Source organism: Phacochoerus africanus, chromosome 9 (assembly GCF_016906955.1).
Source record: "Phacochoerus africanus isolate WHEZ1 chromosome 9, ROS_Pafr_v1, whole genome shotgun sequence".
Classification (NCBI taxonomy): domain Eukaryota; kingdom Metazoa; phylum Chordata; class Mammalia; order Artiodactyla; family Suidae; genus Phacochoerus; species Phacochoerus africanus.
This window is the reverse complement of record NC_062552.1, coordinates 109,304,065-109,448,243: the sequence shown is the minus strand read 5'-3', so window position 1 is coordinate 109,448,243 and position 144,179 is coordinate 109,304,065. Positions and strand designations below refer to the sequence as shown.

General features: G+C 36.2%; 1 pseudogene; it reads right to left on the bottom strand.

Annotated features, from left to right (window-relative positions):
• Positions 1 to 22,875: 22,875 nt before the first annotated feature.
• Positions 22,876 to 127,247, bottom strand: LOC125136762 (40S ribosomal protein S27-like; annotated as a pseudogene).
• Between the last annotated feature and the right edge of the window lie 16,932 nt (positions 127,248 to 144,179).

Genomic DNA, 144,179 nt, shown 5'->3' with positions numbered 1-144,179 from the left:
TTGTGCAGTGTGAGCCACCATGAGTCTGGTGAGGTCATGAGGAAAAAATGGGTGCCATGTTTAGCCATACTCAAGTGAATGGTACTTGTGCCAACTTGTGATGCTTATACATTCCCATTAAAATGTTGTGGTTAACTTATCCAAAGAATGTGAAAGTTGATTTAAATAAGTTTCCAGAAACTTAACTGTTTATTCCAGCCTTCTCCAAGGAGCTTTGATATGTAAATCAATTTGGAAACAAAGATATTTTTGTCTCTTAATGTTTCCATACTCTATATGTGTTAAATGACGACCTTGGAATAATTTCCCTTGATCTAAGACATAGATCTAATGCAGACTTTGTGAAGGTCAGTTTGAGATGAAAAGATTTAATTCAGTCCAACCAACATGAAACATATTTGCATTATGCTGCACATATGAAATAGCAGGATCTGGGGGCAGACATACATTGGTTTAAATCCCTGTCTAACACTGTAGGCCAAGACCTACAGTGATAATCACAATAATACCTTCTGGGTTTTGAGGAGTTAGAGGTCATGCCCATGAAGTGTCTAATCTGATTCTGACTTAGAGTGAGCGTCCCGGTGGTGGTAGTCACAGATGTGGTTACTTTGACATTTCTAAATATTATTATGTGCATCAGGACAGTGTTTCTGTGAGGTATACTAAAAATATTAAGACATTATCCCTGAAAAGGCCAAAAAAATTAAAAGTTTAGAGTGCAGTAAAGAAACAAATGATTTTAATATGCTATAGATGTTCTTATGTGTTTGAAGTCTGGCACCTAATTCACCAATTACACTTTTTCCTTCCCTTCTTCCAGTGAGGGTGACATTTAGCCAGTACACACCAGGATGGATGGCACTGTTGCTTTCTGTTAACGCTGATGTCCACTCTGACTGGTCAGTGCTTCTGTCATATAGGATATTAGATACTTTGAATATCAACCCTACCTTCATACCATATTGTGGATTTATTAAGACCAAAGACATAAGAATCACTTGACAGATGCCAAAATTGTGCAGACAGTGTTCTTGTTCTGAGCACATTTTCTTTGTTTTGAATACAAATCTTCACATCTCTTGGCAGGTGTATGAATTATGAGTATTCTCAGAATTTGACCTCCTATAAAATAGATGTAGATAGATCATACCAAACCTTTACTCATTTAAAAAAAAAAATAATGTTTTCTCCCAACCTAAAGGGATAGGCATCTTGATCAGGCTGAACTTAATCTTAGCAGGTTTTCTACTCTTCTGCTTTATGAAAAACCATATGACTAACAGCTGTGTTATTTTTTAAACAAACAGATTTCACTAAAATGTCAGCATTGGCATCTTAAAACAAACAATTAAATTAAAAGTTTGACTAAGTAGGAGTAAAATATTGTGGATTTTTAGAAACAGCATCTTTCACCAATTCTAGCCAGGCTTTAATTTTTAGATGTGTCAGTAACAATTGGTTTTATGTGTTGATTACTTAGTGTTTATCAACAAAATAGTGTTATGATTCTTTTCATTCCTAATTCTGTACTGAAGCTGTCCTATTGACTTATAGTCAACTTGGGGTTAGGGGAAAGTCTCTAAGATACCCAAACAAGCCCATGGAGTAGTATACAGTCAGTTTGATGATGATACATGTGTGTTGCTAAAAACCACTGCACTGTGCAAAATCACACAACAGAATCCAGTGGGCTAACAAGGAAAATGGAGTTGGGGTGCAGCTCTCAAACACATCATCAATGAAATCTTAAAAAATTAGGAACTTGGAGTTCCCACTGTGGCACAATGGGACTGGCGGTGTCTCTGTAGCACCAGGACGCAGGTTCGATCCCTACCCTGCACAGTGGGTTAAAGGTTCCTGCAACCGAGGTTGGGTCTGGTACCTGGCCTGGGAACTTCACAGGCTATGGGGTGGCCAAAAAAGAGAAAAACAAAACAAAACAAAATGGTGAAGCCAAAAATAAAACAAATGCTTCATCCAAATGACCAATTAGAAAACTGCCTTACAGTTCTAAATAAAGGGATTGTGCTATATATTTTAAAAAATGAACTTAAAAATCATAGCTATCACAAGATAAATGATTAAGACATTCATAATTAGTATGATAAATATGGCACCTCACTTTTGTAAAAGACCTGAAGCTTGCTAGTATAAGTGCACTTGAAAAGGCTTGCAGCTCAGAAGTTATTGTGAAGACATTGACATTAGATTGAAAATCATAGCACCAGATGTGGACAGGTGTGGTTCAGCACACACAGTGAACTGAGGTAGCTCCTTGATGTTTGAAGTGTGTGCAACTTGTGTGTTTCATTGTGTTGGGTTTAGGTGAGGGCCATTTTCTGTGTTCACGTAGTGTTTCTCATGGATTAAATTGTGCATGACACGTGAAATTTCTGTTATGCTCAAATTGTTCCCCAGTAAATCAATGACATTAGAATAAAGTCTGTCTTCAAAACAATCACTACACCAGAACTGCTGTATAATCATTTCATGACTCCAACTGCTGCAAAATGAACAGTTTAAATATTTCTACATTAATGTTTCTGATGTCCTGAGAAAGCCCTTACACTGGCCTTGTGGAACACTCAGTAAGCACTCAGGCTTTGAATCAGATGGATTTAAATTTGATCCTAAGTGTACCTGTTTGATTTTGAACAAGTATTCTTAACCTCTTTAAGTTCAATTTCCTAAACTGAAATAGAGATGAAAAATTCTGTCTCCTAAGGTTACAGTGATGCTTAAAAGATAAAATGTATGCAAAATCCTTAGAGAGTGACTCACATGTAAAGCAGTCAATAAATGATAGTTTATCTGATTGTTTTTATCAGATAAGATATTGTGTTACAACTGTATTATTATATAAATATAATAATATGGTATCTGCTACATATAGATAAATACATCTCTGGAAAGCTTAGGTAGTTGCTACATGATAAACATTATCATTCTTACTATTTTCTTTTTTTTCCTTCTTATTTTTTTACTTATTTAATGAATTTGTGTTTCTTTCAAGCAAACTGCTAGGAGATGGCAGTGCTTATGGGAAAACTGACAGCCGCTTATTTTCTAGGACTTCTTATTTCTTATGGGAAGAAAATAGATGTCAAGAAGTCATTGTTACTATTATAATATGGATGAAAATAGTAAAAATGGATGTATGTTTATTGCATGAATGTGGCACAGAGGAAAGAATAAGTAACTCTGATTGGAACTGTTGAAGAAGTTTCCAAAAAGTATGTCATGACTAAGTATGTTTCTGAAAGATACAGAGGAAACAGCAGAAGGGAACAAGGACAGGCAGAAGAGCTGCCACTTTAAAGCACAGCAGGCTAGGGAAGGGGTAGCCATTCCCTGCTGCTGAAGAGCAGAGGGTATGGCTGTGTCTGGGCAGAGCCAGCTCTTGAAGGACTTGAGCCAAGGAGTTGGTGGAAAAGCAACAGGCTTTTAATGTCACAATTTATTCTTTGGTAATTAGACTCCCTCACATTGGAAATGAGGTTTCATGCTTGCTGGGGTTATGTGGGAAAAGATTGTGGGTTGTTTCATGTTTATTTCTTTTTAGTGAAAACCCTAACAATGAGAAGAATCATAAGGGGCTAGGACACTGCATATCATCCTTGGAGGAAAAGTAGGCATGTGGGTAATATAGTGAAGCATGGAGGAATTTCCAAAGAATTTTAAGAGGAGGTGTAACTCAGCCTTGAGGACAAGACCCATTTGCATTAGCCACTCTGTCCTCATTGGCAATACAAAGTTTTAGTAAGCCCCAAACTTTGAGATCAATATAATTTTATTGAACAAACTTTGAAATTAGTTTGCATCTGGAGTTTTTATTATTTAGAGCAATTAGAAAACATTGATCTAGTTTTTGTAGCATGGTCTTTCTTTTTTAAATATTGAACTTAATAATGGCAACATTAGACCTAAACTTTTAGATAGCTGTATCATTGTTTTTAGGATATTGTAAGTGGAGCCATGGATTTTTATATACCAAGTGCTAGACAGTGATTCCAATTTTTATTTACTTGCTTTTATAAAGATTGTCTTAAATCTTTATTTTTCATCAAAGTTTTGATCCCTTTGAGTTATTTCTCTGTGGCAGTTTTAAACACTACAGTACCTATATCCATTTTTACCTTAATTCAATTTCATTATAATATTGCAATAACGACTCTGAGCATCACACAATTAGACAGGTGTGAAAGTACTGGAAGAATAGCTTATTCTGGAGTTTCCGTCATGCTGCAGCAGAAACAAATCCAACTAGGAACCATCAGGTTGTGGATTCGATCCCTGGCCTCACTCAGTGGGTTAAGGATCTGGTGTTGCTGTGAGTTGCGGTGTAGGTCGCAGCCGCGGCTCATTTCCTGTGTTGCTATGGCCTTGGCACCAGCAGCTGTAGCTCTTGATTCAACCCCTAGCCTAGGAACCTCTATATGTGGCAGTTGTGGCCCTAAAAAAAGACAAAAGACAAAAAAAGAAAAAGAAAAAGAAAGTCTAGCTTATTCAGTAAAGGAAAGATCTGGATGACAAGGAAGCTAAAATATTCATCAAATACGAAAAGAAGAAAACAGGAGTTTGTGTCACAGCGTAGTGGGTTAAGGATCTGGCATTCCTGCAGCTGTGTTGTAGGATGTAGCTGTGTCTCAGATTTGATCACTGGTCTGGTAGCTTCCATATGCCAAGAGTGTGGCCTTTAAAAAAAAAAAAAGTGAAAAAAAAAGAAAACGGAAACACCTTTTTTGTTCTGGGAAAGAAAAGAAAGAAAATATGTAATAGCTATTTTCTCATGTTTGAACAACTGCCAGTTTGGAGGAAAAAAGACTTTTAGAGTTATGTTACATTGATCCCAGAGGACAGAGATGTAAATAGTGAGTGGTAAGCAAGCTATCCTTAACCCTCACAACTGGAGGAGAGGAATACACTGCCTGGAAGTAAAGTAAATTCAACTGGAATTGAAATAACTTTTCAGTGAGGTTGTGTAAAACATTTATGAAAAGTCAGCAAATAATTTCAAAGTAACTTTCAAAACTCTAATCTGTGATTACTCTGGAACATGGCTTTAAATGTATCATTACCGTTATAAGATCTTCAATTTGAGACTATAATTGCTAATAGAGCATACACTCGAATGACATAAGTTCCCTGAAATAATGATCCCATGAGCATACCCAAAGCAAGGGTGAACAACCCCTGATACAGTTGAACTTTTAACTTCACCTCTTGCATATATTCTCTTTCCTCTGGTCTCAACAAATCTGAATGTGGAAATCAGTATCGTTCTTTGGTTTTTCTTCAAAAATCATCACACCAATTCTGTGAACAGAAGCCGAATAAATGGAGAATTAGAGCCTTTTCACATCATATAATGTGAATATTAGGATCCCTATTTTTAAAAGTTCTTGGAGTTCCTATTGTGGTGCAGTGGAAAAAAAATCCAATTAGTATCCATGAGGATGGAGTTCGATCCCTGGCCTTTCCCAGTGGGTTGGGGATTCGGCATTGCCTTGAACTGTGATGTAGTGATGTAGGTTGCAGACACATCTTGGATCCTATGTTGCTGTGGCTATAGCGTAGGCTGGTAGCTGTAGCTCAGATTGGACCCCTAGCCTGGGAACTTCCATATGCTGCGGGTGTGGCCCCAAAAAGCAAAAAAACTCTCAAAAGTTCTTTAAGAACCTTGTGAATTGCCAAGGACCACCTTTCCTTTCAATCACAAGCCTCTGGCCATATTGTGTACTTCCTTTTTTCTCTCGTAAAGCATTTATTGCAACTGCATCACCTCACTACATTATGCAAGATGATTTATCTCTGCTCACTACTCAACTTGAGGGTGACTGCATACTCAAATCTCATTAATATGTAGTACCCAGGTAGAGGCCAACTACCCTGGGTCTCACCTTTTCCCAATACATCCTTTGAAATGTCATGCCTAATCTCTTCCTCTCCCAACACTCTATCTAATTGGAAAGAAATGGTATAAATATTTCATGTGACATTGTAAATAATGGCAACCTTCTCACGTCTTCATGACAAACAGCATATACGTCTGTGGAGATAAGTCTATATGATATTTCTTAAAGTATTTTATACATTGATTTTTATATATTTGTGTCCTTCCTTGTCTGGAGTGAATCACTACTCTACCCACTCAAATTCTAGTCACCTTTCAAGCTTGACCAAGTTCCATGTTCTCCATGAAAGCATCGGAATCAATCCAACCCATGTAAATCTATTCTTTTTTTCTGAAAATTTACAACCTATCTCCTGTTTTTTGAAAAGTAATTCCCTACTGTAACTACTATATCTCCAAGTCCTCTTTGAGGACAGATACTACACTTTCAAGTACATGTTATGTGAGTATTCCCAACATATGGATGGCACCATTGCAAAATACTTGTTTCTGTGACTGCTTTGCTTGCATAGAGCCGAGTGTCCTCTTGCCATTTCCTTTAATTAGTTTAATTTTCAAAAGCCAGCTGCAGGGAGCATAAAATAAAAATTAAATTCTAGGCTTAACTGTCAAAATAAAGTCCATAGATTCCCAAGAGATACAATGCTTTGATTTCACTTCTACCTAAAACTGGTAATCATAAAATCAACCATTCTTTTTTTGTTGTGGTTTTTAGTTCTTTGTTTGGTTTTTAGGGCCACACTCAGGGCATATGGAAGTTCCCAGGCAAGGGGGTCGAATCAGAGCTGCAGCTGCAGGCCTACACCACAGCCACAGCAACACGGGATCCCAGCCATATCTGTGAACTACAGCACAGCTCATAACAAACCTAGTAAGATTTGTTAATGCTGAGCCACAGTGGGAACTCCAGAAGATCAATCTTCCTAATGTTACATTTTCCATTTCTACTTAACGACATAATACATGATGAATTTTAACAATACATTTTCATCTTTGTCTTATCCACAGAAGTATCAGCGTGATTCATAAGAATGAATTATAGGACCAATTGTTGCCATTAGTGTTTTCTTCTTATGCCCACACAGTTCAGAATATTTTGATTCAATTAACTCTCTAGGCCCAAGATTCAAATAAATTTTTCTCTGCTTGAATCACATCTGAATAATTCCATTGTTGTTATCTCTATAAAAATCCATTTCTATGAATCGTTTTTTGCATTTTCTTTTTTTATGATTTTTATTTTTCCATTATAGTTGATCTTCAGTGTTCTGTCAATTTCTGCCGTACAGAAATGTGACCCAGTCATATACAAATATGTATGTGTGTGTGTGTGTGTGTGTGTGTGTATATATATATATATATATATATATATATAGATAGATAGATAGATACACTCTTTCTCTCACATTATCCTCCATCATATTCCATCCCAAGGGACTAGATATAGTTCCCTATTCTATACAGCAGGATTGCATTGTTAATCCACTCCAAATGCAATAGTTTGCATCTATTAACCCCAAACTCCCAGTCCCTCCCACTCCCCCTTGGCAACCACAAGTCTGTTCTCCAAGTCCATGAGTTTTTTTGTGAAAAGTTTAATTTGTCCCATACATTGTCTTGCTGTAGTCAGTACTAGGAAAGTAACAGAATTTGGGTGGCAGTCAGGCTTTAACCTGAATTGGATTACCTATAAATAAAGAAATTGGTTTACAGATGAGACAAACATGTAAATGAAGTAGAGAAAACATAGCATTGTGAAAAACTGAATAAGGAAAATATCCTACCTTTGTATTTAATTAGATAAATGGTCTTGGATAAATCACTTTCTCTCCTGAAATTTAACCATCTTATTTTAACAAAACAGGGGGAAAAAATGATCCTTCCAGGGTCTGAATTTAAAAGCAATATCTATAAAGCTCCTATTTGTCTATATTTTAATTAACTTCCTATGTTTTCAATTATTGTAATTTTATTGCTGTTAATATTTAAATTAGTGGGAATTCATAATTTACCTAGAATTTAGTAAACTGGGTTGTAAAAGAAGATATATTTGGTTGAAAAGCTGTGCGTTTGTCTTCTCTATCATACTGTTTCCATATACTGATAGATAGAAATATGCACAAAACAAAATCAGTTTTAGGATTTAGAAGAGTAATCAAAGAGGAGTTCTAAGAAAATTGAGGTTTTAAACAATGTTCTTGGAAACTAAAATTTAGTGTTATTTAAGATTTGCTTAATGACTCCTTTTTTTCTTTCTGTGTTGTTGTAAGTCCCAGGTGAATGTGAACTGTAAGAATATGAGCCTGTAAATGCAAGTTTTCTTCTGGGACGCATAGGCAAGTTAACTGTTCATGCTAATTTTTTTTTTTTCCTGCATATATCCATTTAACTATGTTTTAAACTTTGGTTGCAAGATGCAGTTTTGGTGTTAAAGGATCTCACCTTACTTCAAAGAAGCATTTTAAATCATTGTCTTTGTTCTCTTGACTGAGAGAATCAGGTTCAAGTCAGCTATACCACAATGAAATAAAAATAAATAAATATGCAAATCAACAAGTATAAAAAAGTTAAATTTAAGGGGAGCTATAAAATGGTGTTATTATCTTGTAATGGTTTTATTTTGAAGATTAAAAATCTGCTATAATGATGTTATACGTATGTAAATGACCTATATGATTTTTGAGGAGGCAAAAGGGATTTTACATGAATCATCTTTTTCTTCCATCAGTTACAACCCTCTATCCCGATGATTCTGCAATCACCTCTTTGAAGCTAAGACCATCAAGAATTTGTCTTATGCTTAAAATCTATAATTCTGTAAAAGTTTATTTCAAGACATTCACCTACTTCCCTGGAGAAAAATAATTAAACCTGCATTGAGCACGTTTCAATAAAAATAAATAGATAAATCAATCAGTCAATAAATAAATAAATCAGGCTGAATCTTTTGGAGAACCTCAAAAAAGTAAAAGACTTTAAAATTCCTGTGAGTTCTATTCTTTGAAGCTTTTCAGGCTGCTTTTCAGTCTGTAGTCAGGAAGAAAGAAAGGACTAGAGAAAAAGTCCTCAGAATAATTATTTGCTCTTTGGAAAACATCTATTCTGTTGCTTTTAAATGAAATATTTTAATTAGTGAACATTTCAGAATAATTAGCATTGATTAAAATAAGGAGCACTTCAAACTAGATGACTCTAAAACTGAAGATCCTCCAAATATTAATGAAAATTTTCTCTCTATATTAATAAATGTCATTCTATTATTTCTTCTCATTGTCAGCTCCCAACCCCAGACCAAGGCTAAACATTCTTTACCTGCCAGTAAATGTACTCAAAGGTTATGAACGTTCTTTCTTATTTTGAAACACTGAAACTTTTGAATAAAATCAGCAAGCTACTTCATTTCATTCCTCTAATGAAACATCTGCTATATTAAGCAAGAGATTACAAAAAAATAGCAACAACAAAGTGAAATTTTGTTGGAAACAGTTTATAGAATCAGTACGTAAACAGAGTCATTGACAGTCTCTTTCTGACTCAAATGAGGTTAATTGTTGCTAGTTCAATGAATCATTTATTTATTCATTTATTCAGCATTTATTGAGTTCTCTAAGGTTAAGAATGATTTTTCCTAGGAAATATATAGGCATAAAAAATGACTGAAAACATTCTCTGTCCTTGAGAAACACACTCTCCTGCAGAAGAAAAGCATATCACAAATGAAACTACAATATAATATGGTAAATTATGGCTTATTAATAAAGATTCATGAGAATGAGAATACTTATGCACAATACTGCCTGAAAAGCAAATACATTCGTTGATGGACATATGATTGAGAATGCCCGGAAAGTTCTCTGGAGTGAAATTTGCTGTTATTACCCTTTGAAAGACTAGGACACTGAAACTTTTTCTTAGCATGGGTGGAGAAAATTGTTATAGTATTTTTTAATGGATTTTTTTTTTTATTGAAGTATGGTTGATTTACAAAGTTCCTTTGATTTCTGCTGTACAGCAAAGTGACCCAGCCACAGCCACATGTAGGCTCACACACACACACACACACTTTTTTTTTTTTTTAACTATCTTCTATCATGTTCTAATCCAAGAGACTGGACATAGTTCCCTGTGCTGTACAATATTATTAGAGAAATGAAAATCTTAACTTCTCTGGTGAAAGTTTTCATATTGACTTTTTCAGGTAAAAAGAAACTTCATAGATTTGGAGTAATACTTTGCAATTATACAGCTTGAAAAGAACCAAAACAATAGAAAAATTGCAAGATATTAGAGAAACAATAATATAACCATTAGTTCTGCAAAGAAAAATTGAGCACTTGTGAAAGTTGTGTTAAAATATTTAGTTCTTTAAACCTTAGTCTTTGAGATACCCCTTAAATTTATTTTAAAATAAAAAAATAATTTAATCAAAGGCACACAATAAAGAAAAATTGCATAAATACTTAAAAACACATTTTATAAAATATGATTAATTTAATTAAAAGTGTGTAATGAATACAATGAAATTTTGGAGCATAAGTAAAACAGTGCTTTTAGTACAAAACTTAAAGATTATATGTAGAAAACTTAAAATTCATAAGAGTTTAGGAATTTCAATCATATAGGCAAAGAAATACATTGGAAATAATTTTATTAATTAATTTAAATTATCTACTAATATTTAAATATTGCAGTTTATTTTAATGTGTATTCCAATTTTAAAGTATCACTTTTTCCAGCTCATATACATTAATCTGAATTAAGGAATAGGTATATGTTTACATACTTACAGGGTTTTAAGGAAAATTAAAGACTTAATAAGTTAATATCTATATTGTAATGCATGCAGATATACTTTCAGATATATTATGCATTGAGAGTTTAAGTGGAAACATCTAGATTTATAAAATAGCTTCAAAGTATATAATGAAATTAACTAATTTTATACATATATACATACAGATATATGTAAAGCAACAGTTACTGGTAATATTTCATGTTTTATAAGCATAGGAAATATGTGTATATATGAAAAGTCATATTTTATATAATATTTATGTTTTATATATAACTATATGTGTATATATGGCATATAGATATGTATATATATAAGTATATATTGGGGTGTGTTTATGTTTATACATATGTGTGTATATATGTGTATACATATATGCATATGTGTGTGTATATACATAGATGTATGTACATACATATGTATATGTGTATATGCATATAAATGCATGTGTATATACATATACATATACACACCCTGATAGTTGTGGCTGCATATTTCATTGGTTGCCTTAGCTAGCAAAACATCGAATGTTCCCTGCCAATATAAAAGCGTATTATTATAGAAAATTTACAAATTACATTAAGTTATTTAAGAGTATGTTTTATTATTTTTTTTAATTTTTTTTGTCTTTTTGCCTTTTCTGGGGCCACTCCCATGGCACATGGAGCTTCTCAGGCTAGGGGTCTAATTGGAGCTGTAGCTGCTGGCCTATGCCAGAGCCTATGCCTATGCCTATGCCAGAGCAACGTGGGATCTGAGCCGCGTCTGTGACCTACACCACAGCTCACGGCAACGCCGGATCCTTGACCCACTGAGCAAGGGTAGGGACCGAACCCGCAACCTCATGGTTCCTAGTCGGATTCGTTAACCGCTGAGCCATGATGGGAACTCCCAACAGTATGTTTTAAAAACGTATCCGCTTATTAACTAAGACAGCATACATAAGACTGATTTGATCTGTGGCATGATTATTTGTAGCACTCAGTGTGATAAACAGAATAACCACAAAATTGAGGCAGAAAGGTATTGATTTGTAGCTCTAGATAACTATGGTTTAAAATACAGGGTAATTTAAAAATTAGCATATCACAACCTTACTTATTTATATGGTATGTATAAGCAGATATACAGAAAGATCTCTGTAAAAGAATTACTATGAACATAATTTACCTAATTTATAAGAAAAGAAAAATTAAATGCAATCTAAATATCTAAACTTAAGGCATTAGTAGAAGCTTTGATCCTAGATCCACTTATGAAAATACTTTAGTTTTTAAATATTCTAGGATTGTTGATTGTCAAAGGACATATTAACAATATAGTAATAATATACAACAATTATATTTAAAATAGCTAACATATGAGTATGTTTATTTCCAATCTTTTTTCAAGAATTTATACATAGGATATAAAGTGTGTTAGTGATTTCCATTTTTCTACTTTTTCTAAATTTTATAATGTTTATTAATAAATATACTACTGATCTAAATTTTCAAAAATTTCATTGGTTTAAACTAGTTTTATTCATCTATCTTACTGAATATTTTCAATGAACTACCTAATCAATAAAAAATGAAATTTCAGGAAATAAGGTGGTGGTTAATGTATTATCTTACAAGTACATCTCTTAAACTTCTCTGAAAATCTTGGATTAAATTAACAGTTTGATGTAATATTTAAGGGAATAAGAGAATCTCATGTGCTTCTAAACTTTTTTTTTTCTAAAATTTTAAACAAACACATTTTTTTTTCCTTTTTAGGGCCACACTCACAACGTATGGAAGTTCCCAGGCTAAGGACTGAATTGGTGCTATAGCTGCTGGCCTATACCAAAGCCATAGCAATGCTAGAGCCCAGCCGTGTCTGCAACCTGCATGCAGCTCACACTAGATGATCCTTAACTCACTGAGCAAGGCCAGGGATTGAACCCAAATCCTCATGGGTACTATTCAGATTCATTACCACTGAGCCACAATGGGAACTCCCAAATAAACATAATTCTTAATATATTTTCATTTTGTAAAGCTTCATACATATTTAATAATGTATACCAACTTGGCATCAACTCTATGAACTCTATGTAGGTTTATTTTACAGGTGACAGAGTCAAGAGTATTTTCAGCTAGATTTGTTACCTAGAGGACTGATGACTCCTTAAAATGGGTTGCAGGGCCATATAGCTTTACGGTTCCAAACATTAACCAATCTATCTTTAAGTAAAATAGAAATAAACAACTCAATAAATAAATGTTTGCCTCTCCGGGTTGTGAGTTTGACCATAGCTAATATTTTTTAGTGAAGAAGGACTTAAAGTAGGTGTTGAGTTTAAGATGAAATTATAAGGGAACAAGGGAAAGCTAAATTCATTATCAAAGATCAGTGTGCAAAGTTATACTCCTCTAAACATTTACTAATAAAGCCTGGCTTAATGTTCCAAATTATTTCTCTTTCTCTCTCTCTCTCCCTCTTTTTTTTTTTTTTCCCTAGTTTCAGGGTTATGCTACCTTATTAACTCTCTTTCCAGTTAGTTGAGGTAGATGAATGAGTTCTTACCAGTGGAATATGACTGAATGTAATACACACAACTTTTAGACTTAGAGGATAAACACTTCCATGCAGTTTTCTGTTTTCTCCTGCTTATATGCTAGTTGCAGAGAACCCCAATGTCTAAAGGTTAGTAGAACCCCGATGAGGGAAGAGACAGTGTCTCTTAGTTATCACATTTAAGAATGCTTGATGAAAAATCACAATGAACTGTTCTTTAAATGAGAATGAAATAACATATTATGTCAAGTCATAGGGAATCTGGGGTTCTTTGTTGCAATGGTTAGTCTATCCTGATTAATACAGACATTAGTATTTTCAAATGGGATACAGTATTACAAAACCCTAAAATATAAGGTAGTGGTTTTGCTGGTGGGCAGCAATCAGCAAAGAAACACAGACAACTACCTATAAAGATATCTTATAGACTATATGGTTACTGAGTCTATAGCTCTAGGAAAAGTCATTGGATAGAATCAAACCAATGCTGCATTTTGATTATTATTGTTTTTCCAGTTAAAGTATAAGAAAGAGATAAATCCAGGTGAAAGTGGTCTGATTTTTTTAACAAGAGATTGAAAAAAATGGGAAAGTCTACAGATCAAGAGCCTCAAAGCTTTGGAAAAAACACTTCCTTCAGAAGGTCAAATAGTAATATGCTAGACTAAGATAGATCATGAGTTTCCAAGAACCAGGTGGGATTTCTTGGTTAAAAAAGTCAGATATCAAATTTCTGATTATGAGTGTTAACTTCCTACCTAGCTTTAATTTTCCAAATAGCCTCAAGATAGTCAGCATTAGCTTGATTAAACAAATGAGATTTCAGGATTATGTCTAGAAAAGAAGTTTAGTTATTGGAATAAGAATTACTTGGATCAGAAGCATACCAAGTCTTTGAAGGAACTGTGTTTCAAAAAAAAATCAACTTAGACCCTCTACTCCTCCCAAAAATCCTCTGATTGCTGAAGCAATAAAATAATCTTTTTTTTTTTTTTTTTTTTTTTTAAGGGCCGTACCATGGCATATGAAAGTTCCTAGGCTAAGGGTAGAATTGGAGCTATAGCTGCTGGCCTATGCCATAGCACAGCAATGCATATCCCAGCTGTGTCTGTGACCTACACCAGAGCTCATGGCAACGCCAGATCCTTGACCCACTGAGTGAGGCCTAGGATCGGATTGAACTCCTGTCCTCTTGGTTCCTAGTTGGGTTTGTTACCACTGTGCCTCAAGGGGAACTCCCAATAAAACAATCTTTAAGCTCCAAAACCAAGTGGCAAAAAGTGGGCTTGATAAGCACCATTAACCTCAATGAGGCTATATCCTCCAATATTCATTTTATGCATGGCAATGGATGATGTAACTATATTTTATTGCCTAAACTGATGCTTTGAGGAATAGGAGTGCCATTATTAATAATGCAGAGATAACAGACATGTGACAGGATGCTCTGAGCAATCCCTAGTCATGGAGAAAAATGGAAAGTGAAGAACTTACCAGAGGAAGATCCAGAGACTAATGAAGATGATAGACAAAGGAGCATCTCTCAGAGAGCGGAATCTGGTCTAATCCATGTCTCTTTGGTAGAGGACTTTCATAACGATGGTCCGGTAGGATTTTAGAGATGATTCCAGTGTCTGCTCTTTTCTTTTCTTTCTCTAAGTGAAGAAATTCACTGTTATCCCCTCCCTTTTTTAATATTGAATATTGGTTGTTGGGATGTAGTGAATAAAGTCACATTTTAGTTCATATATTATTACAGACTAAGGAACTCCTGAAGACTATATATCCCTGTAGATATTGGACTTTTAATTGGATACAACAGTTACATGGGTCTTTACGTTGGCTCCCTGGGGGAGAAAATTTGTGTAGTTTATGGTGTGGGGATATGTTTTTTAACTAAGGTACAGACCATGGTAGAAAGAAGTTGGATAATTGTTCATGAATGTATTTCACTTTCTATTTAGAAAGGATAAACGACAAGGTCCTATTGTATAGCACAGGGTACTATATCCAATATCCTGGGATAGATCACTATAGAAAATAATATTATATACACACACACACACACACACACATATACATATGTGTATATATATAAACTGAGTCACTTTCCTATACAGCAAAAATTGGCACAGCATTGTAAATCAAGTATCCTTTAATAAAAACATGTTTCACTTTCCCACTGGGTTCAAGGTAGCCTGAATGACTTTCATCTTTCTGTTATATATGGCAGGTTAACTGATTGTCGATTAATGGAGTGGGAATGGGAGTGATAGTCATCATCTCTAGGGGTCTCCCATAAACGCTCTTACATTGATTCTCCACATTCTGTTTTCCTCCTATTTCCATCTGGATGCAGAGTTCTAGGAGAGAATAATCAGACCCAAGGGTATGATGAAGTCACAGATGGAAGGAACCAGGGTCCTCAAATCACCATCAAACACCTGCTCTGATTTATTACATGAGTGAGAAATGAGCCTCTATCGTGTTAAGCCTCTGAAATTTGGAAGTTGTTTCTAAGACCATTTAGCTGAGCCAATCAACATTGGTTTAGTGACCCTAAGAATCCACACTGGCACTCAGTTTCAGGTAAGTCACCTGTAGGATGAAGACAAGTAATAATTACCCATAAGTGACTTGTTTTATGAAATGTATGTGTCTAACAGTTAAGGTTGAAATTTTAAAAATTCCACAGAAAACAAGCAACAAAATGAGGGGGTGGGAGGAATATTCCCAGTGAACCATAGAGGTAAATGTAAAGGTCACAAAGATAGAGAGTCATAATCTAATATTTAAGGTCGCTCCAGATGGTGTCTGGAAAGCAGCCAAATTGATTGACACCCAAACCTCATCATTAATTTCCTCGGCTCAGTAATGAATTGGTTTTCTAACAAAAGTGAGTGGTTTTATTTTTATTTCCATGATGTATTGGGTTGTTTGTGGTTCCCCACAACTTTCTTGCTGAATTAAGGAAGGCTAAGGTTGAATAAGAGGGAAAGCCTTATGCTTGGCCATGTGGAAGGCTCATCTATGTGAATAACAGTCGCATTAAAGGGAAATGAGAGAATGGAGAGGGGGAAAAGCTGCATCTCTGTCACTGTGTGAAAAATGGACAAAGATGACACAAATCATCATGGGAAATGCAGGGAGAGGTGTAGATGTTTGTACAGCTCCCTTGACTGTTGGCCAGTGGCGTCCACTCTAGTTTCCCATTTCAATAACTGTTTAAGTTGTCCATCCCAGTTCCTGATGCCAGGGGGGAAAACAGTAGGTGCTCAGTAAACTTAGGAGAGAGAAAGAAAGGAAAAAATTGTTACTCCAAGCTTATGGTTGGATGATGATATTCTAATCTATTTTTTTTTCGCACTGAAAAAAGAAAAAAAAAAGGCGCAAATATTTGTACTCCCATTTCAACTGTAGCTACATTTTGGTAGATAGGATTTTAGTCTTCTGTTTGTTTCTGTCCCACACCACACATGGTCTATTTTCAATAAAAAAAGTATTCACTGATTATTCTTTTTAAAATAGGAGTTCCTGTTGTGACTCAGTGGAAACGAACCCAACCAGTATCCATGAGGGTGTGGGTTTGATCCCTGGCCTCGATCAGTAGGTTAAGTATCCGGTGTTGTTGTGAGCTGTGGTGTAGGTTCCAGATGCAGCTTGGATCCTGTGTTGTGGTGGCTGTGGTGTAGGACGGCAGCAGCAGCTCTGATTCCACCCCTAGCTTGGGAAAATCCGAGGGTGTGGCCCTAAGCAAACAAACAAGGCACCTTGAATAGATCTGAAGGGCCTCAGTAGTCTACTCAAAGTTAAAAAAATAAAAAATTACAACCTTTAGGAGATCATTTGTTGTCATAGTTTAACTCAAGGGAAAAATGTGTGAGATGATGAAGACGGTGAGGGGCGGTGTAGTCGTCATGCCCTAACGTGAGGGTGCTGGTTATCGAGGTGTGCGAGGAGGAAAGTTCCACCTTAGCTCTCTGTCTGATCCTCACCATCTTCTCACACTCCTCTTACTCGGATGCTCCTCTTTTTATCACATGGCACACAATTGTGCTTAGCAGTTACTCATAAATGCTTTCCATCTTATTAAATCTTTTCTCCCTACAGCTCACTCCCATAATTAGCGTATCTAGCTAGTCTTCATAAATTCATTTATGCACTCATTCTTTCATTTCATTATTCATAGTATATCCTGGGTCCTGTGCTACTTGCTTCATCTCATCTGATTAAAATCTGGAATTTAGCAGACTAAATGTATATATTCAGCTATTTTTTATCTATTGCCCTTATTTGCAGAACCTGCATATTGTACCTAGTCCCTGCCATTCAGAGCTGATCTATGAATATGCAAGTACTGATGTGATACATGTTACCTACAAGGAAAAGGATTCCTTGTATGGTTATTGCTGACTTTTTAAGTAAGCAGTTTAAAGATGTAAGAAATCCTCATTCCTCACAATAAGCCTTGAGGAGAGGCTCTGTTATCCCCACTTTACAGATGACAAACACTGAGGCAGAGAAAGGGCAAGCAGGTAATAAGTGGTAGAAATGAGCTCAGACTCAGGTCTCTCTGACTCTAACGTCTCATGCTGTCCAGTTTCCTGACTATAAAATATGAACACAGGGGAGCTCCCGTCGTGGCGCATCAGAAACAAATCCAACGAGGAACCATGAGGTGCTGGGTTCGATTCCTGCCCTCGCTCAGTGGGTTAAGGATCCGGCTTTGCCGTGAGCTGTGGTGTAGGTCGCAGATGCAGCTTGGATCTGGCCTTGCTGTGGCTCTGGCATAGGCTGGCAGCTGTAGCTCCGATTAGACCCCTAGCCTGGGAACCTCCATATGCTGTGGGTGTGGCCCTAAAAAGACAAAAGACAAAAAATGAATAAATAAGTAAAATAAAGTAGTAGGTACTTTTCTACCTATTCTTTAATTTAATCCATAGAGTAATTCTATCATGAAAGCACTGTAGTTCCTGTGGGTATGGGTGAGAGAGTTGAAGGTCTGTTTTGTGATTTTCCCATGGTATCTTCTCTCTGGATTGGAGATTGGGATGTACTGTTATGTCTTCATTTCTCTGCCTCTTGGTTCTAACAACACAGAGAATTTCTAATCAAATCATGCACACATGCACATGTATATATTCCCAGCGGCCTTATTCAAATCAAAAATTCTTCATCATTACATAAAGCAGTGAATGCAAACACTAAGCTAATGAGATTTGAACTGAGAACAAACATCGGGGCAGCTATATATTCTGGCTAAATAAAAGCAACCCAGGGAATTACAAGAGGTCCTGCCCAGAACTTCAAAGGAAATATGCCATCCTTATTAAGAGCTCTTAATGCATACTTATCTGAAACTGAATGCCTGCTATGGGTATTTTCTATGCCACACTCATGCACATCATTGCCCACTAGTCAATCTCAGACATTAAAGAAAAAACATAGAAATTTCAGGTGTTAGATTAGCCACCCTGGGGCACCTCTCCATAGTCCCTTGGATGCAGTAAAGGAAATATATGGAATGTGACAAAGAAAATTAATTAAAATGGGCCATAAAGACCGCCAAGTTCAAACAAATGGTGGCCCCTAGTGCATACCAATTCTATACCTGCAGGCAAGACTTCATGAAATCCAGACAAGCTAAAGCATGTTTTTATACTTTAATGAGGAAACAAGGTTGTCATGTTTCTTAGCTATTCAGAAATCTATTCTGGCCACCTTGCATTTGAGAATTCTAACAATTTTATTTTATTGAGCCTCTCTTCAGCAAAAGCAGCAGAGTGCTTGATTCAATTCTATTTGGGGGTTTTCAATAAGAGATTAAGTTGCTATAAAAATAACATTTTACCAATTGTCCAAAGAAAACTCACATAAGCTTTAGGGTTAGTTGTAAGAGAGTGTATTTATTTACAGATTTCAAAAGGCTGGGTTTCTATTTTCTCATCTCCTTCTGTTAATGCTACTTCAATCATTTTTTTCTTCATAATATTTGCATATCAGCCTCTCAGAAATGGCTGGAGAATCCTTCTTTGATTGTCTTCTGGTGACTACTCAAACACACTTAGGTAAAATCCTACTATTCCTTTATCACTTTTCCCTACTTTTCTTTGTAATATGCTGTGGCAAAATGAGAGGCAGAACACCATGGCTGTCCTAGGTTTTCCATCATCTTTTATCTTCTTTTAGGCTCTTCACGAGTTTCCTTTACCTGCTTGGGGACTCATCTGCCCTCTGGTCCTAAACTTTCTATTTAGACTCAACTGACAGCCTCCCATCTATACTTTCCTCTATTCCACTGGGGGACGAAATATCACTGAGCTGCCACTTTCAAGACTGTTTCTGCACATGAGTGAAGACAAATTTATATCGATCAAAGTGACAAGTTTGCAGAGCCAAATAAATGGAAACATCCGTATAATTTATGGCTTGTTATGTTTGGTGATAAACAGACATTTTAATTAAGTTTGAGGTGGGAGCTTTTAAAAACTTATGCCTGAATTTTATCACTCACAACAAATATGGCCTTGGTTGACAGAAGAGGTAAATAGAAGAATGGAGGCTATACATCTACATGGACCAAGTATGCAGGTTTTTTACTGTTTATGTGAGATGGGGCCATGGAATAAAATATCAAGATGGTGCCATCCAGTCATAAAATATCAAGAAGGTGCCATCCATTCATACCCTAACCCTAACCCTAACACCACAACAAATACAGCCTTGGATGAAGGAAGAGATAAATAGAATGGAGGCTATAAAACTACATGGATAAGGATGCAGATATCTACACTGTTTATGTGAGTTGGGGCCTTGGAATAAAATATCAAGAAGATGACATACACTCATAAAAGACATCTGTACAAACCCTGACCCTAAATGACTGTAAAGGAAAACTTTTTTCCCTACCCTGGGCCAAAACTCATAGACTTTTAAGGGCACAGATATAATAGTAATGGGAAATGAGGAGTAATTCCCATAAATGTATAGCTTTACCAAAATACCCGACCATGGAATAATTCGTCCCTGAATCCTTGGGAGTGACCTCATCTGATGTATTGTTACAGAGGAGAATCAGGTCCGGGGGTGGAAGTGTGGAATGAATCCAGAAGCTGTGCTTCTCATAGGCCTTTCTGCCATCCCCCGCCTCGCTGGCAGGGCCCAGCTCCGCATGGGTGGCCTGCATCAGAGGCTGAAGTGCAGGGGGCCCTCAGGACTGTTTTAATAGTAACTCCTGTCTTCTTGGTAGACTACACTGGAAACCTGGGGATAAGACCTAGTTTTTTATGCGATTTTTAAACTTTAGAAAAATCTCCTGAAGTGTGAGCCTTCTGCTGTTTTGAGAGACAAGAAGGGACATAAAAAAAGTTTTCTGTTTTATGGATTTATTATACATATTAATGTAATAAACACAAGCTTTTCTTGCAATCCCAGTGGGTTAGTTTCTTAGGGATGCCATAACAAACTTCCAGAGATGGGGTGACTTCAAGGATAGAAATGTGTTTTCTCATGATTTTGAAAGCTCGAAGTCTGAGATGAAGAAGTCAGGACAACTGATTTCTTCCGAGGTGTCCGTCCTGGGTTTGGAGGTGGTCACCTCCTCCCATTTCCATCGTCTTTCTCCTGTGTACGTGCACCTTGGTGTCTCTTTGGGTGTCCACATTTCCTCTTAGAAGGGCATTAGTCAGATTAGATTAAGGCCCACCCTTAACAATCTCATTTCAGTTTAATCATGGGTTTTAAAGGCCCTATTTCCAATTACAGTCGTATTTGGAAGTATTGAGTGTCAGAGCCCCAGTGTGTGAATTTTAGGGGTTCGGAGTTCAGTCCACAACACATGTACACTAGATATGCAAGTTCACCAAGAGATGAATCTTGGACAAATAGAACAAATGTCATTTTCCGCATAGATTTCACATCCTTAGATTGGCTACGAAAATGCATTGTTTAGAACGCCACATTCAAAACATGGTAGATGAGTTATGTGAACAAAAGGATATGCGAATGCAGAAATACACCGTCATCTTGGGTATCTGGAAAGTTTGGGAGCACACCTCCGACTTGATGTCTAAGAACACAATCGTTTCAATCCTCATTATTGCTGGGTATCACCACTGATAAAGTTTCATGATTTCATACACTATTTTCCAGTTTCAAAGCACATTTTCCCTCGTCGTTTAATTTTAGCCTTGAGATAGCCAAGAGGATGCTGGTGTTGATATACGGGATTTTTGTGTTTATGTTGGGAGAACCAGACTGTCAGACTGAGTTGATGGAGAACTCTCTTCAGAAACTGTCTTTTCCTCCTTCTGTTCTGGCCAGCATTTTGCTGGTGATACTCTTTCCCTGGCAGCAAGGACTTTCACTCTAGATAATGATTTTTTGTAAAATGGACATAAATTTTTCCAGAAATCAAAAAAATAAAAATTGATACTTAGTATGTTTAAAAGATTATAGTGCATGCAATTCTCCACATTTTTTGAGAATAATGTTATGGTCCTAATTTCTGAAAATATCCATAATTAGATTTTTTTTGGCCATGCCCTTGGCATGTGGAATTTCCTGGGCCAGGGACTGAACCCTCACCACAGCAGGGAACTGAGCCACAGCAGTAACATTAACAGATCCTTAACCAGCTGTATCACCAGGGAACTCCCATAACTCGTTTTTGTAGCATGATTTGCGAACTCTGTTCTATTCTTGATACCAGTCTGACACCAGGATTTCTAATTCCATCTGTTGCTTGAATCTAATTTATACAAAAGAGACACACAGGGAAGCACACTGTACCTGTTCTACCTTCCCAGAAGGGAAAAGGTTTTCTTTGACTCTTCTTTTTCAAGCACATATGGGAGCCAGCATAGAGATAAGATATACCTTTCTATTAAGTCATACAACAGCTATCTCTGCAGAAATGACTGATCTGTTTTAAAGAGGAGCAGCTAAAAAAGGAACTGATTTGTGCTAGGTTCTGCATGGTAGAACCTAGCACAAATCAGTAGAGGACTTTCTGTTTAATGTGATCAGCGTAGCAGATATTAATGTGCTATTTGAGTATCTATGTACATGAGAACATTGTTATCTGGCAGTATTTTTATTTGAGAATTCCCCAGCGTAAAGAAGGAGCACCCACAATATCTACAGTGAGATGTCTTTTCTCCTCTTTTATGTTTTCAGGAGCATATCTCAATCTTTTCCATTGTGACTCTTTCCAGTAAATTTTCACTAGGATTTACGTAGAGAATAAAGTATATCTCAAAATCAAAGAAGATTGAGAGCCTTGAAGGACTGATTACAAGCTTAAGAATTTTTTAGCAGTGCTCAAAGATATGGTTAAAAAAAAAATCTGGATTAGTGGTGAATTACGGTCATGGTGAAAGCCAGGATCTCAAAAAGGATTGGAAATAACTGGGTCAAAAAACTGTCTTACAAAATGCGGTTTGGGGAAGGGAAATGGATCAGAGATAGAAGTTCATGTGTATTTGGGATTTTGTAAACATTCCTGGGATTTTCTTCAGTAGTATTGTTTACAATTATATTATTTTTTTGCTAAGACAATTTTTTTTTAATCCAAAGTGTGTTTATTGGGATGGTTTCCCATTTATCATGGTTCAGAGTGTTTTTAATGCTGCTCCTGTCTGAAAGAGCATCCTTTTGTCAGCCTTGCTTTTCCTCCCTAGGCTGGTAGAGGACAGTGGAACAGCAAACACACAAACCTACTGATCTGTACCTGGCTAGAGAGGAAAGTGATTTTAATATCCCAGGCATTTTACATCCATGAAATAGGAACTGGGGCTCTGCACCAGGTGCTTTTTCTTATGGCTTCTTTTCTCCTCTTCTGGACAGGGCTGAAGGAGATCCTTTATGAGAGGCAAGGCAAGTTCTCGTGGGGAGGTCGTCACCTCTGGAAAAGCCTAATACTATTCTTGTCCCATGAGTGATTATCACCAAAGTGATAATTGTATCTTCACTGAATGATAATTGCCAACTAGATGAACAAAATATCAGAGTTCTGGAGGGCATAATTTATAGAAAATGTGTTTATTTTCAAACTGACAAAGTGAGGTACGCTTACTTAAAATTATTCATTAGATGGCCACTCAGAAAGTAAATATAGAAATGTCTTCACCTCTCGTCAATCTTTCTCTTGATATACAACAACTATTACGAATGTGTTAAGCTGCATGTTAATATATGTAACCTGCATAATACCTTATTATCTGTCACCCTGTCTTGACAAGGTTATAGTATTAGCTTACCAAGCCATCAAAATTAAAAGTAATTTAACATTGTTGTTTTCACATAACATGAAAGTAGCAAGTATCATTATTTAGGGAAAACAAAATGTCTTAAAATTGCTTTACTTTTTTATTTTCCTCCAGGCTCGTTCTTGATACAGCTGATTTGATGTCTCACTCAAGTTCACACTAATGAGTTTCACATCAAACTTAGCTGAATTGCTAGAATCTCTCATTTTCCTTCTTTAACTCAGCTGTTTGTAAGTGGAGCACAGTTTCGCAGCTTTCTTTCAATTTTTCTGTTGTTTCATAACTAAAATCCTGTCCCCCAGAAAGGAGGGTCAGGAAGCTGATCAAACATGGATAAATCTTTCTTAGTGTATAAATACCCTAAATTGAATACATTCTTTCAGTTTTCCACCTTTTCTTCTGTGTACATGTGTAGATATGTACACAACTTATCATGCATACCTTTAATTTGCAGTTCTAACTTTAAGCATTTACTTTTCATTTATGCCAAAGAGCGTCATGGAAATGAGGTTCTTGCATTTAGAAATAAGTAATAATTTAATTTACTGAGGAATAATTATCCCCCTTATGTACTGTAAGAATATTTCTGAAAGAAAATAAAAACACTTTCCATTTTCAGTAACACCTGGGTCAGAAATGAAAGCTAATATTTACATAAAGAGACAAGATCTTTAAATGAGAAAATCTTTGGGTTTATTTCTCAGCTGATAAAACAAGTTTCTGATGACTAAACAGAAAACAGAAGTTGGAATTGAGCCATATGTGGGATTTGTGGGGAACAAAAGTCTAAGCAGTTTTGCCAGCAATGGAAGGTTGGGAAACAAACCAATTTCTTTGTACTGCAAGTGCTGTGTTGTCTGGTTTGTTTAATATTTGAGGTTGACGCATCACACATTGCTGAAGTGACATGCTGAATGAACTTGAGTGTAGATAGAAACTACTAACAAGCCAAGGGCTCTGCCCTCATTTATGAGTCATCAGTGGTAAAAAAATAACTGTGGATCTGTTTGTCTGGAAGAATTTCCAAACTTGTCTGGATATTGTGATCATGTTGTGAGTATGCCATGTCGTCTGAGAAACTTGAAACAATATTATTTTAAAGCAATATGCCAAGAATTGAGATAATGCAGACATATATTCATATTTGGACAAGTGACATCTTAATTAGACTAAAGCAATATGTTTCAGACAATTGAAAGATTTGAGGTCTCATCACACAAAGCTAGCATTAAGAGCAGTTTAACTTCAACCCCAGCATGAGGTCACGTAGAGTATAAAGTCATGCAACCCATCTGGTAGAGAATCATGGAATGAAATGGGGTTGTACTGCTTGGTGTGACATTTCAGATCACTGGAATATGATTTAGATAAACTATATTTTAGTTAAATCTGCGTTTATGGAAGGAATGATAGAAAGGAAAGAACATAGGAAGGGAAGAAAGGAGGAAAGAAGGACAAAAGGAAAGGGAGAGAGGGAGGGAAAAGCAAGGAAAGAAAAGGGACAAGAAGGAAAAGAGAGAAATTTCCAAATAAATGTAAACTGAGCCTAATAAAATGAATTGAGGAACTAAGTGTTGTAGTCAAAAACAGTAAATACCCTTTACTATAAAGTGGTTGGGACCTAACTTAGTGAAAACTAACTGAATTAACAAGAAAGTTTTATTGTATATTTGTAATAATTTAAGGAAGAAATTTACCTTTTTGTCTTATTTGCAATTATCTCTGATTTAGATATCTTTCTGCTGATGGATCATATGGTCCATTTGGGGATTCAACTTTTATAAAAGTGTGGAATATGAGTCTTGGAAGCTCTCTTCAAGATCATCATGTCTAATTTGTGAAAGAAAAGTAGCCACTGAATTGAATCCTGGTAGGAACTACTTTAGAGAATGTCTAAATGAAAATAGTCAAGGATCCAACTCCAGATAGTCAAGGATCCAGCTTATTGATGGTACTGTTTTTACATAGAGAAAAAGAAAGCGAAAGCAGTTCACTTATTGAAGAACAGGATTGTCCTAACCTGATTAACCAGTCTTGGAGCCAGATTAAAATAACGCAGGTAAAGTCACTGTTGATGACTTTTTTCTGTACACTGGTTTCATGTTTGGGAACTATTAATGAAGTATAGATTAGGAAAGATTAAGAGTAGAATTTACAGAACTGTAGCACCATATGGATTGCAGTTACCACAGATAAAATGGCACAATAAAATAGCAGAATTTAATTTTTTTACATAATATTGTCATGTGTTATATAAGCTTAAGTCTACTTCAAACTGTATTTGTTAAGAGAATTTCTTGTATACTTTTCTGTAGTATCTAACTCACCTAACCATATGGATCACTGCTAATAAACCAGTAGTTTACTAGCCCATCAATGATGTTAATTTAAAATGCTAAAACCTGGAGTTCCCTCATGCTTCAGCAGTTAATGAATCTGACTAGCATCCATGAGGATGCAGGTTCAATCCCTGGCCTTGGGTTAAGGATCCATCATTGCTGTGAGCTGTGGTGTAAGTTATAGACGCAGCTCGGATGTGGCATTGCTGTGGCTGTGGTGTAGGCCAGCAGCTACAGCTCCAATTCACCCCCTAGCCTGGAAACCTCCATATGCTGCTGGTATGGCCCCTAAAAAGCAAAAAATTAATTAATTAATTAAATAAATAAAATAAAAATAAAATGCTAAAACCCTCACCATAGCAACTGAAGGAACTCAATAGCAAATCACACGTGGTTTAGGCCTCCTTCCTAGGGAATGTAGTTTTAAGGCCATATTTCCCAATATTTTAAATATTTCTGTCCATGATATCAATGATAACCTTTGTCAACTGCTCCCCACCAGTACTCCACTACCTAGCAGCACCAGATATTCATTTATGGGAAATTTGGCACCATCCCTGCCTTCTAAGGTGAAGTGAATGACATCAGCTAAGTCAGCCAGTCCTCCCATCCTTCTAATCACCACACTAGGGTTGAATGAGGCCATGAGCCCTAAGCCAGGACAATCATGTTGAACCTCTTAGAGGAAGCAGTTCCTCTAGGAAATGCTGCACCTATCATTAATTGGGCTAGAATCCAGCCTGAAGACAATGCGACACTGCAAAAGGCAAATGAGAGTGAAAGAACTGGGTTATTTGATATCCTTGCTCTGATACTTTCGCTTTCCATAGCCAGGGAATCATATGAATCAAGTTATCTTATTTATGCTAATAGTTAATGTCCATCCATGAAAGGTGTAATACTTTTATTTATTGGTACTCTACTTCTCAACTCATGATAACGAGTTTCTAGCACACATCAAATAAATTTTTGATATAAACGATGGCTAGTGGCTAAGGAATCAAAAGTATACATATAAGGGCCAATTTATCGCTGGAAATCTATATAGTAAGGAGGTTGTTTTGACTGAAACTAAAAGTTTTCATAGAGTGATAATAAGACCCAGTGTTGGTCAGATCAAATATGGCCTCTATAAATATGTTGATTTCCTGTTTATTCACCTCAACTATTTTTTCTTTTCGTGTTTTTCCTTTCCTTTTCTTCTCTTCTCCTTCCTCTTCCCCTTCTTCCCATCCTTCCCCCTACCTTTCTTCCCATCTTTCTCCTTCTCCCCTTCTTCCCCTTCCCCTCCTTCTCCTTCTTCTTCTTCTCCTGTTTGAATACCAAACCGTATAAAGGCAACAAAATGTACATTGTACTAGTGTCTTATTTGTTCTTTTAATTAAAATATAAGATTTTAAAAAGGACATAAGGGTATTTAAGCATTCGCTTATTGTATTGATAGAAGTAAGTTCAGTATCTGACATTGACTAAATACCTAGTTTGAGTGAATAATCAAATGTTTTAATTTAGTGCTGCTCTATATAAGAATATAAAGAAAACAGTGCTTTCTTTCATTCTTTCTTTTCTTTTTTTTTTAGACTTTTCTAAGGCCACTCCTGCGGCACATGGAGGTTCCCAGGCTAGGGGTCTAATCAGAGCTGTAGCCACCGGCCTACACCAGAGCCATAGCAACTCGGGATCTGAGCCACGTCTGCGACCTACACCACAGCTCATGGCAATGCCAGATCCTTAACCCACTGAGCAAGGCCAGGGATCGAACCCGAAACCTCATGGTTCCTAGTCGGATTCGTTAACCACTGAGCCACGATGGGAAATCCAGAAAATAGTGTTTTCTGATGGAAGTTATATCATGGTTATTTTTTAGGAACATGATGGCTAAGGGTCACTTTTCTTCCTTCCTATTCTCAGTGATGCTTTCCCATTGTTATCATGTTCCAGTGCAATGCTCATTTGTATGGGAACAGTGCACATGGGTGATGAATTCACCACAGTTAGTTTTATGTGCCAACATGACTAAGTCATTGAATGCCAAGATATTTGATTTACCATTACTCTGGATGTATTTTTGAGGAGGTTTCTGGATGAAATTAATATTTGGTGTGGTAGGCTGAGTGCCCTCCCTAATGTGAATGAGTCTCATATAATCCATTGAAGATATGAACAAAAAGTCTAGTAAGAGAATTCTTCTGCTCTCTGTCTCTGTCTCTTCCTGACTATCTTCAAGCTGGGACATTGGTCTTCTGCTTTCAGCTACAAACACAGAACTATGACATTGGCTTTCTGGGTCTCCAGCTTGCTGATTAAAGATTTTGGGACTTCTCAGCCTTCATAACCAGGTGGACCAATTCATTGTAATAAATTTCTTTATTAAAAATAGTACCTACTGGTTCTGGTTTTATGGAGAAGACAGACTAATATATATAGGTAGGTAGGTAGATTGATAGATAAATACCAAGTGGGAATATGTGGAAAAGATTCAATAAAAATGGTTCTGGCTTTCTGGAGAAGGCAGGCTAATATATATATATATATATATAGGTAGATTGATTAGATAAACACAAAATGGGAATATGTGGAAAAGATGCAATAAAAGAAAGTGCTAAGAATGCTAATACTTGAAGAAGAGAGGTGATGAGAGAATGAAATAATTCAAAGGGGGATAAATAAATACATATCAGTGCTGGGAGCATAGCTATTTCTTTCTTTCTTTTTGTCTTTTTACAACCACACTGCGGAACATGGAAGTTTTGGGCCCAGAGGTTGAATCAATCATAGCTGTAGCTTCGGCTTATGCCACAGCTACAGCAACACCAGATTCTTAACATGCTGGGTGAGGCTAGGAATTGAACCCGCATCCTCCATCAGACAGGTGGAACAAGCTAAACGTCTGAGAAAAGATGAGCACTAGTACACATGAGTTTTCTGTATTTTTATACAGTATTTTCTTTGGTCTTCCCAGCTGTCTGTCGGGGAAGACAGAGTACATGGCATCTCTTTGTAAATTGCAATGATTTTGCTTCTGTTTCTAACTCTCAAGCTACACTCAAACTTGGCTTTGCTACACTTATTTTGTGACAACTAGGCAAATGTGAAGTGTGCACCTCTATGATAAAAGGTGTTTTATTCCCCAAATTCAGAAGATACTAACCTCTTACTTGAAATCTGTACTGTGTAATGATCTTTGCACCCAGGCTATTGAATCCTACCTCTGGGATGGAAATGTCTGTACAATTTACTGAGGCTTTAGGCAGGGTTATGTTGGTCTAGCAGTTAAATAGTTATGTTAGGAATAAAAAAGTATTTAGTGGTTTATTGGAAAGTCAATGGCATAATGTGTGAGGTGCCTCTTTAACAGTATTCTAAAAGTGTCAAAATTCCGTGAAATTTTCCACACATAAAAATGGCATAATATCCTGCAGGTGTCAGCCATTTATTTCCACTTGCTCTGCTCATTAGTAAAATATTTCAATACATACACTCCTATATATTAATCTGGCATGTCCTGATGAATATCAAGCTAATCAAGCAACTAGGTGGGTTCTAAAAAATATTAAACACTAAGAACTTATTATAATTTATCTGCAGTGCTTATATTGGTTGTGCTCACTTCCTATTGCAGCCAAGTCACTGTGCTGACTGTTGAATTGTCCATTTCTTAGTGTAAATTATTTGTGTAAGATCCAGATGTCCCTGGTAGATAAATTCTCTTTCCCTTAGGCTCTCAACCAGATTAATAAAGTTTGCCAAAGGGCAATTCACAACTTCTTAATAATGACTACTTATTTATTTATTTATTTATTTATTTATTTATTTATTTATTTATTCATTTATTTATTTTGCTTTTTAGGGCTGCACCTGCTACAGGTGGAGGTTTGCAGGCTTGGGGTCTAATTGGAGCTACAGCTGCTGGCCTGCACCACAGCCACAGCAACGCTAGAGCTGAGCCGCATCTGCGACCTACACCACAGCTTACAGTGATGCCGGATCTTTAACCCACTGAGCGAGGCCAGGGATCGAACCCACAACCTCATGGTTCCTAGTCAGATTCATTTCTGCTTGCGCCACGGCAAGATCTCCTATTTATTTTTTAATAGTAGTTGATTTAGTGGGCATGTACTTTTCATGAATACACACTGCTGTAATGGTGGACGTATTCCATGCTGTTTCCCAATACACTTTGGCACATAAAATCTCACAGCAGGGTGCTCTGACTTATAACATTTTTCCACAATTAGAAAGTCCTTCTTCTTAAAGAAATGACCTTATAATTGTAAAACAGTATATATCCTTGACATTTTCCACATTTAAAATGTATATATTTTTCTCTTAATAGACATATTTATCCACATGTTTTAAGAGTTACTATTGATAAATATATATATTATACAGATGGTTTGCATATGAGTGTGTTTTTATAGCAATATATGGTTCTAGATGTATAATATATATATTCATTTTCTACGTAGAGCTATATTATTATATCCTTGTAAATCAACATGTGTTTACACACTTTGTGAAGCATATATCATCAGGTCATCAGTGCCATTCTTTTGTATAAAATAAGTATGAGGAATGTGTGTGTGTGTATGTGTGTGTGTGTGTGTGTGTATGTAAAAATGTGTGTAATTATAGATAAATTTCTATGGACCCCATAAGACTCTGGAAGAGAAGCATGTATATGTGGCAGACATCTGACCTGTTCTTTAAATTTGGTGTCATGTAGCTTCCTTTAAAAGTTTTATCACAAGAATAATAATGAAATATCATTACTACAGCTATAAATTAGTAGATTGCTAGCTGTGCCCTCAGTGACCTAACATTTATCTCAACCTCATAATAAATTTATTTAGAATAGTTAACAAGAGTTGTCTTATTAAAAAAATCCTGCTCTGAGATTTCATAGGTATTCCTCCATTTTTAAAGAACACAATAATTCAATAATAATAATAACTGTTCTTGCAAGGCCAAATTATAACTAAATGTTTTATCTGTGTTCATGTTGTAAATTTATATGATTAATTTTTTGAATTACTGAGTAAGCCAGACAACTTAAATGGAGGCTGTTTCCTTATTTTTCTCTCTTTTTTGTTCATCTTCAATTACAGTCAAAGGAATTTTAGGAAACAAAGATACATGAATAATTCTGCCTATTTTTACTGACCCCCCCCTTGGAAATTAGAAATACACAAATATTATCATTTTATTTTGGTTGAGAATAAAAATCTCTTTGTTTCATTTCCACTGATCTGTCTTTGAAATATAAAATCATTCACATTATAATTTTAAAAACAATTTTCAACATTACTTTTTATTTGATCCTGTTAATCAGTCTTACCCTTCATTCTGATTATCCCTTTCGAGAATTTATTCAGAGCTGTGAAAATTTCCGTATACCTCTATCAGACATAACCCAATTCATATTATGCTGTGATTTCTATCTGCAAATTTCTAAGACTAACATGTTCCCATCTGTCCTTATTAAATATTTAAATCTTGCTTTCTATTAAAATTCTAGCAATTTCAAGGTAAGACTGCTAGCCTGCTTTCATTTCCCTGAGAAATTTGTAGCAATAAGAAGAAAGCCGTAGGCTCCCACCACCTCATCTCTTTCCTTCCCTGTGTCTAGGCTAACATGTGCCCATTACCCAGAATAAACTACCTTCACTCCTGGCTGAGGCCACCTCTTCAAGTGAGCATTAGGTCCCATTTAATCTTGCCTGTTATAGAAAGTCATTCCAACAATTTTCTTTCTCTTTTTCTACCATTAATCTTCCATTCAATAACACATTTATCAGTATAAAAAATGTTGCTACTTCGATATTTAAAAGAAAGACAAAAAAAAAATAAAAGAAAGAGCAAAGCATAACAAAGCTAAATAAAGCAAATACTAATAATACCAATAATAATAATAATAATTCTTGTGACCTCACTAATCTTCAAGTTTCATATGATTTCTTTCCTTCCTTTATCTCACATTGTCTACACATTTTCTCTAATTTCTTCCCTTCCTGTTTGTTGAACTCCAACCAGTTCATATGTTTTTCCTTCCACCTCTTTACTCCACTCCCCTGCACTCCACTTTTCTATTTTAGGTCACCAGTAACTCCCATATGGGTAAATCCAGTAGTTCAATTTTAACCCTTAGATGGCTCTCCCCAAACTCCTGTGCATACATAACCTCAGACTATGACTTTATTTAGAAAGAGAGTCTCTGAAGATGTAATTAGTTAAAATGAAGTCATACTGGACTAGAGTGAGCCTTAATCTGATGACTCATAAAAAATAGAAAACACAAACACCATATGATCTCACTAATATATGGAATCTACAATATGACACAAATGAACCTATGTACAAAGCAGAAACAGACTCACAGTCATAGAGAACAGACTTGTGGATGCCAAAGGAGAAGAGGAGAAGAGTGGGATGGACTGGGAGTTTGGAGTGAGCAGATGCAAACTATTACATTTTTAATGGATAAGCAATGAGATCCTACTGTACAGCACAGGGAACTATACCCAATCTCTTGGGACAGAACATGATGGAAGACAGTATGAGAAAAAAAAAATGTATATATGCATGCCTGGGTCACTTTGCTGTACAGCGGAAGTTGACGCAACATTGTAGGTCAACTATACTTCAATTTAAAAGAAAGAGAGAGGGAAAAAAAACAGACACACAGAAGGCACACAAGAGGCCATATGACTATGAAGGAAGATATTGGGGTTATGCTGCAAGCAGAAGCATGCCAGGGGTGATCAGCAAACACCAGAAGCCAGAAGAGGCCAGCGAGAAACCCCCCTTGAGGGCCTTCAGAGGGCACATGGTCCAGCTGACACCTTGATTAAACATAAACTGTGAGATCATAACTGCCTGTTGTCTTCAGCTACTCAGTTGGTGATAATTTGTTGAGGCAGTCCCCCCAAATTGACAAGAGTCCTATTTTACTGAACAAAAAGTCAAATTAAATTCTTGTTCACTCCCTCCTTCAGCAAACACTTGATTCAATTGGCTGACACCACGATCACTCATTTTTTTCTCCTGCTTTTTGGATGTTTCTTATCTGTCTCCTGGCCTTTCTTCATCTGTCTGACCTAGGGCTGAAACCTTGCACATTTTCCCTTTTCTAAAAATAACATACTCCTTTGGTGATCCCATCCAGTTCCATGGCTTTTAATAGCATTTAGGAAATATGGGACATAAAGATTTCCTGAGAAAGATAAATCAAATATCTCTGGTCATGCTCCAGGTTGAGAGAGGAGGCATTGTGAAAGAAAAATTCTCTCCTATCTCCAAACGCAGTCTTGAAGCTGCAGACTCAGCAGTTGTCTTTATGAAGTTCCTTTAATCAGTAACTACATGTTTCACTCTGTAAACTGAAGCAATGGGGAAGTAAGTGCAGATGGACCTCTTTCAAGTTACTCTCCAGATCCTATCCTTCCCTCTTACCTCTTTTTTGTTTTTTAATTTCCCCATACGTTATTGCTTTTTTTTCTACTATACAGCATGATGACCCAGTCACATATACATGTATATGTTCTTTTTTCTCCCATTATCATGCTCCGTCATAAGTGAGTAGACATAGTTCCCAGTGCTACACAGCAGGATCTCATTGCTAATCCATTCCAAAGGCAATAGTCTGCATCTATTAACCCCAAGCTCCCAATCTATCAAACTCCCTCCCCCTCCCCCTTCTTATTGTCATCTTCCAAATCATAACCTCCTACTTAATTAGTGCCAGTAGCACAGTTTTGGCTTGTAGGTTCTTTCTCCCTCATGTAAGACAATGTCATATTACAAAAATGACTTTGCAGATGTAATAAATGTTATTAATTAGCTGACCTTAATATGAATTATTCCAGCTGGCCAAATATAATCACATGACCCCTTAAAAATAAGAAAAATAGGGCAGAAGAAAAAAATGAACAAGATATCATAAGTGCTACTTAGAGATACTGGGAGCATAAAAAGGCCTTGACCCATCGTTTCAGGCTTTGAAGATCTTGGTGGTGGTGGCACTAATCAAGGAATATGAGGATGATTTGCAGGCAATAACCAGTAAGGAAATGGGCTTCTCACTCCTACAAGCACATAGACTGAAAATTCTGTCAATAAGCAAATAATCCTAGAAGCAGATTCAGCCTCAGTATCTCCAGTGGGGAGTACAACTCTGCCACTACTTTGAGTTAGGTCTTATAAGACCCTAAAACAGAGCACTATAACTGTAGATCTATAGTCAGATTTGTCTGGCCTATAGACCTAAGGAAACTAGGAGACGATAAATTTATGTTAATAAGTCCCGGATTTTATAATCAATTGTTACATCAGCAATAGAATATTAATAAAACTAGCTAAACTTATTAATACTGAGTAGTATTACATTTTCTATAGTATAAGAAAAGTCTCATAAATGAATATTCTAACTTGTTGATATTCTTAAGATGAAGATGGAGGAATTTGGAATACTCATTCGAATGGTTACTGTAAGGGTATTGTCATACTAAGGGAGTTCGAGTGTTTTCTGTCTACTGTCCATAGATGATAACTAAGCTTCATGACAACTTCACAGAGATTCTATGCTGAGAAATGACTCAAGAGCAGATATTAAAAGGCATCAGCTTAATAATTGCAAACAAAAGTGACACAATTGCCAGTAAAATTTCCTTCAATTAAATTAATTTTATTTTCTACTAGGAAATCTAGGTTACAAAATCCATAGACCAAAATGGCTCTTGCAGATAACTTTTCTCTCCTCTCCTCTTTCTTATGCTGAATATCCCCAATGTGTAATTTATCTTTCTCTAAATTTGTAGAGTAACTTCTAAAGAAGCTTTTCACTTTTTCTCAGTTTAGGGATTTAATCTGTCCTGTCCATGGTGTAAGTATTGACCACACACCATCTCTTACCCATAGCAACTAGCCCACCCCCTCTTCCACTCATGGATGGTCTACTTTTGAAAATATAAAACAAATGTGTTTTCATTAAAATATCTGATAGTGCATTATCTGAAAATCTTTCTCTTTGTATGTTAGATTCATATACATTTATATTACTATCAATCAATCAAGTTTATCATTTTTATAGTTACCTAGGTTTAGACAGGTATCTCAGTTTGTTCACTATGAAAATACTCTAATTTGATTATTTGTGCAATTGCTTGTGCAATACTGACTTTGCAAACTCTAAAAAGCAAATTGTCTGTGATTGATTTTTTTAATATACTACCACGAAAGTTCAGAATGAGTGATATAGAAGTGAGAAAGCAGGTTATAGGAATGTAGAAAGATAAAGGAAGCATGCATCAAGCATCATAGGGATATTTAACAGTATTTTTGAAAACTCAAGTATTGAAGAGTTACTTTATCAATATCTGTGCCTATGAACTTGATTTAGGATCATATTTCAACATAGGGTTCTTTCATGCCAAGCACTGTATCAGAATTTTCCATACAATGTAACATTTGATCCTCAAAGTTTTATTGTCAATTAGGTATACCATAGCTGTTCTGGAGAATTAAAATAGTGGTTCATTGAGAATTTATGACCAAAATTAATTCAAAGTGCATTGAAGGACCTGACACTGAACCCAGGTCTTTGGAAATGTGGTGTAATGTTAGGGATTTTGTTTGTTTGTTTGTTTGTTTGTTTCTGCTGTATTGCAGCAAGATATCTCTCAAACACTTGCACTTCTTTAGACTCCCATTACATTCACTTGGTTCAAGTTATCTCAGATATTCACACTGATTCTAATCTGGACACTCTTACAATTATTATCTTGATGTTGTTATTGGTTCTGAAATTAAGTTAATGTTCCAGTAATACTGATTTATTTCTTTCAGTATCTTATGCCAACAAAAAAGGAAAGAAAAAAAAAGAAAAGAAAGAGGGAAAATAACAAAATGGAAAAAAAGGAAGTCTGTCTCAGAGTAAAATCTAGATTTAAAAGGTCAAATTTATATGAACCTCTGAAGACCCACTATTTGTTTAACATGAGAATAAATGCTATGAAAAATAAAAGCACCAAGAAGAGTCATCTTCCTTTAAACAGTGGACAATATATTTGGCCAGGTGTTGAGATGTACAAACAAAAAGTTAAAACACTACAGAATGGCCTAGCAGTGCCAACATATGGGCATGAAAATTTACAATGTAGGGAAAAAATTGGGGGTGTTGGAAATGGATGGAAAGGCTATAATCTGAAAGGTTTCAAAAGGCTGTAATGAAAATAATGACAATAATTTGGCTTAAACCGTGTTCTCAGATTTTTAGATACTTGCATGGGAAGAGTGAAGGATGTTTGAGAAATAACAAAACACAGATGGGAATAAACATGGGGCTTTGATACCACAGTAGGTCCCTCATAGCATCACCTATAATTCCAGGAATAATTTTGAGCTAAATTAGGGAGAGTTTTGATGTTTGACAACAGAAATTAACATTTAAGGAAAGTCATGGAAAACCACTGCAAATCTGTAGGCATAAGATCACCATAAAAACTCAGGGTTTGGAAAAATAAATCCAACATTAAAGTATATGATGAAATATTTAGAACAAGATTGGAAGTGAGAATAGCTAAGAAGTTTGGAAGAATGAGGGGAGGGTTAAAGCTAAGGAAATACAATTAAATATGAATATTTAGAAAATGTTCTTCTGCACAAGAACTATAATTACACTTAGCAGTGTTTGGGAGTTTAAGTCACTTCCTCTTTCCCTGGCTCAAAAGTTAATATATACCTGACATAGGCCTGTTGTAGGAGGAAAGGAAAAAGATAAGAGGACAGAGTGGTCCCAGAATTTAATTTCTAACTTCTGCCCTAGATCTCCAGGTAGAAGGGAACAGAGAGAGTAATTTATATTGTCATTACTGCATTAGTAGAAAGGCCTATAGGAAACCAACGTTCTGATACTGGGTTGTCCACTACCAATTTACACATAATTCTTTTTGTACCTCTGACACTTCTTTCTGCTTAGATGGTAAATATCAGTTGAGCATGTGGTATGAACCCTTTCTCATACACATGCTGATTAGATAAATGAAATTAAATAATGGTTATGAATAAATATTGTCAAATCTTTAAAATTATGAAGGAACACTTAATTTATAATAATTTTCTGGATGTAAATTTATATATATATGCATATGTGTGTGTGTGTGTGTGTGTGTGTGTGTGTGTATAGTCTGTTATTCTTAGGTTACATCATTAACCAAGGCAATAATAGTTAATTTAATCAATCAAATGGCTTTAGATATTGGGCACAAAGCAAGGAATAAGACAAGATCCCTGCCTACTTGAAAATATGTAAATATGTTACACATAGTATTAAGATATTTTGTTTATTAACATACAAAAATCTCAGGCAAACATCAGAGGCTAATTTGTGAAAAGCATCTTCCTTACACAGTGAAAAGATCTGAGCTCCTCTTCAGAGTGGACTAGATCAAAGAAACGGTGCTTACATTTTAGTTTGAAAATCTTTTCCTTTCATTCCGACTTAAGAGACTACATCATCAAGGATACCCATCCTGGACCACCCTGGCTGGCTTCCTCATCCCATTTTTCTGTGTATAGGAAGCCCTATGGTGACATGGAAAAAAAAAACAATAGGCTCTATTTCTGGTTCCTAATATTCCACTCACCAGCTTTGTGATTTTAAACTAGTAACATAAGTTTAGAAACTTCCATTATCTCCTTGGAAGGGGAAAAAAGTGAAAATTAAATGAGGAACATTTCATTGAAACACGGGGCTATGTAAAACCACTTGGCATTTTTTCAAGAGTCTAAATTTTGCTTGAATATTTTTACAAAAATTATGTTTAATAACTACAAATAGAAAAATTTTATGGGACAACAAAAAAAATGAAACTATGGGATAGAAGAGAAGGCAGAATTAATCTTTAAAGATGCTGAAAGTAAAGAACACACAAATTTTTAGCTTGGAACTAGCATTTCTTAAAAAGCTACAGAGCTTCTCTCATTCATGTGATGGATAAGGAACAAAATTACTCTTCTCTGTCTCAATTGAAGCTCAGGTAAAAGAATTCTTTAGAAGCAGTGAAAAAACAATACTGCTATGGACCCAGTGGATTCCCAATTATAGTTATTATAATTGCCTTCATTGCTCAAGTAAAATCTAAAATGGGAGTGTAGTGTATATATATGTATTTTTTACTTGGAGAAAATATATCTGCCATATGGTTCCAATAGTGTAAAACATATTGGCTGGTACATCTTGGACATTCAGCATATGTTTTTGTGATTGAGTTTATGCCATACAACCAAGACATTCACATGCATCTTCTTAAAAGTCTTGCCTACTCAAATGTATTATACGTGATTGAAAGACATTGTTTCCTCCTTGCCTTCCATGCCCCAAACCGAAAATAGTCTAGGTTTTCCTTGCTTTGAATTAACAGCCAAAATGACTTCACTCAATGGAAACCTGGAGTAAACTCGGCCAAAAATCCAGATATATTCACATTCATACCCGCACACATAACAAAGAGCTTAGAAAAGCTTCACTTAGCCTATGTGCATCACTATTATCTAACAGAAAGTGTTGCTATAGGAAGTAAAAAAAACATTAGTTTTGGTCTACTAATTCATCAACTTGAATGACATTTTGGAGAAAAAATAGAACGTGTTTTTCTACCACTAGATTAGGTTTAGTAATATTTATCTCTGGTGTTATCTTATTTTGTATTATATCAAAGAAGGACAAATAAAAACTAGTTTGGCTTCTGTTGTGGCTCATCAGGTTAAGAGCCCAACATAATGTCCATGAGGATTCTGGATTCTGGTTACATCCTTGGCCTCACTCAGTGGATTACGGCATTGCCACAAGCTGTGGTGTAGGTTGCAGACACAGCTCTGATCCAGCATTGCTGTGGCTGTGCTGTGGGCCTGCAGCTGCATCTCCAATTTGATCCCTAGCCCGGGAACTTTCATATGCCAAAGGTGTGTGGCTGTAAAAAGAAAAAAAAGAAAACTAGTTTTGTAAATAAGGGACACCCCCCCCGGCCAATCTTTGTTTATATCTTGTACCCAAATGTTGCATATTAGTTGAAACTGATGAATATTCTCCTCCAACAGAGCTGATGGACTTAAATATCATGAATGATTTTTGCTGCATGGGTTCCTCTGGGTAAAATTTACACTCTAAAAGAACATGGACTAGAGGATAACTTGCACTGAGAGGTTGGCATTGCCTTTTTTATTTTTATTTTTTCCTTTTTTGGATGCCCCACAGCATATGGAATTCCCAGGCGAGGGATCAGGCATGAGCTGCAGTTGTGATTCAAGCCACAGCTATACCAATGCTGGATCCTTAACCCACTGTGCTGGGCTGGGGATTGAACCTGTGTCCCAGCGCTACCAAGATGCTACTGATCCCTTTGTGCCACCTCAGGAACCTGGGCACTGTTATGGCATTGTTATGTTTATCAGAGGCTTAGTGACATCCTTTTCTCAGATCAAATTACCTCCACAGGTTTAGGCTCTCTGATTGTATGTCTCCCAAAACTAGGATCATTGCATACTTACCTTTTTCAGACAACTAGTAGAGAGAAGCAGAGATGAGGGTAAAATTAGAATTGTTAAAGATGCCCTAACTTGGGGAACAGAGCCATTATTAGCTGAGAATTGGCATCAAGTGCCACCTGAAAATGTCCCTGTGTAGTAAACCTTTGTTAACTTCTGTTCACTTCTTGGAGAAGGCTAATATTTAGATGTTAATCTCTAGCAGAATCAAAATAGGAACTAGAGTAAATAATCAAAGCACTTGTCAAATCATTATGAAAGAGTTCCAAAATACTAAGAACACAAGACTGTACTCTCCTTTTGCAATTTGCATCCTCAATGTTTTCTGCCATGTTCTCAGGAAGCGAGTGTAGTTTTATGTTCTTATCTTTTTATATACTCTTCCCTGTCCTGATCATGAACGCGATGTTTATCATTCTTGTATTATTTGAAGATTCTATGTTCTATCTCTTTCTGAAAGAAGATATGGAAAATTGCAGGAGTCATCATTAAAAATTGTTTAAAACAAATGCGCTTTAAATGAAAACAAGCCACTTTATCTTGTAAAGTTTTAATTCCCCAGCCATCTGTTATATTCAAAGTGCTTATTTTTATTGTGATTGTAGCTGTATCATTTAAAGAGTTCTCCTGTTCTCTTAGCCCCTAGCATTGATAGTGAGGAATTTAAGACAAATGGAAATCAAGTTATGCATCTCACGGAACTATGGAACTGAGATTTGACCCTATATCTATTTGATTAACTGCAGTTGTGTACTAACTCTCACCCACCTTTTGAGTATCTCCATTTGGATATCACACAAGTACTTAACATTTTAAAAATACCATTTGTTTCTTCTTCCTTTTGTTGTCATACCCCCCAAGCCTGTTGCACCATCTTCATTGCTAGTCATAAGGATGGTTTCACCCCTCAATGTCCATAGGAGATCTAGAGGTCCTCCTGGATTCCTCCATCATGTCTTATACTCACTCCACAGTTCCCATTACTATATTTTGAATACATTCATGTTCGCCAGCCAAATACCATCAGGAACATAGCAGTACTCAAAGTAGAGTGCTTATATTGCTCACTCTTAACAAAAGGGGCCATTCACCATGGGACCAATGGGATGTCTTCATAAAAGGGTTAAAATGGGCTTCTGTTAGGATTTGGGCTTATGTTCGATGACTCGGGAAGATTTCAAGAAAGCAGGGATTTGTTGTGGATTGAGTGGTACTAGAAAGCAGAAATATGTTGGTGATTTTTTTTTCTCTTAATTGAGGTGACGTAGGTTCATAACATGATGTACATTCTATGTGTGCAACATCACATTTCGACTTCTGTATACACTGCCGAGTGCTTACCACCAAAAAAATTAGCTTCCATCTCTCTCCATATAGCTGATCTTTTTTACCCATTCCCCACTCCCCACCCCTGCACTGCCCCTCTGGTAACCACTGCTTTTCCTCTGTATCTACATATTTGTTTTTGTTTAGTTTGATTTATTCATTTATTTTATTTTTGTAGGTTTTTTTTTCATATGCTACATATGAGTGAAGTCACACAGTATTTGTCTGACATTTCGCTTAGATGCATATTATGTATTCATAGGAACTAAAGGAATAAAAGAACTAAACATGCAATTAGTTTTTTAAACAGTGGCAGTCCCTCAGGTTGGCTAGGGGAATGATGTCTGGGCATATTTGTGGTTTGCAGAATCTTCTTGCATTTGTCTGTGCTCAGAGATGCTTATGGAAGTGTCTTGTTTTGCTCCCAGGCAATCACAGTCACAAATAGGATATTTTATAATGACAGTGGGCTGTTGGTACTGAGTCATACTTGCCTGGTCAGCAATTTATCTTGATCTGTCTCTTCATTATAGACGCTGCAGCCCTCCAAATGGATACCACTCTTTGAGGTTGGCTGAGTGCCTGGTGTTTTGTGTCCACCTGTTTTTTACCAGCTTTTCCCACTCACAGAATACATGTCTTAAGTATTTTTAATTCTCTTAAATTTTATCTTTCCAATCTCAGCTGAGTACATGCCTCTGAAAAGCATCCTGTAATGAACATCATCCTGAACGATGCCCCTCCTCTTGATTCCTTTATCCAAACAACATTAAAGGCATAAATTCTATGAGAGCATGGACTGTATTTGTCATACTTATCACAGTGTAAGTATTTGCCATACTTATCACAGAGGCTATTAGAACATACATGTAGAGAGAAAACGTGAACAATACTTTATTGTGTACTTGTCCCCTGTGGGAAGATAAGGCTGGGAAATGAGGCAGAAATGAATAATGATAGCCTTGCCTTCAAGTAGCTTATATCAAATGGAAATTGTTGACTTAAAAAAAATATGCACAACTTAAACATTTAGAGTTAAGTTTTATTTGGAACAAAATGAAGACTCTAGCCGGGAGGCAGCATTTCAGATAGCTCTGAGATACTGCTCCAAAGAGGCAGCGGGTAAGGTCAGTATATATGTGATTTTGGTGAAGGGGGAGGTACATGCAACCAAGCACACATTTTATAGAAGGTTGCCTCTTTCTGTCATGAGAAGCTGACATCACTAGGAAGGATTTTTGTGCTTTTCTAGATACAAGATGATGCAAGAATTGGGCTCATAAAATCATCCCCTGAAAATATCGAACTATCTAAAAACAGAACACTCTCTCTTCTGGGCACACAGTGCCTCACTCCTGATCTCCACCCTGAGCTCCTTTCAGGGGGTGTTGGCAGTCAGGAGCTGCAGTGTATAGAGGCTGATGGCAAGTGCCAATCTCCAGCTCACAAAACTCTCAAGTGTTATTAATTCAAAATTACGTAAATTTAATTTAACTAAATAGACCTCAGCATTGTGGAAGTTTTTTGTTTGATGGCGGGAAGAAGAGAGCTTGGTTAAGAGGAAGATCATGTGATTTCACATCGTTACAGTGAAATCCATACTTGTTCACACAGAGACTTTCCACTGGTTTTTCTAATTTTAATCCTATGAAAAATTTTGCTTCATGCACGGAAACAAATGTTAGCTTTCTTCTAATTCTGCAAAAATACAATATTTATTCAAGCATTATTTGGTTGATAATCACTTCATTTTGCTTCTTAGGAACCAAGAGAATTGCCATGGCAGAGAAGTGTACACATTAAGTTCAGGGCTACATGGAGAGAATCATTTGCTTTATAATTTAAGGTGTAGGAAATCCCTCTGTAGCACCTGGCACACTTAGAGAGGAAATACATGGCAATGACTAGGTAACCAGACAGAGGTTCCTTGACAGAAGAGCAATGTGGAGAAGCTTGACAGCCCCATGGTCACGTGCTAGTGGAGGCAGGTTTGGTTAGGTCATCCCTTACGTGAGTTGTTGGTTATAAAACCCAAGACATACATGAACCACTTCCAGTTTCAAATAATCAGCATTGTTAGCAGCTAGTCTAACAATTCTTTTTCTCAAGATACATGAGACAAATTCAGTGTCTTTGGCCAAGAATTTTAAAAGAAGAAGAGCTTTGCTAAAAGAATTACCCTGTGTAAACATTTAAATGTATATTGCTACTATTAGCACAGTTCAGTTCATTTCCTTCTTAGAACATTAGTGTGAAGCATGCAGAGTTAATATCATCATCCCCAGTTGACAGAAGAGGAAATGCAACTCTGTTTTGTCTACTTCTCATGGAAGACATCACTAGGAGGTCACAGAACTCCTTCCTTCAGAGTAGATGCAATGCTGCAAAGTCCTTCTCAACAAAGTGCTCTGAGAAGCTGTTCAAATATTGTCTTCCAGGATGGATTTATGTGAGCTCATGGCACCAAAACCCCCAAGGTCTAAAATATTTAGAATGAGTTTAAAAATAATGTAGTATACAGTATTCTTGGGCCCCTTTCCACTGTGACAGTATTCTCTGTTATGGATTATATTCCATCTTTTAAAATATTCCTTGTCTTTTTTCTGGTAAAAGTCTTTATATATATATATATATACATATATACACACATATATATATATATATACACACACACACACACACACATATATATATTCTAGTAGCCACATTAAAAAGAGTACAGAGAGGAGTGCCCGTTGTAGCTCAGTGGTTAACGAATCTGACTAGGAACCATGAGGTTGTGGGTTCAATCCCTGGCCTTGCTCAGTGGGTTGAGGATCTGGTGTTTCCATGAGCTGTGGTGTAGGTCGCAGAAGCTGCTCAGATCCTGCGTTGCTGTGGCTCTGGCATAGGCAGGCAGCTACAGCTCCGATTAGACCCCTAGCCTGGGAATCTCCATATGCTGTGGAAGCGGACCCAGAAAAAGGCAAAAAGAGAGAAAAAAAAAGGAGTACAAAGAAATAGATTAAATTAATATTTTTGAAATTAACTTTAATAGTTTTATTTAACCCAGTATATCCTAAATCTTATGTTATCATGTAATCAATATTTTTAAGTTATTAATGAAATTTTAAACTTTGTCTTGTATTGTCACCTAGTTACAGTGTGTATTTTACACTTATAGCACATTCGCACTTATTTCAGGTACTGGATAGCAGTATCCATGCTCTCCAACAACTACTTTTGTTCTATCTTCTGTGAATGGCAAAGTAGGGAAGGGTGCAAAATAGGAAGTTCAGTAACATATATACATACACTCTCAGAAGACTGTTCTAGAAGGTGTGTTCCATAATGGAATGGTTAGCATTCTGGACTCTGAATCCAGCAATGTGAGTTCAAATTTCAGTGGAAGCTTATATTTTTGTCTTCATTCAATACCAATGTGTTCTATTATATTATTCATTAATTACATATATGATGTTCTCTTATGTTCCTAGAGGATCTGGAAAGAAAAGTTAAAAATAAATAAATAAATAAATAAATAAATAAATAAATAAATAAATAAAATACAGTAGCCTTAAAACCCAAAAGTCATCCTATAACATTCTTAGCTGTCAAAATTGGTGCAGCTTGCTATGTAATTTGACTTACTGCATGTTCCCCTGATGTGTGCTGTAAGCGCGAATTATCTAGTCTGAAAAGCTCAAATGATAAAAATACTAATTTAAGTTTTCTTTCTGGTAAAGGTCTTTAGAAAAAGGAAAGGGGGAGAGAGAGAGAAATGAGAGAGAATCTTTCATCTAATATTGACAGTGAAAATATCTTTAACGTATATGGCTGATTGGATAGTTTTATCTTAAAATGTCTATATTCAATTGAGATTTTAGGGAACAGTTCCTAAACTCATTGGCCACTGACCATTCATTAAATACTGACTATAGAGGAAAACAGTGTAATGTAGATATTTTTCCTTCAAGCTCTCTCTCTATTTGTATTTATACATATATGTACATTAACAAATATTGACTGAATTTATAAATATATCTATATCAATATGTAGATTACAAAGGGATCTCACTTAAGCTTCAAAGTTAAAAATTACAGTTATCTGGATTAATTTTATTTGTTTTATGAAACAGATACATATATCATGCTTACTATGTTCTAAACCTAGTTTTTTTTAATCTAATCTGTAAAAATGTAAATGCAGATAATATTCACTCTCCTCCCATTGCCTCATCATGCGTAGAAATTAGCTTGGTCAAATGTCATTTCTAATGTGAGGCTCAAGGGCAATGATGAACACATTTTTTAATTTCGGAGAGTCATCAGTTTTGTCTCATACAGATAGATGTTCTTTCTGCCGCATGCTCATCTTATTTAGCATTGTTATCCTTAAGCCAAAGTTGAAGTTAAAAATCAAACGTTACTTTGATTTTTCTTGGTATTATAGAATGAATATATGTTCTAAAAGCAATACATTTGCAAATGTTCATAGATCATAATCGTAGCAGTCCTCAGTCCTGCCCTCTCTTTACAGAAAAGCTGATGAGTTATTAACTCAAAGTGAAGCTAAGTAAAGATGTTTCAATGATCTTCTGGGATTTAATTATCCAGACCTGTCCTAAACACTACATAAACAAAATTTCAGCTGTTAAATTATATCAGCAGGAAGGAACATTACAAATTAGTTAGGCCTAGAGAAGACAGAAAAGGAATAATATTCAGAGCAATGCTCGTCAAACTGAGGCTAATAGGTCTAGGAGCCACAGATTCACCTTGATATGTATAGCAAATACATACAACTTCCCTATGTCAACGATTTAAAAAAAATTTTTTTTATTGGCCACCCTGCACCATATGGAGTTCCCAGGCCAGAGATCAGAACTGAGTCACAGTTGTGACCTATGCCTCAGCTGTGGCAACGCTGGGTCCTTTAACCCACTGCAGTTCCTTTAGCCTGCTGTGCCGGGCCAGGGATCGAACCTGTGTCCTGGCACTGCAGAGATGCTGCTAATCTTGTTGTGCCACAGTGGGAACACCAATGATTAATTTTTAAATGATCTAGTAATTATATTTTGGATCATCTTAATGACTATAGTATAACCTAATCTTGCCTTTGGTTTCAGAGTCATTTTGCAATTTTTGTGGTTTTCATTTGTGTGTTTGAAATTATATTGGTATTAATCTATTCTGATAGCAATTTTTAAGTTTGATTTCATATCTGGCTGCCACAAGGATTGTATGTTCTAAGTATTCTAATGTTAAGATGACCAAACATATCCACCTCCTCCAGTACAGACAATGAGAATTCTTTTACCAGTTATAAAGATAAAATATACATTTTAGAGGAAATTTGGAAATGAATTTTTAAATTGAGTATAAGTATACATCATTTAATCTATAGAAACTTTGACATGGCATCATAAAACACCTTTATATAGAGACTCAGGGCATATTTACCAGGGAACTTACACTAAGTTGGTCTGGTGCCTTAATCTGCATGATTACTTCTAAGACCCTCAAAGCACCCTAGAACTGGGTACAGGCATCCCCTGCTTTTTGAAAACACATCATTTTACTTTTACAAAAAGAGCTACATTAGTACCTGTTCTCACTAACTAAAGAAATCTGAAGAATATTTTTGCTTTTATGAAAATGGGGCAAACAAAACAGTATTCAGTATTTGTTTTGCAGGGAGTCTATGGAGGCAGCATGCACCCCTGGCAGTAAGAGTGGCCTTATCAGGCTCCTTCTCCAGAACTGTATGCAGCATCTCAGCATCCAGCCACCACAGCTTTGCCTTGAAAGTCAAAACGACTCCTGTATCTGTGGGATGCAGAGTAAGTGTTGTGGTAGCAGGCATAAACGCAACATTCATCTCATTGTACACCTCCATCAGAGCTCTTGGGTAATCAGTTGCACTGTCAATGAGCAGTAATATTTTGAAAGGGATCTTTTTGTTTGAGCAGCAGATCTCAACAATGGGCTTAAAATACTCAGTAAACTGTGTTGTAAACAGATGAATTGTCATCTAGACTCTGTCATTCAATGTATAAAGTATATTTTGCATCATTCTTAGAGGGTCTGGTATTTGGGGAATGGTAAATGAGCATTGGCTTCAACTTAAAATCACCAGCTATATTAGTCCCTGACAAGAGAGTCAGCATTTCCTTAGAGGCTGTGAAGGCAGAAATTGACTTCTCCTCTGCAGCAATGAAAGTTCTTAATGGCATCTTCTTCCAAAAGAAGGCTGTTTCATCCATTGAAAATGTGTTGTTTAGTGTAGCCACCTTCATTGATTATCTTAGCTGCATCTTCCAGATACCTTGCTGCAGCTTCTACGTTAGCATCTGCTGGTTCACGTTGCACTTTTATGTTATACAGATGGCATCCTTTCCTTAAACCTCCTAAACCAACTTCTTCTAGCTTCCAACTTTTCTTCTGCTGCTCCCTCACCTCTGTCAGCCTTCATAGAATTGAAGAGAGTTAGAGCCTTGCTCTAGAGTAGGTTTTGGCTTAAGGGAATGTGGTTCCTGGTTTGAGCTTCTATTCAGATCACTAAAACTAAAGACTCTTTTGATTTCTCATTATTTGTGTGTTCACTAGAGTAGCACTTTTCATTTCCTTCAAGAATTTTTTTCTTTGCATTCGCAGCTTGGCTAACAGAAACAAGAAGCTTAGCTTTCAACCAACCCATTTTGACTTGTAGCACGTTTTCCTCATTAAGTTTAATAATTCCTAGCTTTTGACTAAAAGTGAAATACATGTGATTTTCCTTTCACTTGAACACTTAAAGCCATTGCAAGATTATTAACTGGCATAATTTCAATATTGTTCTGTCTTTGGGAATAGGGAGGCCTAAGGAGAGGTAGTGAAATGGGGGAATGGCTGGTTGGTGCAGTGAGAACACACACATTATCATTTAAATTTACAATCGTATATGGGTATGGTTAGTGATACACCAAAACTATTGCCGTGGTAACATCGAAAGATCACTGGTCACAGCTCATCATAAGAAATATAATAGTAATGACAATTTTGAAATATTGTGCTAATTACCAAAATGACACGGAGACACAAAATGAACAAATGTTGTTGCAATATAGTGTGATGCAAGGTTGCCACAAACCTTCAATTATTAAAAAAAATTGCAGCATTTAAGAAGCACATTGATCTGAAATGCCATAAAATGAGGTATGTCTGCAGTCAGGAAGAAAAAATATTTAAGACATATGTACCAAGAAACTAGTCTGTGAAAAAACATTTCAATTTTCAGGTTATAAACTTGAATGCTAGAAATTAGCATCTTGACAAGAGGGAATAACTCTGCTATCAGCAGAATTGATAATGCAGTGCATATGATTATCAATGTAAAATACACACTTTTCTTTTAAATCATGTAAAATTCATTAGAGTAGAACAATAAAAACAGACTACCCATTCATGTGTGAAATCACACATTTTATGCATTTCAACAAATCAGATCCCGTCTTTGAGTACCAACTCGTCTTGAGCTGTTAAAATCTGGTAGTTCCAGATGAAACCGCATGCAGAATTTCCAGCAGTGTCGCAAAACGACCTGAAGAAGAAGGGGTTCCAAAGACAAAATCTCTTACACTTCATCATCAATATGTTGGTGGATATAGCATGAGAGTAATTCTATTGCGAAATTTTCAGCTAAAAACAATGCAGTGGCAATTTAAGCTCATCTGAGTTGTTAAAGATGTGCGCTTTGATTTTAAATTAATGTTATGTATTCATGGAGAACTTAATGATGAACATGGGCCATTTTTCTCAATTTTTAGATACAAGATATTTGTTAGCCTTTTAAATGTGTCTAAATGATTGTGACTTCTTTTCTCATTCTAGTAGTTATTAATTTTATATTTAATTTTGTATTACAAATTTCCAGTTTATGAAAGGGCTTCCTACATGGTAGATGCTTTAGGCCACATAAAATTTGGACCTGTCCTGGATTTTGTGGAGTTGTGTAAATTATTGCACACAAATGGAAATGAATTCATGTGTACCAATGCAAGCTTTATGAATAAAGCTTTTCAAGCAGTTTGTGTAGACGGAAGTGACTATAGAGTCGAGTTCTTCTGGTCTGTGGCATTAAAAATAAGCAAACTGACTACTGCATTCACTTGATGAGAGCTAATTTAGTGTCAGAAAAATATTATGTTACACTAAGATTCCTTTTAAATTTAGGTTTGTGTGTATTTAATTTATAATTGTGTTTAATTTTATCATAGTAGTAGAACCATAAAATAAGAATTAAACATAATTTTATCAAGTACACGATTAAGCTGTGTTGTATAAACATATTATAACATATTCTATGTTATTAGAAATTAAATTTTAAACCTAATTTGGAGTATTTTCTGGGATTTTGTTCTGTATTCATTTATGAGTAAGAAAACAAAAACTATCCACGCAAATTGCAAAGTGTTAAAATGAACAAGCTGGACGATTTGCATGGTTTCCGTCCTGCGAATAGTTAGCATTAAAGACAAACAATTTCATCGTGACATAATTGTCTCATCATTTCTGGAGCTTAAATTAGATGTTCTCTAAAGATCTCTCTTAGTTATGAATTTCTATGAGCCCATAATCAATGAGCTGCAGACCTAAATATCTTAACTTTTCTGCCGGAAGAAGCAGTTTTGTGTCTTGGCTTCTTTCTCAAACGCTACCTTAACAAATATCTAAGAATGTAGGTTCTGTGATGTGCTTTACCAATCCAGAGAGCATGAAGAAAATGCTAACACATCTATTTTCAAAGTGTGTTGTGATCCAATTTTTCTTCATAGGTCACAGAAAATTCATTTAAATATGTCTCATTAAATATTTTCTTTTTCGAAGTTTAGCATATATTTTGTGTGTCTGATCACTCCCATATTATTAAAGGACCAATATGTATATATTTTTGTCTTAATCTAATCATGTGTAATTACTCCAATATTTTAGATAAAATTTGTGTTAGCTTTAGATTATGTTACTCAGATTTGTGTAATGTGATTAGAAATAGTTTCTGCTGTCTTATTTAATATAAACAAATAATTTATATAAATATATATTAGAATTCTCTGATTGAATCAAATACACATCAGTACAATGCTTTGTTATGTTAATGAATTTAAAAATAAATAATAGTCCTTTGCTGTTCAGTCTGCTGAATTATATGAATTATCAAGATGGGTAATAGAGAGTCTAAAAATCTAAATATGACTACAAAGCAGTAAAAGGCTTTCTTGAGTCACTGTCAATGAATATCATTTCCACAGAAAAACTCCTAAGTAAAAGAAAAGAAAAAGAATCTCTAATAAAAGAAGACAATGTCCTGAAAATCCTAAAATATTTCAATTTTTATAAAAAACAAGACCGAATTAAAAACAAAACAAAACAAACAAAAAAAACCCACAAGGCATTCCCACTGTGGCTCAGCAAGTTAAAACCAACCATAGTGTCCCTGAGGATACGGGTTCGATCCTTGTCCCCACTCAGTGGGTTAAGGATCCAGCATTGCGTTGCTGTGGCTGTGGCACAGGCAGGTAGCTGCAGCTCAGATTTGACCCCCTAGCCCAGAAACTTCCGTATGCCACAGGTGCAGCCTTAAAAAAAAAATCTAAATGAACTTTAAAACATTCTGTGATTTGTTTAGTGCAATTTGATATTGATCACATATTGGAGAACATAGACTATCTAAAGGTTACTTCAACTGGTCATAATTTAAGAGCTAGTGTGTCTTTAAAGCAGCACCACAAAAGAAAAAGGCAATATTTTTAAAAGAGCTATTAATGTGAGCTACCACCCAGTGCAATGTTAATAGCCCTGTTAAAATGCAACAATGTTTAAAATGATATAATACACAAAATGAAAATGCATATCAATGAAAATCATAAATAGACCCAATGACATATAAAGGCTCACTGTACATAAAAGAGCAAGCTTTAAAATCAGTGGGGTAAGAAAAGATTATGTAATAAATGATGCCGAACTAACAAAATAAAAATTTAGATTTAAAAATTATGAAGGATAAAATTTAATCCATTTTTATGCCATCCTCCTAAGTGAACGTCAAGTAGATTAAGGAGTTTTACTTTATTTATTTATTTATCTTTTTAGGGCTGCACCGGCACCCCAGCCTAGGGGTGGAATCACAGCTACAGCTGCTGGCCTACACCACAGCCACAGCAACACTACATCCAAGCTGTATCTGTGACCTACACCTAAGCTCATGGCAAAGCCAGATCCTTAACCCACTGAGTTAGGCCAAGGATCGAACCCATGTCCTCATGGATACTAGTCAGGGTCATTACTACTAAGCCACGACGGGCACTCTCTAAAGAGTTTTACTTTAAAAACAAAGTAAAAAGGAAAACAAGACTGGCGAAAATGGAATAGGATCTATTCCTATTCTCCTAGGGGAGAAATTTAACTTTCTTTGTAATGATGGGGATATCCTCAAAGAGAATGTGAAGATATGTAATATATACAGATGTTAAAAGTTTTATAATCTTCATACTTTAAAAATATCAAACAGTTCACCTCTAATTCTGTATAGAGACTTTACTCCCTCTACGACATCAATCCACTAATAAACACATGGGCAGAATACATGAAGGGACAAGTCACACCTAATTTAAAAACTCATAAAATATAAGCAACCAAAACAACCCTTTAGATATATTAAATAAGTGTGTTATTGAAAAATGAAAAGGCATTACTATGAGTTGGTGAACTCGACCTTCTCATCCATCACCCTTGGCATGATAACCACAAGGAAGACTTTGAATAAGCAATATGCTAGTATAAACGAGACCCCTAACAATGGTCATATCTTGTGATTGAAGTGTTCTACCTCTAGACTTTATCCTAAGCAGACAAAATATATGATAAGGAGGATGTTTGTTGCAGGATTATCTGATCTAGCCTCAAACAGGATGCAACAATTTCTCTAAGGTATATAAATCAAGTCATATGGACACAATAAAAATTAATTCATCTACTAAAATAAAATAAAAATTATTGATATGATAATTAAAGCAACCTGTTATATACTAAATGTAGGATTATGTAACCAAGCACAAATATTTTAGGTAACATACAGTAATTCAAATTGTTTTGTATTGGGATGGGTTAAATTATGGATGATTTATTGTTATATTTTAAATTAGTATAATACTTTAAAAGGATTACCTTTTAAATAGCATTTTCACTCCTATTTGTCATTTTTTGCATATGAAATTGTAATGCATTCTGATATTGTTACCTCATTAACGTAAGAAGTTTAAATTTATTTTAGTCTTTAGAGCAGGAGACTTTGCATCTCTTTTCCTCTGTCTTGGCTTTGCTCCCTTTGAGTGTGTGTGTGTGTGTGTGTGTGTGTGTGTGTGTGTGTGTGTGTGGTTCTTTTGCCATTCAGCTAGCTAATCATCAGAGAAATATGCATTGTTTCAGAGGCTGGAAGAGCCTCCAGGAAGCAATGTGAGCTGTGCACTTTCAACTCCCCCGCTTCCTGCTCCTCCAGCCTCCCTGCAAATGATGTAAATTGGCATTATCTCCTTCCTATCTTGACAGATACCAGGTTGAAAGAGCACCATTTGGCCGCCAGGCAATAGATCATCTCCTTTGTTCTGTTTAACCTGGATCACGGAGGGACAACCTCAGGAGGCTGGAGCAGGCTCCTCTTGAGCCCCCACTGGGAAATCACCAGCTGCCAAACTTTCAAATACCAGGTGTTCAGTCGTGACTGTCGGTGATGCATTTTTACTTTGTTTTGCTTTGTTTATACCTCTTCTGACAAAGCACGAGGCTTTGGCTTTTTTTCAAAAAGGGATTAAAATAAATTATTGGCATGTATTTGAATTTAATAGTTAGACAACAACACCTCCCATCCCCACTGCCAACATACCCATTCTGGAGAAACTGGAATTCCTCCACACGAGGCTGACAGGAGACTCCATGGGCTCTTGTCAAGAATGTCTATTTCAGTTCATTTCCTTTCACTTCATTTCTCTCCTTTCTTCCAATATGTTTTCTGCCAAACTCTGAGACAGGCTTTTGTGATATGTCAATGATCAGAGAGAAAATCCTGCTCTCTAGTGCTCACTGTCTAGAGGGGAGACAGATAAACAGAGTGCCATGAAACAATGTGCTGGGTGCCCTCTGCTTGGTGCAGGCGGGATCTGTGGAGCAGAGAAGAGAAATCCTAACATATCCCAAGGCTTCAGGAGATGGGGGCTGTCTGGATAAACATCAGAGAAGGTCTTCAGAGAACCATTAAAGGAAGAAAAAGGAGAAACATCAGGAATGTTGAAAGTTTAGCATAGGTGGTGGCTCCAAATAATTTTGAACACATGGCCAGCATATAGGAGCCTAGAGGTGGGGCTGTTGTTTGAAATCCACTAGGACATCCCCCGTCAGGTAACAGGTACATGCAGCATGGAATATAATGTCTGACAAGCAGATATAGTTAGCATACAACAGATCATTGATTGAATAAGTGAATGGAAGCCCTTTCCTAATCTGGGTTAAAATTAAAAACCAAGCCATGAAAATTTCACTCATAATTTCCATTTTCATCAGGCTACCAGGGAAAGTGAAGTTTTAATACTAGGCTCAGAGCAGGGATCTGTGCTTTCACATTGAGGAAGAGGTGCTAATTCTCATGCACCTGAGAAAAGATGTGACCTGCCTCCTTTCCTCCCGACTGGACTGGCGTGGCTGAAGCTGCCACTGAGCAAATGACCAGGCTTCCTGTTTTAAATGCCAGGAACATTATATTCTTTGTTTTCATAAGGACTTTAGAAACCAAAAAGATGTGCTTTTAACAAATAAATGATTGTTCTAGATAAGGAATCTTGAGTGTATAGGTAGGTTGTATCACATGGGTTATAAAATGTCCATTTAGCACCAATCATATGCAGTAGTAGCCTCCTTAATTATAAATGCACTTATTTAAAAGGCATACACAGAGTTTAAAGTAGGAAAATTAAATTCAAGTGGAAAAGCAACCAGCAACAGAATTTTATACATATATAATATCCACAAATTATAATAATGCTGAAAGGCATTTGCTTTCTTGAAGGCGTGATATTATTTCTAAAAGTGAAATTTCACAAGATATTTTTTAATCCATAGTTTAGATCAGCCATAGTTTAGTTTAGGAAATGATAAAAAATTCAATATATTGGATTTCTGAGATCTGGAGTACATGTATATCAGAAGATTAACATATCTACTATATACATATATAAAATGCTATAAGATACTTGGATTTTATATGTAATTACCTAAGTTTTAGATCTACAACAGTGATATAAATTTTAGGAGGAATGTTTATCTTGATAGAAATGTTGAAATTAGTCCTAAGAAATATAGGCGTTCCTGTTGTGGCTCAGCGGAAATGAATCTGGCTAGTATCCATGAGGACCCAGGTTTGATCCCCGGCCTTGCTCAGTGAGTTAAGGATCCAGCGTTGCTGTGAGCTGTGGTGTAGTTCGAAGACTTGGGTGGGATCTGGTGTTGCTATGGCTGTGGCACAGGCCAAGGGCTACAGCTCCGTTTTGACCCCTAGCCTGGGAACCTCCATGTGCTGCAAGTGCAGCCCTAAAAAAGAGAAAAAAGAAAAAAGAGAACTTGAGCATGTCTCAAATAAAATGTCAAACCAAATAATTTATCATAATCTTTATAAAATCAACATATTAAAGTCATATATATATGGCCATTATAACAAATTGTGCTTCTATATTTTAATTTTGTTATCAGAGTCTATAAATTAATAGAGTTTAATAGAGTTACAAGCACTTCATAAATTATTATTTGAGCAACTAACTTTATATAGCTTACTCTATTAATGAGAATTACAATATTTTAGCACAGGGTTTTATGAATCTGGTCTCAAAGAATGAAAACCGTTCTAAACTAACATTTCTTCATTTCTATTATTAGCCACCATTGTATGAAGCCAGCCGTCTGGACCACTATCAAGCTTTAAGAAGTAATCTAATCATTGTACTTTTTATCACTTTAAAACATAGTCCAGGAGAGAGAGAAAACTGAGAATGGGAGAATAAAATTTTTTGTTAAGGCTGAAGCTCAGAGAATCTTATAGACACTGAAATCCCAAACTTATAAATTTATAGATAGGAAATTAACCTTTAGCCAAAATCAATGCTTATACTTGGAAGTTTTACTAATATTCATATGTTAGCTAAATGTCATCAAAAGTAACTAGCCTTGAAACGTCACGCTTAATTTCCAACTAGGAGCTAGTGTTTTAAAATAATATCTCTATTGGTTTACCAAATATTATTGCTCTGATCCTATTAGAAATATGTGTCTATTCCTTATTTCCTGTGTAAAGATAAAAGCATCAACTGCTCAAATATTTGAAGAGAGGAGAGGAAAAATGCTTAGAAACCATGTGTATTTCATATATTTATAATTGCTAAGAAATATAAAGACTTAATCTATATAAAGTGTATTTCTTAGCCTGTATTTATTTTAAGAAACTTAAGTGCACTAGCTCTTAACCAAATGGAGCAATTAGAATCAGCAACATACATATGGAGTCTAACACATGATCAGCAACCTGGGGGCATAAAACAATGCTGCACTTTAGTTATATAAGCTATTCGCACAAGATCCAAGGGATAGGACAGGTCTGTTAACCCACTGCTTCACTGGTGATGAAACTAGTTGGGCATGGGAATTAGATATCTGTCTGAAAGACTCATGGATTACCATATCACTGATCTTGACCATTTATCTAGAATGAGAACTTGATTTCACATATCAAATAAGAATTCCTCTAGTTTGATATTTTAAAATTCCAGAAAAGTGTTTTTTTTTTTTTCTATTTGAAGGCAAAAACAAACAAAAAAAAATAGAGAAAGCAAAGGCTTTTTTAACTGGAAATTTCACATGAAAATCTCAAGCAGAAATTATTTCAGTCTCCCTTTACTTTCTCAATGTCAGAGGATTGCTCAGAAGATTAGTCTTCAGGGTAATGATTCTTGCCGCAGTCCACAGCCCATTGAAATCTGACAAGCAAAAATTCACACCGTAAATTATCACGTGTCATGTTCATAGCTGTGGTGACCCATCCTGTGAAAGAACAGGTTTTCTTAGCATCAAAGAGAGAAAGAGGACGAATCAAGCTAAGGGATTCAGTCCTTCTTACAGTAAGTACATTATATATGCCAATTCATTTTCCTATTGTACTTGAGACAACATAATTAAGACTTACTAAGATGACTTGAGATTCTGGACAGATGGGAAGATTTTACTGAAAAGGTTAAGAGAAATTGTATAAAATGGGATTTACACATCTTTGAAATGGCGTTAAAAACACTGTATATTCCTACTAGACCATCTATCCAGGTGGAGCAAGCCCTTGCTTTAATCATCCCAATGAAACGTTCTGTTCACCTGCTGAAAGGCTCATTGCTGGGTTTTATATTTTAGACTTTGGCAAAATACCAACAGTGAATCAAAGAAAAAGTGGACTTCTAGTCTTTATTTTTGCTATGTAACAAAAGCAGCTGTGTGCTCCAATTTTGTATTTATCTACCATCATTCAAGTGGACATTTAAATATCCTCTCACTTCAGTTTAATAATTGTACTTCTGTCCAGAATGCTTTTTAGTATATATGCATGCGTATAATTAAGAAACACAATAGAGAAAATAGAATTCCTGTGGTAGTCTTAATCTTTGACTTAAAACAAGATTTCTAATTTCTTAGTTTCACTCTAGTGTAGGCAATCGAGATATTTTGCTTCCTCTTGTTTCCCAAGGGACAAAATCCCACAGCTGTCAGTAGATTTCTCTTAGGTTATGAAATCTGATTTTTAAATGTTCTTTTTCTAGGTTTCTTTGTGGTGCAGTGTTAACCTTTCTAAGAGATATATCCATTGTTTCTCTTTCTTTGTGATGCAGTTCACTATCTTGCACAGTTGTAGTAGTTAGGCTTGTTTTTTCTTGATAGTTTCCCTTTAGGATTATTGTTTTAATTCCAAAAATAACTCTTCTGTAATTATGATAATCTGAACTCATAAATCAAGCCTGTCAGTTCTTTTAATGCTTTTATTGCCCTTTCCCAAATTCCATTTAAATCTATCTTAGTGACCAAATAAGGATTGAGCCAAAATTTTGGGATATTTTGATTTCATAAACAGTGCAACATGCAGTGACCTATCGGAAATAAAGGAAATGAATTTAGTTATTATTTGTTTTTGGAAAAGAATCAAGAGTTAAAATATATAGGTGAAATAGATGAAACTAAAATAATAATGACAGTAAGATATAATAATAGTAGCGATAATAAAATTGAAGAATTAAACATATGAACTTTATAAAGCCCTGGTTTTGTCTCGTGGTTCAAATACCATGTTGCCATTACACACATTCTATTCAACTCTACCTAGAAAGACTCTGATATATGCAAATTCTTCTTTCCTTAAGGAATAATGGTGCATTAAGAGGGAGAGGGTGAGAATTAACAATTATGAATTACATACTACAAGCCACATAATGTTCTCTCTTAGGAGTTTATGCATTATCTGAATACTGTCCTGGAGGACAACTCTTACTGATGCTTAGCAGTTGGGCAAACTGGCTTCAGGAATAATTCATACTTTTCTCATCTAACTTAATTATCATCAGAGATAAGTTTTATTAAAAAATAAATGACAGCATATTAAAATTTTTAAAAGTATATTTGAACAAAACTCGATTTGAATTGGGCGGTATTCAATCTAGCAGATAGAAAGGAACTTCGAGGAACTGTACAAAGTGAAAGACATTTATAGGCAGAAGGGAATGGGAAGAAGGAATTTATTCTAGGCAAAAAAGTGTTGGTTATTGCAAGGTTACTTTCCTTTTAAATATGACAGGGATTTATAGGCAGATTACCTAAAACTAGTGCCGATCAGGATTCCTGATTAGTTTAAGACTCCATTTCTGGGAGAGCCAAAACTGTAATTAAGTCTCCCTTTGGGGACATGGGCCTTAGCATAAGAGTCTCCATTTTCAGGCCTGCTGTCTTGTTTTTAACAATTAAGACACATAAAAAATTCAGCAAGGGTGATGAAAATATTACTCAGCAATAATATAACAAATAACAAATGAAAGTATAAGTGTTTTTTTTTTTTTAAAGTGAAAAATCGTATTTTTTGGAAAGTTAACTTCTCTTTGTCCCAGGTAATACATAATGAAAACATATCATGTTCCCATAATATTTATTTAAATTTTGTTTATAGCAAAAATAAGATGGTGTAAATAGCACAATATAGTGACCACTGCTTAACATTGTCCATAATCATTAGTTTCAATTCCCCAATTAATCATTATTTGCTCTTTTGAAGGCTATGAAGCAATGTCAAACATGAGGTATTGATTACCTATATACAAACAAAAATCCCACATGCTTGTCTTTGGGGTCATCACTAGAGCACTAGGTACTATTGCAGCCTTATAGCTAGATCTCAAACCAAGAATCATTCTATAGGGTACAGCTAAGCAAAATACATTCAAGAAAATATAGAACCGAGCAGGTGGTGCTTCTGACTTAGAAATAGACTGGGCTCTAAGAGAATAACAGAATTTTCATGGAATTATTGCCATTCTCCAAGCAGAAAAAGCAAAGCTGTTAATTTGTATTTGAGAATAAATTCCAGAACAATTTTCTCCTTTATTGATCAATACATGTATATTAATCCAATGAGTACTTATGGAGTTACTACTATTTGTCATGCAGTATATTAAGAGTGAGTTACCAGTTTTTTTGCTATTTCTGTATGTTTATTATTTTTTGCTTATTCCATATTTACTTATTTTTAAAATTTTAAAATACTTTGCTTCTCATTTTAGCCTGTGTTTTATCACTACTTTCTGTATTCTTCATTTATTTCATTGTTGTCTGTATAGCATTATGTAAAATGTGAATGAATCAGAGTATATTTTTTAAAGAAGCACCATCTTTTAGATATAGGTAATGGTACTGCACAGGATATCTGTTATTTTATTTTATAGTTGCATTAAAACATATTACATGGTTTATTCACTCTCTCTCTTTACTCATCAGACTTGCTTCTGATGACTACTAGTTTATTCCATAGACCACTGATTTGCCCCTGTTGGTTCTATTCAAGAAAATATGTCATAAAGTCAGAAGTACCATTGACTCAAGTGGAGAATATGGAAGGCCTTAAATTATGATAACATCCTTTAAATACCCATATGGTCCCTCATTATAACTACTTTATAGACTGTCTGGTGAAATAAAAGCAGTATGTATCTTTTCTTTACGGTCATAAAGGAAAAAATTCAAACTTCATTTGAAGGGAAATAAAGTTTAGTATTTGGACTGTATGCACCTCTGTACATTTTAAGCCCATGAGGATACGGTTTTGTTCCATTTGTACTTTTAGAAAATTCAGTGGTCATCTCTTAAGGGTTCATGGCATGTATTTTCATTTATCAATTAATTTATTTAGCCAATGACAGACAGAAATCCCTGTTGTTATGCAACTTGTTTTTGGTGTGAGAAGTTAAAAGAATCACAATAAACTTAATAATAAGCATATGGCTTAGAAAAAAAAGACTATAAGTACTAAGAAAACATTAGGATCTTATAAGAGGAATTACCAGTATTTGGGTTGGCAGCTGCAATTGAAATAAAGTCATCAGGTTAGGGTTTATCAAGAAGGTGACATTTGAAAAAAGATCTGAAGAAGGTGAAGAAAATTTAAAATGCTTATACCAGAAAGACAGTAATTCCAAACAAAGCAAATAGAGTTGGAGCTTGACTGGTCTAGTCAAGGAAAAGAAGGATGGCATTGGGGCTGGGGCAGGTACGCAGATACAGAGGGCCTTTAGGTCGTTATTAGTATCTTGGCTTCTACACCAAGAACAAGGTTTTCCCTATTAACATTTTGGCTTCAATAATCCTTTGTTTGGGGATGTTGGTCTATGTACTGTAGGATGTTCAACAATATCTCAGGCCTCTAACTAATTCCAGTTGTGAACACCAAAAATGTCCCCATATTTTTGCCAAATATCTTCTGGGAAACAACATTGTACCAATTAAGCACTGCTGCTCTAAATGGAATGGGGGACTGTACGGGATGAGTAACGTCTCCCCAGAATTGTCTAGCTGGAACCTGTGAATCTGACCTTATTAGGAAATAAGGTATTTTCAGAGGTATCAAGTTAGGATGTGATCCTATTGCATTAATGTGGGACCTAAGTCCAATGACTGGTGTCTTTATAAGAGGAGTGAGAGGGACTTCTGTATACAGAGATACAGAGAAGACACAGGGAAAAAGCTGTTTCAAGGTGGAGGCAAAGACTGGAGTGATGCAGTTACAAGCTGTGGAGTGCCAAGGATTACCAGCAACCAGCAGAAGCAAGGAGAGAGGCAATGAAGGAATCTTTTCTAGAGTACAGGGAACACAGCCCTGCTGGCAACGTATCTCCGAGTTTAGCTTCCAGAACTGTGCGAGAATAAATACCTATTATTTTAAGCCATCTAGTTTGTTGTTTTGGCAGCCCTAGGAAATAAATCCAGAGGGCTGTCCTTGGATGATTATAAACAGAGGGACATCATCTGACACCAGTTTTAACTTGATTACTCTGGATGCAGGAGAGATGATAATGGGTGTTAAGGTGTGTAGGGGGAATGTGGAAGCAGGAAACCAAATTAGAAGCTCAGTGCAATAGTTAAAAAATCAGAGATGACGGCAGGGTGGACCAGAGGACTAACAATGGAGATAGTGAGAAGGAGTTGGATCCTCCATACATTTTTAACATAAACTAACAAGACCTGCTAATGGATTGGGTGTGGGGTATGAAAGAAGGAGAACAATTACGAAAAGCTCCAGCTTTAGGCTAAGGACCTAGGAGGAGACAGAGAAGACTGTGAATGGAGCACGCAGAGTTAAGATCAGCAGTTTTGTTTGGGAAGTGTTAAGTGTGAGATGTTGATAAGATACTCAAGTGGTGCTATTGAATAGATCATGAATCTCTTCCTGAACTCCTGTTAGCAGTCATTGGTATATAAAAGGTATTTTAAGTAATAAGATTGGATCAGAAAAATACAGGAGTGTGTACAGATGGATAAGGGGAGGTTTACTTCAGAGTTAAGAGGTCAGTCATAAGAGACGGAGTCAGCAAATGATGGTGAAAAAGAATAACCAGTGAGATGCTATCAAATGAAGTAGAAGTGGACTTCTGGCAACCCATCTTTTTTTTGCCTGTTTCTATTATATGAAATGTCTATTGTAAATGTATTTTCATGGGAAAACTCATACGAGTTGTTCTCTGTTGTTTTTGTTTTGTTTTGTTTACAAATTGTACACTAGAAAGGCATCAGTAATTTTTTTAACTTTATTTGCAGCAGATTAAAATGCATTCAATGATTACTTGGTAAAAATAAATGAAAATATCAGGACCTTGAGTATGTATTTTTTTGGACTTTGAATAAAAGCTTTCCTCTCAATTCAATTAGTTTATATGTGTATCTGATATCTTTTTGAGCCTAGAAAGGATATATTTGTATGGGAAGAATAATGCTAGATGATGACAGCAAAGACTTCCTATGGCTGGATTTTCCCATTTTGTGGTGTAAGCACAGTCTTTGGCTAGCCATCAAAAAAGAAAAAAAATAATAATAAAAGAAAAAAGATAAACAGTGAGGCATTTAGATGAATAGTCCAGACCTTTGTATTCTAAGGAGACTAGGCCTAGATATTTAAGCACATTATTTTACTTTATATACAGATTGCAGAGAAAAAGCAGGCCTCCATTTGATCCCAAATTATGCTATGGGATCAGTCAGTTCCAAACAGGAAACAAACTATCAGAATACAATAAAACAAAGAGGCTTTATTTGCAACGTGGCCAATTTATAAAGAGATAGTTATAGGGAAACTGGAAGGAATCTAGAGTTTATAGCAAGAAATGTGTTATCACTCCTAGGTCTAAAGAGATGTGAGCAGGTTTAACTAACAGGACCTAAAATGAGATGATTGGGTAGTCAACTCCTTCAAGAGCAATAGTCATCACCGGCAGAGGAACATGGCCAGCTTGAGGTAGCCTCACACGGAAGGATCTCAGGAACTAAATATTACGTCTTCACTTTCCTACTTTCCTCTACCAAATGTTGGAGGACAAAGGACTTTTAATATAACCCCTGCAAGTTAGCCTTAGAAGGAAGATTATGTTGGGGAAGGAAGGAAAGTGAGAAATGGACAAAATAAAGTTACCTGGTACAGGATACTAACTTTTGGCTAGTCTGTTTCTGACCCTCTGCTCAGTAAATAATTCCTATTAAGTGAAGAAGCTTTCTCACACAGTCATTAAACTTCTTTGACGACTTAAAAATTGTCCTGATTGAGAACAAATTTAATTAGCATCACATAAGAGCTAGTGTTCTTTATCAATCTATGGCATTTAAACATTACTAATTTATTTCACATGAATAAGATGAAACAACCCATGATAAATAATGAAGTGATCTTGTTAATACTTACACTAATTTGATTTAAAGGAGAGATACCTGTAGTATTTTTCTTTCCAAAAGGAAAGTGTTTCTTTACAAACGCAAAGATGACAGCAGACCTAGATATAAGACCAGACACTATAAAACTCTTAGAGGAAAACATAGGCCAAACACTCTCTGACATAAACAACAACAACATCTTCTCAGATCTCAGAGTATCGACAATAAAAACAAAAATAAACAAATGGGACCTAATCAAACTTCAAAGTTTCTGCACAGCAAAGAAAACCCTAAACAACACAAAAAGACAACCCACAGAATGGGAGAAAATCTTTGCAAGTGAATCAACTGACAAGGGATTAATCTCCAAAATTTATAAACAACTTCTGCAGCTCCATACCAAAAAAACAAACAACCCCATCCAAAAATAGGCAGAAGATCTAAACAGACAGTTCTCCAAAGAAGACAGACATACAGATGGCCAAGAAACACATGAAAAGATGTTCAGCATCACTCATTATTAGAGAAATGCAAATAAAAACCACTCTGAGGTACCACCTTACACCAGCCAGAATGGCCATCATCCAAAAGTCTACAAACAATAAGTGCTGGAGAGGGTGTGGAGAAAAAGGAACCCTAATACACTGTTGGTGGGATTGTAAATTGGTGCAGCCACTGTGGAAAGCAGTATGGAGATTCCTCAGAAAACTAAACATAGAACTACCATTTGATCCAGCAATCCCACTCCTGGGCATCTACCCCGAGAAAACCACGACTCGCAAAGACACATGTACTCCAATGTTCATTGCAGCATTATTTACAATAGCCAAAACATGGAAACAACCTAAATGTCCATCAACAGATGACTGGATCCAGAAGATGTGGTACATATACACAATGGAATATTACTCAGCCATTAAAAAGAACGAAATACCAGCATTTTTTTGCAACATGGATAGACCTAGAAACTATCATGCTAAGTGAAGTCAGCCAGAAAATGAGACACCATCATCAAATGCTTTCACTGACATGTGGAATCTGAAAAAAGGACAGACGGAACTTCTTTGCAGAACAGATGCTGACTCACAGACATTGAAAAACTTATGGTCTCCAGAGGAGACAGTTTGGGGGGAGGGGGGATGTGCTTAGGCTGTGGGATGGAAATCCTGTGAAATCAGATTGTTATGATCACTATACAACTACAGATATGATAAATTCATTTGAGTAATTAAAAAATATAAAAATTAAAAGGGCTTAGAGGGCTCTCATGATTAATACAAAAAAGAAAAAAGATGATAGCAGAATTGTGGGAGGACACAAATAGGGAAATAGCAAAGGCACATGTGATGAGTGGATGTGACATTTCTGAGAAACATCACTTACATTAAAATTTCACTGTGGTACCTATAGCTCAAGCTCCAATAACCCAAATGCAGCCAAAGCTGGAGATGCCATTTTTATATGCTCTTCCCATCACTAACCACCCCATCCATTTAAAAAAATTTGTTATTATAGCTGATTTACAATGTTCTCTCAATTTCTTCTGTAACACCTCCATCCATTTTAGTTTCACTGTTAGGAAAATAGAAAAATCAACATTCACTTTTCAGGACCATGGCATTTTCTTAATATATTTCTATAATATGTTGCTATCATTGAAGTGTTCAAAATCCATGGCATTTTTAAAAGCACTGTCATAGTTTTTCAGACCAGTCAATTTCAGTGCTTTGGCTAGCCAGGACATTCAATTTAAAAGGCCCATGTGCACAATAATGGCCATACCGGTAACCCTTCTCTCTGAGGCTCATCTCCAAAAGAGTGGAATACATTATTTATGCTGATGACACTGCAATAACATGGTGCAGGATTTTATACCAGTGAGCCATGCAGTAGCCTAGACTAAGAGAGAGAAAGGAATTAACATTAAAGGTTAATGCCACTTTTTATAGTAGGTTGGCTCTTTTAAAATAGATGTACAGAAAGGTGGCCTTCAAAGTCTGCTATATTTATTAGGCATAGAGACATCAGAAATTATCCCTCATAATGTCAAGGTGGAGCCCATCCTCCCAGGAAGAGGAGTTCCATGGGGTTTCCATAGCAGTTGTACTTTCCTGTCAAAATTTGCTAGATTGCATGAGTTCTACCACTTACACTTTAGATTCAATTTCATCTTGGATATGAAGTCAAATTTTAAAACTGTGATAAAAATGCTGTAGTATAATAAAAATAGTCTTCTATTAATGAACAATGCAAATTTCTCACCAAATATAAGCTTAGTCACCTTTGTGAAGTCTCCAAGCTGGTTTCAAGTCAAAGGGTGAGTTTTGTTATTGTTGTTAAAGCTGAAGAAATAAATCATCTCTCAAAAATAACCTAGTGGTGTAAAGCAGTAATTATTTTCTTTTCATAAGCTGCTCTTATATGATATCCATTCTGTTCTATTCAAATTGCTGGCTTTCTTCCAATACTAAAATATGCATACCTTGGGGTTAAATAGTAGTAAAGATGGTGCGTGCTTATCAGCAACTAACCTACCAGAAATTGATGAAACCCGTGAGATCTTGTAATATCCAATGTACATATCTAGTATAGTAAAGAGGAGAAACCAGAAATTGTAATGTTGATTCTTCAAATTTATGCCATTTGGGGAAAAATTGACCATAATCATTTAAAAGCCTGACAAAATTAGATGCCACATAGGTGGAAAAAATTGTTGCATGCAACAATTTTATTGAACTCTAAGTATAATATATTGGTTGGTGTGCATAGTCTATTGATTTGTTTGTGCTTTGGATGTTTGCTAGGATAATGAATTGTTTCCATATGAACTAAACAACTCTAGGCAAAAGATATTGCTTTGCCTGAGAATCAATATTTAGAAAAATATATTGGTCATGGCTACACTTCCACATTCGCTTAATACATTAACTTGGATTATCCTTTATGTGTGCATGCAATATGCTGATTTCTTTATTAACTCCATGTTTAAATAATTGTAATTGTTAGGACCCTCCTATTTCAAATGCCAGAAACTTGAAATTGAGTTGATTTAGAAGATTAGATTTCTGTCATCATCAGAATATAAACTTGTGATAAACATAAACTTGTGATAAATCTTATCACATCTATTCAGATGTCTGTAAATTTTATTTCAACGCTTGGCATTCATACAGATTTCAGAAGGCCAAATAGAGAATTCATCATTTTTTAAACAAATTCCATGAAGTGAAAATTATTAATGTATGAACAAAAACAAGTATAAAAATATATTCAATACTAATCTACTTAGTAGCAGCATGGAATAATGAGGTGAAAACCACCATCCTGGAATTAGCAAAGCCTTGGCTTGGTTTTCAGTCTTATCACCAACACCTTCATGAGTTTTGTCTTCTTTATTGTCATTTACTTAAAGCCATTTCACCTCATCCTCAGTTTTAAGATGATCATTGCTACCCATCCATAGAGCCACTGAAAGGATCAGCAGAGGAGTTCTGTAAAAGCAATGTTTCATATGAAGACCAAATGTTGGTTGATGGACACAGTTCTGGCACCAGATTGCGTGGGTTCATGTTCCAGATCTACAACTTACTAGGTGTTTCATTACTTTTACTTTTTATACAGCCTTATTGAAATATAATTCATAAACCATAAAATTCACCCTTTTAAAATGTGCAATTCAGGTGTTTCTTTTAGTATATTCACAGAGTTCTGTAACCATCACCATTATCTAATTTCAGAATATTTCATAACCCCAAAAGAAACCCTGTATCCATAACAGCCACTCTCTATCCAATACCCACCCTGAGACTCTAGAACAAGAATATATTATCTCCATGAATTTGCCTATTCCAGACATTTCGTAATCATACAATAAGTGATCTTTTGTGACTGGATTTTGTCATTTAGCATAATGTTCTCAAAGTTTATTCATGTTGGAACATGTATCAGTATGTCATTCCTTCTTCATTTCCAAATATTATCCTATTATATGGCTGTACTATATGCTGTTCATCTATTTACAAGTGGTAGATATTTGAATTGTTTCCAGTTCTTGGCTGCTATGAATAATGCTGCTATATACATTCATGTACAGTTTTTGCATGAATATATGTTATATTTCTATCAGAATATACATAGAAATGGAATTACTGGGTCATATGGAAACTCTACATATAAAATTTTAAGGAACTTGCAAAACTCTTCTGGAGTTGCTCAACCACTTTATAATTCCACCATAAGTGTAAGAGGATTCAAATTTCTCCATATTCTCCACTGCACTTGTTATTGTCTTTGTTTATTTTAGCCATTCTAGTCAGTGTGAAATTTGATTTGCATTTCACTAGTGACTAATAGTGTTGAGCATATTTTTTTGTATATCTTTTTTGTAGAAATGGTTATCCAATCCCATTGTTTAGTATTTAATTTTTTTTGTCCTTTTATTGTTTAATTGTAAGAGTTCTTCATATTCTAAATACAAATCCCTTGTTAGATATATGATTTGCAAATATTTTTCAACTGTCTTCTGGGTTGTATTTCCACTTCATTGGTGCTTTGAAGCACAAAAGAGTTTAAATTTGAAGTCTAACTTATTTATTTTTTCTTTTGCCAGTTAGACTTTTTTGTAATATTTAAGGAATCACTGATTGATCCAAGGTCACAAAAATTTATTCTTATTTTTTTCTGAGTTTTGTAATTTTAGCACTTACATTCAGGTTACATTTAATCCATTTTGAGTTAATTTTTGTATATGATATGAGGTAATGGTATATCTTTATTTTTATGTGGATAGCCACTCTTTTTTTTTTTTTTTTTGTCTTTTTGCCATTTCTTGGGCTGCTCCCACAGCATATGGAGGTTCCCAGGCTAGGGGTCTAATCAAAGCTGTAGATGCCAGCCTACGCCAGAGCCACAGCAACACAGGATCCGAGCTGCATCTGTGACCTACACCACAGCTCACTGCTACTCCAGATCCTTAACCCACTGAGCAAGGCCAGGGATCAAACCTGCAACCTCATGGTTCCTAGTCGGATTCGTTAACCACAGCGCAATGACAGGAACTCCATCCATTCTTTTTTGAAAAGAGTATTCTTACCCTCACTGCAATGTCATTTGTCCATTTTGTCAATGTCATTTTGTCCATTTTGTCATTTTTGGATTAGTTATGAAATTGGGAAATGTGAATGCTACAACTTTGTTTTTTTTTCAAGATTGTTTTGACTCATCTGGTTCCTTTTGCTTCCACCTATACTTTAGGATCAATGTGTTAAAAAGAACTGTTGGAATTTTGATATATTTTTTTTTTTAATTTTTGTAGAGTCAATGCTTTTTCATGATGCTTGCTCACAGTAGGCATTCTCAAACTAATAAATAAATTAATGTACTAGCATACCAAATTATGATTTAACATAAGCCAGAATAAGTAATATTCTTAAAAACACTATAATAATTTTTGAGAATAAAAAATACATCCTTCTCATGATCCCTTTCTTTCATTTTATTTATTTGGCTTTATGTGTATGTCTGTTTGCCAGCACTACTTGGATTTCTGACACACAAAGGAAGTGTAATAGTTTCCCTATAGGTTGAGATTCTCCAAAGATCTAACTTATTGCGACTGTAAAAGAAAAAGCATGTATTCAAATCACTTACAGACACTTTATTGGGTGTGTTTGGAGACTTATGGAGATGAAGAACAGAGATGTGGGAACATCTTATAATAGACTGAACTGTACACTGGAAAGTCATCAGAACCCATATTCTTTTCTCTTTTTTTTGTCTTTTTGCCTTTTCTAGGGACACTCCTGAGGCATATGGAGGTTCCCAGGCTAGGGGTCTAATCAGAGCTGTAGCCGCTGGCCTACTCCAGAACCACAGCAACAGGGGATCTGAGCCTCGTCTTCAACCTACACCTCAGCTCACAGCAATGCCGGAACCTTAGCCCACTGAGCAAGGCCAGGGATCAAACCTGCAACGTCATGGTTCCGAGTTGGATTCGTTAACCACTGAGCCATGACAGGAACTCCAGAACCCATATTCTTACTCCGCACATCTTTCTATATCTATGGTTTCTTTGCTCTGCTTCTCCAAATCCAAGTACCCTTCATTTATTTTCTCCCTCTCTGAAGAATTTCCTCTGCTTTGGTGAGAAGAAGGCCACATGACTTTTTATGAGTTTTTAGTTCAAACACTTAACAGAGGCTAAGGAGAACCTCCATGTCCATATTACACATTTTTGTGTGAAAAACAAAAGTGGCCCAAACTTGATTGGCCACGTCAGTCATGCACCCCTTAGCCATTTAGTTGTGGCCCAAGATCTCTAGGGTTACATAACATAAACATAGTTGCCATGTTCAGAGAATGAGGTACATGTGGACTTGAATTGTACTCCAAAAGAAATGGCAATATCTAGACCTTTGGATAAATGAAAGGGAAGGAGAAAGAAAAAAAAAATCTAAGAAATATTACAACAAAGAATTTCTTAGAAAAAAAATAATGGTTAAGAATATACTTAGGAGTTCCTGTCATGGCTCAGTGTTTAACGTTCTGACTAGAATCCATGAGGATGCAGGTTTGATCCCTGGTTTCACTCAGAGGGTTATGAATCTGGCATTGCCCTAAGCTGCAGTGTAGATCTCAGACATGGCTCTGATCCTGTGTTGCTGTGGCTGTGGCATAGTCCTGTGGCTGTAGCTCTGATTTGACCCCTAGCCTGGGAAACTCCATATGCCGCAGGTAAGTTCCTAAAAAAAAATATATATATATATATATATATATATATATATATATATATATATACTTAAAGTGGGAAAATAGCAAATATAGGTTAAATTGGAAATCAACATTTGTTCTCCCAAATTTCTGGAGAAATGTATCTACTGAGCACATTTAAGTTAAAGGTTATAGATATAGTAATTTCAGAATTCAAATGTAATTTTTGTACTTATTTCTTGTGTGCCATGCTTGATGCTAATTTCTGTATCAGTTTAATTATTTGTAAAATTGGCACAATTAAATATCAAGTGCTAGCTGGTAAAGACTACATGATAATATGTAAATAGCACCTATATGTTTATTATAAATAGAATTATGCTATAAAGACATTAGTATAATAATCATAATGGATTTTAGGATTAGGGCTTTTTGCCCTCTAATATATTTGGGTATTTAGAGAAACAGTGATGGATTGAACTAGTTTGATGTTCGGGGCCTTGGGATCTATGCTTTAGTTCTTAAAATAAGTAGCTCTGTGGTTTGGCAAGTCATGCCATCTTGCCTCAAGTTGACCCATCTGGGAAAAGCAGCTTGATTTCAGTTCCTTGAAATATCTTCAGTTTGAGTTCATCTCATTGGCTTAAACATGAGATTTCTTGATAATGGAAATCATAACAGCAAAAAAACACCTTTGGTCTAATCATGACACCATCAAATATAACTTTGCTTCTTTCAAGCTGAGAGATAATATGGGAAATTTATGGGAGAGAATCAATCTTTTAACAGAACACATACTGTAAGTAAATGAAATCATTCTTGGAGCACAAAGGCAGCCCTCAAGCAACTACAAATAGGATAATCAAGCACTGTGTTTTCAAATGACATCATATATACTCAGTTCTGCTTTCACTTTAAGTGATTTTCAGTGTATGCAAGCAAAGTGTGCAGCTTATTCATTATAAAACTAAAAGTCCATAAAAGTCCTTCAAATGTTTCAATAGACTTATGAAAAGGTATTTTTTTCAAATAGAAAGCCAGATAGCAATTTATTTTCCTCACGGCTAGAAAAATGTTTAAATCAAATTTGATACCCTGATCCTCTTAGACTCTACAGATACTGCAGTTTCTTCTTGACACTTTGATTACCTTATAGAAATATATTTATCTGACTGCATAAATAACTAGAGTAAGGAGAAGTCAGTCAAATTTTAAAAGAATAAAAATCTGGAGGTATTACCCCCTCTCCCTAAATTCAAATGAAGTTAATTTAAGGCACATGTATTCTGTCGTGTTCATGGATATATTATAATTAGTATAATATGCATTATACTGGGAAGCCAATTATTTCACTCTAAGGACATGCCATTGGGTTTATCTGAAGTAACAGAAATGCTCAGAGTTAATTGAGTTTGTCTTATGCTAACAAGAAATTGTGTCATATTATAGGAAGGTTTTAGAATACTAAAAGGTCAATCTGTAATGTAAAAAAAAAATTTTGCACATAAATGTTTTATGAGGGATTGCATAGAATAACATCTGAACAAAACCATAATCTATGCTTAGTCTTCTAATTGGATTTTTTTTTTAAGTTCTGTATTTTAATTAGGATGGTTTTTGCTGTAGGTAACAGAGAACCTCCAGCTGAAACCTACAAGCTTTACAAGTACAGGATAATTTAGTGATACACATACTGGAAGTCCAAAGGTGACTCAAGCCTCGCTTTTGGCTTAACCAAGTGGCGTTTGATCTTCTATGCGACTTCAAAATTGAGGCATCAGGTTCTGGTTTCTTTTCTACATACTTGGTCATTCAGGAGAAGAGAGAGTTTCTTTTTTGATGCTTTTCTTTTAAGAGCAAGATGTCTTTCACAAAGTTCCATAACGAAATTTTCCTCTCTATCTTTTCTTGAGTTAGGTCATATTACTGTTTTTGAATTAGACCTGAAATAAGGTTTTAAAAAAATTAAGAAGTGGGAGTTCCTGTCATGGCGCAGTGGTTAACGAATCCAACTAGGAACCATTAGGTTGCGGGTTCGATCCCTGGCCTCGCTCGGTGGGTTAAGGATCCAGTGTTGCTGTGAGCTGTGGTGTAGGTCACAGAGGCGGCTCGGATCCCTGGTGTAGGCCAGCGGCTACAGCCCTGATTAGACCTCTAGCCTGGGAACCTCCACATGCCACGAGTGCAGCCCTAGAAATGGCAAAAAGACAAAAAAAAAATCAGGAAGTGGTTACCGTAGTCATTAATTCATGGAAAAAAAAAATCATCAAGGCATACGGTTAGGGGAGTAAAGTATCTTCAAGGTATTGTGGAGCCTGTGCAGGTCAGGGTCAATATCCACAAAGCACATGGTCTGAATACATATGTGTGTGGAGGAGGGTTGAAGCCTGAATAAAAATCGGGAAACTTTAGGGATGGGAAAGTAAGAATTGTATTGGGTAGAATACCAACAACGCCCATTATAAACAAATGGTGTGGAAATATTTGATAAAAGCTCATCTAATTTTAAAAGTGTGCTTTGCCTTGAATAATAATAGTGATAAAAATGTACCTTATAAAACAGCCTAAAACACCAAATTCATTTCTTTTATATGTTGCTTAACCAGTGTATATGAAGAAGAGTCTATTTGGATAAAGCAATTGATCTTTTAAGAGGGTTGAACTAAATCTTGTCCTGAGCTTATATGACTCTATATGGCTCTATATAGGTAAAAACTAAGAGCTAAAATTACTCTTCAAGTCCTCGTCCTCACTTCCCTTCACACATATCATGCTTTTTACTTCTACATCTTTGCTCACGTTACGAATATCCTCAATATACCTCTGCCTATGCAAATTCTGACCTTGGGTCCACATGGTCTTTGCCATAAAGACCTTGGGATCTACATTAGCAATCGTTCACTGCTGTGTTTTCTGGTCTACAAAGGCTAGTGTAGGCTAAACTATTACTTCCCATATATATTTATTCAAAAATATTTGTTGGAAATGTATTAACTGGCAGACACTCTTCTTGATGCCAGAGACAGAAGCACAGAAAATGTGAGGTATTTTCATATGGAGTTCCTGATAAATGTATATGTATGTGCATGTTTGTATACTTATATCCTCATATTTCTCAAGCAAGTTTCAATTTTGTTAAGTGTTAGAGCTATTTCATAGATTTGTTTCCATTCCCACAGTCTGATATTGATTTTGTCCTAAGAGAAAAGAGATTCTGCAACAAGGTAGGAAACAGTAAAAAATTGTTATAACTTGATTTTCATGTTTCCATGGCTCTAGTAAGCAAGAAAGGTACTATTGAATTACCATGGCCAAGGTATGACAGTTTCAAGTAATTCTGAGATTTTGGTGTGCATTTTAGAAAACTAGAAGCCCTTCTTTATAAGAAGTTGCCTTTAATTTAGCTAAGATGTAGCTGAAACTGTAAAATTTCTTCTGCATGATACTCTTTTTTTCAGTACCACAAATTTGTACTGAATTTCAGGGTTTTTGGTTAAAGTTTTTGCCCTTGAACTAAGAAACCTAATTAACTTCTCTCTCCTTATTACACTGATGTTACCTATACCAGCAATCTCTGAATGTTACATATAAACAAAGATAACATGTCTGTCAGCCAAATGCATGTGTGTTTATACACGTGCACACACACACACACACACACACACACTCACAGTCTCTGGCCAAACTCTAGTTACCTATCAATCTACATTAAAAACGTCAATGTTTCATCAGAGTCTCAGGAGGTTAAAATTGTGAACATATTCTTTGGTGCTGATCGCATATGTTTACTGACCTCAGTAGAGTTCTTGTAATTAATTGATGCCAATTCAAGAGTCCACTGAGTCACAAGTTTTCCATATAGAAGGTCACTTTGCCTTCTTCTCTCTAGTCCCACCAGCTTCATAATCACGCTTTTTCATGTTTTCTGTTTGACCTCATGAACTTTGGGAAATTGAAATGTCATTTTTGATCCCCCAGTGATATAATTTTTATATACAGGCATTGTAAGTAATCAGTGCATTTTAAGAATGCTTTGGAGGACTACAACTGAAACATTTTCAGCTGCAGCTTAAAGGTGAAATATTTAGGAAGAGTGATAACTCTAAGGGAAGTTTCAATTTTTAAAATCATTTCCAAAACATGTGGTGAGCTGGTGTTATGTTGGAAATGAATTTAATCTCAATGTGCTATGGTTTATGAACACTGTCAAAGCCAAATATAGTGTAATGAAACTTCGTTTTAATATACTCTCATTTAATATTTTCTAACATTTGCCATTTGTTTATTGGATTTATATAGCACCCATTATCCAAATAGCTCAAGACATTGTTCAAAGTATATTAAACCAAGGCCCTTCATATAAAACTCCTGAAAAAAAAAAAATTAGGACAGCAGGAGAAAAGCCTTGAGAAGCCATGTGCACAGAAACAAAGTCTCAGCCAGAACCTATGAGGCTATTTGTCTCCATATGATGCTTCTTGGTACTGTATCCCTGAGCAATGACATTTCCCTCTAACTGGATTAGGAACTTAAAATCTAAGTACTTCGCATTCACTTAGTTTCATAAGTAATGTCCACTGATTTCAGGTGGATTTTCTTTTTTTTTAGACGTTGATTCCTTTAAAAAGGAAATGCAGCATCTAAAACCTGAAGTGTCTTAATTTTAGAAATCTTGTATGAAAACTATGTTTTGCAAGTATAGATGAGTTTTAATACTTGGAACCAATTTTTAAGCTGTAATATGGCCTATTACAATATTACATGGGCAGTGTTTTCTTTCTTTGAGTATACGCACAAAGATGCCACACAACTGCAACTAGATATTCTTAATGGTACTCAGCACATAGTTGGATTTTCTTATATTCTCTCACCATATGGATATTCTCCTGTTGATATTAGGACATACCATTTTAGACAAGGGTGAAACGTTTGGCTTTAGTGAAACCCCTTAGGTTTGAAAATGAAGATATTGAGACCTAGAGATTTAGATAATTTGCCCAAGGTCATGGACTCTGTTTTTCACAGAGCTGGAGCTAAATCGATACCTAGCTTCATCATTTTCCTGTTTAAAATAGTGGTTTTTATAAATTTCTCTGACTTTTGTAATGACATTTCCAAACAACTCTCAGTGGTATTTCTTAGGCTCACATTGTCTATCCAAACTTGAGCATTTTAGGAGTTCCCGTTGTGGCTCAGTGGTTAAGGAATCCGACTAGGAACCATGAGGGTGCGGGTTCGATCCCTGGCCTCGCTCAGTGGGTTAAGGATCTGGCATTGCCATGAACTGTGGTGTAGGTTCCAGATGCGGCTTGGCTCTGGCGTTGCTGTGATTGCGGTGTAGGCCGACAGCAACACCTCTGATTAGACCCCTAGCTTGGGAACCTCCATATGCTGCGGGTGCAAGCCCTAGAAAAGACAAAACAAAACAAAACCAAAAAACAAAAACAAACTTGAGCATTTCAGGTTTCCAGGTCTCACTCATTGTGATAAAATTTACCTTTCAATGTGGGTCATAAGTGGCCAACTTTACTTGCCATATTTTACTGATTCCACTATGCAAAGGGTTGGATTAGAGAGATTAAAATTTCATTAAAATATCATGGAGCAGAAGCAGCATTAGTCAATGCCTGCTTCTCACTGATAGAGATATTTTTCACACCTCTGTGCTCTACCATGGACCTTGCCAATTAATTATCCAGTCCAGCCATTATATTTTACCACAGAGATGTTACATGTCTTCCTCAAGGTGACAGTCCTTATTAACAAGCACTCTTGAATCTTTAGTGTGTCGTGTTTTACACCTAGGCAATAATTTTGAGATCAGGTAAGAGAATGGACTGGAGATCTGGTCTCTCTGACACCAAGGCTTGACTCTATGACTTGCTATTTGATCTCAGTCTGGTTAATTAAACACATTAGGTTTCAGATAATACCTGTGTAAAATTGAGATTATAGTAATGCCTATCTCATAGAGTAGAGATTTGTTGGTGTGGAGATTTGTTGATAGTTTTTTTTTTTTTTTTTTTTTGGCCTCACCAGCATCATATGGAAGTTCCTGGGCCAGGGATCAAATCCAAGGCACAGCTGCGACCTGCGCCACAGCTATAGCGATGCTGGATCCTTAACCCACGTTGCCACAGCGAGAACTCAGGTAGTATTTTTATTAGCCTAACTTTCATGATTTTGCATCAATTCTATTACTTAACACACACACACACACACACACACACACACACACTCACATACAAGGCATTAATTTATACCATTATATCATTCACCACTCTCCTAGCCACGGAAACATTCCCAAAGAATTATTGCAAAAACTTTGGTTAAAGTCATTTGAGAGAAAAAATTCTAGTGTTGTACTCATCATATTCTTCCCCCAATCTTCAAATCTTTTTCTTTTAAAGCTTCTTAAGATTTATACGTTCACGTTTTCCTAACCCAGCTGCATTAGAGCCTTAAGGACAAAATAGATCAGGTAGGAAATAAACCAAGACATCTAATGTAGCCACTATTTCGGTGAGGTAAATAAAGAAACAGGCAGACCTGCTGTACCCACTCAGATAGAGAGAGGAACAATGTGTGGAAAGCAGCAGGTGTAATCAATCCCAAGTAGAAGGTAATCCCAGAGGCTTTCCTCGTATCCTTTGTGATACGATGCAAAATAATTCCGCATGGTTGAGATTATGTTCTTCTTTTGTTCATTTCTTTTGGACATAAATTACAATTTTGCTTTCCTTATTTAAGTGTCTTTAGCTTTATATGGGACATTTTATTATTATGTCACCACTTCCTTCTAAACCATTTAACTGTGAACCGCTGAAGTGTTTAGGCAAGTTAAATTTCTCTCAGATATTGGAGATCCTGTTGTGGTTCAGTAGGTTAAGAACCTGACTAGTATCCATAAGGATGCAGATTCTATCCCTGGCCTCACTCAGTGGGTTAGGTCTCCCATGTTGTGGTGAGCTGTGGTGTAGGTCACAGATGTGGCTCGGATACTGCATTACTGTGGCTGTGGTATAGGTTGGCTGCTGCAGCTCCAATTCAACCCCTAGCCTGAGAACTTCCATATACTGCAGGTGTGGCCCTAAAAAGAAGGAAAAAGAAATTTGTCCCAGATCTCAACTTATTTTCAGAAAATGCATAAATGGCTGCTATTAATACATTGGCGTAAGAATCTAAAGAAATCGTAGCTGTCTCTCTGCACCTATTATCTTCCAAATTTATGTAAATATTATTGAATTTAAAAAAAATTCCGGGGAGTTCCCGTCGTGGCGCAGTGGTTAACGAATCCCACTAGGAACCATGAGCTTGCGGGTTCGGTCCCTGCCCTTGCTCAGTGGGTTAACGATCCGGCGTTGCCATGAGCTGTGGTGTAGGTTGCAGACGCGGCTCGGATCCCGCGTTGCTGTGGCTCTGGCGTAGGCCGGTGGCTACAGCTCCGGTTAGACCCCTAGCCTGGGAACCTCCATGTGCCGCGGGAGCGGCCCAAGAAATAGCAAAAAGACAAAATAAATAAATAAATAAATAAATAAATCCCGCTCCCTGAATCTAGCAGGAGGCCTATGATGTCAGGACACCAAGGTATGGGTGGCTTTGACTTCACTTGCTGAATAACTTGAATTTTGACTTAGGATTTTGTTCTCAGATGCTCATAATAAATTGTGCCTGTACTGAGATAAAGGCTTTCTGGATGTGGGATGTCCAGCCTCTGACATCCTAACATGATGTGATGATGATGTGGACCTTGACCAGGTTTTATTCTTTGACCTTTAACCTGGTCTCATGTTTCTCAAGGGGCTGTTCCTCCTGGAGCCCTGCCCGTTTCCCTTTAGGTTAAATTCAATCTTTTCCCACTGCATGTAACAAAGACTGTTTTTCTCTGGGTAAAACATGCTTAAACCCTTCACTCTTTGCGGCAATCTTGCCAACATTCTGCTAAGCAGCAAGTGACAGGTCAGAAAATGAGCAATACCTCCCCTCGGCTGGCAGCTTTGAGCCGTTGCTTTTCCTTCATCTTCATCCTTCCCTTCTCAAACTGGTATCCATTCCCTGTCTTCATCTAGCACATCATTATAGTGTTAGAGCACTTTTTTTTTTTTTAGGTGGTTTATTCCTTCTTTATTTTTTTGTTAAATAATTGCCAAACTGTTTTCCAGAGTGGTTGTAATACCCACTTCAGTGATATGTGAGGGATACAGTTTTTCTGCATCATATCAACATTTGGTATTGTCAGCATTTATTTTTTTTAAATGATTTTTATTTCTTCCATAATGGCTGGTTTACAGTGTTCTCTCAATTTTCTACTGAACAGCAAGGTGACCCAGTCCACACACACATATACATTCTTTTTCTCACATTATCCTCCGTCATACGTGACTAGATGTGGTTTCCAGTGCTATAAAGCAGGAGTGTTAGAGCACTTTTAATGTCCACTTAAAGACTGGGGTGGTTCAGCAGAGGCATTGAAGCAAATGTAAATGTAGGATAATTCCTCCAAAATTTCCAGTTTTCTGCCAATCAAATGAGACATTCCAGCATCACATGTCCTTGAGTTTACTAATAAATTATAAATGTTTATGAGGTTACTTTGGCTTTCTGCAAAATATTTTGAGATGACTGGCCATGTCAAAATTGTGGAAATAGATAAGCGGCCCATTTTCCACATTTCCTTTTTCTTTACACTCAAAGGATCCCTTTCTTCCTGTCTCACCCACTTAATTTTTTGCTTCTTTAGTACTTTAATATCAAAGAATGGATGATTCCAATATTAGTAATTTTTAACATTAGTTGCACCATTTCCAATATTAATTGATTGGTTTACTGATTATAATTTATTATTAATCATATTTAGTCTTATATCCCATATTCCAATTGGAATAATGGCTTTTCTCGTTTGGGCTGCCTAGGAGTTTTATATATTTTTTCCTCTCCAAAAATTTTTGGGTAGAAGAACCAATGCCATTTTATCAAATTGTGGAAGAAGTCTTTGGAAACTCCAGCTTCTTGCTTCATATCCCTACCTAAAGCCCTTCATTAGAGCAAAGAAACTGAAAACCTGGGCTTCACTATTTTGGGAGGCAGTGATAAGGAGTTTTATAATTATGTAGTTTAAGCATAAGAGTTGGAAAATTATTAACATTATTTGAAAAGTAAATATAAGGTTAATTACCATAAATGCCAGGCACACACTACTAATGCCTAGTTATTATGAAGGTGAATAACTGTCAAAATGAGAATATTGTTTTAAATGTGTGTGTGTGTGTGTGTGTGTGTGTGTGTGTAGAAACAGAGTGAGAGAGAAAGGGAGAATTTGCCTATACCATTAAACTCATTAAGCCTACAGAGTGTAGGCTTTTGTATTTGTTCATTTGGGCTCTTACAGAACCATTAGGAACTCACATTTTTAAAACATAAAGAACAGAGGAAAAAGCTGGATTATTTTCCTAAAAATAAGAACAATACATTATGATTAAATTTTACTTAAGAGTATTTGATGAAAACTCTCATATGAAAATAATAAAAATCCAAAAATGTGTGTGCATATGTGTATTTTAATTTACAGTACCCCATCTTAAACAAGAAACATTCTGTTTTGAATGGTAGTGTTTTATATAAGTTTTTAAATAAAGAGGAAATTTAAAATAACTTCATTCTGATGGAGAATCAACTAAAATATGCTTGTAGCATCTGGAAAATAATTTACTCACTGAATTCAGAGAGAATATAGCTTTCTGGATTCTAATATCTAGAATGATCTGTCAGTGTATCTCTTTCCCTAACAACTTAACATTAAATTCATCTATATTAAATAAGCCTTTAAAATATGTATGTCTAAAAACTTTGCAAAAGATGTGTTCACACTACTCACCATTATCTCAATATCCTCATTATACAATTAACTAGCAAACATGTTATGACAGATTATAATATACTATTAATTCAGAGGTTAAGACTATTGTAAGGATTTGAAACTCTACAATTTTAACTATTGTTTACTTGGGGGTTGCTTTGATCTTTTGTAAATATCAAGGTTCTTTAATGTTATGGCAAATAACGACTGTATTTACAAACTCCTTTATTGCAAAACTTCCACGGTTGTGGCATCTAATATAGACTCAAACCCTACACATGATTTCTCCAAATACCTGTTTCATTACCAAAGGAAGTAATGAAATTCATCAGTTTTATGCTAGCATAAATTCTACACAGCACAGAATCAAATACAGTACTGCAGTGCCCCTTGGCATTAATTTCTACTTGCTATTTAGATGCATACAATGCTTGTCTTGATCATGGTACAGTGGGAAACCAAAAGGACGATCTGTGCTTCCAGATTAGCCACTACTCTCCTACTGCATTGTCAACATCTTTAGAGGCATACAGCATCTTCCTCGATTTCTGAAGTAGAATTTTTAAAATTACGCTTTGCATCATTGTTAAAGGGCTGTATGAACTTGATTGTTTCTTGACAAAAATAATCAGGGAGACAATGTTCAGATGCATCATTCCTTCTGTTAAACCAGAGGTCATGTGCCTACAGCAAAGAGCTGCTCTGAGTATACTGTTCAAGTGACTTCAGTGTACAGTGTGGAATATTAAAATCACTTTTACTTCAAAATCCATTGTTCTATTTTGAGATCTGTGCAAGGTACAGAAACCTGACAGGAGTGACATTTTGTTTGAAAATGCTGCCTTGTTCTGCAGCATCTCAAGGTGGTTCAGTCGAAGTCATCTGCCTGCAGGACAACTATGATTTCAGTTTCGATTGCTCTGGTGGCAATAATCCTGATATTCCCTTTTGGGAATAATTTACCTGTTCTCATTTTTGGAATCTGCCACTCATCAATGCTTAAAAGGTTATCTTCTATAGAAAATAGCCAGCTATGTTTAGGACAAGTCAGTTCTGCTTATGTCTTAGAAAGAGAGAAAATTCATGAATAATTATGTCAATGTAGGACAATAAATGGCTATAAAACTAGGAATGTCAAGATGAGATGAAGCAAGGTGGTGAAATTCGAGAGAAGGCAGAACCAGGAACCCCGTGGGTGAGATTAAGGTATCTGGTCCACAGTAAAATGTGTATGTACACTTTTTTGATATAGAAGGGATGTAAATCAGAAACCAGGAAGGGTATTTTCTCCCAGGAGACATTTACACTGCAGGAATTAAAGAGATCAGAAATCAGGAGAAATCCCAGAACCACACACTGAAGAGGGAGTCCTGGGTGAGTAAGAAACAGCTCTATTACAGTAGACCTGGAAACCCTGAAACTTCCCAAAGAAGGAACCTCTCTCTCTCCACCAGGATTCTTCAGGATGCTTAGTGCAGAATTACTTTTCAGTTGGGTCTAGTCTTGAACTTGGAAGGTGAAATAAGTAAATTTTAGTTCTTTAACTGAGTGTGACACTAAAAGGAAATCAGAACTGAGGCTGAATCAGAGCTATAGCTGCTGGCCTATGCCACACCATAGCAATACCAGATCTTTAACCCACTGAGCGAGGCTAAGGATCAAACCAGCATCCTTATGCATACTAGTCAGGATCACTAACTGCTGAGCCACAATGGGAACTCCTTTAGTGCCACGTTCGTCAATTGTATGTTTCTCAGATTTATTTTCCTCATGTGTAAAATGGGAATAAGAATACTGGTGTCAGAGTTAAGTGTGAATTATTTGAGATAATTTATATAAAAAGCTCAAGTACTTTCCACAATCCAGGCACTGTGCTGTATAATGAAGACACATGATGGTCCTACCGTTGTGTGATTTATAGTCTATATCTGTCAAATGTTTTTCTCTTTGATGTCCATATCAGCGACGTTTTTTAGGGCCCTGCATTTGAGTTGTACCCCTCCTTCCACGGGAACTGGCCCAATGTACAACGAATGGCAAGTATTTCACAAAATAAATTTGAGCTCCTCTATATCCTTGTGATATAAATAGGTCAGCTGTAAAATTTCTGTTGTCGTCACGTCCAAAAAAAATTCCAAATGGGTATATATATATATATATATATATATATAATGCTTGAGGATCACACAGCAAGATTATGGAGAAGACTGGTCAGCAGCTCAGGCTTTTGGATGCCTAACATAATGGATTCTCCCTGCCCACACTCGATCTATTAATTGTTGATTTTATAGGAAGAGGAGTAAGCAGAAAGAGAAGACTGAGAAATTTGGTTTTGGAAGAGATAATCACATCATTTTTGTTTTAATGGTGAATTGTCCTAGAAAATTCCTGAAGATAAACATCCCCATGAGGAGGTACATGGCTCAATTGACGAAAGTACTTGAAACCCAGATTTTTTTCTCCTTCTCAGTCCAATACCCTCTAGACCTCAGATCAGTTGACAGTTTTTTTTTTCCCACTAAGGGGCAGAATTAGTAATGATTTCTGTAAAATTCAAAAACAAATTAGTAATTCATAGTTTGAGTCCTAAGTAACTGTGGCATGGAATACTCAGGCTATAAATACTACATTTTTTGTAGAGAATATACAGAAATAAATATATATGCGCACATATATGGATACATCTACGTATACATTTGCATTTTCACGTGCACATATATGTACCTATATATACATGTATATTACTTTAAAATCATTTATCCCATGTGGCACATACTATATGGGAGATGGTTTTAGAATTAGAAGGGTTGTAAATTATTTTAACTTGAATTATATTTTTATTTAGCTAGTGCAGAATAAAATTGGGAAGAAAAATGATTATCTCTCCCTTTCTCATAAGATTTGATCTGAGAAATTGAAGACACTTCAGAGTTCATCGAGTTCAATGTCCCACTCAGTTCAAAAATGACCAGTATAATAGTTTTGATAGGTATTCATCCAGCTTCAGCTTCGACTCTTAAAATGAATATCTCCTTAGTGGGCTTGTGCTGTTTGAAGAGGTCTGAATGACTCTTCTTCAAGCCTATTGAGAGTAAATTCAATTTACTGTAATTTTGAAATGGGTACACTTCTGCACAAAGAATTGCATGGAATTTCTAATTCCTTTTACCATGTGGCCCTCTGATATTTGGAGAATATGGTTGGGTCTCATCAAAGCTCTTTCACAATGCTGTTGTTTGAATTCTCTGAGCTATACCTTGTCTGATATGCTTTAAGGGCATGTTTATATCCTAGTCTTTCTAGCCAGGTGTTAAATTCTTCTTAAATTGTATCATCCATACATAACTGAACACTGTATTTTAGATGTGTTTTAACCATGTACAGAATGTCATGGCCAGTTCTCTTTATATTTTGGGGAAATAATTCTTTTTTTTTTAACTAATTCAACTGAAGATAATATTTTCCTTTTTTCACAGCTCTACTGTATGGTCTCTTCTTTTTGCACGCATAACGAAAGTTTTTTAGTAAATGAGTAGTTAACCTCATTGTACGGGGGTGGGGTTGAATCTTTTAAATTGATTTGAAGAATTTTTATTTTTCTTACTTTGCATTTCTTTTGTTTGGGTTGATTATTCCAATAATTTCAGACCTCATGCATGTATATGTATCAGTTCAGATTGAATCCTGGTTCGGACACGTATTAGCTGTGTATTTGTGGGCAAGATGATTAGTGTCACTAAATTTTCTTGTCTGCAAGATAGGGACAATAACAGTAGCTGCTCATAAATTAGATGAAGTTTCTCAATCTATTAGCTCAGTGCCTGACGCATGAAAATTCTGAAAGAAAATCTCAACTTTTGTTATTGTCATTATTTTAGTTACTGGCCATCACAGCAAGTGTGGAAATATGTGCAAATATAGAGCTGTAATGTAGATAGCGAGATAGATGAATAGATAGACAGATATTATGTCTATATATATAAAGCTGTAGTAAGAATTATGCACAGTGAAACACTCTATACAAAATAGTAAAGTCTACTTCTAGTGTTATTACTAATAGTTTCTTTAGAGCTATTCTCTCATTTGAAAGCTCAACTGGGGAGTTCCCCTTGGCACGGAGGGATAAGGATTCAGCGTTGTCGCAGCAGCAGCTCAGGGCACTGCTGTGGCACATGTTTGAACCCTCGTCCAGGAACTTCCACATGCTGTGGGCCCAGCCAAATAAATTTATATACATTTATATATATATATATATTTATATGTATATATATTTATATACATATAAATATATATATATATATATATGCCCAACTAAATTGATTCTCAGTGCAAAGTGCCCCTTATGCCACAGACGTTGATTCCTGAGAATCGTAATCATGTATATGAATTGTTTGCATAAAATATATTTAAAATTTGTGTTTCTATTTTATTGGGAATTAATGTCAAGTTTCTTAAATTTTTACCTTTAGAAATAAGTTTTTCCCAAGCTAAAAATATCAGAAATACATTTACTTGTTCCCAGCTTTGTTATACTTCTCTTTTATTTTTTAGATTACTACCACAGTTTTTAAAAGTTTTCATTTATTCAACACCCTTTTTTTGAATTCCGACTGAGATAATGTAAGTTTCTTTTTCTCAGTGGATTAGTGGTCCAGGGACAAACTAAACATGATCTTGCATTTGATTCTTCTAGATATGTAAGAATTTTAATAGAAGTATGAACAAAAACATAATGACTTATCTGGATAAGATTTTTCAGTTCCTAGTTATCTAATTTTCATGAATTGCAGTATTTTAATTCATTAGAAATACCGAGATGTACCCCACAAACCTCTTCACCTATGAACTTAGCTTTTATACACCTCTGTGTTTTTCTCTTAGCATCTCTACGAAGCTCTTTTTAATTAAAAATACGAGTAGAAGCAAAACAGTTTTCAATAATTTTCAGCTTTCTCTGTCCTCTTTTAACTATATGCGCCCAAAGACTGGACTCATGAATGTCTTCTTTGAATTATAACATTCTATAAGATCTATTTAATTCTTGGCGTGGTTAAAATCCCTTCAAGTTTTTGTTTATAATATTATTAGGAACTATATAATATATAAAAGTGCACATATAGTTTTATATGTGATATTTTCAATGAGTAAAATAAACACCCCAGATGTGTACCACATAACATAAGATATAGAACATTCCAGAAGCTTTCCATCTTTTTGATCACATCATGCTTTCCACTCAAAAATAAATATCCTGACTTGTGTATTCATAAATCACTTGTTTTTCTTTATAACTTCACTCCATATGCAAAAATTCCTAAACAGTAAGCATGCATACACCAATATATTGGGTATCCTGTGAAATTTTCTTTAATTTTGACACTGTAGTTAATATTATGTGAAATGAGTTTTGTTCAATGTTTTATTTTTGAACATTAATTTATGTTCAATTTTTAATATTAAAAATTCACTTCAGGTTCTGAAATTTCATTGTACTGATGAAGTGCATTACAGTGCATTGAATTGTATCAATAAACCACAGATTTTTTACACATAATGATATTGTGGATGAATTTTGTATATGTCCCGGAGCAAACATGAATGAATATATTTAGGGAGATATAGCTATGGAATGAATTTCTGTGGCTTGGTGTTTGCATCCTCACATTACTAGATGATTCCATTTTATTCTCCTTAATTTTTGAATCAATTTATATTCCCACAAGCAGTATATGGATACCTTTCCTGGCTTCACAACCTCACCAACACTTAGTATTAGTGGTATATATAACATTTGCAGATTTTAAAAATAAAAAGTTGAATCTATTTTTGATTTTATATTAATGGATGTCCCTTTAGATTGGATTATTGAGACATCTAAGGAAGTCAATAATTATTATCAAGTAAGGAGTTACCTATATTTTATATGAAGGATTAGGGAGAGACATCCTTGGGCTCTAGTGCAGGCATGAAAAGAGTAATGTTAAAAATAACTAGGAGGCAAGAGAGAGCATAGAACCTCTTAAGAACTGAAAAAAAATCAGAAAGCTGAGTGGTAAGGGAGGTGGAAGGCAAGGTCAGAGAGAACTAGGCAGTAATTAAAATCCTGATAACCATTTGAGGAGTTTGAACTTTATTTAATAAGTACAATTAATAAATGAAGTAGTCTTATGCTTTTGTCAGTGGGGGAATGTACTTATAATACTTGAATTGTAGAACGATTATTCAGGCCACTGTATGGGAAGTGGACTAGACTGGAGGTGGAAAGAATAGTTGTGATGAAAGATTAAAGTGGCTAAAAATAAAATAGGCCTGTGGAAACCAGGAGAAATGGAGAGCTGTTTTGAAGATGAATTGATGAGTAAGAGAGAAGGGGAAATCAAGGATGACAGCCAGATTTTTAAGTTAAAAATAGAGGATGAAAGGGATTTGCAATTAACAGGAGGATATGCAATTTCAAGCTTGTTGAAATTTTTGCAGGGTGATACCCAAATGCATATGGATAGGAGAGTTGGGGCTATTGTTAAAAAAGAGATATGCAGATTTAGAAAACGCAGTCTACAAACCTATCCAGAGTCGTTCGTCTTGGAAAAATTTAAATATTATTGAATAGTTTCCAATGGTAGGGGAAATCTTTCTCCGAAATAATGGACTTTCAGAAAATTGAGATATAAAAGATGATAATACTAATAATAACACTTTTTTAAAAAATATATACACCTGTGTCAATTTACTGGCTTTCTTACTTTGAGGAACAGTTACTATTTCTACCTTGGGCTTGTCCAAGACTAAATCTGTGAAGCAGGATTTGAAGAAGTGACTGTCTGAGCCCAAGCCCAAGTGACATTAACTTATGAGGTCAGGTGTATCAAGAACTAATTGAATTTGTGTCACAACTTTCTCTCGTTACTAATGGTTTCCAATAGTTTCTATGTGAGTCGCGGACTCCTTGGGGACCAATCTTAGGGTTATAATGAAGCTTATAGGTCAGAGTTTCTTCGCAACATCACCATCACTATTTTGGACTAGTTCGGTATTTCTTGGGGTGCTACTGTTATGTGCAATGTAGGATGTATAGTGAAATCCCTGGCTTCTACACATCAGTAGCACGCACCCTTCCAGTCATGACAATTAAAAATGTCTCCAGACTTTGTCCTTAGTGAAGTTGATTAAAATTGCTCATAGTTGATTTTTAGAGCCACAGTTGTAGATATTTGAGAAGAAAACTTTAAGGTACTGTTTCAAGCCAAACCAGTTACTTATGTCAATCAAGAGCATCATTTTGTTTTACACTTTAACTCTGTTTTACATATTCTCATTCTCTTAGCCAAAGAAAGAGATAACAAGGAGATTTTGTTAGCATTTAACTACAAGCTCTACTCTCAACAACTGATAACTGTCACCATTTAGAAGAAATGCCTGCCAAGGCGATGACTCACAACATGGCTCATAATACCCTGTAGGAAAAGTGTTAAGATGGAAATGAGTCCCTCTCATCCACGTGGTCAAATCACATGAAGGATGAAACCACCTCAGTAAGTACAGCTGGCAGCCAAACAGCTTATTTTTAAGCTTTAACAAGGATGTTCCTAGTTGGAAGGATGAAGAGGAAATTGATTCTCAACTGCTGCTTTTGACAGTAGGTATTATAGTAGTTGAATATATGTTTCTGTTAAACTAGAGATATTATTTCTGAGGTTGGTTTTCCTTTACTCTGTGCAATTCTCTCCAGCATCTTGTGAATTCCTATTTCCCAGAGATGTAGAAAGCCTTGTGACAGTACCTATATTGCTGATCAAATGGAAAAGTTAGGCCATTCTCTTCCTTTCCACCTGTATTATCCATATGTGCATATGTAATTGTGTTAAGAGGTTGAGTATATATGCTTTCCACATCAGTTTTAATAGTGCGATTTGAAAGTTAAAGAAAGCTAAATAAGGGTTGCAAATTAAATTTGCTTAAATGTGGACATGAGATGGACTTTCCAAATGCTAATTTCTTCTTGCACTCCTTATTTAAACCTGAGAACCATAGAATCCTATGTCATAATAATCAAGTTTTTTTGAGTGATTATGTGCGATGGGATTGTGACAGATGCTGAATAAATAAACCATGAATAACAGAAATATGATTTTCCAAACAACTGTGCATGAAGGGCCATAATGGATTATTTTCAACTTTTTTTTTGAATAATCCTTTTCAGTATTTTAAAATTTCTTTCCCATAGATCTGAAAAATCCAACTTGTCATTAAACATATTGTGTCTCATTTTTTTAAATTCTCATTATCAACTTCTACTAGAAAAGCTTCATGAGAAAATGAATATTAAGTGCCCAGGAAGAGTTGATATATGGTAAAAGCGCTCTACATAATTTTGTCTGTTATTTGTGTTGATATTGTACAAATAAGAGTTAACAGTATTTCTTAAGTTTTAAATTAATATTTCTTAACTTTTAACAATTTAAGTATTAAATACTTGATACATATAGAATGTATACCACATATATGTAAGTGATGGGAAGCATTATAATGAAGTGAATAACTGGGAATCCATACTCTCTTATAAAAAAATTGAGCAACACTAGTGTCATTGTTTCTCTTCCATCCCTCCCCTTTGCCTTCTCTAACAAGTAACCATTTCCCTGAATACAGTGTTTATTTAATTTGATTTTCAAATATTATCCATTTTAGTGGCAAGAGGATTTCAGATAATCTCTATAATTTTAAGGTGGCCTAAATTTTTCTTGAATATTTTCCACGATCCTTATTTTATTTTATTTTTTTAAAGTGAATATTGAGCTGCTTTGTACTTTTTTTTAAATTTTTTTATTTTCCCACTGTACAGCAAGGGGGTCAGGTTATCCTTACATGTATATATTACAATTACATTCTTTTCCCCCACCCTTTGTTCTGTTGCAACATGAGTATCTAAACAAAGTTCTCAATGCTATTCAGCACCAGGATCCTTATTTTAGACTCATTTTGTCCAGTTCACTTCAGTATCCTTTTAAATTTGGTCTCTGGTTACATCTTCCACTGGGGACCCTGATCCAGTCTCCAGATCTGATGTTTCAAAATGGATGAAATAAACTTTAACCACTGATTTTCATAGGAAAATGTTCATGCTGAAGCCCATGGCACTTTCTGTCTCCGAACACGTAACCTTTGTTCTAATTCTGGGAAAAAGTCATCAGCATCAACACCTTTGACTGATCCTTCAGTCAAACCCATCCTAGTCACCCTAAGGAAGGTGACTTCATTCAAGTCAATTGCTTTTTAAATAAAGATCAAATAAACATGTCTTTCATGGTCATGTTTTCCTCCATGCAAAACCAGTGCAACATGATAAAATAACCTGCAGTGCCAATCTACAGACAGATTAACCTATAGTCTATTTGAAGACCATGGGCTTGCCAGTTAAAAGCATCTTCAAGAAAAGTTAGAGTTCTTTTATTGTGCAGAGGATTTGGCATAGTCACTGCAGTGGCTTAGGTCACTGCTCTGGCATAGTTTCAATCCCTGGGGACTTCCACATGCTGCAGGTGCAGCAAAATAAAATAAAATAAAATAAAAAAGTGGCTTAGCCCCTTTCCACATCCAATCACATCCAGCCATGGAAAGCCTTACAATATAGAGATTCTGGAGCAGCACTTATATAAAATGTTTCTACTGAGTGTGGTATGAAATTTACTACTGCATGAAGATAATTAAGTAGAGTTCATTATCTTTGATAAAAATAAACTGACTTCAATGTATCGAATTAGAATTAAATCCCATGGGTCACCTGTCCTAATCTATGCAGTTCTCGCCTATAAAGAAGCATTCGTTAGACTGCTCGTCCAGTCCTCATGAACTGCCACAAGAGAGTTTATACCTATTCACATGGTGACTGTGCCATAAAGTAATAATACTCACTATCAGGAACTTTTCCAGCCTAACTTTTCTCTTTCTCTATTTTCACACTAATACTTTTTCTCAAACTCACACTCCCTGCAGTTTCAACCTCTTAAGATGTTTTTACTTTCCAAATTATTTCCCTTATGTACATAGGCTTGCTCGTGATCAGTTTTCTCCTTTTTCTTATTCTTTTTCTGTTCAAAACTAGGAGCCATTCAGTTCTGGCCATACTTTAGGAATGACTAACATAACAAATGTGCATTGCGTGTGAGTCTAACTCATTAAAATGAAAGGACTAGTAAGTGTGTGTTGCCCTTCCTTCTCACTTATCTTGCCTCTGGAATACACAGTCTAAGTGCTGTCATATCATCCCTCTCCCCACTGAAAAGTTGCTTTGCTATCTTCCACTGTTTATATTGTATAGTATTATGTTTTCCCTCTTGTTATTTTTTTCCCAGTTTGGTTTACTAAGATTTTGATTTTCTTCCAAATGCTAGTATTTACCGTAATAAACAGCATTTGGTTAATTTATTTTCATACCTGTCTTACCTCCACACATTTCTGAAAGTGGTGTCTAAGAATTTCTGGGATCAGAATTTTTTTAATTTAATTCACATTTAATTAATGTATTACCCATTACTCCTTTCCAAGTAGATAGAATTTAACAATGGTTATGACCTAACACCGCTGTTCATCTCTTCTCTAATAACAATATTGCTGTTGCCTGTTATTTATGGAGAAATGCAGAAATTTTAAGGTGACATTTTCATCAAAATAGATTTAGTCAGAGTTTGCAAATCTGCTTACTCATAGGTCTTAATTAAAAAAAGGATGTCACATCAGCAAGTGGTTTGTTTCTAAAATGGAAACTTTGAGATCTTATTATGAGATATTAAGTAAAAAATATTACATTGGTCTGCAAGGAAGTGGCAAACTCATACATGGTGATTTATTGTAATAGTTTACAGTCCTGCCTTGCTTTCTATCATAGAAATGCTTTTTAAAACTGCTGGTGTTTGGACCCACTATCTTAATATTCTGCTTTAATTTAGGAGACTTGGGGCCCACCCTTTAGTATTTAAAATATTCCCCGATGATTCAAAAGTGCAGCCAGGGTTAAGAAAACTGCTCTATCGTGACATCTATTTAAGGATGTGTGCATGTTAATCCAGGAAACAGTTCAAGACCACACTGCTGCTGGACAATCTATGTCATCAAGACGGTACTGCTTTGTGGATTAGGTTATACACTTTGAAGGGAGACAGTATGCTTTTAGAATTCTGAATGTATTGGACCTGCAAATTTTGAAAATTTCTCTAAAATATCAAGCTACTGAAGTGTGCCTGTTTTCTCATACATGATAGTGACAGAATTATTGTAAGGATTAAATGAAACAATATACACATAACATATAAACTATTTGATATGCAAAAACTTTTAATGAATAATAGTTCTTTTTATTAGATCACTAAGAAGAAAGTTTTACTTAAATATTTAAATAAAACAATATGGCTTTTAATACATATATGTATATTATAATAAATATAAGCATTATATATAGTAAAATGTATATATGCATCTCTATATAATATTATATATACATATGTTTACAATATGCATGTCTTATCCAAATGGGAGAAGTGAAAAAAATATAAATTATAGAAAAATTCATCTAGGAAAAAATTTCAAAATTAAATGGACACAAATATTTATCATGCCAAATATAGTGCTATTTCTATAATGACAAATAGTGAAAAGTATAAATTAAGTGATTTGATTTGAAATAATACAGCAAGAAATGAAGCTTAAGGTTTTTTCTAACTGCAATATTCTCTTTACAATGAACAGAACAGAACTTCTGCCGAGGCTCTTTCCTTATTCTTTGTGTACTGTATAATTCCAGGCGCATTTGGATACTCAAAGAATAATAATAATAAAAAAAAGGCAAAAGTACACATAGTATAAAAGTGTCTCATGAAGAGATACAAGTAGATTCACTAAATTTCATAGGGTGGATTATTTTCCACAGGGACAATGCCTAAAACTTAGAAGAAAATTTAGTTACTAGGATACTCAATTCAAACTATAAACATTCTTACACAGAGATGATCAAGACTAAATATTCACATTAGAAGAGAGAATGAGTAAATCAGGATATGACATGGACACAGTAGGTTGTAGTATTATGAACGTGACTCTACCTGTTCCTTGCTGTGTAGCCTTAAGTATATTACCTAATCTTTCTGCCATATTTACTACATCTATAAAATGGTCAGTTGCATAGTATTTTGTGTGACTTAAATTAGGTAATATGGTTATATGCTTAGAAAATTCTCTATATCATCCTATTAATAATACTAAATTGTTGATATATATTGTTACTATTAGACCCATAATATAGAATATTATGATCACTGCTTTTATGATAACAAGAAAAATATTGTCGTACTATTGAATAATGTAAATGAAAGATGTATAGGGTTTATGATTTGAGCTATGCAAATATTAGAAAAAAATGTATTTAACATGTGCAATGTTTAGAAGTGTAAAGGTAAAAGTTTTTCATATTTATCTCCTAATTTTCTTTTCTTTTTCTTTTTTCTTTTATTTGTCTTTTTAGGGCCACACTCATGGCATATGAAAGTTCCCAGGCTAGGGATCAAATTGGAGCTGCAGCTGCCAGCTCACACCAAAGCCACAGCAACGCAGGATCTGAGACACATCTGTGACTTATACCACAGCTCACGGCAATGCTGGATCCTTAGCCCACTGAGTGAGGCCAGGGTTTGAACCCATGTCCTCATGGATGCTAGTCGAGTTTGTTATACTCCTAATTTTCTATAGTAGGTTTATACTAACACTATAACTAAAATTATATATTACATATATCACCTTATCCTCTCCTGAAAGAGTTGAATATTTGGTATAACAATGACAGTACTTCTTTGTTAAATGTCTGCCAGAATTCACAAGTGAAGCCAATTAGCTGAAATTTCTCCATGGGATGGCTTCTAATTGCAGGTTCAATTTTTTGAACGGCTATATTACCATTCAGATTTCTGATTTCTTTTCATGACAGTTTTATAACCTGTGTTTTTCAAGAAAACCGTTCATTTTGTCTAAGGTTCATATGATCTTATTCATAGCATCTTACTATCTTATTAATGTCTATAAGATACGTAGTGATGTCTACTAAATTTTTTCCCTTTTCTTTGGTATTATTAAGAGTTTATCAATTTATTGACCTTTTCAAAAGACCTACTTTGGCTTTGTTTTTGTTTTGTTTTTGTCTTTTTGCCTTTTCTTGAGCCGCTCCTGCGGCATATGGAGGTTCCCAGGGTAGGGGTCGAATCGGAGCTATTGCCACCGGCCTACGCCAGAGCCACAGCAACGCGGGATCTGAGCCGCGTCTGCAAACCACACCACAGCTCACGGCAACGCCGGATCGTTAACCCACTGAGCAAGGGCAGGGACCGAACCTGCAACTTCATGGTTCCTAGTCGGATTCCTTAACCACTGCGCCGCAACAGGAACTCCTACTTGATTGGTCTCTGTTTTGTCTCTGGTTTCAACTCCATTGATTTATGGTTTTATTGTTATTATTTGCTTTTTTACACTTATATATTATTAATTTATTCTTTTTTTAGTTTCTTGAGGTAGATGCTTATATCATTGATTTTTTCCTTAAAATTTTATCATGAAAAATGTTAAACTTGCACTCAAGTAAAAAGAATATCATAATGAATCCTTATTATCACCATTTTCAATAATTATTAATATATTACCCAAGCTGGTTCCATCTATACTGCCCAGCCATCATCCATGCTTGCAAATGTTTTACAATTCTGTTGAATTTACAATTTATGTACTATTCACTTATTGTCAATGCACAAACAGTGATTTTTAGTAAATTTATAGAGTTGTGAAACCATCACCACAATCCACTTTTAGAACATTTCCATCATCTCAACCTACAATCCATTCAGTATTCAGTCCCCACTTGCACATCTAGCCCCAGAAAACCACTGAGAGTCTGTCTCTATAGATTTTTGTCCTCTGAAAATTAAATTGACTCATGCAATATGCAGCATTTTGAATATAATTACTCAACATTCTTCACATAGCTTAATGCTAGTAAGTTGTATTTCAGTTGCACACAGTTCTATTTTACTGCTAAATCATATTCTGTTAAGTGTATAAGCCACATTTTATTTATCCATGCTCCAAATGATGGATATTTTAATTGTTTAAGGCTTTTGGATATCGCATGTAATTCTACTATAAATATTTATGTATAAGCCTTTGTGCAGACATGTTTTAATTTTCTACTGTTGATATCTAGGATAGGGATTATATAGTAAAGTTCTGTTTAATATTTTATTAAGTAGCAGATTTCTATCATTTTACATCCCTGGAGTCATATAGCTAGTTTCCAGCTTCTTCACATTCTAGTCAACATTTGTTAATGTGCCTATAGATTTTATTATAGCCAATTAATATGCATGAAGTGTATCCATGTGGCTGCAGATGGCAAAATGTTGTTCGTTTTTTTGGCTGGGTAGTATTCCACTGTATATACGTACAACTTATTCTTAATCCATTCATCTGTGATGGATTCTTAAATTGCTTCCATGTCTTGACAAGTGTAAATAATGCTTTCATTTATGTATGTATGTATGTATGTATTGTTTGCCTTTTCTTTTTAGGGCCACACCTGTGGCATTGGAGGTTTCCAGGCTAGGGATCTAATCAGAGCTGTAGCTGCCGGCCTACCCCAGAGCCACAGCAACGCCAGATCCGAACTGCATCTGCGACCTACAACACAGCTCACGGCAATGCTGGATCTTTAACCCACTGAGCGAGGCCAGGGATTGGACCTGCAACCTCATGGTTCCTAGTTGGATTTGTTTCCACTGCGCCACAATGGGAACTCTTAAATAATGCTTCTATGAACTTTGGAATGTATGTATCTTTTTGAATTTGTGGTGTTTTTTTTTTTTGGATATTATTACTGCAACTTTGTTGTACAGCCTGAAGTCAGGGAGTGTGATTTTTCCAACTCTGTTCTTTTTTCTCAAGATTGTTTAGGCTATTCAGGGTGTTCTATGTTTCCATGCAATTTTTAAAATTATTTGTTCTAGTTTTGTGAAGAATGCCATTGGTATTTGATAGGTATTGTATTGAATCTGTAGATTGCCTTGGGTACTATGGTCATCTTTTTTTCTTTTTCTTTCTCTTTTTTTAATGTCTCCACCTGCAGCATATGGAAGTTCCTGAGCTGCAGGTGCAGCAACACAGGATCCTTTAACCCACTGAATTGGGTTGGGATTGAACCTGCACCTCCACAGTGACCTGAGCTGCTGCAGTGGAATTCTTAACCCACTGTGCTGTCTTGAGAACTCCATGTACTATGGTCACTTTAACAAAAATAAGTCAGACTGATTAAAACAAATTCCACTTATATATGGAATCTAAAAAATACAACAAACTAGTGAATAAAACAACAACAAAAATTTAGACTCACGGATATAGAGAACAAACTAGTGGGTACCAGTAGGGAAGTGGGGAAACCCAGGGGTGGAGTACTGGGAGGTACAAATTATTGGGTGTAAGATATGCTCAAGGATGTATTGTACAACATAGAGGATAGAGCCAATATTTTGTAATAACTGTAAATGAAAAGTAACTTTTAAAATTGTATAAAAAATGAAAAAGTACATAAAGTGACATCTTACTGTAGATTTAATTTGTATTATCATAATAACTAGAAGAAATTTTTAAGGATAATAAAGAGGACACAAACAGATAAAAAGGAACATACAGAAAGTTCCCTTGTTGCACTGTGGATTTGGGATCCAGCATTGTCACTGCTGTGGAGAAGGTTCAACCCCTGGCCCAGAACTTCCATATGCTGTGGGTGTGGCCAGCAGGAAAAAAAAGTGGGATGTACAGAAATTTCCCATATAACCCCCTGCTTCCACACATGGACAGTCTTTCTCGTTATATACATCCCTCACTAGAGTGGTACATCTTTGCTGCGACTGATGAACGGGCATCAACACATCATAATGAGTCAAAGTTCAGGGTTTATGTTAAAATTCATTTTTGGTGTTGTACATGCTGTGGGTTGGAACAAATGTCTAAAAACATGCACTTATCCAGAGTATTTTCGCTGCCCTAAAAATCCTCTCTGCTCTGATTATCCCTCCCCCACACTCATCTTTGCATTTGGAGCTGTCTTTTGAAGTGCATACATCTTTTATTTGGTGAAGTCCAATGTAACTTTTAAAAAGTTGTTTTTACTTTTATGTCTCTGGCTTTGGTGTCATACTTAAAAACTCTTTGCATGACTCAAAGTCATAAAGACTTTCTCCTATATTTTCTTCTATAAGTAGTATAGTTTTAGCTTATAAATTTATTTCTATGATCAATTTTTATGTATGGAATGAGGCCGGGGAATCAACTAATCCCTTTATGTAAGAGATTCGCATTGTTCCAGCATCATTTGTTGAAAATTGCCCCCATGGAATTCCTTTGGCATCTTTGTTGAAAATTATCTGGCCTTAAGGGTAAGACTTTACTTCTGGGTTGTAATGCTTTTCCATTGATCTGTAGGTCAGTCTCTATAGCCATTACCTCACTGTCTTGATTGCAGTACCTTTATAATAGGTTTTGAAATTAGGTAGTGTAAGTTCTTCATTTTGTTCTTTTCAAATTTTTTGGGCCTATTCAGTATCCTTCCCATTGCCATGTGATTTTTAGGATCAGCCCATAAATTTCTATTTAAAAAGCTTACCTGGGTTTTAATAGTGATTCAATTCAATTAATAACAAAATTCTGGAAAAACCATTATAACCATGTGGTCTTTCAATTCATAAACATGGCATGTCTCTCTATTTAGAGCTTAATTCCTCTCAGCAATGTTTTATAAAATTTAGTGTGATTTCTTGCATTTTTTGTTAATTTTATTCTCAAATAGTTCCCTCTTGATGCAATTATGAATGGAATTTAAAAATTTTATTTGAAGAGTATTTATTGTTATATGGAATACAATTGATTGTTTATGAATTAATCTATATATCATGACATTGTTGAAAATTCATTAATTAGTTCTAGCAAGTTTCATGATTCTTTAGAATTTTCAACATTCAGAATCCCATCATCTGAGAATAAAGTCAGTTTTAGTTCCTTCTTTCCAAACTATATGTCTTTCATTTATTATTTTTATTCCTTGCTAGATGTCACTGTCTAGAGGGAACACTCAGTACAAAGTTGAATACAGGTGTCCAGAGCAGACATCTCTTCTTTTGTTCCTGATCATGGGAAAGAAATATTCACTCTTTAGCACTTAAGTCTAAAGTTTATTTTATTTTATTTATTTATTTATTTATTTATTGTCATTGTCTTTTTAGGACAGCACCCGTGGCACATGGAGGTTCCCAAACTAGGATTCTAATCGGAACTGTAGCCGCCGGCCTACGCCACAGCCACAGTGACACCGGATCCAAGCCAAATCTGCCACCTACACCACAGCTCATGGCAACACTGGATCCTTAACCCACCAAGCGAGGCCAAGGATCGAGCCTGCAACCTCATGGTTCCTAGTCAGATATGTTTCCGCTGTGCCACAATTTAAGTTATCCAAGTGCTGCTATCAAGCTGAGAAAGTTTCCTTTGCTTCCTAGCTGAGAATTTTATTTTGTTTTGTTTTCATTGAGAATAGGCGTTGGATTTTTCAAAAGGTTCTTACATATTTCTTGGAAAGATTGTGTCACTTTTGTTCCTGATTGTGCTAATTTGGTGTATTACTTTCAATTATTTTTCAATTTTAAATCAATCTCACATTTCTGATGTAAATACCTTTTGGTTATACTGTATAGCTACATGCTGTAAGATTTTCTTTGCAAATATAGATTTTAAGGATGTTTGCATGTATATTCCAGAGGGTTATTTGTCTGTAGTTTGATTCTCTTGTGATGTCTTTGTCTAGATTTGGTGTCATCCAACTAATACTGGTTTCACAGAATGATTTATGAAATATTTCCTTCTCCTCTATTTTCTGAATTTGTGAGGACTGGTATTTTTTCTTTTAATATTGCATAGAAACATCCAGTTAAGTCACCTTAAATTAGTCTTTTGGGGAAGAATTTTAATTACTAATTCAATTGTATCACTCTTTAGGACTCTCCTCAGATTTTCTATTTCTATTCTTGTCAGTTTTGATAATTTGTTTCTTTCAAAAAAGTCAATGATTTGAGCATATATTGTATAAGAAAGAAATATCTGATTTAAAAACAACACATCTGGGAATTAGGACACAAAGTTTAGGTCTAACTTTTCCTCTGATATTATTTGTAAATCACATCATTATCTCTCTCTGGGCAGCCAAACTTCTCATCTTGCCTAAGAAAGCAGTGACTAGATAACTTTTAAGACTAGTTATCTCTTTAATAAAGAGGTGCTTTCATATTATGAATGGAAGAATGTCCAGTTGAACAATAACAGATTAATTATTCATTCCTGAATGTTTTCTTTTATGTGAGTTTTTTCCACAGGTGCTTTGTTTTTGTTTTCTTTTTTTGCTATAATCAAGTTTTGAATATACTTATATAATATTTTGTAAACATTTTGTGTAAATAATTTATATAAAAATATTTATATTTTATAAATATTTATTTTATATAATTATTTAAATTATCTATTTTAAATATATAATATTTAAATATAAAATATTTATATAATTATTTTATATTTTCTTGCCCCATTGTTCCTCAGACAGGAGGCCTGGATAACTAGGAAAATTCATTTTAAAAGAAAATATACATTTTTTGTGATATTTTAAACTTTTTGGCAACCTGTAATTGGAAAAAAACAATTTGGCAGTCATGGAACATTTTTCTCACCACAAATTCCACAAGTTTCCATCATTTGTAGAAATAATAAACATCTTAGGAATTATGGGACCATTACAAATGTTTTCTATACAATAAAACATATGAAATTTATTTAACTCCATTTAATCTAGATTCTTAATGTAATAAAGTAGTAGTCACTTATGGGATATATCCTAATCCTGAAACTTTAAAATATTTTGCTCCACAACTAATAATAAGAAATTTATTTTATATGACAACTAAGAATGGACAAGTGAGAGTGCACACGTGAGCGCACACACACACACAAACACGCACACTTGTCTTTCCAGCACATAGACATATAAATGTTCCTGAAATAGTACGTGGACAGTGTATAGGTGCATTTCATAATGGCCATTCCATTTCATTGTATTCAGTTTCATTCTTTTGCGTAGGGGAGTTACCCATTAAACTGATTTTATCACCCATTAATGGGCCGCAACTCACAGTTTGAAAAATATTGCCAATATATAAATGGACATTTAAATCAAGCACCTCCTAGAGCTCAAAAGTAGGTCAACCATGCAGAGATGGTATGCGCAATATTACTGGGAGAGCTGTTCAGAGAAAACTAGTAGGTGGGTTATCCAAGTGTGCCCTTTCATGTGCAGGGAGAACTGGGAGATGGATGGCACATTGCTATGTGTCAACACCATCAGCATTTAGCATACCTATTTGACCTGCGCAGTGTCCCTTATACAACCTAGACAGTACAAAGCTGTGTAGCTAGATCATTTTTACAATCAGGGGAAACTAAATTTAAATCTAAGCCCTATTTTGGGGGGCACGCACCCACAGAAGTTCCCAGGCCAGGGATTGAACCTGAGCCACAGCAGTGAAAATACCATGTCCTTAACCACGGGGCCACCAGGGAACTTCTTAGGCCTCATTTATTAAATGTATGCTACTAGATATATATGTTTCCTACGATTGCCATAACAAAGTGCTGCACAACGGGGGACTTAAAACAACAGAAATATATTGCTTATAGTTCTGGAGACCAGAAGTCCCAAATCAAAATTCACAAGGCCCATACTCCTTCTGAAGTCTGGAGGGAAATTCTCCCTTGTCTCTTCTTAGCTTCTGGTGGTTTGCTGACCATCTTTGGTGCTTTTCGCAGGTACATAACTTCAATCATTGCCTTCATTGTCACAGTATGTTCTTCCTGAGAGTATTTATCTTCACATGATTGTCTTCTTATAAGGACACCAATTGTATGGGATTAGCAGGCCAGTTCCTCCAGCATGACTCATCTTAGTTAACGACATCTGTCGAGACTATTAAAAAATTATTATAGTTGATTTACAACGTTGCGTCAATTTCTGCTGAACAGCATAGTGACCTAGTCCTAGATACACATATATGTGTGTGTATATATATATTCTTTTTTTCATACTATTTTCCATCATGTTCTATCACCAGAGATTGGATATAGTTCCGTATGCTGTATAGTAGGATATCATTGCTTATCCATTCTAATGTAATGGTTTGCATCTTCTAAGAATATTTTGGAATAAGAATGAGAACTATTTCTAGATACTTATATTGCAACAGAACAAAAGGTGGAAAAAATGTATACATGTAAGAGTAACTTGGTCCCCATGCTGTACAGCAGAAAAAAAAAAAAAAAAGATTACCTTCTGAAGTACTGGGATTAGGACTTCAACATATTTTGGGGAAAACACAATTCAAAACATAGCACTGGGAAACTCATTTCTCTTCCTCTGTTTTGTCTCAGATTTACTATCTTACAGTTTTATAAATTATAACTGCAGTGTCAGGGGATTTTGAGAGAGAACGAATGGTGGAATTAAGAATACTGGTGAAAAGGAGAAAAATAATATTGGTTATAAGTCCTGAAACTGAAAGAGAAAACTGTATTTTAATTTGCAATATCACCTAAAAGTGTGCCAGGTTATCCCACTCAGAATCATTTCAATCACCACTTTTGAAATGCATGTTTTAATATGCTTTCAATCCTAATTCTGACATAAGAATCTCATGTTTTTTTCTCTCCTCTTCTATGGCCATTCCTACATCCATTCCAGTATAACAGTTCTAGCACAGATCAGGGTTGTTTAGTTATATTTGCAAGAATGCTGAGGTTTGGATTAAAAAAGAAAAAAAGAAAAAGAAAAATCTGTCAGCTGCATGGCTTTCCCCTGCTAAATGAGAGACCGGAAAATAAATGTTTGCACCTTTAATGACCTCCATTGTCCTGACTTCACAGAATCCCCAGTGGGCAGCTAATCCTTTGGAACAAAACAGTACAGATGTTTCACAAGATAAGAAGGCTAATTCCAGACCAATCAGAGCCACTCCAAATGTCAGCACACCAAAATAAAGTTAAAATATGGAGCAAACAGATGCAACCTCCACAGCCCAATCCCTTTGTCAGGGGGTCATTCTACAGTAATGGGAGATGTTTTTGCTTTGTTTCAGCAACGGCAACTTTCTTCTCAGTGAGAACGGAGCTGTCTCTTATATTAGCTCTGTTCACTGCTTTCAGAGATTCCCCTCAAGACAAACACTGCCTGACATAGTCTGGACTTTTTCACCCTCCTCTGCCTCTGAAATTACTGCCATGGTTTTACATTTGGATAGTAAGTAAGTGGTTCAGTGGTGTTCAACAATTCAATGTTTTGACTAAGGCAGAGAAAAAGTCCCATTGAATCTCGACCATGAGATAAAGCATTTCTTTGAAAATGTTGCAAAATCTACTGGAATTACCCAGATGAATGCTGCAAGTTTCTTTTATTTTTAAGTCTATAGTAAAAATAACTCTAATACAATTACTGATTACCAGGCAGTATTAGAAGTGAAGCCATTATTAATGATTAATGTAGTACACATGTTTTATATGTATTTTATTTTACAATTTACTATTCCATCTATAGATTAATATTTTCCTGTTTCTGGAGTTACTGTTGTGGCTGAGAGGTAATGAACCCTCAAGAGGATGTGGTTTTCATCCCTGGCCTCTCACTCAGTGACTTAAGGACCCTGCGTTGCCTTGAACTGCAGTGTAGGTCTCAGACGTGGCTTGGATCTGGTGTTGCTGTGGCTGGGGAATAGGCCAGTGTCTGCAGCTCCAATTTGACCCCCAGCCTGGGAACCTCCATATTCTGTGGGTGCAGCCATATATACACATATGTGGGGGTGTGTGTGGGGGGGTGTGTGTGCATGTGTGTGTATATTTTTATATATATGTATACATGTATATTTATATATATATTTTTTTCCTGATTCTAAGAACACACAGATGACACAACAGTCTTTGGGGGCAAAAGGCTAACTTCCTTTCCCTTAAAAACAAGATTACATTCAATGTACAAGTCAATTGTAAGAATTTTTCTCCAACTACAAAACATCAAAATGTGAAGGATCATAAACATTGCTTGAGGAAATGCAGAAATTCTAAGTAATGTATAAAAACGTCCATATTGTTGAGGACAAGAAAACATTGTGATAAATGACTACTATCTAGATGCCTTGGGATTTAGATTATTTTTAAACCAATTTTGCTTTATAGTGAAACATTAATAATTGCTTTGAGGACGGAAGACAGTAAAATTATTTTTAAGGTTCGTGAGAAGATTTTACTCCTTTCCTCTGTAAGTCCAGCTTGGCTTTAGACACTGACTAGGCCCCCTGCCAAGTATAAGTAATGGACAATCATCGCTCAGTTTTTCAACTATTAGAGCCAATGGAGTTGTTGAAGTAAAACAACTGGAAGCGTCAGGCTTTATCTGTGGGAAAGGCAACAGATTCTACAGTCTGTCACTCTGGACAAAACTGTGCCCTGGGGCAAGTTTTCAGGTGACTGTCTGCCTCAAAAATCAGGTAAATAGTATTATTTTTTTCTCCATTTGCAGGGAGGTGTGGTGGCTCCAAAGTGATGCCATTTCTCAGCCTTTTCTCTTTTGGTTCTTTCTTGTTTTAACAGCACACTCTCTTTCCTCCCTAGCAAGAAAAACTACAATTGCTTGGTTGTTTTTTAACCTTTGTTTTCTTTTCTTTTAAGAGTTTCTGGTTTTCCTTTAACTTGTCGAAGTTTAAAATTGGGAACAAATTTAGTAAAAAAAATAAATAAATAAAAGATGCATGTCTATTTGTTCTTCTTTATTTATTTTATGTGTATCTGTTTAGATGGCTCATTCCATAATTTTTTAGATTATAATATGTATTCACCTAGGATACAAATCAGCTATTTCTGGAGCAACAAGATCAGCTATGAAGACCTTATCTGACTCACAGAATTAACAGAAGGAAAACCTATGAGAGGATATAAATGTCTCTCTCTCTCCCTTCCCATGCTGTGTGTGTGTGTAAGTCTCCTTTCTTTTTCTCTCCCTCTCATGTTTTTGTATCTCTTGTCTGATCTTCCTTCCTTCATTCTCTTTGTTGGTCCATCATCGTCTTCTTTTGGACTTCTTTTGGATGTTCATTCTTTTAGATTTCAGCAGTTTTGCGCTGAAGAATATTTTATAGTAGATTTAGAGTTGAAAGTAGATGAACAGAAACAAAATTTTCTGGTAAGCCAACTCTGTTATGCTTTAAATTTACCATTATAGTATATCATCTTCTTAATAAAATTCTCATGTTTAAAGAAGGTTTTAATTTTGTTTCCTTGCTTACTTATTTGTTTTCAATCTACTACTTTAAAAATTAACAATATTAAGATGTTATTAAATTTGTGCACTTGAACCACAGTTCAGCTTTACCAACAAAACTATGGCCAACCCCTTAATATCCTATTTTCAGTTTGTTTTGTTTTGTTTCATTGTTTTGTTTTGTTTACTGCCCATACCCAGGAGTTAAGCAGGTTAGTTGGGAGACATAAACATTTATAAGACAGTTGTCCAAGAAACATACTTACTTAAAGAAGATAATCCATTCAGTACATTTCTTCTCAGAGAGGCCAAAGGCTTTCTAACTCTAGCTTATTATCATCTTCAGTTCTGGCAGTTGAGAATAGAGTAAAATGAATTAAGTCAACAGGCTTGATTTTTAGCATGCTCATTTTAACAGCTCACACATTAAATAATGATGTAGTCTTTGCACTTGAAAAGACACTTATGGAACTTGGATAATATTTGTAAAGCCTACAATTGGCTGCCAACTTACATGATCATAGTGTTCCCATAAGAACCTTAATTCCAATCTCTCAGAAAAAAAATATGAATTAATGTCCAAGATAAATTGATGCTCACCACAAGAGAACAGCCAAAAAGTCATAGAAGTTTAGGATTTGGGGAAAGGAAGAAAATACTTATTATAATTAAAAAACATTTGGGGCTAGACATGGTAAGAAAAATTGAAGTTTACCCCCAATTTTCCCTATAAAAAGGACAGATAAAATAACATCCTGCAAAGTATTTCTTAGAAGCAAAACCTAGAAGAGTCATTAGATCTATGTCTTCACAGTGAAAATTTGTGATTTTTCACATTATAAAACATTAATTATTGTATGTAACATTATAATGAATACATAATATCGATTTTAATATGACATTAATAAGTAGCTTGAACATTACTTTAAATGAAACCAAATTCATGAGAATTATACTGAGGCACTTTTGCTTTTCCATTTGATCAAATCCTTTCTTCCAAAAATATGTCTTTTATAATCTTTTCTGAAAAGAGTTATCATGAATTTCTTGGACTATTTCATAATTTGGGGCTCCTAAGTGTTAAGCTAATAAGAAAACTATGCACGAAGATAAATATCTGAACATTTGTGGCTCATCCATCATAGCGAAGAAATATTTAAATATTCTGGGAAATTTCTGCTTAAAGCCATAAAAAGAGGGAAAACTTATTTAAAACAATAAGATTTTTCTGGTCACGTGCCATATTTCCTGATCCATTGTGTTTGACACCAGGAAACAACTTGGCATGAACTGCTGAAAAATCCATCAGCAACTGTGTCAACTTTATCACTTCCTGAGCTCATGCTTGCAGGAAATGGATACAAAAACAATGATTTAAAAGGGGAAAAATTACTCTTTGCCATTTGAAAAATTAAAAATATATATATATATACACTTAACACTTACTTACTTTTTCCTTTTAGTAAATAAACTGGAAATTTGTCCTAATGATAGACTAAGAATATAACATAATACACCAGACTAAGCTTCATCTATGAAATACAACTAAGAATGTATCCCCTATTTTTTTCACCTGGTTGTGAGTGCTTTGGAAAAACCAAAACAAAGCAGATGAATTTAAGTGTGTAATGAAAGGGTAGGAAGAGAAGAATTATACAGTGATGTGTAACTCAGAAAAACCATCAAAATGCTACTTCTGAAGAAAAATATTTTATACTTTGTATGGAGAAGTAATAGGTGATGAGAGCAGATGACCAACTGAAAAAGACTATTCATAGAACAGAATAGTATAATGGCAGAAACAAATCTTCATTCGGATTTTAAAAGAAATGGAAAAATAAAAAATATTTCTTTATACCACATTTTTTTTTGTCTTGTCTTTTTAAGGCCACACCCACAGCATATGGAAGTTCCCCGGATAGGGATCTAATTGGAGCTGTAGCTGCCAGGCTATACCCCAGCTCACGGCAATACCAGATCCTTAACCCACTGAACGGGACCAGGGATTGAACCCACATCCTGATGGATACTAGTCAGATTCGTTTCTGCTGAGCCACTAGGGGAACTCCCTTATACTACATTTGGATGAGAAAACATGATAAGTAAAATGTAGAAAATCCACAAGTATTTGTGGCCTGATCCTTTGATCTTTTAGCTGTGGACTCCACGACAAACTCCTCCTTTGTCTCATTCCCTCAGCATCTAGCTTGGCTACGGTTACCCATTTTAATTTTTGCCATATTTGCAGCTGAGATTCTAATAAAGGATCATTGCTAAATATGCATGCCTTAGAAAATACTCTTGGCTTTTTATCAGAGTTTTATTGCTTTTACGACACAAAATTTCTTCCAAAGAGCCCCAACTTCAAATCTGATTAACAGCTACATAATAAATTAATTTCAAATATTCCTTGAATGAATTGGCCATCAGAATGACCTAAATATTCAGGCAATCAGACAGCCCAAGTGGAAACAAACTCAGCAAATATCCTATTTTTTTCTTTTTATTAATACTTCTGAAATATGTAGTTGTGTCCTATTTTTATTAGACTGGTGGTTTGGGAAACAAAGAATTCTAGATTATGCCTATACTCATATACTTAGCCATGTCTCAGGTATACTTTCTATTTTTACAGTATCTAAAATTTCTTTCATAGATATTATATTTTTGGACATTGGGATTCCTATTTCGTAGTTAACAATACTGGATCTAACCACAAAAATAATTCCTATATATCACAAAAGGGGCAAGCAGCAGAACATAGATTAGGAACCATATCTCTTGACTCCAGTATACATTTCAGTCTACAGTCCTCATGTCTTTCATACTAGGGCCTGTAGAGTCCAAAGTGTTTGGAGCTGAAACTTTTGGTGACATCATAGAGACGAGATAGGTTGCCTGAGATATGTCCCAAACACCCTAACCATTTGCAACCCAAACAAGTCCATTTGGATCAATCTTACATATTGGGGTTTTGGACTTTATTTGGAAAAGAGATTTTAAAAAAAGCAAAAATGCTTAGCACTCTATTGTTACTGCCCACAGACTCATGGCATAGTTACCTAAGTGCTAACTGTAAGCTTGACAAGTTTTAAGTGTGAGAAAGACTTAGTAATGAAAGATTAAAAAATTATGTTGTAGATCCCTCAAACAGACCTCCAACTAGATTTTATAGAACAATACAGCTAAAAAGAGTTTAAAGGATTATATTGTACAATTTACTGTGTATATTATTAAGAGAGTAGTCCCTGGACAAGGAGGTAAACATGAAAAAAATGGTAAATTTAGCATTTTTTTCAGAAATTTAAAACTGTAGATGTATAAATTATTTTATTTGAACTAAAATTCATATAAAAACTACCAGACAGTTATAGTGACCTGGTATTCTTTGCCAATCCAAATAAAAACAAAATCTGAAGAAGAAATGCTTTCTAACTTTCCACTGATAGTAAAATTTCTATAAAAATATTTGTTCTAAAAAAATGCAATGAGGGAGTTCCCGTCATGGCTCAGTGGTTAACAAATCCGACTAGGAACCATGCGGTTGAGGGTTTGATCCCTGGCCTTGCTCAGTGGGTTAAGGATCCGGCGTTGCCGTGAGCTGTGGTGTAGGTCGCAGAGGCGGCTCAGATCCCTTGTTGCTGTTGCTGTGGTGTATGCCGGTGGCTACAGCTCCAATTCGACCCCTAGCCTGGAAACCTCCATATGCTGCAGATGCGGCCCTAGAAAAGCCAAAAAGACAAAAATAAAAAATAAAAATAAAATAAAATAAATGCAATGAATGAAATTTTACTAAAGTAAAGGAAGTAAATGAAACATAATTAGTAAGAGAAACAGTGGGGGAGATTTCAGTATATGTTAAGAATGTTTTAATCGCCTCACACCTGACAGAATAGCTATCATCCAAAAGCCCACAAAACCCGCTGTATAGCACTGGGAACTAGATCTAGTCACTTGTGATGGAGCATGATAATGTGAGAAAAAGAATGTATACATGTATGTGTGACTGGGTCACCTTGCTGTACAGTAGAAAATTGACAGAACACTGTAAACCCACTATGATGGAAAAAAAAGAAAAAAAATCATTGAATAAAAAAGCCCACAAAAAACAAATGTTGGTGAAGATATGGAAAAAGGAAACCCTAGGACACTGTTGGTGGGACTATAAATTGGTGCAGCCACTATGAAAATCCAGTATGGCGGTTCTTTAAAAAACTAAAAATAGAGCTAGTATATAATACAGCAGGGTATTTATCTGAAGAAAGGGAAAACATTAATTTGAAAAGATATGTGTACCCTAATGTTCATAGCAATATTATTTACAATATCCAACATATGGAAGCTATCTAAGAGTCAATTAACAATGGAATGGAATACTACTCAGTGACAAAAAGAATGAAATTCTGCCATTTGCAACAACATGGATGGAACCAGAGGGTATTAAACTTAGTAAAATAAGTCTGACAGAGAAAAGCAAATACTGGATGATCCTAGGAGAATCCTGGATTAGGTTCCTGTTAGCCTTGGGTCAAAATATTTTTGTCAGGGAATCAATATGCAACTTATTTTGATATATGTTTCTATCTAAAGAATCTTATTTACTATTACTATTGATTTTTTTAACATTGAACTCATAGCCAATAGCGCAGTAATTCATTCCTGAATAAAATATATCTAAGACATGTAATTTCTTTATGAGAATTTTTACAACCTTCTCAAGGGTGGTGACACCTGACAACATTGAAGCACTATGTTTGGGGTGTATTTTATTTTATTTTATTTTTGTCTCTTTTTTTGCCATTTCTTGGGCGACTCCCTGCGGCATATGGAGGTTCCCAGGCTAGAGGGTCTAATCAGAGCTGTAGCTGCCAGCCTACACCACAGCCACAGCAACACAGGATCTGAGCTGTGTCTGCAGACTATACCACAGCTCAAGGCAACTCGGGATCCTCAACCCACTGAGCAAGGCCAGGGATTGAACCCGAAACCTCATGGTTCCTAGTCGGATTCGTTAACCACTGAGCCACGACGGGAACTCCTGTTTGGGGTGTATTTTAAACCGTGAAGTCACCTCCAGAAAAACGCAAAAATGAGAAAAACATGACAATACATAGACTGTGAAACCAACACACTTATGATATGAAAGCTCAAACAAACTTAGATGGAAACATGCAGGGCAGAATAATCAAATGTTTTGCTGCTCTTTGTACATCCACAAAATAATTGTGAAAAAATGGTGAATATTGCTTTGGAGGGTCACAAATGAATTTTGGTGAACAGGTAAATTCACAAGTAAGGGATCCGGGAGGGTTTACTTTATGAGATACCTACATGTGTCCAAATGAAATACCTTATTTTTTAGTATTTATTTTACTGGAACTCTCAGCAACTGTAACTGTTCAACCACTCCTGCCTTTTTGAAAGTTTCTTCTATTACCAGGATATCACACTCTCTCCCAGATGTTCACCTTCCTCCCTAGTATCCCTTTCTCAGTATCCTTTGTGGTTTCCAGATCCTCTACCATAGTTTTAAAAATTGAAACTCTCCCAGGAACAATCCCCAAGCCTCTTTTCCTTTCAGTCTGTATTCTCCCTACACAAACTCTTCTATACTCAGAAGACTAAAAATTTTTACCTCTAGTTCATATCTCTCCTCTGAGCATCAGACGTATGTAGAATGGACTACTAGACAGTTTCACATCAGTGTCTCAAAGGCATCTAGAAATCAATGTGCATAAAATGGAACTTATGATATTTCTCCACAAAACTTGAACCTACAATCTGAACTATTTATGAGAGAAAGAAACTTTTATATCATGGGTCCTGGGATATAGTTTGAAAATGATTTTAGGTAGCACATACTAGTAGGGACATTTTTCTCCTCGAAATTAAACAACTTGGTGTTTTGGCAACGGAGGAAGCAGACAGGAAACATCACAGTCCAGCCATATGTAAGACTTCCTATTCCCAGAATCAGCGGCCATCATTTTGCCAAGCTTTATCATCATGATCTCTAGCAACAACATATGCTGAGCCCAGGATTCAGGGCAAGATGATACATGCGACAGATAATCCTATTGGGCTTCTTCCTAGTAACCAGATTAAAAATTTCATTGGAAGTTATGATATAGCAGCAAGAATCTATAAATCTCACTCCTATTTCCCCAGTATTTTAGTGAATATTTTTACATGAATTAAATTTTATAAGATGATATTTTTCTGTTTACATATTTATAGCTTCCAAATTTATGCAAAGAGTATGTATTACTTTTTAGTGATAAAATAAATAACATCATCATAATTATAACAAACATAGACAATAATTTTTATCAGTCTTCTAAAATTCTGTTTATTTTTTAACCAGAACCTCAGCCTCTATTTGGACAGATCAAGGCAAGTATTTATAGAAGGTAAGTAAAAGCACTAATGAGGTTTCAAAATTTAGCACTTCCTTATTAGAGGAGTGGTTATTCAATATTTTGGTTAATATAAATTTTGAAATTTCCAATTGCAGACATTAGAATCATGTTGGTACTTATTAAACAGTTTTGAATGAATTGATGAGGCAGATGTTGAGAGGAGGAGGAAAAATATGCTTTTTCCTTACAATTTAATGTGGGTAAATCTTTCTTCTAGAAACAAAATAAACTTTTCTACGTGGCCAATATTATTTGTCCTTAGATTTTTTTTAAAAGTCTAGTTTATAGTTTTTGCAGCTTATGTAAATTCTCTCCAGATTCTAATAATAAGTCAACTGATTTTTTTTTCCCACTGTACAGCAAGGGGGTGAGGTTATCCTTACATGTATACATTACAATTACATTTTTCTCCCACCCTTTCTTCTGTTGCAACATGAGTATCTAGACAAAGTTCTCAATGCTATTCAGCAGGATCTCCTTGTAAATCTATTCTAAGTTGTGTCTGATAAGCCCAAGCTCCCGATCCCTCCCACTCCCTCCCCCTCCCATCAGGCAGCCACAAGTCTCTTCTCCAAGTCCATGATTTTCTTTTCTAAGGAGATGTTCCTTTGTGCTGGATATTAGATTCCAGTTATAAGTGATATCATCTGGTATTTGTCTTTGTCTTTCTGGCTCATTTCACTCAGGATGAGATTCTCTAGTTCCATCCATGTTTCTGCAAATGGCATTATGTCATTCTTTTTTATGGCTGAGTAGTATTCCGTTGTGTCTATATACCACCTCTTCCGAATCCAATCATCTGTTGATGGACATTTGGGTTGTTTCCATGTCCTGGCTATTGTGAAGAGTGCTGCAATGAACATGCGGGTGCACGTGTCTCTTTTAAGTAGAGTTTTGTCCGGATAGATGCCCAAGAGTGGGATTGCGGGGTCATATGGAAGTTCTATGTATAGATTTCTAAGGTATCTCCAAACTGTCCTCTATAGTGGCTGTACCAGTTTACATTCCCACCAACAGTGTAGGAGGGTTCCCTTTTCTCTACAGCCCCTCCAGCACTTGTTATTTGTGGATTTCTTAATGATGGCCATTCTGACTGGTGTGAGGTGATATCTCATGGTAGTTTTGATTTGCATTTCTCTTATAACCAGCGATGTTGAGCATTTTTTCATGTGTTTGTTGTCCATCTGTATATCTTCCTTGGAGAAATGTCTATTCAGATCTTTTGCCCATTTTTCCATTGATTGATTGGCTTTTTTGCTGTTGGGGTGTTTAAGTTGTTTATATATTCTAGAGATTAAGCCCTTGTCCATTGCATCATTTGAAACTATTTTCTCCCATTCTGTAAGTTGTCTTTTTGTTTTCTTTTGGGTTTCCTTTGCTGTGCAAAAGCTTTTCAGTTTGATGAGGTCCCATGGGTTTATTTTTGCTCTAATTTCTATTGCTTTGGGAGACTGACCTGAGAAAATATTCATGATGTTGATGTCAGAGAGTGTTTTGCCTATGTTTTCTTCTAGGAGTTTGATGGTGTCCTGTCATATATTTAAGTCTTTCAGCCATTTGGAGTTTATTTTTGTGCATGGTGTGAGGGTGTGTTCTAGTTTCATTGCTTTGCATGCAGCTGTCCAGGTTTCCCAGCAATGCTTGCTGAATAGACTTTCTTGTTCCCATTTGATGTTCTTGCCTCCCTTGTCAAAGATTAATTGACCAAAGGGGTCAGGGTTTATTTCTGGCTTCTCTATTCTGTTCCATTGGTCTGTCTGTCTGTTTTGGTACCAGAACCACACTGTTTTGATGACTGTGGCTTTGTAGTATTTCTTGAAGTCTGGGAGAGTTATGCCTCCTGCTTGGTTTTTGTTTCTCAGGATTGCTTTGGCGATTCTGGGTCTTTTGTGGTTCCATATAAATGTTTGGATTGTTTGTTCTAGTTCTGTGAAAAATGTCATGGGTCTTTTGATAGGGATTGCATTGAATATGTAGATTGCTTTGGGTAGTATGGCCATTTTTACAATATTGATTTTCCCAATCCGGGAACATGGAATATCTTTCCATTTCTTTCCATCTTCTTTGATTTTGGATGAAAACTATAAAACTTTTGGATGAAAGTTTTATAGTTCTCGGCATATAGGTCCTTTACCTCCTTGGTCAGGTGTATTCCGAGGTATTTGATTTTGTGAGGTGCAATTTTAAAAGGTATCGTATTTTTTGTATTCCTCTTCTAATATTTCATTGCTGGTATACAGAAATGCAACCAACTTCTGAATGTTAATCTTATATCCTGCTACTTTGCTGAATTTATGAATCAGTTCAAGTAGTTTTGGGGTTGAGTCCTTAGAGTTTTCTATGTATAGTATCATGTCATCTGCATACAGTGACAGTTTGATCTCTTCTCTTCCTATATGGATGCCTTTTATTTCTTTTGTTTGTCTAACTGCTGTGGCTAGGACTTCCAAAACGATGTTGAAGAGCAGTGGTGAGAGTGGGCATTCCTGTCTTGTTCCAGATTTGAGTGAGAAGGCTTTCTGTTTTTCCCCATTGAGGATTATATTTGCTGTGGGTTTATCATAAATGCCTTTGATTATATTCAGGAATGTTCTCTCTATACCCACTTTGGCGAGTGTCTTGATCATGAATGGATGTTGGACTTTGTCAAATGCTTTTTCTGCGTCTATTGAGATGATCATATGATTTTTGACCTTTTTTTTTTTGTTAATGTGGCGTATGATGCTGATTGATTTGTGTACGTTGAACCATCCTTGTGAACCTGGGATGAACCCAACCCGGTCATGGTGTATAATTTTTTTGGTATGTTGTTGGATTCGGTTGGCTAAGATTTTGTTGAGAATTTTTGCATCTATATTCATCAATGATATTGGGCGATAGTTTTCTTTTTTGGTTGTATCTCTGTCTGGTTTTGGACTGAGGGTGATGGTGGCATCATAGAATGTCTTTGGGAGTATTCCTTCTACTTCAACCTTTTGAAAGAGTTTAAGGAGCATGGGCACCAATTCCTCTTTATATGTTTGATAAAATTCACCTGTGAAGCCATCTGGTCCTGGACTTTTATTTGTAGGGAGTGATTTTATGACCTCTTCAATTTCATTTCTAGTGATCGGTCTGTTCAGTTGGTCTGTTTCTACTTGATTCAGTTTTGGCAGGCTGTAAGATTCTAGAAAATTGTCCATTTCTTCCAGATTGTCAAACTTGTTGCCATATAGTTGTTCATAGTATTCTCTTATGGTTTTTTGTATTTCTGCTGTATCCGTTGTGATTTCTCCTTTTTCATTTCTAATTTTGGTTATTTGGGTTCTTTCTCTGCTCTTTTTAGTGAGTCTGGCCAGGGGTTTGTCAATTTTGTTTACCTTTTCAAAGAACCAGCTCTTGGTTTTATTAATTTTCTCTATTGTTTTTTGAGTCTCTATTTTATTGATTTCTTCTTTGATCTTTATAATTTCCTTCCTTCTGCTGACTTTAGGCCTTTTTTGTTCTTCTTTTTCTAATTCATTTAGGTGGAGGGTTAAGTTGTCCATTTGGGATCTTTCTTTTTTGAGAAAGGCCTGTATTGCTATAAATTTCCCTCTGAGCACTGCTTTTGCAGCATCCCATAGGTTTTGAGCGGTTGTGTCTTCATTAGCATTTGTTTCAAGGTAGTTTTTAATTTCCTTCTTGATTTCCTCATTGACCCATTGGTGTTTTAGTAGCATGTTGTTTAGTCTCCATGCAGTAGGTTTGCTCTCTTTCCTTTTCCCATGGTTGATTTCTAATTTCATGGCATTGTGGTGAGAGAAGATACTTGAGATAATTTATATGCTCCTAAATTTATTGAGGTTAGCCTTGTGTCCCAATATGTGGTCGATTCTTGAGAGTGTTCCATGAGCATTTGAGAAGAATGTGTATTCTGCTTTTTTTGGATGTAGTGTCCTGAAGATATCAATGAAGTGTAACTTTTCTATTGTTTCCTTTAGGATCTCTGTTGCTTTATTGGTTTTCTGTCTAGAGGATCTGTCCATTGATGTGAGGGGGGTATTAAGGTCTCCTACTATGATTGTATTCTCATCAATATCTCCCTTTATGTCTGTTAATATTTGTTGTATGTATCTGGGTGCTCCTGTATTTGCGGCATATATGTTGACAATAGTAACATCCTCTCCTTGGATGGATCCCTTAATCATTAAGTAGTGTCTTTCTTTGTCTTTCTTTATGTCTTTTGTTTTAAAGTCTATTTTGTCTGATATGAGTGTTGCGACTCCTACTTTTCTGTCATGTCTATTGGTGTGAAATATTTTTCCCCACCCTTTCACTTTCAATCTATATGTATCTTTTGTCCTAAGGTGAGTTTCTTGTAGGCAGCATATTGAAGGTTTTTGCCTTTTTATCCACTCAGCCACTCTGTGTCTTTTGATTGGGGTGTTCAGTCCATTGACATTTAAGGTGATAATTGATAGATGATTATTTATTGCCATTTGAACCTCGTGTTCCAGTTGATTCTATGGTTCTCCATTCTTCCTTTCTTTTTTTTTTTTTTTGGTTGGATGGTCTCCTGTTATTATCTGCTTGAGTGTATTTTTTTTTCCATTTTTTGCAAATGCAATATTTGGTTTTGGCTTGTGGTTGCCCTGTTTTTTAAGTATGCTAACCCCTTGCCATAATTGTGTGTTTTAGCCTGATGGTCCTGTAAGTTCAAACACTTCATTACTATATTAAAATTAAGAAGAGAAACATACAAACAAACAAAAAGGGTTATTTATTTCCTAACATCCCTTGCCCACATTTTATGGTTTTGATGACTCTTTTTTATTTTTTTCTTTTTAATTTTATTTTGTTTGAGGCCTGTTCATGATTAAATCTGTATGCTGACTTATTTGAGTGACTGCTCTCTGATTGCGGTTTCCTTAGTCCTAGTTCTTCCTCTTCTTCTTCTTTTTTTTTTCTTTTCTTTTTTCTTCCCTTTCCTTCCTTTCCTTTTGGTTTAGAGAAGCCCTTTCAATATTTCCTTTAACCTGGGTTTTGTGTTGCAGTATTGTTTAAGTTTTTGTTTGTTGGAAAAAAATTTTATTTCCCCTTCTATTTTAAATGATATTCTTGCTGGATAGAGTATTCTAGGTTGCATATTTTTTCCTTTTAGCACTTTAAGTATCTCTTGCCATTCCGTCCTGGCCTGCAGTGTTTCTGTAGAGAAGTCAGCTGATGTTCTTATGGGGGTTCCCTTGTAGGTAACTTTCTGTTTTTCTCTTGCTGCCTTTAGGATCCTCTCTTTATCACTAACTTTTGCCATTTTTATTATGATGTGTCTTGCTGTGGGTCTGTTTGGGTTCAGTTTGTTTGGGGCCCTCTGTGCTTCTTGTATCTTGAACCCAGTATCCTTTAGATTTGGGAAGTTTCCAGTGATAATTTCTTCAAATATATTTTCCATCCCCTTATCTTTTTCTACTCCTTCTGGAATTCCTATTATGCATAGATTGGCCGGCTTTATGTTATCCCATAGGTCTCTTATACTGCTTTCCAGTTTTTTGATTCGGTTTTCTGTCTGTTGACCTGATTGGGTGATTTCCATTATTCTATCTTCCATATCACTGATTCTTTCTTCTGCATTATTCTTTCTGGTTTTTACTGCCCTTAGTTCCGTTTGCATCTCTGCAAATGAATGTTCTAGTTTTTCTTGGCTCCTCCTTATATTTTCTAGTTGTTTTCTGAGGGTATCTGCATTACTGTTCATATCTTCTCTTAATTCCTTCAGTATTTTCACTATTTCTCTTTTGAACTCCAGGTCTGTCACACTGCAGAGATCTGTTTCATTGTTGACTGTTTTAGGTGAGTTATCTTGTTGGTTTGATTGGGGGTGGTTTCTCAGCTTCTTCATCTTGCTTGTTGTTTTCTTTCTCCTGAGGGAGTTGTACTCTCCATTATCGGGCAGTGATTGCCTTGTCACTGCCATGGAATATTTCCTGAGGGCTGGCTTTGTTGGTCAATCTTTTTTGAGGCAGTGTGGCTTTTCTGGAGTGTTGATGGGGCTAACAGTGTTTCTTTGATGCAAAGGAGGACTTTCTGAGGGCAGACAGGACTGGGAGGTCCACACCACGATGGTAGCAGATTTCACTTGGTCATGCAGAGCTTGCTCTGGTGTTTTTAGGCTGTGGGGTTCTTGCGGGGGGTTGGCGGTGTTGGGCAGCTGTTCCTCAGGAGTGCAGCAACCCCTGGGGGCTGGAGCAGCTATCTGGGTCACTGAGAACCTAAGAGGCTCTTCCCTAGTGCAGCCCAACTCAGAAGGATGGCCTGAGAATGTAGGCAGATCTTTTCACAGTCTGGCCAAGCTTGTTGCAGCTTTTCTGGGCTGCAGGGGCTCTTCTAGGGGGCTGGTGGTGCTGAGCAGCTATTCCGCAGGAGTGGGGCACCCCCTAGGGGTTTGGGCGGGTAGCAGGACCGTTGGAAACCGAAGAGGCTCCTCCCCGGGGCAGCCTGACTCAGAAAAACTGCCTGAGATCTTTTCCCGACTTGGCCAGGCTTGTTGCAGCTTTTCTGGGCTGCAGGGGGTCCTGCCTGGAGCTGGCAGTCATATACAGCTGATCCACTAGGGCACCCCCAGGGGGCTTGGGAGGGTAGCAGGGCCGTTGGAAACCAAAGAGGCTCCTCCCCGGGGCAGCCTGACTCAGAAAAACCATCCGGGAATTAGGCAGATCTATTCACTGCCTGGCTAGGCTTGTTCTAGCTTTTCTGGGGGCTGGTGGTGTTTGGTGCTACTCTGCAGAAGTGTAGCCCCTCCAAAGGGCAAGCAGGCCTGTGCAGGGACAGCCCCTGCGGTGGTAGGCTTCAGGCAATTGTTGAGGCCAGCCTTCCTGGATGGCAAGCAGCCCCAGGTTCAGCGAGAGCGTAGGGCATGGTGGGGGTGGGGGGAGGTGATGCACTGGGAAGCACAGCTTTCAGCTAGCTAGCGGGCCTGTAAGCTTGCTGTGGCGTGGGGGGTATTCTATGGGGACCCACCCCTTCTTCTCTCCCCTCCCCAGCACGGGCGCAGACCAGGCTCTTCTCCCAGGTTCCCTCTGATGCGGCTTTCCACTTTCCTGCCCCCAGAGTATTGCTCCCTTCCTCTGTGACAGCTTTGTTTTCTAGTCTCCCAGGCAGTCTCTGCCCCGTCAAATGGTTTCTAGACCTCCCAAGCAGTTTCCGCTCCGTCCCGCCCCCCCAGCCCGGGGACTAACCTCTGGAGCCTAGGTCTCGGTGCCCAGCCCCCACCCAGGCGTCCCCCGGCCCTTTCCCGGGGACTAACCTCTGGAGCCAAGGACTCGGTGCCCAGCCCCCACCCAGGCATCTCAATTTTTGGTGACTGTGCCCGTAGTTCAGATGGTCCGTTGGGTTCTTGATCAGCTTTTCCATACTCCAACTTACTGCTACACTCTTCTCTGCATCTGGAGATTCCTCCGGTTCATTTGATCTTTCCCCCGTGTAGGTGACTTTCCAGGGTGCGGGATCCCTTTTTCCTCCTCAGTTCCCTTTCGGGAGTGCCCGTCCTGCTCGGATTCACCTTCTCTCACTCTCCTCTTTTCTCCCGTTCTGCCCCGTAATGTCACGAACTTCTTGCCATTATTGGAGTTTAGGTTCTTCTGCCAGCGATTGGTTGCTGTTCTGTGCGAGTCATTTATTCTGTAGATGTGCTTTTTTTTGTTGTGTTTGTGGGAGAGGGCGAGCATGTCCCCCTACCCCTCCACCATCTTGTTCTCTCTCCAGTCAGCTGATTTTAATACTAAGTTGTTTTGGGTCTTCATGGAACTTAGTGGGAGACTAAGAAAATTTACCTCAAAGGACAATAACCAGATAAAAATTCACACTGAAGGAGACTCCATCATGGTATTGAACATTATTACATAGGTCTTGAAAAATGACTATAATAGCACTAGATATTTACCTACATAATTTGGAAATTTGGAAAAGTGTACCTATATGCCATGAAATATAAAGCTAACGATAGCAGTTACTTTAACACATATTTTTAAAGGTGATATTAGCAGCTGAAACAAACACACACTTCAGTGTCTTAGTGTAATTTTTCTTCATATAACAGCCCCACTAGGTGGTTCTCCTTGGTGGGGAGTGAACCTTCCACACAGCAATTTATGACCCAACCTCTTTGTATTATAAGGCTCTGATTTTTTTTATTGTAAAAAAACATGATTTTATTTTTATTTTTTATTTTTTTAAATTAATTAATTTATTTTTCTGCTGAACAGCATGGGGGAAAGATACACTTACATGCATACATTTTTTTTTCCACCCTTTGTTCTGTTGCAATATAAGTATCTAGACATAGTTCTCAATGGTACTCAGCAGAATCTCATTGTAAATCCATTCCAAGTTGTATTCGAACCCCAAGCTCCTGATCCCACCCACTCCCTCCCTCTCCCCCCAGGTGGCCACAAGTCTATTCTCCAAGTCCATGATTTTCTTTTCTGTGGAAATGTTCATTTGTGCTGGATATTAGATTCCAGTTATAAGTGATATCATATGGTATTTGTCTTTGTCTTTCTGGCTCATTTCACTCAGTATGAGATTCTCTAGTTCCATCCATGTTTCTATAAATGGCATTATGTCATTCTTTTTTATGGCTGAGTAGTATTCCGTTGTGTATATATACCACCTCTTCCGAATCCAATCATCTGTCGATGGACATTTGGGTTGTTTCCATGTCTTGGCTATTGTGAATAGTGCTGCAATGAACATGTGGGTGCATGTGTCTTTTTCAAGGAAACTCTTGTTCAGATATATGCCCAAGAGTGGGATTGTGGGGTCATATGGAAGTTCTATGTATAGATTTCTAAGGTACCTCCAAACTGTTCTCCGTAATGGCTGTACAAGTTTACATTCCCACCAGCAGTGCAGGAGGGTTCCCTTTTCTCCACAGCCCCTCCAGCACTTGTTATTTGTGGATTTCTTAATGATGGCCATTCTGACTGGTGTGAGGTGATATCTCATGGTAATTTTGATTTGTATTTCTCTAATAATCAGGGATGTTGAGCATTTTTTCATGTGCTTGTTGGCCGTCTGGTATATCTTCCTTGGAGAACAGTCTATTCAGGTCTTTTGCCTATTTTTCCATTGGGTGATTGGCTTTTTTGCTGTTGAGTTGTATAAGTTGCTTATATATCCTAGAGATTAAGCCCTTGTCAGTTGCATCGTTTGAAACTATTTTCTCCCATTCTGTAAGTTGTCTTTTTGCTTTCTTTTTGGTTTCCTTTGCTGTGCAAAAGCTTGTCAGTTTGATTAGGTCCCATTGGTTTATTTTTGCTCTAATTTCTGTTGCTTTGGGATATTGACCTGAGAAAACATTTGTTAAGGTTGATGTCAGAGAATGTTTTGCCTATGTTCTTTTCCAGGAATTTGTCTTCTATTTAAGTCTTTCAGCCATTTTGAGTTTATTTTTGTGCATGGTGTGAGGGTGTGTTCTAGTTTCATTGCTTTGCATGCAGCTGTCCAGGTTTCCCAGCAATGCTTGCTGAATAGACTTTCTTGTTCCCATTTTATGTTCTTGCCTCCCTTGTCAAAGATTAATTGGCCACAGGTGTCTGGGTTTCTTTCTGAGTTCTCTATTCTGTTCCATTGGTCTGTCTGTCTGTTTTGATACCAGTACCACACTGTTTTGATGACTGTGGCTTTGTAATATTTCTTGAAGTCTGGGAGAGATGAGCAATCTGCTTGGTTTTTGTTCATCAGCATTGCTTTGGCAATTCTGGGTCTTTTGTGGTTCCATATAAATTTTTACTAAAGTTTTGGAGACTTAGACTTGAGGAAAGAGTATAGAGAGGGAACAACTGCTGTTTAATCAACCAAAAAAGATAATACCTTGTTTATGCTTAAATCATCACTAAAATTATCTACTCAATGACTATTTCTCATCATCAAACAGCTAATCACTCCAGTGTGAATGAAATATACTAAGTATATGTAAATATATTAATCCTTTGTAGTAGATCCTTGGGGTCAAGGCCATTTTTGTTTTGTTCACCGCTGTTATCAGTCTTCTTATTACTACTTGTTTTTCTTCCTATGTTAATTCACCTAGTCAAGACCCTCTAACCATCTTGCCTCACAAAAGGGGGCACTGGGGAACTTAAAAAATACTTGTAAATGCTTTAACCCAGAAACACAGACTACTAAAATACTGTGACTTAATTATAAAAGTGTAAAATGTTTTTCCTTCTTCCATGTGGTGGTAACACCACACCTAAACAGATCTAATATAATAATAGTGGATTGCAGCTGAAATACCTACAAGAATTTGAGAAGGGGTACTTAGAGAAACCTCAAGTCAATAGAGGAGAGAAAACAAACACTAGAAGACCTTGAAACCTCTGGCACCTACAGCTATAGAAAATATTAAAGATAGCCCAACTCCTAATCAAATTAATGTAAATCCTTTCTCTATAGACTTATCTAAATTCATATTACACGATACAAATGTCTAACTCTCAAAAAAACAGATTGCAAGGCATGACAAAAGGAAAATAAAATATAATGTGAGGAGCCAAAATAAGTACTAAAATCTGACTCAAATATGACAAAGACAGGGAATGTAAAATACTATGAATAATATGCTAAACATAGTAACAGAAATAAAGACCACCTCTGATTGGCTCAGTAGTAATCTCAGTATGACCAAGGAAACTATCAGTAAGTTTGAAAAAAGATCAATAGAATTTACCAAGCCAATATGCAAAGACACAGGAAATGGGGAGGGGGGAGGGGGGAATAGCCAAGAGCTGTATGCCTGTGGACAATTTCAAAAGGTGTAGCATATACAGTATTGAATACCAGAAGAGAAAAACAGAATGTTTGAAAAATGATATCCAAGAATCTTTCAAAATTAATGACTCACAATAACCCACAGATTGAGAAAGCTCAGGAACACCAAGCAGGATATATACCAAAAAACTACACCTAGGCAAATCATATTCAAACTGCAGAAAAGAAAACTACAGAAAAACAAAGTCTTGAAGAAATTCAGAGAGAAACAGTATGTCTTACCTATAGAGGAATGAGGTTAAGAACTGAAGTAGACTTCTCAGGAATTATGTTAGCAAGAAGAGAGGAGAGTGAAATATTTGAATCATGAGAAGAAAAAAATCTAACAACCTAGAATACTATAAGCAAATGAAATTACACTTCAAAAAGTAAAGAAATTTTCAATGTAAAACTAATGGGAAATCATAGCCAGCAGGTGTACACTGTAAAAAAGTTTAATAGCAGTTATTTTGTAATAAAAAATTATAAATGTTAGAAACTCAGATGTAAAAGACTATTGGAGATGAAATAAATAATGATGAAATGAAGTCTTTAATTTCTTATTATTAATTGATCTGAAAGTTTACTGTTTAGTTAAAGTCATGATAAGAGAAAAGAATGTCAGAAATGTCATACAGGTAGAAGGGAAAAATTGGGATTACTCTGTTAAAAATTACCCACACTATATATGGAAAAGTATAGTGTTTATAAAACAAATTAACAAATATAAAAGACATGCATTCTGTTTTCTGTAGCCCTCATGACTTCTTTTTCCCTCTATGTAATCATTCTCCATCCTTTGAGTTTGGGAGGCTTGCATATGGGTCACCATGGTTGCAGATCCTGAACTGCAATTCTCAGCTGATCCTGAATAAATCTGTCTGTGTTGGAGAAATGTCTGATCATCTGTTTATTCCAGGTTGGGGTTGATTTGTTTGTTTAGAAAGCCAGTTTACCAGAACATCACTGCAAGAAATGTTTGCATTCATGGAAAAATCCAACCCTAATAATGTTATACTATATCCATTGCTCCCACTTTAGTTTGAGACAGTGTACCTCTTTTCTAGACTCTAGTAAAAGTTTCTTATATGTTCTGCTTTCTTTCTCTGTTGCTTCCTTACAATATACTGGCCAAGCAAGAGCCAATAATATTGCTAAAACTCAAGCAGACCATGCAACTCTCCAGTTCACTATGATCCAATGGCTTCTAACTTGGAACCAAATGTCAATATCATGTAAATTATTAAGGAGACACATGCTTACCTCTCTGGGATCATCTTCCATCACACTTCTATCAGCTTGCATTCTTCCAGCTTGCATTACTTTCAGGAAACATGTTTTAACAGACAGAAAACTGGGTTTAAAATGAGAGTGATATAAATTGAGAACCAGTTTCTACTTCTTATTATCTTGATAAATAAGGCAGGTAAGTTTATTTTAAATATAAATTCATTCTGCTTTATTTCTTTGTTTAATGAGGATAATATCCACATATTAGTCTTTTTTTCATTGAGGATTAAATGATGCTGAACATATACATAGTTATATGAAAATAGCAATCATATATATTACGTAAAGTATATCCTAGTTGTTTTATATCCAGTATCTCTAGTCCTTATAATAACAATAAAAGCCTTTTTTTGCCATCATATTTTTTTTGGCAAATGAAGCTCTGGAAAGAATACTGACTTATTCTAGGCCCTCATGGCATTGAATACCCACCCAGTGATTAAATTAGAATACCTTGTTCCAACAGCTATATACCCTATGGCATACAATCGTATCCTCACAAATTACTACTGTGCACAAAATACTCGATAATTGTGATCTTTCTCATTTCTATTAAGATAATATGAATATTATTGTCACAGAAAGAATTAAATAAATTTACTGTAACTCTAACTAAAATATGACATTCTTTGAGACAATTTTGATTTATTTACAACTACTTCCCCCAGAATATTCCACACAATATTTTGTTGTGTATATTTGGTATTCAACAAAATTTTTTAAATTGCTGAAAAATTATTAAATTCAATTTTGGTTGAAAATGACAGTTATTAGGGTGTGAATTTTTATCTGCATGAATCCAGCAGAAAGCTAGAACAAGAAAAATGCCTTTATACAGAAGGTAAATTCATGACAACCTGGATGCATTTAATCTGTGGATAGATATGCAGTTATTTCTAGAGGATCTTTAGCAATACAACCAAAACATTATTGAGTACAGATTCAATAACCTTATTATGTTAAAAGCCAAAATAAATATAAAATTCATTATCAGTCATGGTTAGAGGAAATGCTTTTTATTCCCTTTCTCTTTCTTTCAAAGCAATTTATTATTTCGTTTGATTCGATATTAGGCATGTTGTGTAACATGGGGCAGAAAACAACTGGGAACTGTTGTTAGGGTTGGTTTTAATAGCATTCTTATCCATTTAGGAAAAAAATAAAAAACTGGCACCCAGGTCTACTTCTATGATAAATGGCTCTCATATTTGTGACATCCAAAGAGCCAGAATTTCAACTACAGCCAAAGTCTGTATACATGTTGAGTTGCAGAGCCAATGCATGTTGAGAGCAGTGAGCAAATGACTTCAGGAAAAGACCAGTCTTTTTGCAGCAGTCATTTCTTTACCAAGTGCTATCTATTCACAATGGGCTGAAGGTGAAGACTATCAATCACAGAGGGAAATTTGCATCCAAATAATGACACCTAGATATTATTCCTCAGATTAATGTCATCGTGACTCTTTGCAGAGTTACTATGGGGGTAAAAATCTCTTGGTGATATGAGCCACATTTAAAATCATACCTTTTTAAAGGGACAATAAACCCACAGACATGTGGCTGATTAATTTAGGAAAAAGGAGGCAAAAAAAATACATTGGAGAAAAGATAGTCTCTTCAATAAATGGTGCTGGGAAAACTGGACAACTACATGTAAAAGAATGAAATTAGAATGCTCTCTAACACCATACACAAAAGTAAACTCAAAATGGATTAAAGACCTAAATGTTACACCAGATACTAGAAAAAGCCTAGAGGAAAACAGAGACGGAACACTCTTTGGCATAAATCACAGCAATATCTTTTTTGATCCATCTCTCAGAGTAACGAAAATAAAAACAAAAATAAACAAATGGGACCTAATTAAACTTAAAAGCTTTTGCATAGCAAAGGAAAACATAAACAGAAAGAAGACAACCCACAGAATGGGGAAAAAAAAAAATCTTTGCAAATGAAAAGACTGACATGGGATTAATCTCCTGAATATACAAACATCTCATATAGCTTTATATCAAAAAAATGAACAACCCAATTTTTAAAAGTGTCAGAAGATCTAAACAGACATGTCTTTAAAGCAGACAGACAGATGGCCAAAAGCACATGAAAAGATGCTCAACATGACTAATTACTAGAGGAATGGAAATCAAAACTACAGTGAGGTATCACCTCATACCAGTCAGAATCGCCATCTTCAAAAAGTCTACAAACTATAAATACTGGAGAGCGTGCGGATAAAAGGGAACCCTGCTAAACTATTCGTAAGAATACAAGCTGGCCCAACCACTATGGAGAACAGTATGTAGGTTCCTTAAAAAAAAAAAACTAAATATTGAACTTCCATATGATCTAGCAATCCTACTCTTGGTCATACATCTGGAGAAAAACCATAATTCAAAAATAATTTGAAAAGGTACATGCACCCCAACGTTCATTGCAGCACTCTATAATAGATAAGACATGGAAACAACCTAAATGTCCATTAGGGTAAAGAAGTGGTACATATAAACAATGAAATATTATTCAGCCACAAAAAAGCATGAAATAATGCCATCTGTAGCAACATGGATGGACATAGAAATTATCATACTAAGTGAAGTAAGTCAGACAGAGAAAAATAAATATCATATGAGATTACTAATACGTGGAATCTATTAAAAATCATACAATAGAACTTATAAAATGGAAACAGACTCAAAGATTTTAAAACCAAAATTACGTTTACCAAAGGGGAAATGGAACATTGGATGGGGAGGATGGGGTTGATATACTCACACTACTATATACAAAATAAATAGGTAATAAAGACCTACTATATAGCACAGAGAAATGTACTCTACACTGTGTAATAACCCATATGCGAAAATAATTTAAAAAGAAATGGATATACTTATATGTACAACTGTACATATTTTGCTGTACACCCGAAACTAATACATTTTTTTAAGTCAGTTGTAGTCCAATAAAATTTGAAGCAAAATAAAATGAAACCAATTCTCAAATAGTATCCCTAGTGTGTATTGGTATAATCTTGACAGGCAGTAAGATTATGGTAGCTTTATTTAAAGTTTCTGTGCCTTTAACAAATGCCAGGGATAATTATTTATGTACAGGTTTTTTGCAAATATTTGCATTGAACAGAACAACAATATCAAATGTGTCCTTTGTTTAATTAGCTTGATTAAACAGTAAAATCTACAACCAGTCTCTTGGATGGAATGAGTTGATTAGTAGAATATTAATTAGTATAAACTTTGCGAAAAAAAGACACCCAGTACAAAAAGATAAACGAAATGTTTTCAATTTATGTAGCCTCTTCTCCCCTCATTTTTTTTTTTTAACCATAAAATGTATCTCATAGTCAGTAAATCTATCTGCAAGTGTTTATGGAGACATTACATATGATGCTCAAGGCAGAATGCCAAATGCTGCAAGGAATACAAATAATTGTGCTCTGTGTTGTATATGATGTGGTCAGTGACCTTAGGAGAATATAATAAAGCCTATACTTGTTAGAAAACTGATGACATTGGGGAAGGGGCAGCTGACATTTTCAACACTTTCTGCATGCCAGGCACTCTAGGAACTATATTTCAGCCTCATAGTAAATCTTGCGCAATGGAAATCATCTCTGGATTTCAAAATGAGGAAAATATGACGTAGCAAATGTGAATGCTTTGTCTAAGGCTGCATAACTCGTCATTGATGAAATCAAACTTCAACTTAGGCCTTTTTTACAGGGCACAGTCTTTTCAACAGGGTATAATTATAAGGCATTGCATTATATGTCAGTCTCTGGTTGTAAAACACAAGGGGTAGCAGTGATAGACAATGACAAAGTAAAATATTTCACATTAAGGAGAAGAAAAAAATGAGAAAATTTATTTTTCATGACTAAAATGCAGTCCTGGTGAATCAACATTTCACAAAATATTCATGGCTTTCAATTTTTTGCTTCTTTGCTTAAAAGACATTCTAATGAAAATCTCAGAGGCAGACATGTTTAATATTTCACATCTATATATGGAAACATTGGCTACCGTTTTGTGAAATTTTGAAGCTAAGGTGTCCTAAGCAAGTGTACATAGTGAAGATAGAGTGATTACACCAAGATCACATGACTCTTTGTGGTAAGGTTTAAAACCAACCAGCAAAACATTACATTTTTATTTCTAGAACATAAGATTATACTGAACAAAACTGTCTTCTAACTAAAGCTTTAACTAAATTATGAATGTCTAAGCAACAATTTTCTACATGATTTTAATGTTACACTGTTAACTATTAGATTATATGAACTGCAGAAAGACAATATTTGCCAATTCCCTAAAAAGCAACTGCAATTTTATTACAAAAAATATACTTCAACTTAGAATGGTACTTACCATGTTAAATGGATTAGAATAGAGACAAAAGAAATATAATTATGGGTCACCTTTCATTCTTCTTTATACAATTGCTTTTCTCATTATGTTATAAAATTTAATAACTTATTTTAATTTGCATTAAACTAGATGAGTCCAAAACCCTGCCGTATTTATTACCATTAAGGTGGTTGACTTTCACTTTAATTTGATTTATTACCATTTTTTTATTATAAAAAATGCTGATAGAAATGTATCCATGACATACACTTTTCATTCCATCTTCACCCATATATTTGGTCATTTCTTAGAGAAGTTACAGAAAAGTGTTTACTGAAGTAAAGGAAACATGAATTTATAAAGAGCTAGGAATTTCTTAATTATGTGCTTATTCTAAATATTATATAAATTGACCTTAATAAAGGGTCAATTTTATCAGACCATCACTGGAAAAGAAAACATCCTTTGTGTTATAAGCACGGTTCTTCAGATAAAGAACATTTGGATAATTAGAAGTCGTATTAAAAGAACTTCGGTTTGTTTTAATTCTTTCACTTTAAAATTTTATATGTATAGCAACCCCATTTTTTAATTCCATGCCTTTCATTCCTTATTAAACACATGTTCACTTCCATAAGCTGTGCCTTTCATCTAAGGAACTAGCAATGCTTCATATACTTTACTTGTGCTGTTATAGTTTGTTACAAAGCTGACTGCATAATTCACATAATCACAAGACCAATTTTGACCTAGGTACTCACCAAGAGAAACTCCTATTTGAAACTCCTCTCCCTCACTGCCCCCATTCATTCTGTATTCATTAAAAAAATAAATTTATTAAATACCTACTATATTCTGAACATTATTCTGAGCAGTTGAGAAACAAGAGTCAGAGTTATTTCTGAAAGGGATCTGACATTCCAGTGCTACGTGATCTGAGTAAATGAGACAAAAAAACAGGCATAAAAATGTTAACAACAACTACATTGTTAATGTAAGAGTGGAGAAATTCTGAAAAAAATAGGTCAGGTAATGGAGACAGAGAAGGAGGGAGGGACGTTATTTTAGATTGTGTGATGAAGAAATCCTTAACAGGAGTTCCCATTGTGGCTCAGCAGTTAAGGACTCAACATAGTGTCTGTGAAGATGCAGGTTCAATCCTTAGCCTCACTCAGTGTGTTAAGGGTCCCATGTTGCCACAAGCTCTGGCATAGGTTGCAGACGTGGCTTGGATCTGGTTGCTAAGGCTGTGGTGTAGGCTTGGAGGTATTCCGCTCGACCAAGAAATTCCCTAGGCCTCAGGTGCGGAAGTGAAAAGAGAGGGAAAAAAAAGAAAGAAATTCTTTACAAAGGTGGGAACTTTTTTTTTTTTAGGCAAGAAATAGATTTATTCAGATAGTACCCTTGTGAGAGATGCAAGCAGGCAGGCAGAAAGCTCTGCCCCTAGGAGGATCTGGTGGGCTACTGTTTTTATCAGCCAAGGGGAGTGGGGGTTGGAAAAGCCCGCCTCTTCCTTTCTGGGAGTAGTAACTCCTCCTTAGTATCAAGTAAGGTGTGTATTCAAATCTGCAGAAGGGTGGTCCTCAAACTCTTGCCCTAGGTCTGAATAGGAGTGCAAGCCTAATCGCATCCCCCACCCAATGACCTGAAGCAATTCTCAAGGATCCACTGATGAAGCAAACCTGCCTTGCTCTGATGGCTTTTTTGCGCAATTTATTTACTTATGGTGATCTCCCAATGTCCCCTAAGTTTCCCTCATTACCTGTGTTTCTTTACTGGGACTTCTAAAAATACCTGTGTCTACTCCATCCCTATCATTCCCCCCTCCAGGTGTTTTACCCCTTTATGTTTAAAGGGGATGGTGGGCAAGGGCTGTTGAGTAACTACTTCCTGCTGAGATAGGGCAGAGGCCTGCCTAGGGAAGCAGCAAAGCACCGGCTAACTGTCCCTTTTCGGTTGGGACGGCTCTAAGCCAATGTCGCTCTGGTTAACATTATTTTCTCAACCACCTCAGAGATTAAACAGCATATATGGTGAAACCAGTAGCATCAGAAGGACGAGCACTTCTATCACCACCTTTGGGTCCAAGAGCACCATGGTACCAATGGGGCCAGGGGGACCAGCATCGCCTTTAGTACCAGGTTGGCCATTAGCACCAGGGGCACCAGCGAAGCCAGCAGGGCCAGGGGGATCAGGCTCACCATGTTTGCTGGGGAAACCTCTCTCACCTCTTGCTCCAGAGGAGCCAGCAGCTCTGAGGTTTCCAGGAACACCCCTGTTTGCTGGGTTTGCCTACAGTGGGGCTAGTAAGCCCAGGGGGTCCCTGACCTCCAGCTTCTCTGTCTTTGCCAGCAGGACTAACTGTGCCAGGGGGTCCAGGAACACCTTGCTCTCCAGCTTTGCTAGGCTCTCCAGCAGCACCTGGGCCACAACATCCACCAGGGGGTCCAGGCAGGCCAGTAGGCCGAGGTTTACCTTGGTCTCCTCGCTTACCTTCTCCAGGAGAGCCAGGGGGGACCTGAATACCGGTGGGGCCAGGCTCTCCTTTGCTGCCAGGAGCACCAGGTTCACCTCTGTTGCCACTGGGACCAGGGGGCTGCTGGTGCCCAAGGTCCAGAGGGGCTCCTCAGGGACCATCCTCCCTCTTAGCACCAATAGCACCAGGGAAGCCAGAAGGACCCTCCGGGCCCATGGGACTAAGGGGTCCAGCAGCACCAGTAGCATCATCATTTCCACAAGCACCAGCAGGGCCAGGGGGTCCAGTGTGATCTCTCTCACCATGGAAGCCCATCTGACCAGGAGCTCCATTTTCACAGGGCTATCAGGATTTCTAACTTTACCATTCTTGCCAAGGGGGTCAGGAGAACCATGGGGACCCATGGGACCTGAGGCTCTAGGCTCACTGGGGGCAGGGCTTAGAAAACTTGGGGACCAAGTGCATCATTGTCTCCTTTGGGTCCCTCAACTCCCATGAGTTCATGGTCCATCTGTGGCACCTCACCTTTAGGGAACACTCTCTCCATAAATGAGTTAGGTTCTTTTTTTTTTTTTTTTTTGTCTTTTTGCCATTCCTAGGGCCACTCCTGTGGCATATGGAGGTTCCCAGGCTAGGGGTCTAATCAGAGTTGTAGCCACTGGCCTACGCCACACTCACAGCAATGCTGGATCCTTAATCCATTGAGCAAAGCCAGGGACCGAACCCGCAACCTCATGGTTACTAGTTGGATTCGTTAACCACTGTGCCACGACAGGAACTTTGAGTTAGGTTCTTAATAGGTTCTCCTCTGATTTTGAGGGGTATTGCTTTTTGGAGGGATATTCCTACCCAGGTCTCACCTGGATATCTTTGGCCAAGCCTAGAACCTTGATATTCCACACTCCAGGGTCCATTAAGGCTTCTACTTCAGCTTTGGATTCAATCGGTTCCTCTCTGTTTTCTGTTAGAACCATTTGGTGATGAGGATGGGGCCCTTGCTCCACCATAAACAGAGTGACCCCCAACTTAGTTAATAAATCTCTTCCTATTAAAGGGATGGGGCAATCAGGCACAAACAGAAAGGAAGGCAAAACTGTAGGGGCAGTAGGTTGGCAATTTAAACCACTACGAGTGCTAGCTGGGCTAAGGATGGGCCCCTTGGGTAACTCAGGGTACAAAGAAGAGGTTCCTGAATATAAAGGGAGCCTCTTTCCATCCCTAGCTCTGCCCTCTCCTGGGGCAATAGCCTCAGATGGAGGATGGGCTCCCACAGCTTCTGCTGACATGGCAGCTTCCACCTGGCCCACAGCACCTCCTTGTGGAGGGGCTGACCTTCGGATGGCCTCATAAGCTGGGTCAGTTAAAATGTCTTCTGTGTTTATATCAGAATTATCCCTCTGAGCTACACATGCCTTAAATGAGGCCTTTGGGGACTCATTGTCCAGAGGGGTTCTGGTTGAGATTGATGCAGCCTTACCCATTTCAGACCCAACCCTGAGGTGATGTCTTTAACTCCCGTGTTATCCAAATTCAAAATACACCCGCACAATTTGGTCAAGATTTGCCCTAGCTATTTAGATGTTATCCCTTTCAAGGTAGTTTCCCAACCAACTGTAAGTGCCCAAGAAATTGCTGACAGAAGGTGTCCCCAACAGCGTCCATGGTGGGTAGGAGCTGGTCTGGCTGCAAGCTGGGAATGAAGCATTAAAACCCACAAGAGCCTGTGTCTGGACTCACTGAGCTTCAGGTTCTTCGTGTCTCCACACAGAAGGAATTCAGCGAGAGACATAGTGATAGGCAAGAAATAGATTTATTAAGATAGGACGCTTGTGAGAGATACAAGTGGGCAGGCACGGAAGCTCTGCCAAAGGTGGGAACTTTTGAGCTATGATCCAAATGACAACGAAGAACAAGCCATGTGAAGAGTCTGTTAAAACATGTTTCCTGTCTGTTAAAACGTGTTTCCTGAAAGTAATGCAAGCTGGAAGTCATTCATTTGGGTAGCAGTCAATCCAAGACCATCAAGGCTTGGTGAGTATGGCAGAGGAGGCCATGGCCCCCATCAAAAGAGTATCAATGTCTATGGGAGTAAATCAACCAGAACTCATGAGTTGCTGAAGGTAAGAATGAAGGAATTGGTCTATACAATGATACAGAATATAGCAGAATGGGTTTTAATAAGACCTTGATATTAGTTGTACCCAGAGTCATAGTTCTGAATTAATGAAAGGAATATTGGAACAGAATCTGGCTTCAAAGAATAGTGTAAGAGATGTATGGTTGTGCTTATGATTGAGTTTGTGGTGGATAAAGATAGATCATCCTGGTCAGAATCTTGGAGGAAAATAATTGAAAATTAGACATGTAGACAGCATGAAACAGGTTTCAGCAGCACTTAAAAAAATATGCAGAACATTTTAAGGATAGAGCAGTTAAAGAAACGTGTAAAGGGACCTTACATAAGACAATGAGTGGAAAGATCATGCCCTGCCTAAACTCATTCAGATTTTAAAATTAAGAGGGAGAACATTAACTAAGGAACAGGGCCACTAAAATTATATCAGCATGCCAGTTTCTGCCTGCTGGCTCACAGGACATGAACCCTGGGACCATGGTAAATGTGTAAACAGAGAACTGCCTCAAGAAATTCATACAGCACATGATCTCAGAGAGCACGGACTGGAGACAGCAACCTGGGTCAAATAAAGTGAATATTCCCAAAATATAAATAAATTTTATCCTTTTCAGAGCCTGGTGTGTGTGTTTGTGTGTATGTATTTGTGAGGGGCTGAGAAGTTCAACCTGAAGTTCACTGATTCCTACTACTTGCTACTGAGTCAAGAAAGGGAAACAGAACAAACATAGAGCTAAAAGTTAGAATGATGACACATATAGATTCTCCCCTATTGACATTGCTATGTTAAAAAAGTGTATATCTTAGCCTTCAGAATGGATTAGCCATGAGATCCTGCTGTATAGCACTGGGAACTATGTCTAATCACTTATGATGGAACATGATAATGTGAAAAAAAAAAGTATGCATGTATGTGCAACTGGGCCACCATGCTGTACAGTAGAAAAAATAAGGAAAAAATCTATATCATATATTTTATGTATGTGTACATGTGTGTACACATATCCATGCATATGTATCTGTATATATATGCACACGCATATCTACATTTTACCAAATGAAAACTAGAAGGAATACTAAAAGGGAATGAAGGTACTATTGAATCAACAAATAAGAAATAGGCAAAGAGATGGATTCCAGAACCCGTATATGAAAAAATTTAGGAGTTCCCTTCATGGCTTAGCAGTTAACGAACCCGACAAGGATCCATGAAGATGCGGGTGTGATCCCTGGCCTCACTCGGCGGTTAAGGATCTGGCATTACCATAAGCTATGGTGTAGGTCACAGCCACAGCTCAGATCCTGCATTGCTGTAGCTGTGAGGTAGGTCAGCAGCTGTAGCTCCTCCGATTAGACCCCTAGTCTGGGAACTTCCATATGCCGCAGGTGCAGCCCAAAAAAAAAAAAAATTGTTATTTTAGAAATCACCCTACAAATCACCCCAGAAAATTCATTGTGTATATACAATATTCTCTAAATATATGAATGACAGCAATTATAAAATATGTTAAACCATCCTTAAAAGATACATATCATAAGGTCCAGTAATTGGGTACATATGATTACAAAAGAATGTAAACAAATTATGTTTATTCCCCCAATTACCAAAATTTGGAAGATGATCTGGTGAAAGCAAACAGATTTCTTGATTTAGTGTTTTAATTTTTATAATTTAAATCAATTAGAATATTATTGAGCAATAAATATTCATATTTCTGCTTTTGACCTGCATAGGCCCCTCTGTAATTCCAACAATGTAGAATATCATATAGATTATCTCTTTCTGTAACTCTGGTGTTCATCAAAGTGCTACAATATAATGTATCTACATGTCTATTGACTAAAAGTTTTAGGAGGGTAGCAGTGGGACTTAGGGGAGTCTGCTCGGCTCACTTGGAATTTTATTGGTTCATGAACAGATCAATCATACTGAAAGAATTTAGGATATACCACTCCAAAATATGCCACTGGCATATATTTTGAATTAAAGACACTTGAAACACAGCAGGTGCAAGAAAGGTACTCTGATTTCTTCCTGAATGCAGGAAATAAAATTCCCATGTGAAGGGTGGTCTCCTTCTACTAAGAGGAAAAAAAAGCATTCTTATTATCAAGAGTTGGAAACTTGAGGCTGAGAGAAATCTATGTAAAGACTTTGCTAAAATCACTCTTCTTTTAGTCTCCCCCTATACTCTAGTTACTTTTTCACAATTACTGCTCTTTGGTCAACCTAGTATATAATCTTTTAGGCCTAGTCACTTTATGGGTCTTCATGTTTCTCATGATGTTTCCTATGTACATATAAATAAAAACCCTGCTCTTTTTTCTTGTTAGAGAGTCTTATGTCAATTCCAGCCAGGGATTCTATTTGAGTGGAGGAAAATTTTATGTTACCTAGAGTTCAGAACAGAAAGTTCTGAAATAGATTCAAGGATTCGTGGCAAGTCAGTATGTTCCAAAGATGGGATCTCAAATTAGTGGGGTAAAAGCCTATTTTTAATAAATGGTGTTGCGAAAAGGCTGACTTGGAGAATGAGAAAACTGAGTTCAATTTTCATACAATGGGATAAATTCTAATGGTATTAAATATCTAAAGTTGACATCAAACAAAAATAAATGCTGGAAGAAAACTTGAGTGTATTCTTTTACAACCTAGGAGTGAGGAACTCTCTGCTTGTGACTTAAAGAGACAACTGAAAGGAGTTCCCATTGTGGCTCAGTGGAAACAAACCCAACCAGCATCCATGAGGATGCAGGTTTGATCCCTGGCTTCTCTCAGTGGGTTAAGGATACCAGTTTCTGGGGCTGTGGCAGAAGATAGCTCAGCAGCTGAAGCTCCAATTCTACCCCTAGCCTGGGAACTTCCATAGGCCATGGTACAACCCTAAAAAGCAAAAAAAAAAAAAAAAAAGCAACTGAAAATTTTGATATATTTTACTCTACAAAGATAATGAAAACATCATTTTTTGCATTGGGGAAATCTATCATAAGCAAAGTGAAAAAATCAACTTCACTTGAAAAAATTTAACTATGTAAGGTATTATCTGGTAGAAAAAAAAACACATAGAGAAAAATTTAGATTCAGTGAGTGGCTGCTTCTTTTGTCTTTAAAATGTGACTACTGCTCCTTGTTTGTTTCAAAGTTTAGGAAAGTTCAGTGAAAGACTGAATAAATACATTTTTTATTTTTCTCATCAGATAGTCCATAATTTTCCTTAACAAAGATTGCTCTCCCATTTGGTCATTTTTATAATTGTAATCAAATAAAAATAATCAACTTGAAAATACTTACATGACAAACTTTCTTAATTAAACTTATTAAATTGTAAACAACAGAAAAGATTTGAGAAGAAAACTCATGTAAAAGTACAGCAGTTTACACAGCATCAATGCTATATTTTCTCATTGTCTAAAAAGTAGGAAGCATTTTAATGTTCTTACCAACATTTCTGTATAAAATGTAATCATTGAGATAAGATCATTTTATAAAGCAAGTCAACATTCCTGGTTGAGGGAATAAGTAAGGTGATACATAGAATTTGCCTTGAAAAATCACAGGACAGATAATTACAAAATATTTGCAAATATGTTTAAGGCCCAGGAAAATTATTGCACAGAGTTAAGTGTGGAGGCATAGATTCCCTAGACACACAAATATCTCCCAACATAGCAAGCCCTAGCAGCACTTACAGATGCAATGTAAGTAAAATAGTAAAAATTTGATTTTGGTCTGAATGACTCTACAGACGAATTTAGCACCTAGGTAAGGAGAGGGTACCCTTGGCCATTAATGAAAAAGATTAAATGTGTCAGTTCTCTTGAAACTGTGTGAAAAAGATCAGCTATGTCAACCTCATACCCCACATGGACTACGTGTTTATCAAGATCCGTTATTTTTTTCCCCTTCTTCCTCAGCAGCCAGACAGAGAGCTGGAGCCATATGTTCGGTGACTCACTAGGAAGGCAGAGAAAGGGAGATTTAGGATACAAGACCAGCATTGATCAAGCTAGACAGAAACACAACTGTGTAAAATTACAAAAAAACAAACAATCCCTTCCCCATATTTCCAGGGCAGCTCTCCTAATGGACATCCCCACATCATACTAGACACTCTATTTATTTTTCTGATGGATTTCCCTATAATCTGTTTCAGATTATCTTGGTTTATAAAAGGGATTTTTTTCCCAAGATTGGGGACCACCAAGGAACTACAGTGGCACACATACAAAATATCCCTCTAGTCCTGAATTGAGAATATCCTTTGAGTTGTACTTTCCACCTAAAAACAAACAAACAACCACTTCCTTTTCTCTCCCCTTTCCCTCCCCTCAATTTTTTTTTTCTAAATAACTTTGGGCCAGAAAAAAATGAGCTTTCACTGAGGTACACAGTTAACCTGCATTTCAGGGACTGCTTCAAATTTTGGCAATTCTTACTGTCATTTCTACATTTAGGTATAGCTCCCAACGCCAAGGGATTTTCCTCCTGACATGCTAATATTGAAAAGGCTTTGTCTTCTTTATAATAATTCAGAGCAAATGGAGAGTCTGGCCATTTTACATGGATGATGGTGCTTGTAAGTGTTCTCTCATGTCCCTCGTGACTGATATATTTGATAGCATTAGAAGAACATATTTTACAGTTAATTCTGATGATTTGGTCTTTCACTTAGAAGAAAGACAGACAACACCTATTTTGAGTACATAGTTTTTTGCCAGGGACTGTGCTCGGCATTTATATACTTTGTCTCACTGAAATCTTGTGACTATTTCAAAAACAGTTTTGCCAAAGCCAGGGTGTACCTTGTACATCACTTTGGATCTGAGTCTATTTGTCTACAATGTCTCCATATGAACATTCTATTGCCTTAGAGCAATTGTTGGGGCTGCAAGATGCTTTTGCGCAACCTGAGAAATTCTGTTTCAGGATGTCTATAATAGGTTCTATTTTTCAAGTAAGTTAAAGAAAATCTTTTAAGCAACTGACAGCTGGTATTTTTTTTTTTTGAATCAGTAGTTAAGCCATGTTTCTATCCTTGCAACACTCTTGTTTGTTCATTAGTTCACTCGAACACATTATATGTACATTATACACTGCACTTGTGTAAAATAATGATAACCAAGTTGAATAGAAAGTAGCTCTCCAAAAACATTCTCTCAGGGCAGAGAGGTCAATATTTTAAACTCTTTCAGCACTTGAACAGAATAGCCATGTAATTAGTTTATTTGCTCCCCATCACATGATAAAATGGTCACGCCATAACCAATGTTATTGAAACATATTGGCACAGCCTTAAAAATGCCAGGACTTTAAATCTGTATGAGGTATTTTTTTATAAAGTGACCTATTTTATTATTATCAACTAAAGCAAAATTTCAAAGAAAAATCATATTACACTGGATTCTACTTGGTGACATCAACAGCCAAGGGAATCTTTGAATTTGCAAAGGATTTTATCAATAATCAGGCAACTTAGGGAAAGAAAGGGAACCCAGAAAGACTATGATGGGAATGAGAATGATCAGCTCCAGGACCTGGTCAAGACTTTTGTTCTTTACGGTATTATTTTTATCAGTCTGAATGGAGGAGAGGAAAAAGAATTGGAGTTTAACATTGACGAAAACAATATCTTTCACTTACTTCAAAACAGATAAGTTCTATGATGAAACAGTCTTTTGGAAGGCTTGCCAAATTTGGAAACAATTCACTGTGATATATGCATAATCAGAAAATATATATACTAATGAAAATAGTATTCCTGATGCTCTCAAGCCAGTTGTGTGTCTGTGAATTTCACTCAGTTCTCACATGGAATTGCTGTGATGGCTAGGACCATAAATGTATTTTCCTCCTGAAAGATACTCAAAAGACATGGCCCATAGGCGTCATTTCATTCAACACTGAATTCTGTAATGGGAAGCAGCAGCTGTGAAAGCGATGTCCAGCTGCTCTCTGAAACTGGTATGGTAGAAGGAAATGATATATCAAGATGCAGCAGATTTTCTTATTAAGACTCTGGCCGACAAGCAGCTAGACATAATCACCCTCCAAAGTCGCCAGAGGTTGAGTATGAAAAAAAAAAAAGCATTTAACAGACTACAGAAACAGGGAAGTAACATTGAAAATGTCAAGATGCATATGGATGAAGACTGGTTTCCTAATTGATGCTGCGGCTATCGTTTTATGACAGAAAAGCACCTAGCAGGATGGTCTCCATCCCAAATATGCATATTTGACAAAATATCAGTAAACTCTGGGTTCTGGGATCCACTTGGGCTCCAAAGTCGAACATCAACATGGGCATCAAACAAGTTTATTGAGAAATAACACAGCCCATGATTTGCAAATCTGTAATGGCATATTTCATGAGGATTTGGAAACACTTGACTTGCAGTCCCCACACTGAGAGATGAAAAGAGACACTCTTGCCATGGACAACTTAATGATGTCCTCCAACTATAGGAGGAAGGCTTGGTAAATTAGACTCGTGACATTCAAATTGATCTAAGACCAAGACCATGTGGATCCAAAACTGAAAAAAAAAAAAAAAATGACAGCATGGCCCATTATGGGTGATAACTGGGAAAGATTATCTGAGGTCCATTCTAGAAGGCATTTTCCCATCATCTCCAGGCTGCAGCTAACTTAGACAACTTCCAAACTCCACCTAGATATATATCGTCCAGAAAAAAATTCTTCTCAGTTAGAAATATAACTGGCCAGCGTGCAGAATGGCAGTGAGCTAATAAAGGTATGAGTTAGGGTTTTATGTTGGCCTCCATCCATCCCTAAACACCAGCAGCCCCCCAAATGTCTTATCTCTCTAGTCAAAGTCTATTCTCTCCAGTGAAAGGACCAGGAAAAGGGCAGCCTTGCTAGATAGATATTTTTAGACAATAACTTTTCTACTCTAGGCAAACATCAGAGAGAAAAAAAAACCCACTTCCATTCCCTCCAGCAAAAGGTGGAATGGGGAGCCTAGATTAACACCCCGTCAGGTTTACCACCTACTCTCTAGTTCAATAAGTTCTCTGCCAAAATCTTACTTTCCTTTCACCTCTATCTCTTCACCTTTGTTTACTTTTTTTCTTCTTAGAACTTTCTGTATCGATCCCTTTGACATTAAGTGTTATAATGAATTTATCGTTACGTTTTATTTCTTTCTCCCTGAGGAAGACATGAGCAATATAAGGGCAGGAACTATGTCTGTCTTGTTCACTGTTGTGACCGCAGTGCATAGTATGGTGTTGGTCATATAGTGGATAGTCAATAAATATTTATTAAATAAATTACCACATGGAAACACAACATCTTTCACATGAATTAAACAAAAAATATAAAAAAGCTTTTATCATAATAAATAACTTTCTAGAGGAGGTGACTAATGTGAAAAATTGAGGTAGGTGACATGAGATCATGTAGAATATAGGATAAAGAATTGGCTCACGTGATTACAAAAGCTGAGAAGTCCCAAGATTTGCAGTTGGCTGACTAGAGAACCAGAGGGTTCAAAGACCTGAGAGCTGAAGACTCAATGGTGTAGATTCTAGCCCCAAAGCCTGCAAACCTGAGACCCAGACAGAGCTGACTTTTCAGTTAGAGTCAGCAGGCAGGAAAAGAGAAGTGTCCTACTCAGCAGTCAGGGAGGAGGAGTTCCCTCTTGCTCAGTCTTTTTGTTCTATTTGGGTCCTCAACTGATTAGATGAGGCTCACCCATTTTAGGGCAGACAATATGCATTAGAGTCTACCAAGTCAAATGTCAATATCATCCAGAAACATCCTCAGAGAGACATCCAGAACAACATTTGGCCAAATATATGAGCACCTCGTGGCCCAGTTAAATTGACACATAAAATTTACCATCACAGTCAGCAAAATATAAAAACTATGTTCTGCCATTACTGTACAATTAGTACATGCCAGATATTTTGCTAAAGGTTTTTACATGTGTCATCTTTTAGAAAGGTTCTATAGACTCGCACTCTGAAGTTAGTTAGAATCAAAAAGACCCTAAGAGTATAATTATAAACACAGACCTACAGACTCATAGACATGGAGAACAGACTTGTGGTTGCCAAGTAGGAGGGAATGGGATGGACTGGGAGTTTGGGGGTTAATAGATACTATTACATTTAGTGTGGATAGACAATAAGGTCTTACTATATAACACAAGGAACTATATCCATTTTCGTAGGATAGACCATGATGGAAAATAATACATATTGAAAAAGGGAATGCATATTTATACATACATACATACATACATACATCATATATATATACACGTGACTGAACCAGTCACTATACAGCATAAATTATCACAACATTGTAAATCAACTTAAAAATAAATAAGTAGAATGATTTTGTGAACTAAATATGATCATATTATCACTGTACACATTTTACAGATGAGGAAAGTAAAGCCAAAGAAAAAAACAACATGATTAATTTTAAATGGCTGGTGAACTATGGAACAAAGATTTTAAGGTACAGTATAAGCTTCTTGCTGTATTACTTCATGAAGCCATCGTGCTGCTTCCAGAGTTCACATGCCGTCTTGGGGCAGACACAAAGAGATTATATTTTTCCTTTTGCTTATAAACACTTGTTTAATCGTAATTCTAATAGGACACAGCTGGTACACTGAAACTGAGAAATTTGAGTATACTTTAGTGCCCATTAAAAGGGAAACAATCAGAGAGAGTTTCACACCACAGCTCATAATACATAGCAAGGCTATTTCTATTACCGGGGCCAAGGGGTTCCGTAGGTGAAAGGATACGGGAAGTGAAGAAAAGTGCGTGGAGGGGTTGGTCTGACCCTGGTGGTAGAACGCACCGGGAGCAATCACCTTCAGGGAGGGTGTGAGGAAAGTAAATATCAATTTTCCTTTCCTCTTCCCCCCCAAACTTCCCACAAGCAGGATTCTTCATGATCCAAATCCCATAGGAAACAAGAGGGCATAGGGGCCCAACAGGTTTAATCCACACAGGACAGTCTCTGGAAATGCAGAGTGGGTTGGAACTGGGAAGAGAGGAGATTGAAAGAGGAAATGGGAGTGGCTCAGCAAAGGAAGGTCACATTTTCATAAAGATCTCTTTGGGAGTCAGTGAGATGGAGAAGTCAGTTGGAATCAAAAAAGACCCTAAAAATATAACTATAAACACCAAGGGCTCAGGGGACTGCCCCCCCACCCCTCCCACTACAGAAAAGAAGCTTAGCTGTACATACCAAAAGCAGTCTCACATGAGGGTCAGGAGGCACATAGATTCAGTTGGCTGACTTCTCATGCCAAGCCAAGCTGAATGTCAGTGTTAACTAAGTGTGGAGTGCGTGGCTTCTACAAGACGGGGTGGAAATATCCTGCTTGATCCCTCATCCGGATTCATTCCCCTGGGAGCAAAAGTGAAAAAATGTGGCCATGGTAGATTCTTAACTGATCTGCTCTCTGCTCTTTGATTATACGGCCACTCTTAGTTCTCAGCAGATTCTTTTGCGCATATGTTTGTATATATATATATATATAAAACCTCATTTAAACTTAAAATCCAGTCTCTCCTGAGGTGTTGTCACCTACCTTTATGGGAACAAAATACAGTCTGTAAAGGTATTGATTCATTCTATGTATTTTCCTACTCATATTCTACTTAAGGAATCCAATCATAATAGGAAGAAAATTTAAAACATGCATTAAAATACATACTTACTTCAGCTGGAGGTTAACAAAGTAGTTGTCATGCTAGTTACGAAGATTTCTAATTAAAGGATAAGTATATGACAATAAGTCACAATTGGACAGCATCTTCAGTTTTGATACTTTTCATTACAAAGAATTCTATTTCATTATTTATTCAACCAATGTTAGCTAAATATCTGTGGACACTAAACACTGTTGTAGGCACTGGGGAAGTAGAATTTTATAACCTCTGAAAAGACTGAGGTGGGAAAATGCTTCAGCGATTCAAGAAAGAGCAGGATGGCAAGCATGGTATTGCAAAGTTAGTTAAAGTTGAGAGACAGACAAGCCCCACCATAGCAGAATTCCAGGATTGTGATAAGGATTTTGATCATTGAGTGATGGGAAGATATGAAGGCCTCTGAGCAGGTTAATGATGTGGTCTGAGTTACATTTGTAAAGAGTCATTCCAACTTACCTATGGAGAATGGCTTGTGAAGGAATGCAAGAGGAACTGGGAAAGCTAAGGCAATGCACGCCAATTAATTAGAACAAAAACCAGAATCACAACCCAACTATACTTCCTTAAAAAACATGCCTCCCATCATCATTCTAAATGCCTTCCCACGTTCAGGGTTTGAGCCATCACCCTGTTTCTGAACAAACCAAATATTTGCCTGCCATCAGGCCAAGTGTAAACATAAATCTCTTCATTAGAAGCATCTGTGCTGTAAACACTTTTGAAAAAAATGTACGGTGGTTTTAGTTCCTTCTTAAAAGGACAAATGTAGCTGTCCACACCTCCACAGGGTTACAGAAACAGAGACAGCTGTTTAGACTCCGTAAGAGTCCGCACAGAGTCTAGGATTACAGAGGTAGTTTCATCTATAAATTACCATGTGGTGGTACAGATATCATGGAATTATTTTTAACTGTGCTCGTCTTTGCAAAGATGAATTAACCACATGTGTATATCTGAGTACAAGAGCCTAGCACAGAATACTACGAAGATAGAACTGGCAAAGTGAATTTTTCCTAAATGAATTAGATGTGCATTCCATCTTTGGTTGTTGCTATGGACTGAAATGTTGTATCCCCACAAAATTCCTGTGTTGAAGATCTAACCACCTCCCAGTGTGGCGCTATTTGGAGACAGAAGAAATTAAATGTAAACGAGGTTATAAGGGGAGGATTAGTGTCCTTACAAGAAAAGAGCTTGTTCGTCTAAGTTTTCTCCATACATGCACAAAGAGGCCATGCGAGTACAGCAGGCAGAAGGCAGTCACCTATAACCAAAAGGGAGAGCTCTCAGCAGACACCAACTCTGTTGGTACCTTGCTTGGACTTCCGGTCTTCAGAACGGTGAAAAAAATAAAGTTCTGATGTATAAACTGCCTATTCTGTGATATTTTGTTACAGAAGCTCAAGCAGACTAATAAAGCTGTTGAGAAACAAAGGTTTCTTTCTTTTTGTTCCTGTTGCTTTTTATTTTTTATTTTGTCCTGGGTATGCAGACATAAGCCAGTAGACAAGGTCATTTAAGTACTAGGAACCAAGTCTAAATCTTGTACCAAAAAGTACATAATTACATGCATCCAGCTTTTTAGAAAATTTTATTTTAACTATATAGACTGAAATTCCCCAACATATCACAATATTAAATTTGGGGGGACATAGAAGCCCTGAGGTTTTGACAGAAATGATCTCTGGAAAGCAAATTAAGTAGTTGCTTTTCACAAATAAGTCGTCAAAGTATCTCCATTTTTGGTACCAAAGTGATTTCTTTCTCATTTTAACCTCATTTTATACCAAAGTGGGTTTAAATGTCTTGATGATTCATCTCAAACCTTGAATTATCACTTGTGATTAATCCCACCTACACTGTAAAGTTTTTGCTCCATCTCTCCTCTGGGGGTGGATGGATTCCATGTTTCCTATTGCAGTATAATATGAATTGTCAACTGTTATGTTTGGGGGGTGGAAGTAGGGAACTCAGTATGGAAAATGAGCTGGCAAATTCCCTTTCTCTGAGGGACGAGGCATTGGAGAAATTCCCATGAAAAGAAAAAAAAAAAAAAAGCCTCTTCCGGTAAATAAAAATCCACTAGCCATGTTTTACTGCCTCAAATCAAAGGAAAGCAGTTTATTTCCATGTACCAACTGATGCTGAAAATGATTCACCACGTCACATTGAGAACCAACCATTAGAAGCAAATACATGGAAGAATCAAAGCCCTTTGGAGAAATTCAAGGTCAGGGTTTTCACATATTAGACATCAAACAAGAATTTTATCATTAGACATCGCAGACTCAGTAAAGTCTTACCCCTTCCCCTCAATTTCTTTACAGATGCTAAATCATTAAAGCAATAGGAAAAGGGATTTCTAAAACTTCCATATTAAATTATTCTATTTTATAGCATGCATTCTCATCTTTAAAATAGACTAGAAGATCAGAATGATAGAACTAGTCTGAAGATGACCAATGTAACAGGGTAGCAGATCAATGCCCCCCCAAAGAAAGTCTAAGCATCGTTCCCAAAGCTGTTTTAAATGAATGAGGAGTAGGAAGAAATATTATTAACTATATCGTGACTCAAAGGACGCAAAAGTCATTTGAGCTTCAGGTCCTTCATTTAGAAAATGTACAGAAAATTATACATGTCATGGAATGTGCTAAGGGATGAATGAGGCCATGGATACAGCATACCTGGCATAGTGTAGATACCAAATAAATGGTAGTTAGGTGCATCTTCCTAACTGTTACCAAAATCTTCATCCTTAATATTATGGATTGTTATTAAATAAGGGTCTTTAGAGAAGAGGAAAGAGACCACTATGCAGACTAGATGATAGAAGAAGTAAGCATTACAGAGTTATAGAAAACAGATTTTAGATTTAAGAAAGTACTATGATCTGAACTGTGCCTTCCCCAAATTCATAAGTTGAACCCTTCTTCAATACAATTATCATTGGAGCCATTGTCACCTCTGAGGAGGTGATTAATATTAAATGAGGGCATACGGGTGGAGCCCTAATCTGATAGGGCCGGTGGCCTTATAGGAAGAGTTAGAGATGTCAGGGTCCTCTCCCTCATTTTGTTATGTGAGGACACAGTGAGGATGTGGCTGTGGGCAAGCCAGGAAAAAGGAATCAAGTTGATGGCATCTTGATCTTGGACTTCTCAGCCCTCAGTGCTGTGAGAAAATCAATTTTTGTTGTTTAAATAGCCCAGTCTACGGTGTTTTGTAGGACAGCCTGCGTAGATTAAACAGGAAGCATTAAAAGCTAATTGTTTTTTTTTTCTTTTTAAAGCTTAAACATATATAGAAATAGGCAAACATATAAATAAGTCACATTCTTTAAAATAGTAATAGAAACTGTTGTAGCCTTAAAGGATCTATTTAAAACAGAGCTTGCCACCATTGCCGTTATGTATGAGAAACTACATTTCAGTGGGCCTGGTATTTCTACCTCAGAAATTAAGAAAGATTGTGAAATTTTAATGTGCACCATGATTTCGCTTTTTAAGACATAATGTCCTAGAAGTTTGTTTTGATCAAGACTGTTTGATATACATAAAAAATGCCACCAAAGACTCATGAAAGTGGTAGTAATAATACCATATTATTTGTGTAAAGGAACATGGGGAGAACAAATGGCTATATTTGAAAGCAGTGGGCTGTCAGAGCCATATTAAAGAAAACACAAAAGAATTAACATACTCAATATTCTTATGCTTCATTAGCCTCTTGATTTAGTCTTTAACATTGTCAGGAAGCAGGATGGTTTTATTGAGTCTTTTTGAAAAAAAAATATGTTCCAAAGAAGTTCTAAAACAATACTTTCGCTCTTAATATTTACTACTGCTTGAAAATAACTGCTCTAAATACATCTATATTTATATGTAATATAAGTATATCCATACATATTCGATTGTGTATATGTGTGTGTGCCTGTGTGTATGTGTGTGCTTTCATGTGTGTCTTGGCAAAACCAAACTGACAATGATAGAAAATATTCTTTCCTTTGGTAGAGAACATTATTTTTTTAAGTATTGTGCATTTTATTAAATTGAAATCATACATCTTTATTGATAGAATATTTTAAAAAATTTTATTGGAGTACAATTAATTTACGATGTTGTGTTAGTTTCAGGTGTACAGCAAAGTGAATCAGCCATACATACACATGTTTCTATTCCCCTTCAGATTCTTCTCCCATATAGGTTATCACAGAACATCGAGTAGGTTTTCCTGTGCAATACGGCGTGCTTGTTAGTTATCCATTCCACACACAGTAATGTGTGTAAGTCAATCCCAAACTCCCTATTCATCCCCCCCAGAGAAGAAATATTATGGACTCATTTTCAGTAAATCAGTTTCTAATACTAAAAAGAATGACACACATTTGTCTGAATACAATAGTCAAAAATGTTCAAGGCAAAAATTAAGATAGTTCTTTTGCAAGTTCAGATTAATATATATAAACATATGAATTAAAAATAAATTTAGAGAGTTCTTTTGTGCTGCAGCATGCCATGGGCACAGTAACAGAAACATAAATAAATAAATAAATAAATAAATAAATAAATAAAATTAATAGTTCACAATGTCATTTTTCTTAATGTAATTCAGCTTGAATAAACTAAGGAGGGTTTTCAATCCCTAGCCTTATATAACATACATTGGTTTACTATCCTATTAAGATCAAGGGAACAATTCTGCCCTCTCACTACCTCTAATAGAAATTCTAACCTAAAAAAAAAAAAAAAATGGGAGTTACGTTGTGACTCAGTGAAAATGAACCCAACTAGTATTCATGAGGACTCAGGTTCAATACCCGGCCTC